The sequence below is a fragment of the Brassica napus genome, chromosome C4 (genome assembly GCF_020379485.1).
Source record: "Brassica napus cultivar Da-Ae chromosome C4, Da-Ae, whole genome shotgun sequence".
NCBI classification, from domain to species: domain Eukaryota; kingdom Viridiplantae; phylum Streptophyta; class Magnoliopsida; order Brassicales; family Brassicaceae; genus Brassica; species Brassica napus.
In genome coordinates this window covers 36,784,865-36,927,929 of record NC_063447.1, presented here as the reverse complement: position 1 = coordinate 36,927,929, position 143,065 = coordinate 36,784,865, and the positions used below count along the sequence as shown (strand labels likewise).

The following is a 143,065-nucleotide window of genomic DNA, read 5'->3' as shown; positions in this document are numbered from 1 at the left end:
AGTTTTAATTTTTTTAACTAAGAAACTCCACCTAAACACCCTAAAATAACCTCAAAACTTTAAAATTCCACAACTTAAAATATTTTCAATAAAAGTAGATTTTAGAGTATTCTACGAAATGTTAAGTTCAAAAAAAGTAGATTTTAAATGAGTTTTTAAAATTCATGTTTGAATAACAGTGGATTTGTCATTTTAATACAAATCATCTAAAACTCTCAGTTGAATACACCCCCTTAGGGTTTTATCTTAATTAGAAGATTAGATACTTGTGCTGTGCCAAACCACTTATATCAGCCCAGGCACAAAGTTAGTTTAACAATAAATAACCTAAGCCCATACATATGACTCTAATGATTAATCGTAACCTGTTAGAGCAACCACATTCCGTTGCATCCTGCATCGTGCATCGTGAGTATTCAAGTTTGAATCTCTCACAAAAATTTACAAAAATAATACTCTCCCCGTTTCAAATCATATGATATTTTAGAAGGTTTATGTTATTTCAAAATATAAGATGTTTTGATTTGTTTTGATGTTTTAGGGTTTAACTTTAACTTTATTGGAAACTGTTTAAGCAATAAAATTTTACGGTTTTTTTTATAATCGGTTGAATGATTTTTAAATTATATCTTTAAAGATATATTTTAGAATAATGAAAATTTCTTAATCATTGTGCAATAAGCTAAAACATCATATTATGAAACAGATGAAGTACTTCCCTTCTGTTTTTTTTTTCATTTAACGTTTAGAATAATGAATAAAGATTAAAAAACATTTAATTTTTACATTTTTAAACAAAAAACATCATTCATATTTAACTAACCATAGTTCAATCAATAAATAAAATCTAAAAACATAAAAGATCATATACCATAAAAATCAATAATATTATATTAAAATTTTGAAAACATCTTGTAATTTAAAAATAAATAAATTCTATAACATCATCTATTAAAAAACAAAAGATTTTTTTTATTATGATTTAAAAGAATGTATATCTCAAATGTTAAAACATCATCTAAAGATATCTCAATAAATTTTCTGACTAGTATCTCAACATATTCATTCTTTTAATACTATTGTTTTTATTGATTTTTGTTAGAGACTCACAGTCTCACACTTGTTAAGTGTGACATACAACAATTGGTTCATTAAGCTTAACCAGTGATTGGGTTAAGTGAAATGTTGGTACGAGAAGAAAGAAGGAGATAACCGGTTGGTTATTGGATCTAACTGATTCGGCGTGTACTGGTTTAGTCTACTTAAGTGACTGAAGAAGCGCAGCTCATCGTCATCAGAAAGAGAAGAAAAGAAACACTCAGAGATTCAGAGAGGGAAGAAGAAGATAGGATCTTCGAGATTAGGATTGGCTTGATTCTAAGTCTCGTGTACTGATCCTTGTACATTCTCTATTGGAGGTTATAGTGGACTGTTTGCTTGTGCCGTCAAGCACCCAGACGTAGAGATCTCACATCGAGACTCGAACTAGGCAAAAAAGGCTAGTGTGTTCTTTACTTTCTTCGTTATTCGTTCTTGTTTGCGAGAGAGTGAGATCGAGTGAGTTGAGAGAAACAAACGAGTGCGAGCGAGAGTTCGAGGCGATTACGAAAGATCGAGATCAATTGAGTCAGAACAAAGTGGTATCAGAGCCCAAGTTATTGGGGGAATGATGAAGGAATCGATGGCGAAGGTCAAGATCGCATGTTTCAACGGTCAAGGAGATTTCTCCATGTGGAAGAAACGAATGATGGCTCATCTCTCCATTCTTGGCCTCAAGGATGCACTGATTGAAGTTCCGACGACTTCTGGATCAGAAATTGAGATGAAGAAAGGCGAGGCAGAGGAGGACTTCGAGGAGCGGATCAAGAAGCTCGAGCTAGAGAAGTCGGAAAGAGCGGAGAAGAAAATGAACATGATCATCCTGAATCTTGGAGATCATGTGCTGAGGAAGCTAGAAGAATATACAACGGCGGCGACGATTTGGTCTGCACTCGAAAGGTTGTATAATTCCAAAACTCTTCCAAATAGAATTCATCTTCAACACAAGTTTTATACATTCAAGATGGAAGAGTCTAAGTCAATAGATGAGAATATAGACGATTTCTTGAAACTGTTGCTGAGCTCACTCCCGTCACAGTACAACCAGCTTAAGGAGACACTGAAGTATGGAAGGGATACACTGACGATTGAAGATGTTACCAACGCTGCAAAGTCTAAGGAGATTTAACTCAAGGAAGTAAGGGAGTCATGTACATCTCAAAGACCCGGTGATGCCTACATTGCTCGTGGTAGACCAGACAAAAGGGAGACCTACAGAGGAAGAGGCTCCAACAACAAGTCAAGATCGAGATCCAGATCAAAGGTGACTTGCTGGTACTGCAAAAAGGAAGGTCATATGAAGAAAGACTGCTTCTCCAGAAAGAAAAGAATGGAGAGCGAGGGAGACGGTGAGGCAGCAGTGATGGTAGACAAAATGCTTGAAGTTGATGCGTTGTCTATCTCGGATCAACACCCTAGGGACAGATGGGTAATAGACTCTGGATGTTCATATCATATGACGTCCAGGAGAGAATGGTTCAGTGACTTTCGAGAGTTCACGGGAGGGCAAGTATTACTGGTAGATGATAGAGCCGTATCTGTTCAAGGAATAGGCACTATCATGATCAACACCAATGGAGGAACAATCAACAAGCTTGATAATGTCAGTTATGTCCCTAATCTCAAGACAACTTGATTTCTGTTAGCTCTCTTGATATGCATGGATTCAAACAAGAGGGTGGAGAAGGAAAGACGAGTTTCTTCAAGAATGGCAAGTTGGCTCTTCGAGGACTACTGTGTGGAAGCTTGTACTTGCTGGATGGAGAGACCATCACACCGTCTGCATATGTAGCTGCAAGTAAAGACGATACTGCGCTATGGCATTTCAGACTAGCTCATACGAGTGTGAAGAACCTCAAGATACTTGCTGAAAAGGAGATTCTAGACAAGAAGAAAATTTCAGAGATGGACTTCTGTGAAAGCTGTATTATGGGAAAGAACAAACGCCTGAGTTTCAACGTGGGTAAGCACAACAGTGAGGATGTCCTCAGGTACGTGCACGCTGATCTCTGGGGCTCTCCCCATGTTCAGTTCTCCATCTCTAAGAAGCAGTATTTTCTATCGTTAATAGATGATCATACTAGGAAGGTTTAAATTTATTTCCTAGCAACTAAGGATGAAGCTTTTAGCAAGTTTTGTGAGTGGAAGAACTTAGTTGAGAATCAGGTAGATAGGAAAGTAAAATGTCTTAGAACTAATAATGGCTTAGAATTTTGTAACTCTGCATTTGATGGTTTTTGTAAGAAATTTGGTGTAGAGAGACACATGACTTGTTCATACACCCCGCAGCAGAACGGAGTTTCAGAGCGTATGAACAGAACTGTAAGACCTGATCCTGGATTCCTCAATCCAACCAGACCGCGACTTACCTAACCGTTCTACCTAGTTGTTTTCTTTACTTCTTCATTCAAGTGTAACATTTTCTTATACCTAATCAAAATTCTGAGGTTCAGCAGCGGATATTCATACAATCAGGTTCAAGTAAAAACAAATAGTTATTCTATAGATAGTAAATGAGATCCATACATCATTCATTTGTCCATACTACTACATTACAATACTTAGTCAATCATAAGTTCACAGTTTGCGCAATAGGCTATCAATACTTAACACTTGTCAATAATGACCCAATCCTCACACATCTTCCAATGGCTGGAGCCCTCACGATGTCTTTCCTTTACCACGGTCCATGTCTGTACCTGAAACCCAGCACATTCACCATACACAAACTCATAATCAGATAACCTAACAAGAGATTCTACCATTGCATGGCTGGTTCCATAACTAATCAATCAATTTCTCTTTAAATCCAAATCTGACCGATTTCATATGTGATCTAAAAACTAAATAAAATTCACTAAAACTCATGATAATTCCCAACTAAGAGATTCTCATAGTCAGATTCCATGGAATCGATCTAGACCATATAGATCTTGATCACGATCAGCCCGTCCAAGGCCAAGGGCTTCTTATTTGAACCGGCCATGGCTTAGGTTCAGTACCATCATGTCCGATCCATCAGACCATATCACAATCATATAGAATATAAGTTAAGTAATCAGAAAGTGGAGATGGTGTAGCAATCAATCCGAACAGGCCATAGACTCAGGTGATTAGGCACTGGCTATGCCCAATGGCCTGCAACCACACCACTAACCTTAGGGGTCCGTTCTCCAGGCGCGGGTTCCTTCTCCTTCTCCTTCTCCCTCTGTTTGGTATCCATTCTCCAGAACTTGTCTCACACAATCAGGGCTTGGCCGAAATCAGATCAAGCACCACCACCACCGGTTTCTCTTCAATTCGCCGGCCTCTCTCTCTTCTTCTTTGTCTCACGATTTTCTCAGGGTTTTCCCCTAGGGAATTTCATGCCCAAAATCAACCCTAAGGGTCTGTATATATAGAGAGAGAGAGCCAATAACTGCCCTGGCCGGACAATTACAAACGATTGGGCAAGGGGTTGCCACTTGTCCCTTTGTGCCTTTTCGCCCATAACCGCCCATAACCGCCCATAACCGCCCCTATCCGGTCCAACTGCTCCCTTGGCAGTTTCTCCCATCGAAAACCATTCCCCAATCCTGGTTCGAGCCTGAATGCACATGGCTCCATCGTCCCACACGAGCCGCCGGCACGGCCCAGTAACGGCTCGGACCCAGCCACACTGGTCCAAACCAGAACACTCTTCCAAGCTGAGATGAGCTGGACCCCAACTATCCCCAGCTGAGTGAGCTAGCTAATCAGCTCCCGTGAGCTGGTCAAGACTGAATGAGCTGGATTCACACTCTTTCCAGCTGCTTGAGCTTGAACCAGAACTCGCCCAGCTCCCTAATCACTCGTCCAACTCCTTTAAACTTTTCTCCATCGTTTCCTGGTTAAGTCTCAGCTGCTAGCCTTCCTTAACCTTCAGTTTGGCCATGATACGCTTGTCTTAAAGTCTTTTAAACCTGACGGGTGCGTCTCCTCGCACCATGGCCTGTCCGGACGATCCTATCTAGGATCGGGGACATGACAAGTCTCCCCCACCAACAATGGATTCGTCCTCGAATCCAAGTTATGTGCAACCTCTGGTAAGAACTGGCTATACCACTCTGGGTACTCAGCCTTCATTCTCCCTTCCGTTTCCCATGTGATAATATCCTTACCATTGTGATCCCACACAACTTTAATCATGGGAACCGTCTTCTTTCTCATGGCCTTCTCCGTCCGATCAATGATACGAACCGGCCTTGTCTCTATGGTTAAGTTCTTACCGAGATCAGTTGGTATCTCAGGCAGGACAATATCCTGATCCGTCAAGCACTTCTTGAGTTGGGATACATGGAACACATTATGAAATGCATCCATGGCCGAAGGAAAATTCAACTTTTATGCCACTGCTCCCACTCGTTCTATGATGCGGAAAGGACCCAAGTACCGAGGATACAACTTCCTCCTCCCAGTGATCCTTGTTCTGCCTTTGAACGTGATCATCTTGAGATATACCAGGTCATCGACCTCGAACTCTAGATGCTTTCTACGCTTGTCCGCATAGCTCTTTTGACGATCATGTGCCTCCTTCATCTTTTCCTTGACCATTCTGATCTTTTCTGGTTTCTTCTACAATCTCAGGACCCATCATGCTACGCTCCCCCACTTGGGTCCATCATAAAGGTGTCCGGCAAGGCCGTCCATACAAGGCTTCATATGGCAACATGCCAATACTTGTGTGGAAGCTGTTGTTGTAAGAAAACTCCACCAAAGGCAAGTGTTTCTCCCAGGACTCTCCCCAGTCCAGTACACACGCCCTCAGCATATCCTCCAAGGTTTGGATCGTCCTCTCAGACTGTCCGTCTGTTTGAGGATGATAAGCCGTGCTCATGTTTACTCTGGTGCCCAAGGCCTTTTGGAAAGCTTGCCAGAAGTAAGAAGCAAACCTTGGGTCTCTGTCCGAGACAATGCGTGCTGGAACTCCATGTAACCTCACGATCTCGTCCAAGTAGATACGCACAATTTGATCCACACCATCTCCTTTCCGGATGGCTAGGAAGTGTGCCGATTTGGTCAAGCGATCGACCACAACCCACACCGCATCCTTCCGGTTCCTGGTCGTGGGAAATCCAGTCACAAAATCCATGGTGATGTGATCCCACTTCCACTCCGGTATAGGCAGGTTCTGAAGTAGACCACTAGGAACTTGATGCTCCGCTTTAACAAGTTGGCAAGTAGGACACTTAGCCACCCATTCAGCGACATCAGTCTTCATCCTTATCCAATGGTAGTACCTTTTCATATCTCTATACATCTTGTTCAACCCAGGATGAACCGAGAACTTAGATTTATGAGCTTGTCTCATAATCTCTTCCTTCAGTTCCTTATCATTGGGAACACTAATCCTTCCATTGACCAAGATCGTACCGTTGCTTGCCGTCTGGTACTCCGTCTTGTCATTGGAAGCCACCTTCTTGAGGTTCTCGTCCAAGCATTGTGCCTGTCGAATCCTGGTAAGGAGATCGGCCTGATCTACGGCCTCCAATCCTAACTGTTCATACAACCCAACCAAGGTGTTGAGATGCAAGGATCCCACCATCCCCTCCAGTTCATCAATGTGGGAACCGAAATTCACACTGTCGATTTCCGTTTAAATTAGGAAACTAGGAAAACCCTAATTTCCCAGAGGTCCCAGAGATCTGTTAATACCACACGCTAAGCAATCAGAACACGAGATATCAACGACAAAGTACAAAAATCGTAAAAAGAGAGCAAAATAGATCTTATTCTGAATCCGTGTTTGAGCGTTACAACAAGGTATAAGCTTGGGCTCGAGAGCTGTCGGCGAGATTCCTAGTTCAAGCAACCCTAAGACGGCTAAACCTAATTGAGTCGCAGCTCGAAATAACAAAAATGGAAATATGCCTAAATCACTCTAAGTGCTAAGTTTGCTCCGAAAAAAGTCTCTCCCCATGCCTCTCGTCTAGGACTCCTTATATACTGGCTCCTAGGTCGGTTTACGCTTTTCCTCTTCTGCCCTTAAGCCGTCATAGCATAAAAATGGAGATATTCCATTTTTCCGATCTTCGTAATTATCTTCAAAATTTCGTATTTATCCGCGGAAACTTAACATTTATCTTTCCTTGCGAACCAAGCGTAAACCGTCATGCGGCTTACGGGCTGTTGGTTAAGAATTCGTAAGTTGGGCCTCGAGTCATGTCTTAGGTCCCTTTGGGCCGTCTTCTGACTCGAAGCGTGTATTACGGCTTCTTTCGATAAAGAACGAACTTTCCGCGGTTTTTACCGTAAAGTTTGATCGATGACTTAGAATGGCGGGAAACATGAAATGGGTTCGCTACGGTCTTCGGGAGATAGCATCAAAGGGTAGACGAGAATGCATGGACTAATGTCGTATCGACGTTTCGGAAGAGCTCGGTCGCTACGTAGCGACCGAGGGGACGGATGCTCGGTCGCTACGTAGCGACCGAGCGAGACGGACACTCGGTCGCCACGTAGCGACCGAGCTTGGCTCGAGCTCGGTCGCTACATAACGACCGGACAGCGTGCATGTGCGGTAGTTGCGTAATGACCGAGCTTGGTTCATCCGTGTTATGATCGTCATACTCGGACCTATCCGTAGCTGGTATGGGTATGTTTCCGATGGCTTATGTCTGATCTAAATAGAATTCGAACGAAGCTTTATCTCGGGAACATACGTTGCGACATTTTCTTGACCGAGCATGATTTGTTGCGGAAAGACATACTTGTATTGCGGAGATTTGGACGTTAACTTCGCCGTAACCGTGTTCAACCCCAACAATCAGCCTCCCTCTCGGCCGATACCTCCGCCCTCCTGCGGCTCAAGGCATCAGCCACTAGGTTAGCTTTCCCTGGGTGGTAAGCTATGTCCAGATCGTAATCTGCCACAAACTCCATCCACCTCTTCTGTCTCAAATTCAACTCAGGCTGAGTGAAGATATACTTCAGACTCTTTAGATCCGTAAGTATCTGCACCCTAGCACCGTATAGATATGATTTCCATATCTTCAATGCAAACACCACAGCCGCCATCTCAAGGTCATGGGTCTGATAGTTGCCCTCATGCTTTCTCAACTGTCGTGAAGCATAGGCTATCACCTTCCCGTGCTTTGTCAGGACACACCCAAGTCCAGTAATCGATGCATCAGTATACACAACATAAGGTTGATCCGCCTCTGGCAATACCAGGACCGGTGCACTGGTCAACATGTCCTTCAAGGCTGAGAAGCTCTTTTCACACGCCTCAGACCATGCAAATCTCACGTCCTTGCCAGTTAACTACGTCATGGGCTGAGCCAAGCTCGAGAACCCCTTGACAAACTTCCGGTAATAGCCGGCCAACCCTAAGAAGCTTCTTACTTCCGTTGCACTTTTAGGCTGCGGCCATTCCTGGATGAACTTGATCTTTTCTTGATCAACGGACACTCCTTGATCAGACACTATGTGTCCAAGGAACTCAATGCTTTTCTGCCAGAAATTACACTTGCTCAACTTAGCAAAGAGTTGTTGTTCCCTCAGGCGTCCCAGCACTGCCCGAAGATGCCTTTCATGGTCTTCCTTAGTCTTGGACTACACGAGTATATCATCTATAAAGATAATCACAAACTCATCCAAGTACTCCCGGAAGATACCATTCATCATCTTCATGAACGCAGCTGGTGCATTGGTCAGTCCAAACGGCATAACTACGAACTCGTAGTGCCCATACCGTGTCCGGAAAGCCGTCTTCCGAACATCACCTGGCTCAATTGGAATCTGATGATATCCCGAGGCTAGATCGATCTTGGAAAACCACTTGGCTCCCCGGAGTTGATCCAACAACTCATCAATCCGAGGCAACGGGTACTTATTCTTCACAGTGACCCGATTCAGCCCCCGATAATCAATACACAGCCTGAAACTACCATCCTTCTTTTTTACAAAAAGGACTGGTGCTCCCCAAGGTGAAACACTGGGTCGTATGAAACCCTTATCCAACAACTCCTCAAGTTGTTTCTTCAGCTCGGTCATCTCGGCATGAGCAATACGATAAGGACTTTTGGACATTGGGGCCGTCCCTGGTTCCAATTCTATTATGAAAGGGTCAGCCCTATCAGGGGGAACACCCTGTAGCGCCCGAAACACATCCTCGAACTCACTGACCAGCGGAATCCCGTTCGGGTTACCCCCCCCCCCCCCCCCCACGACCTCCTCAGTGGTAATGGTAGCCAAATAGGCCTCACAACCATTCACAAGCATCCATTCCGCACGGACTGCTGAAACCATAGAGGTCGTCGAAATAATCCCTTGGAAGCTAATTGGGTCCTCACAACCCATCTCAAACTGCACCCGTCCACGGTGACAGTCAAGGGTGGCCCTGTGCTTTCCAAGCCAGTCCATTCCTAATATCACTTCATGATTCTCAAGGCGGACAACAATCAGATCCGCAGGAATTACTATGTCTTTGATCATTACTGGGATATCCTTTATCAGCCCTAGTGAATGCATCACTTGCCCACCGGCCGCATTCACTATGCAAGGTTCATCCCTAGTTCCTATCCGGAACAATCCTTTTCCAATCATTCATGGGCTCACAAAACTATGTGTGGCTCCAGTGTCAAACAATATGTGTGTTTCCACACCCCCAATACACAAGGTCCCTACACAAGGTCCATTCAAAGTATTCTAATCCGTTCTAGGTTCCATACCATGCAATTCTACTGAATTGAAAAAGATTAGATAAAATTCATTACCAGTGATCGCTTTGAATGGCCCAGCCTCGTCCGCGTCCTTAGACAGTTCATACACCCTTGGCGTTGATGCCTGACCACGGCTCTGGTTCGGCTTCCTGGTATCTCCACAACCCTTGTCCTGTCCCGCTTGCACGTTAGGGCAATCCATGTGGATGTGTCCCGGCTTACCACAACCGTGACAGTGGAAGGAACCGCCACCACTCGAACCCTGTCCCCGACTCTGCTCCCAGATCAGACAGTCCCGAGTTGCATGATCCATCTTGCCACAACGGGTACAAGCTCCCATGGCCTTCCAGCACTCCCCCCCCCCCCCCCCCCCCCCCCCCCCCCCCGTGACGTCGACCACATTTAGAACACTTTGACTTGCCACTGGAGGATCGCCCCTCCTCAGCCGAGTCTCGTTTCCTCTTCCGGTCACTACCAGATCCACTAGAAGCCGTGTGGCTCCTAGATTTCAACTTGGCCTCCTCACCAAGGTTGGTCTCTACCAAGGCCATCTTCTCAACTAACTCAGACACTGTGTGGAAGGTACAAACTGAGCACTAGGTTCGGAGTTCGACCCCTAGGCCTCTGATGAACCTGCGAACCTGAACTGCCTCCTCCTCCAACTCCTTACCCACATAGCGTCTGAGCCGATTGAACTTTTCCTCATTTTCACGGACTGTCCTGCGACCCTGCGTCAGGTCCAAGAATTCTGATTCCAAACGATCCCAAGCCTCTGCTGGAAAATACTTGTGGTTGAACTCCACCTCAAAGTCTGAGAACCTCTCAATGGAACCGTTGGTGCGTTTTTCCAGAGCCAACCACCAGTTGTGCGCATCCCCTTCTAGGAAGTGAACCGCAATGTCTTTCTTGTACTCATCTGGACAACGAGTTGAGCTAAAGTTCCGAGTCAACCTGCTCCTCCATTCGTCGGCCTCAATGGGATCGACACTACCAGCAAACTGCTTTGTGCCCAGCTTGGAAATGTGAGCTAACACGCTCAGGTAATCCACTTTCTGAGCTATCCGCACTGGTGGGTCGATCTCCATAATCTCAGCTTCGGCCGTAGCTCGACCTTCGACTGTCCGTGCGGCTGTCCCAGCTGCACGAGCTGCTGTCTGAGCCACCCGAGCTCCCGTCTGAGTGGCCTGAGCTGTCGCCCGGGCTGCCTGAATTGCAGTCTGGGCTGGTGTGACTTGACCCACCGAGGAATTCACCAAAGGAGTGAATGCCTGCGTCAAAGCCAACATCTGTGTGCCCATTTTTTTTACCGCATCCAGCACATCCTGCATGGACGGCTCAACCAAGTCAGCATCCCCCGTGCCATGACCGGCCCGGTCTCCTGCATGGGAAGATTCAACTTCTTCCTCATGCCCCAACTCCTGCTGATCGTCCACAGCAGTAACATTAACCTCAATAGGTAAGGTTGGTCCCTGCGGCAATCCGGTTTCATTGTTGACCGGTTCCAATGGAGACGGCAACACCTGAGACGGAACCGTCCCATCACCTTCTACATTACCGGATGCTCCAGCAGCCTCCTTCCCTTTCCTGGACTTCTTCCTTGTTGTGCCCTTAGGATTTAAACACAGACAAATGTTAGTTCATACCAGAATTTCAAACCTCAATCTGAACCTAAGGTTATGCCAAAACAATCAATCAACACAAGGAACAAGAACAACCTCACCGTGAGTCCCAACAGCCGATGTGACTGATCCCTTAACCCAAACAAATCCTAGAATCAAGCATGCTCTGATACCAACTTGTAAGACCCGATCCTGGATTCCTCAATCCAACCAGACCGCGACTTACCTAACCGTTCTACCTAGTTGTTTTCTTTACTTCTTCATTCAAGTGTAACATTTTCTTATACTTAATCAAAATTCTGAGGTTCAGCAGCGGATATTCATACAATCAGGTTCAAGTAAAAACAAATAGTTATTCTATAGATAGTAAATAAGATCCATACATCATTCATTTGTCCATACTACTACATTACAATACTTAGTCAATCATAAGTTCACAGTTTGCGCAATAGGCTATCAATACTTCACACTTGTCAATAATGACCCAATCCCCACACATCTTCCCATGGCTGGAGCCCTCACAGTTCATTTCCTTTACCACGGTCCATGCATGTACCTGAAACCCAGCACATTCACCATACACAAACTCATGATCAGATAACCTAACAAGAGATTCTATCATTGCATGGCTGGTTCCATAACTAATCAATCAATTTTTCTTTAAATCCAAATCTGGCCAATTTCATATGTGATCTAAAAACTAAATAAAATTCACTAAAACTCATGATAATTCTCAACTAAGAGATTTCCATAGTCAGATTCCATAGAATCGATCTAGACCATATAGATCTTGATCACGATCAGCCCGGCCAAGGCCAAGGGCTTCTTATCTGAACCGGCCAGGGCTTAGGTTCAGTACCATCATGTCTGATCCATCAGACTATATCACAATAATATAGAATATAAGTTAAGTAATCAGAAATTGGAGATGGTGTAGCAATCAATCCGATCAGGCCATAGACTCAGGCGATTAGGCGCCGGCTATGCCCAATGGCGTGCAACCACGCCACTAACCTTAGGGGTCCGTTCTCCAGGCGCTGGTTCCTTCTCCTTCTCCTTCTCCTTCTCTTTCTCCCTCTGTCTGGTATCCATTCTCCAGCACTTGTCTCACACGATCAGGGCTTGGCCGAAATCAGATCAAGCACCACCACCACCGGTTTCTCTTCAATTCGCCGGCCTCTCTCTCTTCTTCTTTGTCTCACGATTTTCTCAGGGTTTTCCCCTAGGGAATTGCATGCCCAAAATAGACCCTAAGGGTCTGTATATATAGAGAGAGAGCCAATAACTGCCCTGGCCAGATAGTTACAAACGATTGGGCAAGGGGTTGCCACTTGTCCCTTTGTGCCTTTTCGCCCATAACCGCCCAGAACCGCCCCTATCCGGTCCAACTGCTCCCTTGGCAGTTTCTCCCATCGAAAACCATTCCCCAAGCCTTTGCCCAAGCCTGGTTCGAGCCTGAATGCACATGGCCCCATCGTCCAACACGAGCCGCCGGCACGGCCCGGTAACCGCTCGGACCCAGCCACACTGGTCCAGACCGGAACACTCTTCCAAACTGAGATGAGCTGGCCCCCAACTGTCCCAGCTGAGTGAGCTAGCTAATCAGCTCCCGTGAGCTGGTCAAGACTAAATGAGCTGGATTCACACTCTTTCCAGCTGCTTGAGCTTGGACCAGAACTCGCCCAACTCCTTAATCACTCGTCCAACTCCTTTAAACTTTTCTCCATCGTTTCCTGGTTAAGTCTCAGCTGCTAGCCTTCCTTAACCTTCAGTTTGGCCATGATACGCTTGTCTTAAGGTCTTTTAGACCTGACTGGTGCGTCTCCTCGCACCATGGCCTGACCGGACGATCCTATCTAGGATCGGGGACATGACAAGAACGATAATGGAAAATGTGAGGTGTCTACTGAGTGAATCAGGTCTTGAGGAGAAGTTCTGGGCAGAGGCTGCAGCAACTTCGGTTTACCTCATAAACAAGACACCGTCATCTGCGAACGACTTCAACATACCTGAAGAATTTTGGCTCGGTAAAACACCGGGGTATGGTCATTTACGGAGGTTCGGTTCAATTGTCTACATACACGCTGATCAGGGAAAGCTGAAGCCACGGGCGTTAAAGGGAGTTTTCATCGGGTATCCAACCGGAGTCAAGGGATATAAGGTCTGGCTAGTTGAGGAGCAAAAGTGTGTGATCAGTAGGAACGTTGTATTCAGAGAGGAACAACTCTACAAGGATCTAGATCAAGGAAAAGGAAAAGGGATTGAAGTGGATCAAGAGAAGTCGGGAGAGACTATCAAAAGCTCAACAGAGGTTGGAGAAACATCGAAGACAGTCTCAGAGGATCAGGAAGAAGGTGGAGCTGCACAAACAGAGTTAGAAGCTGAAGGAGAGACAACAGTGGAGTCAGAGGATCTGAGTAACTACCAGTTGGCAAGAGACAGAACTCGAAGGGAAATTGAGAAGCCAGCACGATACACTGAAGATTCAGTTGTTGCTTTCGCGTTGTCAGTGGCAGAAGAGATTGACTGCGAAGAACCTGCGAACTACGAGGAAGCGTTGAGTAGTCAAGAATGGGAAAAATGGGATGCAGAAATGGATGATGAGTACGGCTCACTTGAAAAGAACAAAACGTGGAATTTGGTTGACTTACCAAAGGACAAGAAAGCGATAGGGTGTAAATGGTTATATAAGAAGAAACCAGGAATACCCGGAGTGGAGCCACCAAGACACAAGGCAAGGCTAGCTAAGGGTTATTCTCAAAAGGAGGGAGTAGACTATCAAGAGATATTTGCTCATGTGGTGAAGCACATTTCCATTAGACTCATGCTCTCAATGGTTGTTGATAAAGACCTAGAGTTGGAGCAGCTTGACGTCAAGACTGCATTCTTACACGGCGACATTGAAGAAGAGATCTACATGGAACAGCCACAAGGATACGAGGTTAAAGGAAAAGAAGGAAATGTCTGCAAACTGATCAAGTCCTTATATGGGTTGAAGCAAGCCCCGCGGCAATGGAATAAATGCTTTGACCACTGTATGATCAAGAATGGATTCACTAAGAGTGAGTTTGATATGCGCGTCTATTTCAAGAAGCTGAGAGATGACAACTACATATATCTACTTTTATATGTAGATGATATGTTGTTGGTCTCTAAGAACATGTCAGATATTAAGCATGTGAAGGAGATGCTTGGAAGGGAATTTGACATGAAAGATTTGGGATCTGCGCGAAGGATTCTAGGAATGGATATAGAGAGGGACAGAGCAGGTGGAGTTCTGAAGTTGTCACAATCTAGATACATTAAGAAGGTTCTACAAGTGTTTCGCATGGATCAGGCCGATGTGGTAGCAACTCCATTAGGAGCACACTTCAAGTTAGTTGCAGTGAAGGAGGGAGATCCAAATGTTGGCACATAAGAGGAATATCCGTATGCAAATGCTGTAGGGAGCATTATGTATGCAATGATTGGCACTAGGCCAGACTTGGCATTTGCTATTGGAGTGGTCAGTCGTTTCATGAGCAATCCAGACAAGACTCACTGGACGGCTGTTCAGTGGATTCTGCGTTATCTGGTGAAGACTCAAGATGTGGGATTGGTGTTCAGAAGGCAAGAGAGTGAATTTAATGTTGCAGGCTACTCAGATTCAGACTTCGGAGGAGAACTTGACAGGAGACGATCGACTACGGGATATGTGTTTACTGTTGGGGGAAATACAGTTAGTTGGAAGTCAGGGCTGCAGCAGGTAGTAGCGTTATCAACTACAGAAGCAGAGTACATCGCATTGGTGGAAGCAATAAAAGAAGGACTGTGGCTGAGTGGACTGACTGAAGAACTGGGGTATGATCAGGCTGAAGTCAGCATAGGGTGTGATTCTCAAAGCGCAATATGTTTGGCCAAGAACAATGCCTTTCATGACAGGACAAAGCATGTTGTGGTGTCAAAACATGTAGCGCTGAAGATGAGTTTCGTCAGAAAGATGATAGAGACTGGAGAGGTAAAAGTTCAGAAGGTGCATACATCCAAGAACCCTGCAGGTATGTTAACTAAGGTGATACCAGTTATGAAGTTCGATCAAGCTCTGAAGGAGCTTGGTGTAGCCAGGTACTAAGAGATTTGGCTATGCTTGACGGCATAAGGGATGAGGGCAGATTGTTGATGTCAAGGTGGAGATTGTTAAGTGTGACATACAACAATTGGTTCATTAAGCTTAACCAGTGATTGGGTTAAGTGAAATGTTGGTACGAGAAGGAAGGAGGAGATAACTGGTAGGTTATTGGATCTAACTGATTCGGCGTGTACCGGTTTAGTCTACTTAAGTGACTGAAGAAGCGCAGCTCATCGTCATCAGAAAGAGAAGAAAAGAAACACTCAGAGATTCAGAGAGGGAAGAAAAAGATAGGATCTTCGAGATTAGGATTGGCTTGATTCTAAGTCTCGTGTACTGATCCTTGTACATTCTCTATTGGAGGTTATAGTGGAGTGTTTGCTTGTGCCGTCAAGCACCCAGACACAGAGATCTCACATCGAAACTCGAACTGGACAAAAAAGGCTTGTTTGTTCTTTACTTTCTTCGTTATTCATTCTTGTTTGCGAGAGAGTGAGATCGAGTGAGTTGAGAGAAACAAACGAGTGCGAGCGAGAATTCTAGGCGATTACGAAAGATCGAGATCGATTGAGTCGCAACAACACTTAAGAACCCATATATATGCAATGTTGTTGTTCTCAAATTAACCGACAATTTTTCCTTTCGGAAAACTAGTGTGCCCACGTCATGACTCATGAGTTTATATATATTCGCTTAAGCGAGAGAATCTAGCTTATGTATCGGTGGAAATTTTATTATTAACGTTCTATATCTCAAATTTAAGTTAATATTTCGAAAACTTCTAGCAAAGCAGTGGTCCTATTATTTCTCGATTTTGAATATATTTTGGTATATGGTACTGCCGTATTAATTAGTCATAACTAATATTTTGAAAAGTATGCTCAAAACGTGCAACAATCACATTATCTTTGCGTTTCAGAGAAAGGACGACACATGTGAAACTCCAACAGTGAAAGTCGGTAAAAGAAATGTTCAAATTAGAATTCTTCTTAGAAACCATAAGCCTTGACAAATTCTATTGATAGGGTTAGAATAAGCTAATGGAGATTGTAATGTTTGTCTATATCAATTAGTGTTGGATAAGTCCAAGACACTAACGAAGAATTGTTCTATAGTTTCTTGCTCAAGGATTATCATACTTTTCCCTCTTCAATCACTTGAAAAGTTAGAAATAATGTTTACGTTAACAAGTTAACTAAGAAAGTGTCGTCATCACTTACCGAATACGACATCTATATGTCTTGTCGGCTTATAGTTTAATGACTTTACTAATTAATCGGGTGAAAGTCAAATGACAAACTCAATAAATTATAGTTGTGTAATTGACTTTCAAATACTCTTATGTTCCTAATGACACTGATTAAATACATTTGTAAAACATATAGACGTTTAATCTTCGCTCGTACGTGTGTGTATGTTTTCTTATAAATCACTCATTTGTTGACATTTTCATTTTTCATTTATTCAAATAGCTACAGAGAGTGTTATTTTAATCATTTTATTTTATTATATTTTAAGAAAATCCATATACATTTCACACACATATATTACCCAATTTGAACTCAAATTATGATAAAATGCCTACAATAATACAAATCATTTAGCTACAAACCAAATTAAAAGATAACATTTTCTAATATCTTTATAAATAATATACCGTTTACTGCCGGCTATATATGTTTACACTACAAGAAAACATATTTTTTACGAGGGCGGTATTCGTTGTAAATTCGTCATAATAGGGGTTTTACGACGAATTAACATCGATACGCGTTTCGTTGTTAAACGCTCGTCGTAACGGAGGTTTCGTCGTAAAGTCCTAGTTACGTTTACGAGGAAGTCAATTCCTCGTAAAGCGGAAGGAAACTATTCGTCGTAATGCCCTCGTAAATGACGATGTAAATACCTCGTAATAGTTCGTTGTAAAAGCCACGTAAGGCTTCCACGTAAAGTCGATGTAAATTTTACGAGGACTTTACAACGGCTTTATGTAAATTCCTCGTAAACGTTACGAGGACTTAACGTGGAATTTTACAACGAATTTACATCTCCATATTTAAAATATTAATTAATTATAATAATTATATAAATTTTATAAAACAATAATTTTAAAATTTAAAATATTTGAAATAAAATTAAATATGAAACCAAATAATTTTTTTTAAAAAACTATAAATTCATTAATTAAATAGAATTTAAATTTTTTATACAAAACAAAAGAAATTAAAAAAGGAAACTAAAGGCCAACATCATGGTCATCGAAGTAGTTGGCTGAGGGGTTCGGGTCTGTAGACGTTCCTACTTCGGGATCCGGCTGGCTCATCCCGAGAGCTGCTCGTCTCTCCGCCAAAGCTCTCTGCAAAGTTGGATTTCCCACCGCCATCACATCCAGCAAACCCTCGAGAGAGTCCAAACGCTGCTGCTGGGTATCCATGCGAGCCTGCATCCGGTCGTTGTCCTGGTCCCGTCTCGAATAGTATGACGAAGTCGCCCTTGCAACTTCGTTAACGGAACCTATTCCAACCGTCCTTCCCTTCTTTCTAGGAGCCACCTATATGTATATATATAAAACCGTATTTAGAGTTAATAATAAAATAAAGAAAAAAAATTAAAATTATTAAATTTTACCTCCTCGAAGATCCGGTCGACCTCTACGGTTGACAACTTGACGGGTAATCCATCTGCAGACTGTTGGGTAAGTTGCGTCTCTTGCTCTTCAACCCGAGACGCCACAGCGTTGAAGAGTTTCTCGGATGCAGGATCCACAAAAACCCCATCTGGTAAGGCGTGAGTCATCTTGAATAAGTCCGAGAGAGATGGCAAAACTCCCGTCTTCTCCAACTAATAAACAACAATAATAAATAAATTAAATATAATTAATAAATACAAGTTTAAAATAATGAAAATTATAAATTTAAATAAAACTTACAGCTTCGAGACGAATTCCGGCATGGGGTTTTTGGCCGGATCTATGAACCATGGGCAAATGGCCATCTTTATCCCTCGTTCTTCGGGAAGCGGAGCAGGAGTTGGCTTTGCGGATGGAGCTGGGTTCGTTCCAATAGGTGATGAGGCCATCCCATGCTTCCTTTGTGACCCCGCTCGGCTTCCCCTCATAGCCGTAAATCTCCCACTTGTCCTTCCAATCGGAGACGGTGTTGCAAAGACGAGTTTTCGCCTTTGCAATAAATTCGCTCTTCACCCTCTCGGTGATTCCTACGGACCAGTTCCACCTTTGCTGAAAAAACAAACATTTTAAAAGATTAGAAAAAAATAATAATAATTATTTAATTAACAATATAAATATTAATAATATGTAAATATAATTACCGCAAAACATTTAAACCACGTCGTCTTGACGTGATCGGGAGTCATGGTCCAGTTGGGATAAGGGCCGTCATAATATCCCTTCATCGTCTCTGAAACGCTCCGGCTAACACGGTTGTTAGCCCCAAACCTGCAAATATAACAAATTTGTTAAAAAAATTGATCAAAGATTTTAAATTTAAAATTAATAATTTTATGTACTTACCAATAAGTACCCAGGGGTCTATCGGGGTCCAGAACGTGTAAACCCTCTCGTCCGGGCTGGGCAAGCAAATCCTCGACGGTGTATCTTGCGAATGGTGCATGAGCTGGCACCCGCAAATCGGGATGAACTGCAGCCGGTGGGGCAGACTGATCCGGGGCGACAGGTGGAGCTCGTGGGGGAGGCATCTGAGATGGAAGAGGAGGAGGGGTCGAAGGAACTCTCCGAGATGTGTGAGAGTCTGGAACTGTCCCGGAAGAAGACGATGGACCGCTAGAGGAAGATCCATCGCCAAACAAATCCGCATACGTAGGTTCAGGAGCTGCTGGTCTCGGTCTAGGAGCCATCTAGAAAATTTAAAAAAATTAAATTAATATATATCCTAAACGAATTGTTTAAAATAATTTTCTAAACTAATCATCTAAACTAATTCCGTTAACTAATCACCTAAACTAATTCCCTAAACTAATTACCTAAACTAACAACCTAAACTAAAAAAAAAAAAAAAAGATAGAGAGAGAAAGTTACCTTAGAGGGGGAGAGGAGTTAGGGAGGAAGATACGAGCAGTGCTCGTCTGAAAGACTTCTCCCATATATATAAAAACGGTTTCCTCGTAACTTCCTCGTAACATTACGACGAAGTTACCAGGCCCGTGTTTTTTAATTTACGACGAAGTTACCAGGCCCGTGTTTTTCGATTTACGACGAAATTACGTCGAAACATTGGTTTACGACGAATTTACAAGGCCCACGTTTACGACGAAGTTACCAGGCCCGCGTTTTTCCATTTACGACGAAATTACGTCGAAAAATCGGTTTACGACGATTTTACAACGCTTAACCCTAAACACCGAGAATGAAATCCCTAAACCCCAAAGTCACATATCATCTAACATCATATCTCTTCTTCTCTACTATTTTGTGCTCTTTCTCCAACTTAAACTCTAAAACCCTAAAACTCCAAATAATTTTTTTAAAATTAACACAAATACATATTATATAAAACAACATTTGTTACACATACATTAGGATGGTAAAAAAACAATATTTCTTTAAACATACGTTACAATAGAGAAATACAACATCAGAGACATATATTACATCACTCTAAATCGTTTTCGTTCTCATCAATATTACATCACTCTAAATCGTTTTCGTTCTCATCACTATCATTACAATCATCATCGTCGCTTCTCTCGAACTCGTCTTCACGTGCTTCATCTGTCGCATCTTCGGGAATATCTTCATATTGAAAGTTTTGCGGGTCGATCAAAAGGATTTCATCAGTTGGTTGTTCTGGTACCTCAACTTCATTGATAGCGTCTTCTTCTTGCAAGGGCGGTTCTTCTCCAGCGACAATGCGTCCACGAGGTGTAATTTTGATAGCAGCTAACCAGTTTATCCCGGAAGTTCGAAGCCGAGGATAAGGAAGGAAGCTTACTTGCTCGGCTTGTGAAGCTAAAATGAAAGGCTCAAATTTGTTGTATCTTCTCCCAAAATTGACATCCACAACACCAAATTTGTTATACCGAATCCCTCGGTTCACAACAGGATCGAACCATTCACATTTGAAGAGGACGCATTTTAGCTTCAATAACCCCGGAAATTCCACTTCAATAATCTCCTGCAAGATCCCGTAAAAGTCCGTTTCACCTTTCACACATATTCCGTAGTTACTCGTTGCCCGATGTGGCGTAAGAGAAGATCCTTCCAATAGGGTAGCTCCCAAAATATACTCTTCTTATGTCAATTGTGAGACACACCATATCCATCAGACATATTTCCAGGAACATGCCAATTTCCTCCAACTTTAACTGTTTCCTGAGCTCCGTAATAATCAATGTCTGCTTCGATCTGCTGGCCGGTGAAATATGGAGGAGGACCGTCTCTGACAATTTTTTTGTGCCGAAACAATGTCTTATTTCTTCTGTACGGATGGGCAAGTGGAAGAAAGCGACGATGACAGTCAAACCAACAACTCTTCCTACCATTCTTCAGTTGAAAAGCATCCGTCGATCCAAGACAATATGGACAAGATAATCTTCCATGTGTTGTCCAGCCAGACAACATCCCATAAGCAGGGAAATCACTTATCGTCCACAGCAGAACTGCTCGCATCGTAAAATTGTTTTTCAAGGAACAATCGTACGTCCACACCCCTTCTGACCACAATTGCTTTAGCTCTTCTATCAACGGTTGAAGAAAAACATCAAGAGACCGTTTTGGATGCTTCGGCCCAGGGATTAATATGGTCAAAAATAGAAATTCTTGTTCCATGCACATATCCGGCGGTAAATTGTACGGCGTAAGAATGACTGGCCACAAAGAATATTGTCTACCAGACATTCCAAATGGAGAAAATCCATCGGTGCATAACCCAAGATAGACATTCCGAATATTTGTAGCAAAATCTGCGTGTACCTTGTTGAAATGTTTCCACGCTCTTGCGTCTGATGGATGTGCAACCTCACCATCTCTCTGGACATGTTCCGCATGCCACCTCATCGATGCAGCAGTCCTCTCAGATTGATATAATCTTTTCAATCTGTCTGTAATTGGTAGGTACCACATCCTTTGGTACGGTACCCTATTCCTCCCACGGCCTTGCGGTTTGAATCGTGGTTTTTTGCAGAATCGACACTCTTCTAACTTGTCATCTTCTTTCCAGTAGATCATGCAGTTGTCGATGCAAACATCAATCATCTCCGAAGGCAACCCAAGACTATAAACCAATTTCTGAATCTCATAATAAGATTCAGCAGACACGTTGTCTTCTGGCAAATACTCTTTAAACAACTCCTCCCATGCATCCATGCAATTCTCAGGTAAATTATGATCCGTTTTAATATTCATCATCCTAGCTGCTAGAGACAATTTAGAGAGACATTCTCTACAACCAGTGTAGATTGGTTGATTTGCAGCATCTAGCATTTCATAAAACCTTTTTGCATCCAAATTAGGTTCTTCTACATTTCCAGTTCCATCAGCTATTGTTGTAGTTGTTTCTAAAAATGCATCACTAATCATATCTTGAACCCTATCATGATCTACCATCTGCTCATGATCTTGATGATAATTATATTCATTATGCAAATGATTCGGTTCTTCACTATGATGACCATCCTCAAAATTATTATTACTATTACTAGCTTCATTTTCCCCATAACCCTCTCCATGTTGATACCAAATATAGTACTGTGGTGTAAATCCTCTGTTTACTAAATGCTTCCATACAGTTTCACTACGTGCAAATTTTGAATTCTTGCATTTCCGACAGGGGCAAAACATCTTACCGCTTTCCTGTGTGATCGGTGTACAGCCCGCCTGGTGCATGAATGTCTCTAGCCCGCTCAGAAATGCGTTTGTCACCCTCCCGTCAGAATCTTTGTGCAAATACATCCAACTCCGTAACTCGTAAATACTACCGCCACCGGCCATTTTTTCTTAGATTTTTTTTTCAAATCTTTTTTTTTTCTGATTTTTTTCGGATTTTTTTTCTCTCGTTTGTGTGTTGTGAGGAAGAGAGTTGTGGGAAATGACATATATATAGAGAAATTTTCGAGTTGGGTAGTTGAAAAATAACAACGATTTTACAAGGAATATTTTACATGGATTTTACATGGTTTTAACATATTATTTACAACGAATTTACGACGAAATTAGGTAAGTTAAAGCACATTGAATACACGTTTTCACCTAAATATAACGGTAACATGATTCGTTGTAATGTCGATGTAAAGTTTACTTTTCGACGTACTTGCGTCGTAATATTACATGGCGTTTACGACGAAATTTGGTTTCGTTGGTTTCGTCGTAATTGCGTTGTTAAGCCACCAGTTACTATTTCTAAGACGACGATAAGGAACCTGTGTCGTTCGTCTGTCTGCCAATTCAGTGGAATGACAAGGCCCACGTTTACGACGAAGTTACCAGACCCGCGTTTTTCCATTTACGACGAAATTACGTCGAAAAATCGGTTTACGACGATTTTACAACGCTTAACCCTAAACACCGAGAATGAAATCCCTAAACCCCAAAGTCACATATCATCTAACATCATATCTCTTCTTCTCTACTACTTTGTGCTCTTTCTCCAACTTAAACTCTAAAACCCTAAAACTCCAAATAATTTTTTTAAAATTAACACAAATACATATTATATAAAACAACATTTGTTACACATACATTAGGATGGTAAAAAAACAATATTTCTTTAAACATACGTTACAATAGAGAAATACAACATCAGAGACATATATTACATCACTCTAAATCGTTTTCGTTCTCATCAATATTACATCACTCTAAATTGTTTTCGTTCTCATCACTATCATTACAATCATCATCGTCGCTTCTCTCGAACTCGTCTTCACGTGCTTCATCTGTCGCATCTTCGGGAATATCTTCATATTGAAAGTTTTGCGGGTCGATCAAAAGGATTTCATCAGTTGGTTGTTCTGGTACCTCAACTTCATTGATAGCGTCTTCTTCTTGCAAGGGCGGTTCTTCTCCAGCGACAATGCGTCCACGAGGTGTAATTTTGATAGCAGCTAACCAGTTTATCCCGGAAGTTCGAAGCCGAGGATAAGGAAGGAAGCTTACTTGCTCGGCTTGTGAAGCTAAAATGAAAGGCTCAAATTTGTTGTATCTTCTCCCAAAATTGACATCCACAACACCAAATTTGTTATACCGAATCCCTCGGTTCACAACAGGATCGAACCATTCACATTTGAAGAGGACGCATTTTAGCTTCAATAACCCCGGAAATTCCACTTCAATAATCTCCTGCAAGATCCCGTAAAAGTCCGTTTCACCTTTCACACATATTCCGTAGTTACTCGTTGCCCGATGTGGCGTAAGAGAAGATCCTTCCAATAGGGTAGCTCCCAAAATATACTCTTCTTATGCCAATTGTGAGACACACCATATCCATCAGGCATATTTCCAGGAACATGCCAATTTCCTCCAACTTTAACTGTTTCCTGAGCTCCGTAATAATCAATGTCTGCTTCGATCTGCTGGCCGGTGAGATATGGAGGAGGACCGTCTCTGACAATTTTTTTGTGCCGAAACAATGTCTTATTTCTTCTGTACGGATGGGCAAGTGGAAGAAAGCGACGATGACAGTCAAACCAACAACTCTTCCTACCATTCTTCAGTTGAAAAGCATCCGTCGATCCAAGACAATATGGACAAGAAAATCTTCCATGTGTTGTCCAGCCAGACAACATCCCATAAGCAGGGAAATCACTTATCGTCCACAGCAGAACTGCTCGCATCGTAAAATTGTTTTTCAAGGAACAATCGTACGTCCACACCCCTTCTGACCACAATTGCTTTAGCTCTTCTATCAACGGTTGAAGAAAAACATCAAGAGACCGTTTTGGATGCTTCGGCCCAGGGATTAATATGGTCAAAAATAGAAATTCTTGTTCCATGCACATATCCGGCGGTAAATTGTACGGCGTAAGAATGACTGGCCACAAAGAATATTGTCTACCAGACATTCCAAATGGAGAAAATCCATCGGTGCATAACCCAAGATAGACATTCCGAATATTTGTAGCAAAATCTGCGTGTACCTTGTTGAAATGTTTCCACGCTCTTGCGTCTGATGGATGTGCAACCTCACCATCTCTCTGGACATGTTCCGCATGCCACCTCATCGATGCAGCAGTCCTCTCAGATTGATATAATCTTTTCAATCTGTCTGTAATTGGTAGGTACCACATCCTTTGGTACGGTACCCTATTCCTCCCACGGCCTTGCGGTTTGAATCGTGGTTTTTTGCAGAATCGACACTATTCTAACTTGTCATCTTCTTTCCAGTAGATCATGCAGTTGTCGATGCAAACATCAGTTATCTCCGAAGGCAACCCAAGACTATAAACCAATTTCTGAATCTCATAATAAGATTCAGCAGACACGTTGTCTTCTGGCAAATACTCTTTAAACAACTCCGCCCATGCATCCATGCAATTCTCAGGTAAATTATGATCCGTTTTAATATTCATCATCCTAGCTGCTAGAGACAATTTAGAGAGACCTTCTCTACAACCAGTGTAGATTGGTTGATTTGCAGCATCTAGCATTTCATAAAACCTTTTTGCATCCAAATTAGGTTCTTCTACATTTCCAGTTCCATCAGCTATTGTTGTAGTTGTTTCTAAAAATGCATCACTAATCATATCTTGAACCCTATCATGATCTACCATCTGCTCATGATCTTGATGATAATTATATTCATTATGCAAATGATTCGGTTCTTCACTATGATGACCATCCTCAAAATTATTATTACTACTACTAGCTTCATTTCCCCCATAACCCTCTCCATGTTGATACCAAATGTAGTACTGTGGTGTAAATCCTCTGTTTACTAAATGCTTCCATACAGTTTCACTACGTGCAAATTTTGAATTCTTGCATTTCCGACAGGGGCAGAACATCTTACCGCTTTCCTGTGTGATCGGTGTACAGCCCGCCTGGTGCATGAATGTCTCTAGCCCGCTCAGAAATGCGTTTGTCACCCTCCCGTCGGAATCTTTGTGCAAATACATCCAACTCCGTAACTCGTAAATACTACCGCCACCGGCCATTTTTTCTTAGATTTTTTTTTCAAATCTTTTTTTTTTCTGATTTTTTTTCTCCCGTTTGTGTGTTGTGAGGAAGAGAGTTGTGGGAAATGACTTATATATAGAGAAATTTTCAAGTTGGGTAGTTGAAAAATAACAACGATTTTACAAGGAATATTTTACATGGATTTTACATGGTTTTAACATATTATTTACAACGAATTTACGACGAAATTAGGTAAGTTAAAGCACATTGAATACACGTTTTCACCTAAATATAACGGTAACATGATTCGTTGTAATGTCGATGTAAAGTTTACTTTTCGACGTACTTGCGTCGTAATATTACATGGCGTTTACGACGAAATTTGGTTTCGTTGGTTTCGTCGTAATTGCGTTGTTAAGCCACCAGTTACTATTTCTAAGACGACGATAAGGAACCTGTGTCGTTCGTCTGTCTGCCAATTCAGTGGAATGACAAGGAGAAAGTGGACGGAAGTGCAGCTGGTTTGTACTTGAGAGGAACGTTTGACGATGGTCGGAGGTTCCTTTCAAGTATAAACCAACTGCACTTCCGTCCACTTCTCCTTGTCGCTCCACTGAATTGGCAGACAGACGAATGACTCATGTTCCTTATCGTCATCTTCGAAATAGTAATTGGTGGCTGAATGAGGAATAGAGTCTAAACGCCATCAGGTTCGAGAGGAAGAGAGTTGTGTGTTGTGAAGAAGAGAGTTGTGGGAAATGACATATATATATAGAGAAATATAACAATGATTTTACAAGAAAAGTTTTACATGGATTTTACATGGAACATTTACAACGACTTTACAACGAATTTAGGTAAGTTAAAGCACATTGAATACACATTTTCACCTTTATATAACGGTAACATGATTCGTTGTAATGTCGATGTAACGTTTACAACTATTTCGCATTCCACGTACTTTCGTCGTAAACTTACATTGATTTTACGACGAAATCCTTTCGTCGTAAATTACCATGGAGTTTACGACGAAATAATGTCTCGTCGTAATTGCGTTGTAAAGCCCATGTAAAGTTACGAGGAAATAATTTCCTCGTAAACCGCCGTTGTTACTGCTACGTTTTCTTGTAGTGTTAGTAGTATATTTTAAACAAATTAAAGCTAACATGTAAACCAATAAAATAACTAATCACCACATAATTAAGCCATCTATACATTTTGTCGGCTAATTAAACAAGAAAATGTCAGCATTGACTTTAACTAATCACAATATATATTTATTATTTAACCGTTGATCGAACATCACCTTGTGATTTATCAAAGTTACATCTCTTCACAAATTAAAACACTCCCTTTATACTAATTTTTATATCCTCTCGATCATATACAAAAATGAATAGAAAATACTCGGATCGTCGATCATATTCATGGTCTGGACAAGCAAGACCATACATATGCGAATTTTGCGAGAGGGGTTTCTCCAACGCACAAGCTTTAGGAGGGCACATGAATATCCACAGGAAAGACAGGGCAAAGCTGCGACAAGCGAACCTAAAAGAAGATGACCGTGAAGACTCCACATGCACCACTTCGAGAAATCGGTTCGAGCAAGACCTGACTGAACTGCCTTTCTTCGTTGATTCCACGGTCGGTTCATCAACAAAACAAGACAAAAATACAAGTGGAGACTATTTGGGAGGTGAAGAGAAGAAAATGATGAAACTTCAAAATGCTTTGTCCCACAGTGCAGAAGTGATAGATCTTGAGCTTCGTCTAGGACTAGATCCTTATAAGAAATCACCAAGTACGTAATAATGTGAATAGTATAATCACCAAGTAAATATTCCCTCTATTTCAAAAAGATAGATGTTTTAGAAAAGAAAATTGTTTCACAAAGATAGATATTTTATGTTTTCTACGAAAAAATTGTAAAATAAAAAAAAATTAATTGATTTTATTAAATTATTATTGGTTAAAAGATATTGAAAAATTGAAAATTTCATAAAACGATACATTTATTATAGTGATTTAATATGTTTTCTTAATATGTGTGAAAACGTTAGAAAATCTATCTTTGTGAACCGGGGGGAGTATCTAATAATCTGAATAGTTAGAATTTGTTTTGTTCGTTTGATTATTTATAGATGTCTTGATATTACAATAAAACTAACATTTATGTACGTAAAGTATCTGATTTTGATGCGTTTTTATCATTAGTTTGTTAACACAATGGTTTATCATCATATTATACGAAATAAATTAATGATTTCGAAAGGATCAATAAAATTAATATAAGAATCATGCCTCGAATCAGAGGCTTATATCATTTATTTTAGGGTTTCTACTACGATCGGGTTTTCAGATAGTACAAAATTAAAGAATTTGTAATATTTATCCACTATGTTAGTAAAACCCTATATGATAGTATTTGTCTCGATATCAGTTTATTTGCTATTCTGTCTAAGTTCATATTAACTCCCCTGAATTTGCAATATAGTTTCTAAATTAATAGAAATCATCAACTTAGTGATTAGATCCAAACCAATCAGAAGATATAAATCACTTTCTTATATATTTATAATGAATTAGTGATTTTTATGGACTAGGTATGGTAGTATTTTAATACAAAAGTTACAATGTCAACGTAAAATCATCATCGCAAGACAATAATCACATTACGTTATCTCTATATTTGTCGACTGTTGGTTGAGAGGAGTTGGCGGCTGACTTTAAATACTTTAGTTACTAGGTAATAATTCGCACCTTGCGCAGAATGTGATTATTAGTTTCGTTATTTTTAATAAAAACAAATTAAATCTGTTTAATCTGGATAGCGGTTCGGTTTTAAGTTATTTTTTTGTTTTAAATTTCTTAAAATATAACTATTATTTTAAATTAATATTTATTTTGGTTTATTCGGTTAGAATGTTTGATTTTTTAGTTTTTTTGGTAAAAACCAAAAAATACTATTATTTGTTTATTTTCATGTTATGAATTTTAGATAGTCGTCATGTCGAACCAATGGCTTCATATCATAGTTTGTAAACAGATAATAGTTCAAGAAAAAGAAAAGAAAATTATTAAGACAAATCATTTCACTACAATTTGGTCGGTAGTGAAAGAAGCATTAAGAAAAAAATATTTCAACTTCCACAAAAAATATATTTCAGTCGTAGTTAATACTTAGTTACAAGGTGTTCACATCAAGGTGCACATGTATGTGTATGTAAAAATATATAGAAATAGTTGACAAATATATAAAGATATTGCTAATTAATATTAAATGACATTTTTGTTTTAAATAATACATGAAAGATAAAATTAAAATTAATTAAAAATTAAAAAGGCCTTGACATTAGTGAATTTTTTTCATATAAAGAAAAATCAATTGTATCCGTAAATAGAGGTGAGCACAGATCGAATATCCGAGTATTTGGAGGCATTCATGTCGATTCAATCTTTAGCCACCTGGATAGTCGGTGACTCTGATATCCAAAATGATTTATAATTTTAAAGAATATCTGATTTGATCCGTAAATAAAATAAAATTTTAATAATAACAATTAATTACAAAATAAAATATTATTTAACTTTTTAAATTTTAATACCTAATATAATAAATTTAATTCATAAAATATTCTAAAACTTATATAAACTATAATATATATAACATATATATATAATTCTATACATATATGTATATATATGTATATAACAGATCGAATTTGATATCCGTTCCTAAAAATATGGTATTTGTGATTTGCTTTTTTTTTTATTGTATTTTAGTAATTGATTTGTTTCGTAGAGTTACGGATATCCATATTTTTTTGTTCAGATCAAAACGGATAACGAATCGAATCAAAATTTATAAATAGTTTGCCCAACTTTATCCGTAAACAATAAAAATAATATATATATAGTTTAGCTTTTGATTCGTTATTTGTTTTGATTCGAACCGAAAAATACAAAGTTTTATTGGAACCATGCATGTGAGTTTTATATTAAAAAATACAAAGTATATAGTGTGAACATATTTATGAATATAGTGTGAACGCGTTAACATATTTATTATTAAATATTGTGAGGCTGTCACGTGTCTATTATAGTGTGTTGATGCATTTATTACAATGTTTTTCTTTTAATATATAAGAGATTTAATCATTATCACATTCACATTCTATATATTGTTTTTATATTGCTAACACATTATATATTCTCACTGTCTAAACATTATAAATTTGACATCTCTTCGCATGAACTAAACACTCTTTTTCCTAATTTGTTTATATATTCTCTCGGTCAAATATAAAATGAATAGAAAATACCTGGATGGTCAATCATATTCATGGTCCGGACAAACAAGATTACACATATTCTATTTTTGCGAGAGCTTCTCACTGCACAAGCTTAAGGAGGGCACATGCATGAACATCACATATTTAACGTTGCATTTTAATATGTGCGTGTGCATGAGAAGAATTATACACTGATGCAGAGATAAGAAAGGGATCATGAATATGATGATGAGAACTAGCTGCGATGAGACATTGGACATGAGAGGCCTTATCTTCTCTCTCTATCTCCCGCTTTGCTTTCTAAAACCCCTAATTTGATTGGTGTTGTTTCAGCCGGTGGCGGCCTCCAGTGAATTCACGGCCGCCGTTGCCGGCTGTCTCTCTCTATTCTCTCTCATTTCTTTCTCTTTTCATGTCTCGCCTCTTTCTTCCACTCTTTAGTCTCACCGATATGCTCTCTGCTGTGGTCTCCATCTCATCAGGGCTGGCTTAACATTGTTATGGGTCCTAGGGAAAAAAAAAATTTACTCTCTAAAATTTATATTCAGACTAGATATGGACCCGTGCTTTGCACGGGTTTTATTTGATGTTTTAATTTTACGAAAACATAAAAAATATGAAAATATTTTTCAAATTAGTTCTTGAAATTTTCAGTATATATTGGTGTAATACTTATTTTAGTATAATAATTAATTTTCCTACATAAACTTTGATTAGTATTTCTACTTCAATAATCATGGTGTTTTAAAATAGTATATAATGTTTTTTCCTATAAATAATTCACTTTGAATTATTTATAATATTGCAGTTAATTGAAAAATATAGAATTGCTGTAAACTATCTATATTATTTATATTGTGCAAGAAAATTCAAAAAAAAAAATCAAAATTGATGTCAGACGAAACCAATCAATATGTATGATTGATATTCAGCTAAATATCAAATATATTTCTTGATAAACATCAAAAAAATTTTCTTCTGCCCTACCTTAGCATCAATAGTGTCACTATAACCTTTTTACATATATATCATATATTATTGAAAATGTCTTGATATACAATATTTTGTAGAACACTATTGTCGATATGTTTTGTGTCTACTTTAAGAATTCTAAAGTCATGCATCTGTAGTGACTCTTTGATAGTGAAGTGTACAATTGTCCATGAGAGATCATCTTGCATCTGTTGGTTGGTGTGAGACTTATTTTACGAATAAGAATCTGTTGATTATTGATCTCGGTTAGGATTTTTGCTTTAGTAATCATGTTGTCTAGGCTGGTTATTAGTAAAATTGTTCCATTGTAAATTTCTTTCATTGATTTAAATTCCTTAATAACATGACTGGAACATCTATTTTGAGATCAAGTTTGTGATTTGGAATCCCTGTAAATTTTAACGTATTTAAAAATCTGTGGAAAATAGAATATACTAATTTGTAATTTCTTCTTAGTCATTACCAATACTATCAGAACTCAAATATTTCTTTTGCTCACCGTCTAAGCAAATTAACATATAGCTATTTACTTTACCAACCGTTTCATTCCTTATTCTTTGGAGTAAACATTTCTTTTTCGATGAGATAATTCTTGTCTTTAAAAGTGAATTTGGAAATCTTGATATATAGATGTTGTAATGCATTCAGAAGGAGCTGCATTGTTTTTCAAGAGCAATTTGTTGTCTTATCTCGGAAGGTAAATTATGTGAACATCAGTTTAGATGTGAAAGGACATGCAGAAAAATTCACCTAGATAGAAAAGTCGATTATTCATAAATAAATTGACATTGACATTAACTTAACTACAACAGTAAAACCAATTTATATTGTCGATAAGAACAAACACATATAAGCATAATAGTCACATTAACTTTTGTACAACAACATAACTGCATAAATCTATTTGGCTATATATACAAACGCCAACGTATAATTGTGGCAATAACTAACGTACAGCAGCATGACAATTATGACAAAAAAAAATCAACTTCAGTTTAAGAAGAAAAAAAACATGTGAAAATTAGAAAACCTAGTTATTTTGTCATCATGTGATAAAAAAAAAAGAACACACAAAGATATGAAAAGAACATGCAGAAAAACTCCCCTACTATTTTTCTTCTACTCTTATTATGTTTAGTGACAAAATATGAGAGAGCTTAATCTGAAATATAGATGTGAATAATTGTAGTTCCTTTTGGTTTATGATTTTTAAACAGAAAATTAAATATTTAATTAGGAAAGTTGATTATTCATAAAAATACTGAAATAGTTATTCTACTAATTTTTTGTTTAGGATTTGAAGAAAGGAAAATTACTATTAAACACTCTTTTACAATATTCCTATGTTTACAATTTTAGAAAAGGACAATTACTATCAAATATTTTTATAGTGATCATTTCTTTAGGATTTAGAAAAGGAAAATTAGTATTAAATAAATTATTTTACAAATACTTTTTGTTTAGAATTTTTAAAAAGAAAAAAATTTAGTAAAAAATACTATCAAAATTTTATAGAAACAGGTACTATTAAATAACTTTTGAAATTAATTCTTGCTATTAAATAATTTTAAAATTTCGTTTTTATTATCTTAGCATATATATATATATATATAATCATGAGAGATTTTAACACATGCCCGATATATTAAAAGAAAAATCACTCTCATATAATTATTTGCTTAATATTTTTAAAAAAAGGAAAATTACTTTAAATAATATTTATAGTTACTTTTTTATAAATCATTTATTTTGTTATTATTTATTTATATATATTTTTTAATTAGAAGATAGTTTAACACGTGTCACAATCGCGTTAATTAGCAACTTTAAAGAACCAAACTTTATATAATAAGATAATGTTTAAAATATTTTTAAAATTTAATCAGTAATATTTTGTATATTTTGTGATGAAAATAAAACTATATGCATATTAAATATTTTTGGGCCCTTTTCAATTTTATTTATTATATTTATATTTTTTTAAATAAAAATATGGACTTTTTTTAAAAAATTAGGCCCCTTAACTATTAATATACGGGGAGACACGGGCTTCGGCTCGGGGCGGTCGCACCGCTTGTCCCCCCTCCTCAGCCGGCCCTGCATCTCATCTTCGGCGTCTCTGCCCGGTGGTTGGGGTTCTTGAGCAGCGGTGAGGCGCGGCTGTGAGTGTGATGTTTGGTGGTTCTTCTGAGAGTTTATCTTCGAGACATCGTTCAGATCTGGCTATATCTGCTTTCAGTGGTGGTCCATGGTGCTCTTGTAGTGGCGCTCTGGTTCAACGTCTCTTCCTCCGGCGTTAGCTAGTGGATGTTGATGACAAGGGCCTTCGTTCTCGGTTGGAGGATTCTCGTCTCTAAGATTTCTTCAGATTCATCTTACTTTTCATCACCAGTGAGAGTTTGATGTATATCATGAGCTGACTTTGAGTCTCAGGTGGTTTCTCTGGTGGTGGTGGTGATACTCTGCTGCCAGCTCTCTTTGTAGGTTTATGCAGTCACTCCATGTGGCTAGAAGGCGTCACTGTTAGACTTACAAACTAGGGCTGAGCTATTCTTCTCGTATAAATCAGAAGTGGCGGTTTGGTGAAGCGGTATGTTAAAAGCTTCTCTCTGCGGTGAAAGGTCAGCCTCCGGTTCTCGAGGTCAGTCGCTTGTGCGGTTATTGTTGGTCCTAGGTATGTTGTAGTCGACTTGGAATACAATCCCGATTGCAGGTGTTGTTAGCATCTCTGCAAATATGCACTACAAGAAAACATAATCTTAACGATGGCGGTTTTCCTCGTGAGTTCGTCGTAAAAGAGGCTTTACGACGAATAGCGAGGAACCACGTTTGCTCGTTACTCATCTGTCGTAACACATATTTCCTCGCTAATTCGTCGTAACTTAGCGAGGAATATATTTCGTCGTAAAGACGAAGTAGATCATTTCATCGTAAAGACCACGTCAATATTCCACGTAAGGAGGTCGCTATATTTCTTCGTAAATACCTCGAAACGAGTTTCTCGTAAACTACACGTAAATACCTTGAAAGTGTTTCCTCGCAAAATACACGTAACGACCACGAAAGGATTTCCTCGTAAAATACTCGTTTATCTTTCCTCGTTATTTCCTCGTAAATGTTTTCTCGTAAAATACTCGTTTATTATTTCTCGTCATTTCCTCGTAAGGTTTCCACGTAAATAGGTCGTACATTAGCTACGAATTTACTTCGTTTTTATTATTTTACAGAATTTAAAAATATAATTAAAAAATAATTAAAATTATTTAATTTATTAATAAAATTAAAATTTAAAATAAAAATAAATCAATATGAAAATATTTTATATATAAATAAGTTTTGAATTTATAATACAACAACCGGAAAAAAAAAACTAAGGGTCGTTCATCGCCTGGTAGAATTCATCACTCCTCCTCGTAACATCCGCCTCGTTATGTACGTCGGATGACTCGCCTCGAATGGGATGTTGTTGTCGCATGTTCCTCAACATGGACTCCCATTCCGGATTTGTGGTCGGTATAACGTCCAAGAAGCCCTCGACTCCACCCATACGAGATTTTGTCGCGGCCAACTCGTTACGCAGCTGAGCGGACTCTCTACGCAGCTCAGTGACTTCATCATCCCGTCGCTGACCATAAGACGATGTCGCTCAAGGAACATCGTTGACGGAACCAATCCTCAACGTCCGTCCCTTTTTTTTAGGGACAACCTTAAAAACAAAAAATAAATATTGTTTGTAAAAATTTAAAGTTATATTAAATGAATAATAAAAAATTAAAATTTTTGAAAATTTACCTCCTCGTAAATCTTATCCACTTCAAGTGTGGATAAGGTGATGGGCAATCCGTCGGTAGACTGCTGGGTCAGCTGAGTCTGGCGGTCTTCAACCCGAGCAACCACGTCGTTGTAGATTTGCTCGGACTTGCCATCTACAAATACGCCCGCCTTGTTCTTGTGGGTCCTCTCGTAAAGTTCCATAAGAGATGGGAGATGTCCCGTCTCTTTGGCCTAAAAAACATTTAAGAAAGTTAGAATAAAACATATATATTAAAAAATTTATTTAATAAAATATTTAATTACCATTTCCAAACGGACACCGGGGTGGGGTTTTTGGCCCGTAGTGTGAAGCATCAGCCCGTTTCCGTGCTCATCGACCGTGTTACGGGAGTTAGAGCAAGCCTGGGCGATTCTAATGGAATCAGGAAGGCGCCAATAACGGATGAGGCCATCCCACACATCCGTGGTGAGCTCAGCGGGTTTGCCACGCTCATATCCCTTCACGATCCAGTCACCCTTCCAGTTGGAGACCGTGTCCAACAAGCGAACTTTCGCCTTCGCGTTAAACTTCTTCCTCACCCTCTCAGTGATTCCCAAGGCCCAATTATATTTTTGCTGTTGGAAAAAATAAATTAACAATTAGTGTTTTAGAAAGTATATATATAAATCATGAAAAAATTAAAGTATATATAATTAATTAATAGAAACTTACAGCGTAAATTTTGAACCACGTCTTTCTGGCGTAGTGAGGCGTCTTACTCCAGTTCGGATGTGCCATGGAGAAGTAACCTTTGATCGTGTCGGTTACGTCCGATGCAAGACATCCGTCAACCCCACACCTGGAAAATACAAATTTAAAATATAAATTATTTTTTAATGTTATAAAAGAATTTTAAACGAATTAAAAAAAAATTAATGCAACATACCACAAAGTTCCGTCCGGTCGGTCGGGGTCGATGACTGGTAAACCTTCTCTGCCTGGCAGACGGAGAATGTCCTCTACAGTGTACTGCGAGTAAGGAGCACTCGGAGGCACCATCAAATCGGGATGAATATCGGCGGCCATCGGAGGTGCCATCGGAGGAGGCACAGGAGGAGGCATCGTCGGATGAGCCATCGGGGAAGGCACATGAGGAGCCGATGGTGCACTAGAAGAAGTAGACCTAGAGACTCTCTGAGTGTACTGAGTCTCGGGGACAGTCTCCTGACCCGAAGAACCGGGGGCTGAAGAAGAGGCCGGGTCTAAACGACTACCCGGCTCACCGAAGATCTCTCTGTAATGGGCAGTAAGTCTTCCTTTTCGAACCTGAGAAAAAAAAAAATTTTTTAAAATTAACATCAACAGTATATTTCCCAACATTATCCACCTAATGAACACTAAATAACATAAAATCCGTAAACCTATCTAAATTCCCTATACTAACCACCTAATATATCCTAAACTAACCAAATTAGAGAGGAATTAGAGAGGCTTGCCATTGCTACGAAATGGAGAGGAAGTGGAGAGGAAGTAGAGAGGAAAGAAAGAGTGAGTGCTCGGGGGTATATATAAGATTACATATCGTCGCAAATTCGTCGTAAGGTTACGACGAAATAGCAAGCAGTTACAAAGGCCCGTGTTTTTCAATACGAGGAAATTGCGAGGAATCACAAAGGCCCGTGTTTTTATATACGAGGTATTAACGATGATTTTGCTTACGTGGAATTAACGAGCCTTGCTTTCCTATAAATATACCCACAACTTTCATTCTCAAACCACACACAAACTCCCAAATCACACCCTATCTCAAATCACATTCCTCAGCAAAATCCTATTCAAATTATAAATATTTGAAAAAAATAGGAAAAAAAGAAGATATTAGAATTCATGTGGGCGAGACTTACGTATTATAATTGCTGGAAGTCTTGCCACATGTTAATCTGGTATTTTTCTCCTTTTCCTTTTTTCTAGTTTTTACACTACGAGGTATTTACGACGATTTCTGCTTACGTGGTATTTACGACGATTTCATCCAACGTGGTATTTACGACGATTTGGGCTTACGTGGAATTAACGAGTGTTTGGTTTAAATCCTTTTACGTGGTGTTTACGACGATTTCTGCTTACGTGGAATTAACGAGTATTATGTTTAAATCCCTAAAATCTGAAACCTCTAAACCCCAAACCCCAAACCCCAAACCCCAACCCCAAACCCCAAACCCCAAACCCAAACCCCAAACCCCAAACCCCAAACCCCAAACCCCAAACCTCAAACCCCAAAACCTCTAAACCCCAAACCCCAAACCCGAAACCCCAAACCCCAAACCCCATATTCCAAACCTGAAACCCCAAACCCCAAACCCCAAACTCCATATTCCTTATTTTCATATATTCCAAACTCCATCTTTATTTTTAAATTTCGTCGTTATTTCCTCGTTGGCTTACGAGATATTTACGACGATTTCTGCTTACGTGGAATTTACGACGATTTCTTATACGTGGTCTTTACGACGATTTGTGCTTACGTGGAATTAACGAGCCCCGCGTTCTTTATTTTAATATTTCGTCGTTATTTCCTCGTTGGCTTACGAGTCCTTAACGACGATTTGTCTTACGCGGAATTAACGAGTGTTATGTTTAAATCCCTTGAATCTGAAACCCCAAACCCCATATTCCTTATTTTCTACTTCATATATTCCAAACCCCATCTTTATTTCCATTCCAAACCACAATTCCCACATTTGCTTATTCATAAAACAAACTCCCACATTACCTTATTCATAAAACAAACCCCACATTATCTTATTCATAAAACAAACTCCCTCATCTTATTCATAAAACAAATACATCAATCGGATACATGGACATTCTCGTCATCACTAGAAACATCATCATTTTCATTAAACTCGTCTTCAACAGCTTCGTCTGTGGCATCATCGGTAAGATCTTCGTACTCGTGATTATGCGGATCAATGAGAAGGATGTCATCAATTTCTTGTTCAGGTTCCTCGACTTCATTTATCTGTTCTTCTTGCAATGGTGGTTCTTCTCCACTGATGATTCGTCCTCGAGGTGTAACTTTGATCACTGCTAACCAATTTATACATGAATCTCTCATCCGAGGGTATGGAAGGAAGCTAACTTGGTCTGCTTGTGAAGCTAAGATGAAAGGCTCGAATTTGTTGTACCTTCGTCCACCGTTGACATCAACTACACCGAATTTGTTAGACCGAACACCTCTGTTGACGACGGGGTCGAACCATTCACATTTGAAGAGGACGCATTTCAGCTTCAGTATCCCTGGAAATTCGACTTCAATAATCTCCGTCAAGATCCCGTAGAAATTTGTTTCCCCTTTCACACATATTCCATAGTTACTGGTCGTCCGCTGTCTACCATACTCATATGTATGAAAAGTATAGCCTCGTGTGAAATACATCTGTGATGTGGTGACCTTTACAAGTTGAGATTGAATTACTTTGTGTAACCACTTAGGATAATCTGCATCGTCGTCGTCATAATCAACCTGCAAAAATAAAGAGAATGTTAATGAAATACAGATCATGTATGAAAAAAGAGTTTGAGTTAATACCTGATTCCGCAACCACTTAATGAAGTGTTGATCTTTCCTTTTGTCTACGTCACTTGTGGATATACCAGGAAATGTTTCTTCGACTTGAGAAACAAATAGGCTGTAAAATCACATTTTATAGGAATGAATCTCTCGCAATTATACAATTAATTATACTTATATGTGTTTCGAAGTGTCAATATATGTTACCTTTCAAAATAACGCATCAATGGATCTTCGCAATTGAGTAGAATATAGGTGTGTGCACTATGAGCGTCTTGTTCACTCGACCACCAAACCTCTTTAGACTTCCCACCGAGTCGCCCAATCTGGCTAAAGATGTCTGGAACACCAGCAACTGCATATGTTGGCGCAACACCACCATCATCATATCTTCTTGGAGCTCTTCTCCAGGTACGTACTTTTGACGCAAAGTAGTACGATGTGAAGTGAAAAAATTCTTCCGTCAAACTTCCAGCAATTATAGAACCTTCAACTTTGGCGAGGTTCTTTGCTTTTCCCTTCAAATATTTCATGGCTCGCTCATACTGATACATCCATCCGTAATGTACAGGTCCACGAAGCAATGCCTCATATGGGAGGTGGACAGCTAGATGCTCCATGACGTCAAAAAATCCGGGAGGAAATATCTTCTCCAAGTTGCACAATAAGATGGGAATGTTCTCCTGAAGCTGTTCCACAACTTCTTCTTTAAGAGTGCGTGTGCTCAGATCCCTGAAAAATGCTCCAATGCCTTTTATATTCCAAAAAAAATTAAACACATTGTTAGTCATATATTATTTTGTAAATTATTGTGATATAATACACTACGTACCTGCAAGTGCTTCATGTACGTTTGTTGGAAGTAGCTCCGCAAATGCAAAGGGCAGTAGTCGTTGCATAAAGACATGACAATCATGACTCTTCATCCCGGAGAACTTTTGACCCTTTTCAACACATCTAGAGAGATTCGAAACATACCCATCAGGGAACTTCACTTCTGATGCCACCCAGTTGAACAACACCGACTTTTTTTCTGAAGATAATCTGAATATCGGAACGGGAACTTGTCCATTGCTTTTAATATGTAACTCGCTTCTTGAGCAAATATCCGGCAAGTCCAACCTCGATTTTATGTTGTCTTTTGTCTTCCCTGGGACATTCAATATTGTATTCATGATGTTCTCAAAGAAATTCTTCTCTATATGCATCACATCGAGGTTGTGGCGCAGAAGAAGATCCTTCCAATATGGCAACTCCCAAAATATACTCTTCTTGTGCCAGTTGTGATGAACACCGTAAGAATCAGGCATATTACGAGGGACATGCCAATTACCACCCCAACGAACTGTTTCGTTAGCTCCGTAGTAGTCGATTTGCGCTTCAATTTGTTCTCCAGTTAGATATGGAGGAGGAGTGTCTCTCACAACCCTTTTGTGCCTAAACAAATTCTTGTTTCTTCGGTAAGGATGGCCAATGGGAAGAAATCGACGGTGACAATCAAACCAACTTGTCTTCCTACCATTCTTCAGTTGAAACGCATCTGTCGTTCCATTACAATATGGACAAGCTAATCTCCCATGTGTAGTCCATCCAGACAACATCCCATAGGCAGGAAAATCACTTATGGTCCACAAAAGCATCGCTCGCATCGTAAAATTCGTCTTCGTTGAACAGTCATACGTCCTCACCCCTGTTGACCACAAATCCTTCAACTCTTTTATCAGTGGTTGTAGGAAAACATCCAGGGACCTTTTTGGATGGTTCGGACCAGGTATTAATATGGTCAAGAATAGCAACTCCCGTTGCATGCACATCTCCGGTGGCAGGTTGTATGGTGTAAGAAAGACTGGCCACAATGAATATTGTCTCTCTGACATTCCGAACGGACTAAATCCATCTGTGCATAGTCCGAGATACACATTCCGGATATTGCTAGCGAAATCCGGATGTACTTTGTTGAAATGTTTCCAGGCTCTTGCATCTGATGGATGAGTCATCTCACCATCCGTCTGAGTATGCTCGGCATGCCATCTCATCTTTCCAGCAGTCTGCTCTGATTGATACAATCTTTCAATCTGTCTGTAATTGGTTGATACCACATCCTTTGGTACGGTACCCTATTACGTCCCCGTCCTTGCGGCTTGAATCGTGGCTTCTTGCAGAATCGACATTCTTCTAGCTTCTCATCATCTCCCCAATAGATCATGCAGTTGTCGATGCAAACATCTATCATCTCCGAAGGCAACCCAAGACTATAAACCAGTTTCTGAATCTCATAATAAGAATCAGCACACACATTGTCTTCCGGCAAATACTCTTTAAACAAGTCCGCCCATTCGTTCATGCAACTTTCAGGTAGATTGTGATCAGTTTTAATATTCATCATTCTAGCAGCTAACGACAATTTAGAGAGACCTTCTCTACAACCACTGTAAAGTGGTTGATTCGCCGCGTTTAACATTTCGTAAAACTTTTTTGCATCTATATTAGGTTCTTCATCTTCATCATGAGCTACGAATGCATCAGCTACCATATCATGAACCCTATCATAATCTACCATCTCCTCCTGATGGTAACTATGTTCATTATGCAAATGATGATCAACCGGTTCTTTTTCCTGAAAATTGCTATTACTACTACTAGCTTCATTCTGATCATAATTAAAACCTTCTCCATGTTGAAACCAGATATAGTAATTTGGCGTGAAACCTCTATTTATTAAATGCTTCCAAACATTTTCACGGTTTGCCAGTTTCGAATTGTTGCATTTCCGACAAGGACAGAACATCTTACCACTTTCTTGGGCGAGCGGTGTTGAATCTGCTTGATGCATAAATGTCTCCAGACCCGCAAGGTATTCTTTCGTCACTCTCCCGTTAGCATCTCTATGCATATACATCCACTTCCGCAACTCGTAAATAGTCCCGGAGCCAGCCATTTTTTTTCTTTCACGTTTTTTGTTGTTGGTGTGTTTAAAATGATTTTCAAACATCCATATTTATAGGAAATTTCGAATCTGGTAGTTGTAATTTTCCTATGAATTTACGACGAAAATTAATTAGGTGGCAAAAAAAAAACGTGTAACACCTACAAAGTTGGTGGATTCAAAATTTCCTCGTTAAATACACGTAAACTATTTCCTCGTAAATAACACGCAAAGTTTACGTCGTATTTACGAGGAAATAGTTTTTCCTCGTAAAATACTCGTCAAATTACATCCACTTTACGACGAAACACTTTTGTCGTTACGTTACGAGGAAATAACGATGACTTTAGTTTTCCACGTAAGTTCCTCGTAAAATCGACGTAAATTTACGAGGATTGTTTTTCCTCGTTAAATTTCCTCGTTAAGCATGTGTTTTCTTGTAGTGATGGTGTGGTTCTTTGGATTCTTTTCCATGTGGTGTTAGCTTCCCTTTATCGTGTAGGGTCTGGTGGTTGTAGCGGGTTATCATCCATTAGCCTCTCCAAATAAGAGCGGTTATTGGGCTCAGAGGTGTGGTGTTGGTAGTTCCAATGGGGTTCTTTGGGGTTAATAGGAGGAATCAGGAACCTCTGAAATTTAGGAAGGAGGAGTAGAGGTGGCTGTTTGCGGTGATTGGTGGCTGGTGCTTCGATAGGCTCTAGTTCGTCTGGATCGCCATCTCGGGGCTGTCCTATTGTCGTCTACTGAAAGTTCCAAGTTCTCGATGGTGTTTTTGCTTTTTACAGGTCATTGGACTCCTGTGGTAAGGTCATATCTTGGAGGTGATTTTGGCAAGCCAGATTTCTACCGACTCATGACTCATATCATCATTGTCGCCTTCTCTTGCGTATTGCTCGCTCTTGACAACTATTCAGTTCTGCCCCTATATTCTCTCCTCTGCCTTTCGGTTTTCAGCTTGTAATCGTGTTTTCCTTCTTGTATTTTGTTGTTGTGTTTGTAATTATTTTTTTCTACGAGTAGTACTTATCTGTAACTCCTGTCACAAACTTGAAAATGGTAATACAATTTTAAGATGTTTACCAAAAAAACTAACTGCGCTGACTTAATGCATGGTTTAGTGAAGCATTCAAGAAAAAGCCGAGCTCAAAAGTATTTATATAGAGACCAACATTGTGAGCCGAATTAAGGCGTGTGATGTTACAAGCTTTAAATGATGGATATATATCTAAAACAAATTTCAGAAAAGGATGATTCGATGTAATAAATTTTTTTCTTGTAAAAGGCTTTCAAATTTAAAACAAAGGAACATACATTGTATGGTTTTTCAACCATAACGTTTGAGAAAGTATGATGAGACATGCCTCATAATCAACCAAGCATTAGCTTATAAAAGAGAAGACTTATGATATATAAGCTTAGTGAAACAAGAGAAGGATGAAATTACTAAGAAGATGGATGGTAGTATTCGCGGCCTCGGCGACCTTGTTTACCCCTTCCTCTTGTCGTTCTCCATTCCATATCTTGAAAATTTTGAAGTGGTTTTATTAGCCTTCTACCTCGTGACATGGTGAGGTTTGCCATAGCATCACTCATAAACCTGTCTCCATCATCTTGCTCATTATGATCAATTTGATTGAAAAGAGGGCTGCCATGTTCAGGAGAGCGTGGAGAGACCAATGAATTTTCCGTTGAAACCAAGTTGTTTTCGAAGACAATAACAGGGGATGGAACTTCTTCCATAATAATAGTTTCAGTTGGAGCAGACTGTGTGTCTGCTAATGAGCTGATGAAATGAAATGAGAGTTGGAGCTATTAGCTATATGTACCTTTGACTGAGTGAGATTGTTTGCTGGAATAGAGAAATCCTTTGGCTCTACACTCACTTGTAACTGCAAATCAGTATCTCTTTTTATATATAGTAGGTTCCAAAGTCTGTACCGAATTTTCAACTTGTGTTTCTTCAGCTGAGACCAAATCCATCTCTAGATTTTTAACTTGTAACTCCAATTCTGATGCAACAGTAGACTGAGCTAGTACCTTTCCCATTTCACCTTGTGATTCTTCAACAGACAGATCCTCATGTCTTGAACTTGTTTCCACATTCGAGGGAACAGCCAGAAGTAAACATTTTTATTCTTTGTGCCTTAAGTGTCCACATCTACCACAAACACTTAGAATCCATGTATACTCAGCATCCACCAAGAAAATATTACCTTGTTTGTCATCCAAGGCAATTTGCTTTAGGAATGGTTTGTCAAGTTCTACTTCAACGAGCAACTTTGCTTCACCCAAACAAGTCGGATCAAGTCGAGGTTTATGCGTTTGCATAGGCTCCCAAGTCCAGATGCTACATGGCTGAAACCTAATCTTGAGTAGCAGCTATCCGGCACATTTTTAAGTTTTACCCATACGGGGATTGTTGATACCTCAGGGACTTTGAATGAGTTAACTGGTTTCCAAGGCGAAACAAATAACAAACAATCATCAACATGCCATACAGCTCTTTGAGTTACCCATTGCCGAGTAGCATCATGAGGGATGTGGAACATATAAGAGGATTCACTCAGCTTACGGCAACCTATTCTACAACTTCTTCCCCATAATATATTCACTACTGTATGGATTAAACCTCCAGGAGGAAGAGAACAGCGATAAAAGTGGCCAATGATGTATTCCTTTTTATTTTCTGGTCCTAAACAAAATGCCTGAGAAGGAATTGTGACATGTGGAGTTCCATCGAGCCGAAAAGTTAGCTTGGCTGCTCGATAAAGGTTTCTGGTTGTAGGGTCCATTCTGGCAGCCCATGGAAACCTTAGTGTTCCATCATCCTTAAGCTCAGGAACCGGAACCTTCAGGACATGCATACGAGGAAACTCTTTGACTATAGTTGGGTAGTTTCTTTTCTTCTGGTTTTGCCCAAGACCATCAGTCAATGTTGGCCAAAAAGAATCAAGGAGATTATTAAGGTACTGCAGATCAAAGTCACTTGGTGTTGCCGGTGTTGGAGGAGTTGCCGGTGGTGCAAAAGCGAGAGGCTTGGCCCAAGCTCCGATTGAAGGAACAAAAATAGCTTGTGGATTAACAGATATCTCAGGGGAGGGAATGGTTATCAAGGGAAGACCAGTTGATTGATGTGGTGACATCGAGTGTGGAGCATTCGTACCAGCACTATCTTCCGTCTGGCGAGCGATTTCTGGTAAAGTGACGCTATCTCCCATAGCTACTGGTACATCTTCGCCACTAGAATCGATTTTCCCTAACTTTTGGGTTAGGGTTTCGTCTGAATCCAAGGGATTCAACACCAAATCGACGAGATTTAGTTAATAACTTATATATGTTTTACCATCATTCACTATCGGAACTGGAGGAGTAGACAACAGCTCTGAATCAGCAGAAATTGTTTTTTCAGTTGAGACCGTACATGGAGTTGATGATGTCGGCGGTGGAGACTACATTGACCAGCGAAACTTAGATGGCCAACGAGGATCCGGTGAGACAGTGGGTGGAAAAGACGTCGGGGAATCAGAGATTGAAGGATGAGAAGAGTCACCTATTACTTTTGTTAATGGTGGTTTAAGATCCATGGCGGAAAGCACGAGAGAAGAAGAAGACTAGTGTGATAGGATCCTTGAGAGTAGACAAGACAGGATCTGGAGCTCTATGATGGGCGACATGCCGGAGCACCGTCGATAAAGGGAGAATCAGCGGCGAGCTTTGTTGGAGGAGAGAGGAGGGAGCTTTGTTTGATAAGAGTTTTCAAAATGTTCTTGGACTATGTTTGATTCGATGTAATATTTATAGTGGAAAATATGGGGTTTGTGTCCACTATCTATTATTGCCTATTGGAATATAAGTTTGACAAGACAACGTGTTGATATGTCTACTTTATTGAGATGTGGACTTAACATAAGGTATGCAATGAAAAAGATCCAAAGTTTTGATCTAAGAGAGCATACATCTATCGTACTAAGGAGATAACCAAATGAATGCTATAAACGACCCAGAGAAATTATGGCTCACCAACACCCATCTATATTTGTCCATTTTCTTTCCTTCTTGTGGTCCCCTTTTAATATATACTAGAGTCGGGGTCCGCGCTACGCGCAGATAATATGCTTAAATTAATTTAAAAAAAAAAAATCTGTGAGATGTTTGTTATTGATTGTATATATAGTGGGAGTTAATAATTAATAGAGAATTTATAATAAGGTGATGCAATGTTAATTTCGCCTTTTCTAATAAAAGTAAGTTCGAATAAATTTTTTTGAGTTAATATTTTTGTAGTAGGATGTGCATTTGAGTTCGGATTATTAATTGATTTAGGCATTGGTAATCATATTACAAAAATTGTTAACTGCAGTTGATTGCTCCCTTGTTGTTCGATCCCATATAGAGACATGCCTTCGTGTTCATGGTAGAAGTTTATTCCTCTTGCGGAAGCGTTGTATGATGTCAATTTTGTTGTCAAAGTGGAAGCGGGATCCCGGTGTTGTTGTGAGTGATAGTTTTCCTGTAATAGTGAAATGTATTTAAGCAATGAGATCGACATAATCTTTATGTTTAGTTATTTACCTTCGTATAGCCGTGGACTGATGCTTGTTATGATTACGACTTGGTATTTTCTGCTTGATATATGGTGTAACTCCCTAAAATATGTGGCCTCTTTGTCCCATATAGTAAGACGTACCATTTTTGATCTACAAATACTGCTTCTATTATATTTTTTTTTGTTTCAAATAAATATTATGTAATATGATGTTTGGTACCTGTTTAAAAGCAATCCAACGGTGACCTTTGTATTTGTTTTGGGATTGTATATATCACTTCCTTGGATGATTCGTATTTGGCCAACCACATCTGTGGAGGTTTTTTGGGGGACAGAATGAGTGATTTTTTTAGTATGTGAGACAGGTAATGGTATCGTAATGTTTTCCTGGGAGGAAGTTGGTTTCACTTGCTAAGCTGATCAACTGGGTGTAGTGTTGTGGGCGGAATATGTATGACGGAATGGGGGTATGTTTTCTTGTATTGGTGCAATAACTGTTGTCGCATTGATTTGGATTATGTATGGCTGAAGGGTTGGCATGTACCGTCGGTTATTGGGAATAAGCTTAAAATATCTAATGTGATATATTTTTCCTTCTTCGAACTATTGATGTATTGTGGCAAGCGTTGAGGCAGGGACTCTCCCTTCGAATTTTTGTTCATGTTAAAGGGGGAAAAAACTATTATTTCAAATGTAATGGGAACAATTAAAACATAGTAGTATTTTGACAAACTTGTATGTCAAGACAAATGAAAGTTGTTCCCAGAAAAGCATTATTGTTTTTGTGATTTGTGATGGGCCACATCCTAATGATCCGTTTGCGATGTTGTCTTTTTGGTTGTTGTTATCATAGTCGACTGCTTTTTTTTTAATCAACTGTGGGTTAAGATGTTACAACAAAAAATATATATATACACGCATAGTGAAGTCGTAAATTCAAAGTACCTCCTGCAGGCGGAGGATATTTGGAGTTTGGTTTGACCATGGTGTTGAGGAAGCCATCCCTTAAACAAAAGGAAGAATTAGAAAATGTTAGGCAAAGATAAATATCGTTATATAGAAATACACTGAATAACTTACACGGAATAGTTGTCTCCTACTTCGATCTATTTGCAACGTTCGAAATGAAAGATGATGGGAATGTGGTGTGGAGCTTAGATTTGTTACTCGTAATGTTACTGAATATATTTCATATATTTTGTTGATCTTGTTAAAGATAATATCAGAAAATGATGATTATCCATCTAGGACATGTGTCTACTTGTCCAAAAAGTCTTTCATCATCATCAGTACATGTGTCAGGTTTTTAGTTTATCCTTTTCTTAACATTTGCCGACATGTACATCTATAAATACTCACTTCCATCTCTTGTAACATATGAATGAGGAAGCAATAATAATCAGAATCTTTCTCTCACTCTCAACTTCTCATTTCTCTCTCTTTGTTCTATCGATCACATACATATATACCATAAATATTATCACAAATATATTTATATCTCTCATTCTTTATTTTACAACACATTATCATCACGAGCTCTCATATACCAGTGAAGTCTATCAATCCGGAAGCTCTAACCAACCAAAGCTTATCAATCCGAAAGTTCTTAAACCAGTCGAGGTAATGTTTAAATTTATATATTCAAATTTATTTAATTTATTTAAATTTTATTATTGTTCCGGAGTGAGAAGCTAGGCCTTCTCCGTTTATTTTTTGGGATGATAGGCGCTGCCTTCCCCGACTGATCGTTATGGTAGGCTATGCCTTCACAATCAGAGAAACACGTGGTAGGCTTTGCCTCCGTGAATAAAAAGAAAAGGTAAAAAATAGTAGATTAAGTCTCCTCGGACCTTGAAATAAGTAAAAGTCAAAAAGGTAGACCATGTCTCCTCGGACTTTGAAAAAATGATCAATATGGTAGTCTAAGACACCTCGGATCATGTGGTAGGCTAAGCCTCCAATTTTATTTATGCTATTTAAATTTCTGCAATTTAATTTATGCATTTATTTTATGCTTTTAATTTATGCATTTGTCTTTATATATTATTATTCTACGGATACGGTTATCATGTTAAATTTAACAAAGCTCAAAATAAATGCCCTTGATATTATGAGAAATAATTATAAGACTTGGACAGTGGGTGCAAGATGCACCTGAGAGAAAATGAGATTTGAGAAATCATCGATATAAACTATATCGGATGAGAAAAAGATAAAGCCATGGTATTTACACCAATTCAATGATGGTTTATAAGATGAGGTGTATCATGAGAAAAGATCTAAAAGATCTTTGATAAATAAATCCTTGAAAGAAAGGATTCACTAAATAGTCGGAGTTGAAATAAATCCTCCGCGAAAACTTAAAAAAAAAAAATGAAATCATGATACTAAACCATCAAGTCAGTCCGACTAGAAAAGGACGAGGAATTGGATGCGGTAGAAGCCGCTATCATGGTCGTGGAAGAGGACGAGGAAGAAGATTCCGTCCCTATGAGAATAATTAGAACTTCCACGAAAAATAAAAGTGGTCGGGTGATAAAAGGCAAATATAAAAGGTTTGCTATAGATACGGCCAGAAATAAAATTGGGTACGTAGTTGTCGTACGCCAAATATTTAGCCGATCTATCAAAAAGAAAAAGAGAAAGGAAGTATATTAAACTTCGTCTCTTATGAGCCCGAACCATTTTTCATAGCTTGAATACTCATCTTGATGATTCAGATTTTCTGGTTGGTCCAGAAAATGAAAATAAAATATCGATGTGATATGAGAATTATCTTCCTGAATAAGATTTTGAGATTCAGGATGGAGATAAATATACCTGACAGGTATTGGGTCATCGTCATGACTACTAAAAGTAACAAATATCTCTCCTCTCTCAAACTAAATAAGTATAGTATCTAGTAATATAAACATATTATTGGCTCTAGAAGAGCTTATGATGAAAAGACATGCATAAGGAAAAGATGGCAAAATTATAAATGAGTGGTAAACCTGAAGTTTACTGATATATAACCATCTCCAATAATGTTATTGACATTATTGTGAAATGTTGAAAAACCAGAAGTTTTTCATAGCATGTCAAGAAAATAAAAGAAACCGTCATGGGTGATGAATCATCAAACAAGTTCACTATATGTGATTTCTTTAAGCAGACCCCAAATTAAGATCTCACTCTAAAGGATTTGAAACATAATTCATCCCAAATGGGAAAACTGAATATGTTATTGGTTCTAGAGTGGGATTCAGTACGAGATTTTAGACATGGAGTGTCATCATCTCGAGGGGGAGAATTAAAGAATCCTAATGAGTGGAACATTGAGAAAATTATGTTCGCCACTCGAAAAAGAACTTGATAAAGCGAATTCAAGTAAGATGATCCTCATGATCGGGTGTAAACATGCAGTTGTGCACGTAATAAAGACATATACAATCCAGAGGGATAAAGTATATGGATAATTAGAAATATGCTCGCAAGTTTGCTAGAAGCATATGATAAGCTGATGGAATGAGATTTGTGAAATGGATTACAATGAAAAGTAGAATAATCCATTTACAAAATGCCTGCCAGACATTTTGATGAAATAATGAAATCTCATATTCCAGCTGAAATGCTCCAATAAGAAAATAGTGTCCTAAAAGGACGATATATGAGTCTATAACACGCTGGAGACGTGATAGACCACTTTGGTTCCAGAGAGTCCTCGAAAAAGAGCAAATATATGAATAGAGGATGAATCTCGTGAAGAGACCGTTGATATGGTTAATATTACAGTCAGGTACCTGGGTAAATCATTAATGATGATAAAGAGATCTCGATTAACCATATCAGTACGGATAAAAAGATGGAACCAAAGAGAAAATGGATTGTCGACAATAAAATGAAAAAGTGCTACATAAATAAGGATTATGAATCTACCTCTATCTATGAGGGTAGAGTGAATTGATTGGCCATCAATTCGATATAAAGCTCGTTAGAAAAACGAGAGATTTTTGGACCAAAAGTCCAAGGTATATATTTCTCCAGAGAATGAAATGAAAGATGACCTTGAGGTATGAAAAACAGCTTGTTCCAAGGTCACTGGAGAAAATTTAAACTAGATGCAATATATTGATATGTCTGGCAGGACAAGTCGCATCTTGATACTTAGAAGTCCCTGGAGAGTCAAAGATACTCTCGGGAATGTATAAAACTCTGAAAGAGTTAGAACAAGCTGTATATAAGGTATCTTGAACCGGTAACTGGTGATATGTTTATGGCACGATTCGCCGATTGCCATTTAATGAGGATGAATTTCCAGCTTTAGGGGGAGGAATTAGAAAATTTCCTAAAGAGATTACATGGTGTACATAGTCGTTGTTACACCTTGATCCCTCCTATGAATCAAAGAGAGCTGGAAATTCAAGAAATTGTGCATTTGCATAATTTGGCAAACAAATTACCAAATGTGTTCATAGATACGACGTGATATACCCGCTGAAAATGTTCCATCAAGAGTTGATGTTCCTAAAGAACAAAGTGATGGTAACAAAATAAATGAACCTAGGGTTCAGTTAAAGAGGGGGAGACTAGCGGGTTCTAGAGATAAAAATCTCCGAAAGAAATTGGTTGAGAAAAGTTGCAAGGTTCCTGAAGAACCTGATACTGAAAAATGTCTGAAAGAAGACATAAGTGGAAAGGTTCAAAGAGAACCTGATATTGAAAGATGTCTGAAAGAAGACATAAGTGGAAAGGTTCCAGAAGAACCTGATATTGAAAGATGTCTGAAAGAAGGCATAAGTGGAAAGGTTCCAGAAGAACCTGATATTGAAAATGTCTGAAAGAAGGCATAGATGAAAAGGTTCAAGAAGAACCAAATAAAGATATGGATCCAGATGACGAGAATGGAATAGAAAAGTATGAGGTTTCCATCAACTATGACCTTGATGAAAAGTAATAGATAAAAGATGTTGATGGAATGTTCTCATTTTCTGTCCAAAGATATCGATCATGAAAATGATGATCCCGATCCAAGGTCCATTTTGGAATGTTAAAAATACATGATTGGGAGGAGTGGCGGAAGGTCATTCAAATTGAATTATTCTCCCTAAATAAAAGGAATGTCTTTGGACCTATAGTCATAACGCCTGAGAATATAAATCTTGTTGGGTATAAGTGGGTATTCGTGAGAAAAGTAACATGATATAAAGCCTGATTAGTTGCCCAAGATTTTTTTCAGAGACCGGGAATTGATTTTGATGAACGTATTCTCCGGTAATGGATGCAATTACGTTTAGATTTTTGATGAGCCTAATGGCATCTAAAATTCTTGAAATGCATCTTATAAACGTTTTGACTACATATTTGTATGGATCATTGGATAACGATATATGTATGAAACTCCCTGAGGGATTGAAAATGCTAGGGGCATTAAAACAAAAATCCAGGGAGATTTGTTCGGTCAAGTTACAGTGATCACTTTACGGATTATAGCAATCCGGACGCATGTGGTACAATCGCTTAAGTGAATATATCTTGAAAAAGGGATATGTTAATAATGCGATATGTCCATGCGTTTCTATAAAGAAATCGTCATCTGGCTTTGTGATCATTGCTGTATATGTAGATGACCTGAACATAATTAGAACTCAAAAGGAGGTTGATGATGCTCGAACTCATATGAAAGAGGAGTTCAAAATGAAAGATCTCGGAAAGACAAAGTTTTGTCTTGGGCTCCAGATAGAGCATCTCCGAGAAAGAATAATTATGCATCAATCAAATCATACGAAAAGGTTATTGAAACGCTTTTGTATGAATAAAGTGACTCCTTTGAGTACCCCAATGGTAAATAGATCTCTCGATGTTGAAAGAGATTTTATTTTAAAAGATCTGGTAAGATCTTATATAAATAAGTACTTTGGAGATGCTAATGGTGATAAAACATATATGAGCTTATATATCTTCCGAGTTGTATGTGATTAAATATACTTTTAGACACTAATGTCTTTGCGAGATATAGCTCATTTTCTATTTATGGAAATTAGAATGGCGTCGAGAACATATTCGTTTTCTCCAAGGTACATATTGATTTAGGATTGATTTATCCTAGAAACCCCGAGTTTGGTATGGTTTTGCAAATACATGATATTCATAAAATCAAACACAAACCGGCTATGTTTTTACAATTGGTGGAACCGCGATCTCTTGGCGGTCCCAGAAACAAACTCTGGTTGCGACATCTTCGAATCAAGCAGAAACTATCGCGCTTCACGAAGCATGTCGAGAGCGTGTGTGGCTTCGGTTAATGAGTCACCTCATACAAGAATCAAGCGGAAAAGTCAATGAGAAAGAGCCGACGAAAGTATTTGAAGACAATTCGGCTTGTGTCGCTCAACTCAAAGACGGCTACATCAAAAGCGACAGAACAAAGCATATCTCTCCAAGATTTTTCTCGTACATAAGGGAGCTCGAGAAAAATAAAGAGGTGGACATCGAGTATGTACGGTCATGCAACAATCCGGCTGATTTGTTTACAAAAGCTCTTCCGACTACAACATTTCGAAAACACATCTATGGTATCGGAATGCGGCATCTGCTTGACCTGTGAAGAAAAAGCTATGTCTATTATTCTCAGGGGGAGATTACGGCAGTGTACTCTTTTTCCCTCGTCATGGTTTTTGTCCCAATTGGTTTTTCCATGACTAGGTTTTTAACGAGGTACTACGTAATACAAGATGGATAATCAAGAGGGAGTGTTAAAGATAATATCAGAAAATGATGATTATCAATCTAGGACATGTGTCTACTTGTCCAAAAAGTCTTTCACCATCATCAGTACATGTGTCAGGTTTTTAGTTTATCCTTTTCTTAACATTTGCCGACATGTATATCTATAAATACTCACTTCCATCTTTTCTAACATATGAATGAGGAAGCAATAATAACCAGAATCTTTCTATCACTCTCAACATCTCATTTCTCTCTCTTTGTTCTATCGATCGCATACATATATACCATAAATATTATCACAAATATATTTATATCTCTCATTCTTTATTTTACAACAGATCTGTATTAACTAGACAATATATTTTATTTTATTTCAATGATTGCAGTCGGCGTTTGTGGCATGAAATATGAGAATTTCCTTTTCCTTATATTGTTGACCACCGAAAAAGAATATTATTGTGGGTCCATTTAAATTTGAAGACATCGCGGGAACCGAACACTCATCAAATGCTAACTAAAGAAGAAAAAGAAACAAACAAACCAAGAAGACTCATGTAAGTCCTTTAGGGTTACTTGTTGAGAGGCTGCGACTGGGACCAGCTAAAAAAATATCCATCCAATGTTGTTTGAATTGGTAGCTTCTAAACCAGAAACGGTCCCATATTTAGACTTCATTCTCTATTTGTTTGGTTATGTTTTAAGGAGAATAATTAATAGTTGAATTGAAAAGGTTTTATAATTGCATAACCAAGACTCGGAGTGCAAAAACAAACCAATCTAAAAAGAAAAACCAAAAGCATACGGTCTTTGAAAGAAGGGAAGAAAGACAAAGAAGGAAAAGAAAAAGACTGTTATTAGAAAAGCATGCTGACTGGACAGTCTGTACCAGCCATTGATGAAGTGACATAAGTGTAGGATGATCTAACCATTACGCCTGATGCGCTTTGGTTTCTTCTGATCGTCAATTGCTGAGCTGGGATGATTGTTTGCATATGGAGATCCTCCACTGCTGCTCTCAGGCACCACTGAGCCATCGACTTCACTTGTTGCAGGGTTGTTTTGGCTTGAAGAAATAGGCATAACAGGCATGTTAAGTGGGTGATTCTTTGGTGGTAAAACTGCAGGGGAGACTATTTTTGTAACAGTCAAGGAGACTTTGTTGGATGTGAAATTGAAGTGGGCTACCTTGATCCTGAATTTGTTTGTCTGTACGATGGTATCAATGAAACATTGTGGCAGTGGAACCTCAACCTCAGCCCCATCGCCACCATTTTCCTATTATAACAGCATTCATTTATCAACTTCATAGCTATTAAGATGTAAGGATGTAGGAGAATAACACTAACCTCAGCATAAATATCGATCAACTCTATTGCTTTTCTGCCGGTCAACTCTTTCCCAGAATCTCCAAAAATGATTAAAGTGCACTGCTCCTCATTATCATAGACAAACATTTCCACCCGGTAGCTGTGTAAAAGGAAAAGTGATTATCGTACACTTTCTAAAATGCAAATATGTCTGAAGACAGAATCTTACTTGGCTACTGCAGTAGCATTTTCATTGCAGCATTTTGGACACATCAACGTTGTAGGCCCATGGTTTAACTTTGTCTGACAATCTTTGCAAGCAATGTAATACCACTCAGTGCCAAGCTTGACATTATCAATCGTGGAAATGCAGTCAAAGTAGGCAACCTGAAATTACGTATTAATGTCTGTCAGTAACTAAGGTTTTTGAGTTTCATAGGAAAATGAGATTACCTTAGCAGGTTGGCGCTTGATGAAGGCAGAAATCTCACGTATTGTGAGCGTCTCAACATTAACAACCTCTACAGGGTTGATCGAAGAAGCAGCAGCTGGATTCGCAGTCAACCTTGAAGAACAATTATTGGTCTGGTGATGATTAAGAGTGATAAATTACAGAAATTATAATACTAACCAGTTCAAGTACTCTTTGGTGGGGTCAACGTCCTTGTAGAGACCCGATCTCGGCCCACTAGGCCGCGGTCGATGTCTCACGTCGCTCGGTCCATACCTTGACCGAACCTCTCAAAATTTTCGCCATTTATTTAAAACATCGCCCATAGGCGAGGGCTAACTCAGATCTTATCTCAAGACTACCATAGTCTTTCCTATCTTAGATCAATACAACACATACGCAGCGGAATAACATCTATCATCAATTGGTCTATAACCAATCTAATACTCATCCGGTCGAATCACCTCAGCTAAGGGTTAGTACTCTCAACTACCAGTTAGCTCAAAGGTCGATACAAGACCCGAATCAAGTCATACGAATCTGAGGTTCCATTCCCCTAGTCCATTCTATCTAGAACTAAGCAAGAGTTACTAGATCATACCTTAGCCACATCCACGGAGATTTTTAGCTCATCGGTCCAGCTGCTCCAGCTGAATGAACTCGTAAACCAACTGATCGAGCTGTCACACTTGAACTGAGCTAAGACCGAGCTATGGCCAGCTGCCATATACTGCATCCATCTCCTTTACACATAAAACAACTTCCCTAGGTACTTAGTCATTCAGCCAACCATCCCCACTGACTTAAGTAACCCTTGAGAAGTTTTCAAACAGCTAAGGACATGCATTTGGCCCTTCGCGGCTCATGCTTCATTCAACATCCTTTAGCTTATCAGCTGATGATACCAAGTCCAGCTCATGGACTAACAATGTCAAGTCCTCTCATGGACTAGTAATGCCCACCAGATCCTAAGTCAATCAACAACCACTCCACATGACTCAGAACTGATGAGTCTTCACACTTACCCAACCGGCCATGGAACAATGTCCCAATGGAGCCGATCAGTCTTTCGCTAACATCCGGTGCATCCTTTGATCAATCAGAGCAGACACCTTATTCCATCACCAATGGATCAGGTCGTCCTTCACTGCCCAAGATCAGATAACACAGGCTCAATACTTATGGTCCACACCACCAAGTACTTAGCTATACTCTTCTTTATGGCTCTTAGCCAATGCTTTGAACATAGCTTACCAACACCAAGGTTGATAACTAACATTCCTTATGACCAATGATCATAAGTGATGACAAACATATCACAACACTCAAACATATGATCAGATAACCTAACACAAGGATCTATCATTGCATGGTTGGTTCCTTATCTAAACATCAAGTTACTCATCAGGCCCAAATCTGACCAATTTCGAAAATACTTCAAAAACTAATTAAAATTTATGTAAATTCATGATAAATCTCAACTAAGAGATTACCATAATCAGAATCCAATGAATCGACCCGGATCATATGGATCCTGACCATGAACAGCCCGGCTAAGGCCATGGGCATCATTCCTGAACCGGCCAAGGCCATGGTTCAGTGCCATCAAGTCTGATCCAACAGACTACACCATGTAAACATAGTTTACATCACAATATATGGTCTTCAAGGGGTGTGCCATACTTGGCCTGGGTCGCACCACAAGAGACAGAAATATAACCTGGAAAGTAATCATAAAATTGGTTACCTTATACATGATCTGATTAGATCATGTGTCTTTCCTTATTATGTTCGGACATGCTCCTCCAGTGCACACCTCTATCAATCCTTATCATATACTTCCAATATTGATAAGATCCATTCATGGGTCGCACCCATCATCCCTTCCATGGAACTTCCATGAAACCACTTTCTACACTGCATCCGCCTTCAAGGCTATTCATGCCATTGAGAGTGGATTCCGGCCTTCTCCCTTCTCTCCTGACCATTTGCGTGTGTTCCCAAGACAGAGGAAGCCTAGGACGTGATCATCCATGATCAAACACCATCAAAGGGTCGTTTACAACTTCCCTTCGATTGCCCACAAAACTGCCTCTTTGCTTCCTTCACACCAATTTCGGTATTGGATTGTTTAATCCGACCATACCTCTGTTTTTCTCTGGTTTTCTTTGTGTTTCAGGGTGTAGGAGGAAGCCCTGGCGTGCCTGCAAAGGTATGGACTTGCCTTCCTTATATATGAGAAGGGGTGGTTACTTTTTAACCATTGCATCCCTTCGGTATCATTTCTGGCCATTGATTTAATCAATGGACCAGATCACACCCCTTCGCCTATGGCAGTTACCAGATGTCCTGGAACTGTTAAACCACTCCTGTACATGTCCAAAACAAGCCCACACGGATTGCCCATGCCCATGGCCTGACCAGAAGAGCCCATAGCCATCCATGGCCAACCAACCGGCCCGGTAACCGCCCAGAACTGTCACACTGGTCCGAGCTTCCAACACTCCATGCAGCTGAGTTGAGCTGACTCCCAGCTGACCCAGATGATTGAGCTATTAGTCCATCTAGCTGAGCTGGCTGAACTTGATGTGAGCTACACTGAGCTTGTCCGAGCTTCGCCCAGCTGACCGAGCTTCATTCTCGCATCGTCCAGCTGTCTCATCACTCGTCCAGCTTGTTCTCTTCATCTTATTCAATCCTACTAAGTCCCTTGGTCTATTTCCAGACCTAGACTTGGTTTTCTCATGATCCATCCTGATCATTCACTTCATTACAGCCTGTTCACGATCAATTCCCATGATCTGAACCAAAGCAGTCCCGTTTCTGTTGAAACGTCTATGTCCCATGTCAAGTTCCAGGAACGGGGACATGACAAGTCTCCCCCACTTAGGATGGATTCGTCCTCGAATCCAGTGGTGCTGACGTCCTGTCTCAAGACAATAGATTCCAATCAAACTCTTTGCATCCGGAACATGGAGCATGCTCGATTGGTTCTTCCTAACCAATTTGTTACATCTCCCTCCTTGTTCCTTCTCACTGATCACGTCTCGATCAACATATATATGATTATCCCCCACTTGATAGAGATTTAACCCAAAATCTTATCAAGTGGTTCATCTGGTTTTGCTTATGGCACCCTTACTTGGCTACTTCGACCACAGTCGAGGGTCCATCAAGCACCCATACAAAGACATGACTTGTGTCACTGGTCCAACTCTCCAGGTTGGGGTCCTAGTAGACATGAAGTCTATATCTCTCTTTAGAATGTCGTCTACTATAGACTTTATCCTTGTTCGGATCTTAGTCCATGAATAGATCAAATTCAGACCTTAGGAACATACTGCGTCCTCAAGTCTTAGTAGATTTAACCAATCTCCAAGCCACTCAATGCACCAGCCGAGTCCTAGCGAACATGTTCCAATCTTTAGGCTGCTCACTCTACCATGAGTCCTAACAGATTGTTTTGTTTCCTTAAGTCCTTCCCGTACACTACGGTTTATGATTCCAGCCACCAACTACTAGATCATTCCTTAGCCAGCCATAGCCTTTCCCAGCTTGGCCATACTACGATCTTAGTCCTTACAAGACTAAACCGCCTCAACTTGACTTCTGTCCACACCGGACTTTGTCATATTTCGATCCTGGTCCATTTAGGACGTGATCATATTCCAGTCCTAGTCCACTCAGGGACTCGACCGTGCATTCCGACCATAGGTCCATCTCCGAGTAGGTCGTGTCCTGACCCTCGTCCCTTACCGGACTTGATCATATTGTGGTTCTGGTCCACTCCGGGATTCAACCGTCTCACCCCAACCATAGGTCAATCTCTGACTTGGTTGTGATGTGATCCTCATCCCTCACCGGACATGATTGTCTTTATTCCAACCATAGGTCAATCTCCGACTTGGTTGTGCTGCGATCCTCATCCCTCACTGGACTTGATGGACTTCAGCTCGGCCATCTCGGCAGGAGTCATACAATAGGGACTTTTAGACATTGGGGCCGTCCCTGGTTCCAGTTCTGCTATGAACGGGTCAGCCCTATCAGGGGGAATGCCCTGTAGCGCCCGAAACACGTCCTCGAACTCAATGACCAGCGGAATCCCGTCCGGGTTACCACCCCCCCCCCCCCCACGACCTCCCCAGTGGTAATGGTATCCAAGTAGGCCTCTCAACCATTTGCAAGCATCCGTTCCGCACGGACTGCTGAAACCACAGAGGTCGAACAAATTGCTTGGAAGCTAATCGGGGCTTCACAACCCATCTCAAACTGCACCCGTACACGGTGACAGTCAAGGGTGGCCCTATGCTTTCCAAGCCAGTCCATACCTAAAATCACTTCATGATTCTCAAGGCGGACAACAATCAGATCCGCAGGCATTACCCTGTCTGTGATCAACAATCAGATCCGCAGGCATTACCCTGTCTGTGATCAATACCGGGATGCCCTTTATCATCCCTAGTGAATGCATCACTTGCCCTCCGGCCGCATTCACTATGCAAGGATCATCCCCAGTTCCTGTCCGGAACAAACATTTTCCAATCATTCATGAGCTCACAAAGCTATGTGTAGCTCTAGTGTCAAACAATATGTGTGTTTCCACACCACCAATACTCAAGGTCCCTTCACAAGGTCCATTCAAAGTATCTAATTCCATTTGGACTCGTTCGAGTAAGCCAACCCTGGTCCTTCTCCGGACTCGATTCCATACCGAACCTGATCCACTCTCCTGGTCACTTGCCATACTGGTCAAGCCCCAACCGATCCATATGGATCCACAAGGAGTAACGCTTATCTCTGTTGAGTCCTGGTAAAATCATGCAATCCCTAAGTTACTCTTCCTTGGCGGATTTGCCATGTTCCCCAGGCTGCTCATTCCATATGAATTGCCTACCTCAGACTGATTCACAACATCTCGTTGTAATCATTCAATATGATTATCTTGGAATCATCTCAGGTCATGACCATACCATAAGGAACGTCTGTAACATCCCTCATGACATTGCCAATCACTAAATACCTCCACAACATTAGGTATCTAGTTGAGTAGGATCTCGGTTTGATAACACATTTGGAAAACGTCCCATACCATTCTCCAAAGTGTCACACTTCCATGAATGTCCAATACCATTCACAAGAGTGTTTATAATATACCTCAATCCCCATCATACTAAGATACATAGCATCATGTTTCCAATTCCTCTTGGAATTGATCCATTCCATTCCCTCAATCTTAAGGAATCCTACCTTGATTTACACTGAGTCCAAGCTGATCCATTTTAACCCAAGCCCACTCATGTACTAGCCATGTAGCGTATCCCTTAGACAAACATGAACATCGCATATGCTCACTTGTTTTGAATGGCCAACCTAAGAGAGTGTTGCACGTTTCTTTCAACCTAAGCCACTCTCTGGTCGACGTTACTTCCTTTGTCAAGGTCGTCCATACAAAGATCTTGCATTGCGTCCATCGTCCAATCCGTATATTACTCCCAAATAACTAGATAAACTAACTTTTCTGTTTTCAGGGTCTTGTCCTTGGAGAGTGCATCTTGGCTAAGCCGGCTCATCTTGGAACTTCCCCGTTCACAAGCATGAAACCCAATCTTACCTCAACTCTAACTTGGCTCACCACAGCTAAGGTTCCAAGTCATCTTAGTTTCCAGAAATAATTTCGGTTTGGAACTCAACATCTTTGAGCACTGTCCTAAACAGGATCAAGCATGCTCTGATACCAACTTGTAGAGACCCAATCCCGGCCGATTAAGCCGCGGTCGATGTCTCACGTCGCTCGGTCCATACCCTGACCGAACCTCTCAAAATGTTTGCCCTTTATTTAAAACATCGCCCATAGGCGAGGGCTAACTCAGATCTTAGCTCAAGACTACCATACTCTTTCCTAGCCTAGATCAATACAACACATACACAGCGAAATGACATCTATCATCCATTGGTCTATAACCAATCTAATACTCATCCGGTCGAATCACCTCAGCTAAGGGTTAGTACTCTCAACTACCAGTTAGCTCAAAGGTCGATCCTAGACCCGAATCAAGTCATACGAATCTGAGGTTCCATTCCCCTAGTCCATTCTATCTAGAACTAAGCAAGAGTTACTAGATCATACCTTACCCACATCCACGGAGCTTGTTAGCTCATCGGCCCAGCTGCTCTAGCTGAATGAACTCGTAAACCAGTTGATCGAGCTGTCACACTCGAACTGAGCTAAGACCGAGCTATGGCCAGCTGCCATATACTGCGTCCAGCTCCTTTACACATAAAACAACTCCCCTAGGTACTTAGTCATTCAGACAACCATCCACACTGATTTAAGTAACCCTTGAGAAGTCTTCAAACAGCTAAGGACATGCATTTGGCCCTTCCCGGCTCATGCTTCAATCAACATCCTTTAGCTTATCAGCTTATGATACCAAGTCCATCTCATGGACTAACAATGTCAAGTCCTCTCATGGACTAGTAATGCCCATCAGATCCTAAGTCAATCAACCAACCACCCCACATGACTCAGAACTGATGAGTCTTCACACTTACCCAACCGGCCATGGAACCATGTCCCAATGGAGCCGATCAGTCTTGCACTAACATCCGGTGCATCCTTTGATCAATCAGAGCAGACACCTTATTCCATCACCAATGGATCAGGTCGTCCATCACTGCCCAAGATCAGATAACACACGGCTCAGTACTTATGGTCCACACCACCAAGTACCTTGCTATACTCTTCTTTATGGATCTTAGCCAATGCTTTGAACATAGCTTACCAACACCAAGGTTGATAACTAACATTCCTTATGACCAATGATCATAAGTGACAAACATATCACAACACTCAAGCATATGATCAGATAACCTAACACAAGGATCTATCATTGCATGGTTGGTTCCTTATCTAAACATCAAGTTACTCATCAGGCCCAAATCTGACCAATTTCGAAAGTACTCCAAAAACTAATTAAAATTCATGTAAATTCATGATAAATCCCAACTAAGAGATTCCTATAATCAGAATCCAATGAATCGACCCGGATCATATGGATCCTGACCATGAACAGCTTGGCTAAGGCCATGGGCATCATTCCTGAACCGGCCAAGGCCATGGTTCAGTGCCATCAAGTCTGATCCAACAGACTACACCATGTAAACATAGTTTGCATCACAATATATGGTCTTCAAGGGGCGTGCCATACTTGGCCTGGGTCGCACCACAAGAGACAGAAATATAACCTGGAAAGTAATCATAAAATCGGTTACCTTATACATGATCTGATTAGATCATGTGCCTTTTCTTATTATGTTCGGACATGCTCCTCCAGTGCACGACTCTATCAATCCTTATCATACACTTCCAGTATTGATAAGATCCATTCATGGGTCGCACCCATCATCCCTTCCATGGAACTTCTATGAAACCACTTTCTACACTGCATCCGCCTTCAAGGTTGTTCATGCCATTGAGAGTGGATTCCGGCCTTCTCCCTTCTCTCCTGACCATTTGTGTGTGTTTCCAAGACATAGAGGAAACCTAGGACGTGATCATCCATGATCAAACACCATCAAAGGGTCGTTTACAACTTCCCCTTTGATTTCCCACAAAACTGCCTCTTTGCTGCCTTCACACCAATTTCGGTATTGGATTGTTTAATCCGACCATACCTCTGGTTTTCTTTGTGTTTCAGGGTGTAGGAGGAATCCCTGGCATGCCTGCAAAGGCACGGACTTGCCTTCCTTATATAGGAGAAGGGGTATTTACTTTTTAACCATTGCATCCCTTCGGTATCATTTCTGGCCATTGATTTAATCAATGGACCAGATCACACCCCTTCGCCTATGGCAGTTACCAGACGTCTTGGAACTGTAAAACCACTCCTGGACATGTCCAAAAAAAGCCCACACGGATTGCCCATGCCCATGGCCTGACCAGAAGAGCCCATAGCCATCCTTGGCCAACCAACCGGCCCGGTAACTGCCCAGAACTGTCACACTGGTCTGAGCTTCCAACACTCCATCCAGCTGAGTTGAGCTGACTCCCAGATGACCCAGCTGATTGAGCTAGTAGTCCAGCTAGATGAGCTGGCTGAACTTGATGTGAGCTACACTGAGCTTGTCTGAGCTTCGCCCAGCTGACCGAGCTTCATTCTCGCATCGTCCAGCTGTTTCATCACTCGTCCAACTTGCTCTCTTCATCTTATTCAATCCTACTAAGTCCCTTGGTCTATTTCTAGACCTAGACTTGGTTTTCTCATGATCCATCCTGATCATTCACTTCATTACAGCCTGTTTACGATCAATTCCCATGATCTGAACCAAAGCAGTCTCGTTTCTGTTAAAACGTCTATGTCCCATGTCAAGTTCCAGGAACGGGGACATGACAGTCCTGGTCCAAAAAAACTCTGGATGAGGACATAGGCACAATTTCCCTTCCAATTGGAACACATGAGAGAATTAAACAGAAAAAGTTAGGGTGAGGTTTATGTTACAGAGGTGTGAGAGTTTTAGAGTTCTTATATGGGTGGGGGGGGGGGGGGGGGGGGGGGGGGGGTGAGGGTGGTGAGATATTACCACCAAGTCTTTTAGGATTAACCGTTGTAACTAAGAGAACGGTTGGGGTGGTTGCACTTGCATCGAACTTAATCCGGAAACTTTCCGCAGCCTGGTCCCATAGGTAAACGTTCATAACGGGACCACTGCAGTTTAAAAAATGGTGTATGTTAAAATAAGAAAGTAAATGTCGATGGATCATAACTAAAGAAACAATGATTGGCTAAATTACAACCACTTACTCTTTAAGCTGCAAGTGGACCATAATTTTCGGTGAAGTTGAACCATACTTGGTGCATAAAACCGGGCGATGTTGGAGAGGCTGGCCATCAACCAACTTAAGGTGACCAACAACATCTACAAAACACAGTCACAGACATAGCTACTCAGAAGAGCAAACTCTGAACTTACGATCGTAAAAGTCAAAAAAATTGCCAAAAACAAAAAAATTTAGTTGTGTTCTGCGAAAATCAACTATTGATTTGACGTTCTCTGGTTTGTGAAGATGTTTATTTCCTTTGCATCAGAAAACTTGCTAAAAGAGGCAGATAGTTATAATTAGTTAGAAAATTCTTAAAAGTTTAAACTTGATAAAAACTCATGTAAACCTTACCATGAAGATCCCCTCTAAGATCGCAGTTGGCTTCAAAATCTGCAAAGGAATGGATTCTGAAGCGCTGGGTTAAAATGCCTTCAATGTTTTCTTCAACCTTTGACATCTCAGAGGTGTGTGTGATGCAAATGACCAGCTTCTGATCAGCAACACGGTACATCACCTTGATGTTGGATGCAAAGAAGTTTGTCAGAGTGTAGATCCTCCCACGCTCGAGCTCTTTTTCATATCGGTTGCAATGGTTTTGAGCGATGAACCCATGAGCCACAGTACCCTAGAGATCAGAGCGAAAAGATTAATTCAGTTGAAAATCTTAAAACATGGTGTGATATTTCAGACTGTTGTCTCTAATAAATATATGGAAAAGAAGAAGTTAGATGCGATTAAATAGATAGATATTAAGGAAGAGAATAAACAGTTCAGTTCTGGTAATAATCCAAAACACGTTTTATATTCATCAAATTTTAAAATAAATAATTGATAACATAGTTTTATTTATTAGTCCACTCCACGCCATTCTCTCAAACCTATAAATAAAGCACTTTGTTTTTCAAAAATACGGTAATATTTTTAACTTCTCAGAAGATCTCAAAAGCATGAAGAATGAGACAGCAAGACATACCTGTCCATCGATCATAAGCATCTCAATCCCAACAAGGATGCTTCCTCTTTCTTTGGCATTCTTACGAGCTTCCCAGAAATGAACTAGCCTAAACTGCAGCTTGGAATCTCCTGGTCCTGGTGAAACCTGACTGAAGAAAAGAGGAGAAGCTGCTTGCCCGGTGATGACTGTTGTTTGTTTTGCCATGGTAAAGGAATGGATTTAAGGATCTGAGCAAAAGATTGTTGGGTTAGGGTGTATATATAGTCTGTGAAGAGAACATAGAGAGATGGGATGCATTTCATATGAGTGAGTTAATAGGGTTCCTTGAAGAGACATAGATATCACTGAACCAGAGGTGGGATGTGGAGAGTTACACAGACTCTTGAATTGAGGATTTATTGAGGAGCATTGAAGGGCCATCACTGTCGTCGGAAGCGTTAAGCTGGAGGAGTTTGAGAGACGAAGAGAATCGGCGACGACAGTGATGGCCTGATGGGAGAGTGGAGGATTAGGGTTACGGGAAGGAGGAGTTAGTAGTAGAATTAAGGTTGGGCCGGAACGGGTTTGTGTCTTTATATTAGGATCGGGCCACTAAATAGATGGTTGAACCACTACGGCTTAAACTTCATAATTGGGGCTTATTTTAATTGGTTTGAGGCCCGGTCCGTGATGACATAGCAAAATGATTGGTCTGGAATATTTCATCCGACGTGGCACCCTTTAGAAACTCCAAAAATAGGTTAGTCCACTCCACGCCATTCTCTCAGACCTATAAATAAAGCACTTTGTTTTTCAAAAATACGGTAATATTTTTAACTTCTCAGAAGATGTCAAAAGCATGAAGAATGAGACAGCAAGATACCTATTCATCGATCATAAGCATCTCAATCCCAATAAGGATGCTTCCTCTTCCTTTGGCATTCTTACGAGCTTCCCAGAAATGAATTATCCTAAACTGCAGCTTGGAATCTCCTGGTCCTGGTGAAACCTGACTGAAGAAAAGAGAAGAAGGAGCTTGCCCGGTGATGACTGTTGTTTGTTTTGCCATGGTAAAGGAATGGATTTAAGGATCTGAGAAAAAGATTGTTTGGTTAGGGTAATATATAGTCTGTGAAGAGAACATAGAGAGCTGGGATGCGTTTCATATGAGTGAGTTAATAGGGTTTCTTGAAGAGACATAGATATTACTGAACTAGAGGTGGGATGTGGAGAGTTACACGAACTTGAATTGAGGATTTATTGAGGAGCATTGAAGTGCCATCACTGTCGTCGGAAGCGTTAAGCTGGAGGAGTTGGAGAGACGAAGAGAATCGGCGACGACAATGATGGCCTGATGGGAGAGTGGAGGATTAGGGTTACGGGAAGGAGGAGTTAGTAGTAGAATTAAGGTTGGGCCGGAATGGATTTGTATTTTTATATTAGGATCGGACCACTAAATAGATGGTTGAACCACTACGGCTTAAAGTTTTTAATTGGGGCTTATTTTAATTGGTTTGAGGCCCGGTTCGTGATGACATTGCAAAATAATTGGTCTGGAATATTTCATCCGACATGGCACCCTTTAGAAGCTCCAAAAATAGCTCCTTTTATATAGTAAAGGTTTTTTTAAAAAAAAATTAGTTAATTATATTATTACAAACTACCGAAAATATAAATATAAACAATTCTACAAACAGTAATTGTATATGCTTATAAATACTTATGTCTATCAATATTTTTACATCATACTAAAAAAAAATTATAAATATTTTTTTCATGAATTATATAATTTTCGTTTTAAGATTTTAAACTTAGATTTTCTAATGTATAAATATTAATAAGATTTTACTTAAAACCATTAAATTAACAAAAGGTTCTACTATATTTTTGGTTTTGGATTGAAACTTCAAGCGAATTTGGTTCAAATTGCAACAAACCAGCGGATTTAATATTTCTTTATATAACCGAGGTGTCTTAACCAATAAAAAATAATAATTTAAAGTTAATAATGGAAGCTGATAGCACAGAAAAAATTAATTTGAACAAAAAAAAAAAGCACAGAAAAAAAACAAGAATTTTTAGTGGGTCGTTTCCACACCACGCGTCCATCAGAGAGTAAAGGAGCTCTTATTCCTTCCAGAAACTTCTCGACATAAAAAAAAAGAGTTGCGGTGTAGATCACTCCACGTGTTTTGAACATGATGTGGCAATCTGACGTGGCACTCCCTAAACACCCGGATTTGATTCTCCCACCATTCATTTCTTCTCTCTCACTGAGTCAACTCGTCTCTCTCTTTTCCGTTTCTCAGTTTCATCTCTCTAACCAAGAAGGTAAAAAAAAACGCCGATTCGTCGAGAAAGTGAAACGCAGATCGATCACTGAAAGCAGACTTAGATATTGTGGTGCTTTCGATCATCGGGAGAGTCTCTGCCATGAATGGGAACAACGGAGGATCAGTTCCGATTGAGAAATGTAACGCGAGCGTGGTTTACATGTCCGGCTACCTACCAGGAGCCTCGCCGGAAAAGTCTCCGATTCTCTCTCCTGTTCCCGTGCGGTTACCGGCGGCTATTCACGGCGAGGGTTCATGGAAAGACGTGTGCGGCGGCGGTTGTGGATTCGCTATGGCTATCTCAGGTTAGGGTTTTGTCTCGGGTTTACCTAAAGTCGGAAGCTTTTTTTGTTTTTTATTCTAATGTTGATGGGTTGTAGAGAATGGGAAGCTTATAACTTGGGGGTCTTCTGATGATGAAGGACAGAGCTATGTGGCTTCTGGAAAGCATGGGGTAAAAAAAGATGATGACTTTTTTTTTTGTGTCTGCATCTTAACTTCTTTGCTACGAAGTTGACTCCATTGTTGTCTTCCTTTGATATGATTGTTTAAGGAAACTCCAGAGCCGTTTCCACTTCCCTCCGAGGCTCCAGTCATACAGGCTTCTGCAGGATGGGCACATTGTGCCGTTGTAACAGGTAACTGAAATTTGAGAAAGGATTAATAATACCTTGTAACTATATGTTTTTTTCTAAAGAGTTGTGTGTTGGTGTGTTTAGAGGCTGGTGAAGCGTTTACTTGGGGTTGGAAGGAGTGCATTCCATCAAAGGATGTTGGTGGGAAGCAGCAGAGTGTCTCGAGTGAGCAAGGTGAGACTGGTTGGGATATCATTGACTGTTTTTAGTGCTCTGTTTATTTGTCATTGAGCGATCTCACTTGTTAAGTATTGTCACAAGGTACAAATGCATCAAGCGGTCAGAATGAGAACAGAAAGGTGGGAGAGGAACCAGTGAAGCGGAGACGGGTTTCAACCACCAAAGATGAAACGGAAGGCCTTACATCTGGAGAGGACTACTTTGCTACAACACCTTCGCTTGTGAGTGTTGGCCTCGGAGTGAGGATCACCAGCGTTGCTACTGGTGGTCGGCATACTCTAGCATTGTCAGGTGAAGTTGAATAAACGACTTGTTTACAAATCCAAGATGAAGCAGCATCTAGTGTTTTTTTAGCCTTAGGTTATGTGAAGCCTGAAGATTGTTTGAGGATGATTGCATCTTATGTGTCATTTTTCTGCGGAAGTTTCAGATATAGGACAGGTTTGGGGTTGGGGATATGGAGGCGAAGGGCAGTTAGGATTGGGTTCCAGGATTAAAATGGTTTCAGCTCCTCATCTGATACCTTTCCTTGAATCACCTGGCTCTGGAAAAGAAAGATCTTTTGTTTTGCATCAAGGGACATCAACCACGTCAAGAGTTCCTGGTCAGTATATAAAGGCGATTTCATGTGGAGGGCGTCATAGTGCGGCAATTACAGGTCTGTTGTGACTTCTGAGTTATTTCTCTCCACAATTGATTCAACTTGCTTGCAGTTTATGTATTTCTCTAGTTGGTAAATGTTGTCATGGTTCGATCTTGATTGCTCGTCCTTCCTAGTTGCAGATGCTGGAGGGTTAATAACTTTTGGCTGGGGACTCTATGGACAGGTCAATGTTCCACTTCTTACTAATCTTTGTCTGGTTTTCAAACTGACGGAGTCTTGAATTCAAATGCTTTCTGTTTAGCTTCTCCATTTGCTCATGCTAACTTGAATTCAAATGTAGTGTGGCCACGGGAACACAAATGATCAGTTAAGGCCCATGGCTGTGGCAGAAGTGCAGAATGTTCAGATGGAAAGCATAGCAGCTGGACTGTGGCATACTATTTGCATCTCAAGTGAGGGTAAAGTGTTCGTCTTCGGTGGAAACCAATTTGGGCAACTGGGAACTGGCACTGATCATGCTGAGGTACATTTCCCGTAACACAAAATTACCGACTTCTGGTTGAAATAGTCTGAAAATTTTGTGTATATTCAAATATTTTATCATCATTCTTCTGATATAGACCATACCGAGGTTGCTGGATGGGCAGAACATGGAGAACAAACATGCAATGGCAGTTAGCTGTGGAGCGCGACATAGTGCGGTTTTGACAGGTATGGTTTTTCAAATGTTAGTTGCAGAAAGGGGAACTCTCCCAACCGAACTGAGCACTAGCGACTTGGCATTTGTTTTCAGTCGTTTTAACGAGACGAAACTAAAGAGCCCTAGCTTGTGAGATGCTGCACCTTGTCTTCAGGTCCCCTTTTGAATTGTTCCAGTTTTAATTTGTGGTCTCCCTTTCAAGGGAGAATAGGTTATATCCTTCCTTTTAGAAACATATAGCATGTTGGTGAAACACCCTGCGTTCTATAATATATGCATGATGCTCCCTTTTAAGTTTAGTTCACTGTAATATGTATGAAAGCAGTATTGAATTGTATTAACTGTTTTGCTTATTCACACTGCACTTTCTGTTTCTGTTTCTGCAGATGATGGTCAGTTGCTATGCTGGGGATGGAACAAATACGGCCAGGTACGATGATGTTGTTCTTGTTTGCTTTGCTATGTGCGCTGTCTCATTATCATTGTATTGTATCTTAGTTGCATCTCTCTTGTTACTTAACAGCTGGGTCTAGGGGACACGATTGACCGGAACATTCCGACACAAGTCCAGCTCGACGGCTGCAGACTGAGAAAAGTGGCGTGTGGATGGTGGCATACTTTACTACTAGCTGACTCACCCACCTGAGCTTTCCCAAACCTCAATATACATTTTCAGGGTTTCCTTCTTGGTGAAAGAGATGCTTGTAGGTTTGATAGAAACTGTACATACAGGATATTTGCTGTATGTGTGTTTCTTCTTCAATCTTTCCCTGACTTGATGTTTTTTAAGGGACAGATCTTTGACTTTGCATTGTATTATATGGTAACACAGCAATAAAACAGCTTTGGTATGAAAGAATCTTAGGTCTCGTTGGATTAATGTAAAACATTTGGATTGCGAGTCTGTGACCAAGAGGTGAACAACTGTGTTTCTTGTGCTCAAGTTGATGATAAGTACTGTAATATGGCGTTGTGGGTTTAAGCCAGACAAGTGATATAAGCTTAAGAAACATTGATGGATTTGATTTGAAGCAAAAATGACATGTCTCATCAAAGCCAGTACAAGATGGTGTCGACATTATTTAAGGAAACTAAACCGAGGCTAAGATCCAAAACGTGACATGAGAAGAAAGTGCGATCTGAACCCAAGTGACGAAAGAAAGCGCCACAGCAACTTCATACCTAAGACATGAAAGTTGGTCATGGACATTGCAATATTTGAGATCTTTGGCATATAAAACCACAACTCCAGCTGAAGAACACGCAGCTGCAAGAGATAACATTGCAGTCACCTGCAATAGAAAACGTTCAACAATCCAAAGAAGAAGCAAGCTAATCATTACAGAACACTGAACAAGATTAGAAACATACCCAATCGCCAACAACGAATAAGCTAACCAAGATTGGGTTTTGGAGATCTTTCTTGGTCCTCAGAGCATAAACATCAAGACACGCGAGGGCAAAGCTCCACAGCAATTGAAGACCCATTGAAGCAATCAAGTAGCTAAAAAAACAAACCAAAATCAGAGAGAACCAAATCAACACTTAAAAAAAAAAAGCATACCAGAAAGCAGTGCGACCAGAGAAGTCGGTCGCAGAGACCATAACTCCGATAGAAGCAGCAGCTGAAGCACATTGTCCGATTCTCAGTAACAGACCACACACAGTTCCTGGACCTCCGAAGATCTTCTTCATCTCCCAATGTGTAAAACCCCCCCAGAAAAAAATTGCGGTAAATCAAGCGAGGAAAGAGGAACAAAAAAAAGACCCTAGTTTTCGCGAATTAAAAGATTAATTTTGGCGGGGAACAGCAAATGCAGATGACCTCCATAGCTAAATAAGAACCCTAGAAGAAGATGATTGATACCCACCTACTACATAAAAAGTTTCCTAAATTGCGATAGATTCTTTTATAAAGCTTTTTCGAGTGGACTCTCACAGGTGGTGTCCGACGTGGCCGACAAATATATTTTTTGAGGAATTTGTTAACTTTTTTGCTATTTTAATTGAAGGAACAAAATCGTAATTTTCTCTATATTTTGTCTTTTGTATGAACTATAGATTTTGCATAACAATAGTATGATGTACGTTCGGATACCCGTTTGCGTTCAGATCAGGTATTTCAGATTTTTCGGGTCGGGTTCGGGTGCGGCTTCAGGTATCGGGTAAAGTGTCCACCCCTAGTATGATGGGTACTATTTGGATTGGCTGTTATAAGTAACCTAACTAACAACATTCACCATTCTTTCTTTTTTTTTGTAAAAATGTTAAAATTTTATACCAATTTCAGAGTTTTGACAGGAGTTACAAAGACACTAGTAGCAGACAAGTTGAAACTAAACAACACAGGAGACAGAAGAGGAAAACAACACCTAAAGATCCAAGAAACATTGAACAAACTTAAGACCTTAGAGTTAAAAAGCAGAGAAGAATCAGGAGCTTGACCGAGAAGAAAACATTGCCAAATGGGGATAAAATCTTTGATAAAACATGAGACCACGCTGCAGTAGAAATTAGCTTACCCGCTAACGCTACTCCAAATGATTGATGCCATACCCAAATGATTGATGTCATATCTCGTACGCAAACGCTACTCCAAATGATTGATGACAAACATTCACCATTCTTTATTCGGAATGACACACATTTTCTTGTAGTAGAATGTTTTTTCAACTTATACTTATAATTGTGCACTTTTGTTTCTCTTTCGGAGACAAATTGAAAACTTCTTTTATAGACTGGGGAAGTTCTGAAGATCTTATTTGAAGATTTTGTAGTAAAACGCGAGAAGCTGTTCATCACATTAAAAACCTGGTCTTTTGTTCATAAAGTTCTTGTAATCCTTTATCAGTTTTTTTGTTTTTTTTTGGCTCAATTTCAACTTTGTATTAACCAATTCGTGGTAACGAGATTACAACCTCACATGATTTTCACCCCACATACAATATCGGGATCTAGTATCACCTAGGAACACTTAGAAGGATCCTATGCTACCCGAGTCAATCCGATATTGCATTTTTCACCACAACGAGAATGAGAACATCCCACTACTCGGAATGAACCATCTCTTAGACCACTAAATTCTACCACTAAATCCTACCACTAAAAACAGACTACAAGACATATCCTTTGCCAACAGATCCAATAATGAGAATTCTAAAGGATTAGCACACAGCGAATGGATCTAATGAATAGAGATTTTAAGCTTGGCCATTGTTTCATCGCCCGAAAGGCGCTTTTCTCACTATTGAGAGAGGACTTTCATTAGGGCTCTTAGCAACTGGATTAGTGGTCAGAAGAATCAGTCTGGCCAGTTACTGCATCGCCACACTGGCGCATCAACCTCTCCATGTATCTGAGAGCTTCAGGACAGCGGTTTCATAGCTGGAAAAGCGGGTTGAGGCCATGGCTTCATTAACGATCAGACCTGAACCTGTGAAGCAGAAGAAGAGGCCCAACTACCAGATAAACAATAATCGGTACTGCGCATATTGTGCCTCTAACTGTGATCACCAATGGCCCTTCGAACTCTCCCGCAGACCACTCGGAAAAGCAGAAGGTGCGTCACGACTCGCCTCCGAGAACCAGAGGAACGACTTCTCCTAACCAGACGCCTTCACGCCGATGTCGCAACTCTGCTTGAACAAAGAAGAAGCACCTCCCTTCCTTTCTCCGACCGAACCATAGACGATTCTTAACGGTCTCCAAAAGTTACGGTACACACATCACAAGAGAAAGTACGGTGAACACCCGTCCTCTGCACGAGCTTTGGTATGCCTCCAGAGGGGAACTCCGGAGTTTCCTTGAACGGGAGGAGACAAAGAACATCTCACGTGCCGAGATAAACTCCTAACATCACCACACACTCCTTTCTTGCAAAACTGAACCTCAAGCCGGTAAGGAGAGACCAGCCTCCAGATCCGCAGTCAAAGTGTCAAACAATAACAGTCACGTGCCACTGCCTCTTCACTGGGAGCCGGCGAGACCAAAGTAAGACGGCTCGAACCAAACTCCGACAGCAGAACCTTAAAAGCCGACCCAACCAGTGACCACCTCTTCGCTCAACTCGTTGACGCTCCAGATCCGCCTTCGATTTGACCAGATTTTGCTCCGCCGCGGTCAGAACAGCCACCGAGAACGTCAGAGTTCACCAGAGACGTTAAGCATATCGCTGAGAAATAGGGGTACCGGTAGGGCAAAAAGAAAAAGAGAGAGGGAGTTGGAAGAGAAGCCTCCGACGCCGTTAGAGACTCGGACACCGGGGGTGGAACCGCGGCGTTAGGGTTTCTTCAAGGAGGCGGAGGGTTTCGAGAGAGAGAGAGAGCATCTTGAGCGTAATCCTTTATCAGTTTTTACACCCCTTAGCGTCTGCTTTGTTTCTAGTGTATTGTAGTAACCTACAAATTGATGCCGTGACAGGTTAAGTCTTGACACACCTGATGTCCGTGAGGCATTGAGCAACTGGATCTGCAACTTGATTATGTCGATCTGTATCTCGTACGCAAATGCTAAGTTTCAATATTGTGACCATTTTTGAAAATGTGTTCATTTCCTCAACGTATATAGCCTGAGACAAATCATTACAAAAAAAATAGTTTGATCCAACACTCAAATATGCAGCGCTTATTCTCCAATTTGGGTTATTTCAATATGCACTGGCCTGTTCGGTTGAATAGCACGGTCATAGTGAGCCTCTCATAAGCACTAATGAGGGGATAATCAGGAAGTCCAAGTTTTCTAAGATAGAACAGGGAAGTTTAACTACAACCACATCTCTGCGCAAATGGTGAATCTAAGAAAACTCTAAACTATCATTGTTTTGATAATCATTGAACACCTGGAGGAGAGCTTTGGGATGGTGGGATGATAAAGACGTGTGTGCTTAAACTTAATGACGCGTAAAATCTGATTCAATTGCCACAAAAAACTTATAAAATTATCTTCCATAAATTAGAAAAGCAAAACACAAGTTCGCATCTAGAGAAAATTCAATGAAACATCCCAAAGATAACAAGAGGAAGCAGGCAGCTTAGATACTCTATCTCTCTCACTCACTCAAAGTTGTTTGGTTTCGACCTTCTTCTTCTGCCAGAGCCTGTCCACGCCACTGTCTGCGTCTCCCTGCAATTCATGTTTCATTCAATCAAAACCTCAATAGACAATTGTTAAAGATTACAAAGTAAATTGGTGGAGAGGTTATCAACAAACCTGAGCACGGACAAATCCGCAGAGAGCAAGTGTGGTGAACTGTCCAGTGTAGATACCATCAGCATCAAGATGGCCAATGTTAAGCTGAACAGATGCATGATCCTTTGATGTTATCAATCTGTTTGTCGCCGAGCTGCACATTTTAAATCCACCAGACAACATAAGATTCGCAGCTTAGCAGATGAAGATTATTAATCAAAGATAATCAGCTTCCTAGGATTAATTAACAGCATAATGCAAAAAAAAAAAATATATATATATATATATATATACCATTTCCTCGGAATGTATAGCTCTGTGACGACTCCTTCCTCGTTCTGCATGATTATTGCTTGAAAGAATCGATCTGCTCCATAACAAAACCAGTAAACAAAAATATTACAAAATGTCTAATAAAAGATTCGCTAGTAGAGAAACATATGAACAATGAAGTGAAGAGTGATCTCAAGCTCTAGATAAAGAGATCATCAACAATAACTGCTAATATTCTACACGAAACGCATGCTTGTCACGCGTTTAACAACAATTAGAACGATTAACAGCTTCGAAATCACTGGAGGAAGAATCTCTTACCTGAGAGAAGAGAGCAGTTCGGCGGCGATGGAAAAGGAGAATAAAAATGCAAATTATGTATTTATTATAGTCGTGAGCTTTTAGGGTTTGCTTATATCACAGGGGAAGTTAAAGACTACTATACCCTTCGTGTTTCAGAACTAACTTCTCAGAACCGAACCGAGCGGGTATTATATAAATTGAAGTATAGAACCGAACTACCAGAATCTAAACCGATAGGTATTTGTGTATGGGTTTCTACAGCGACTTCAATTGTATTTTTGGTATCTTCTATTCACATATGTTGTCACATGAATCTACGATCTGATCCTAAGATTTGTAAATGTTTGATATATTTTCACTTTGGGTAATTCGTACATGTGGAGGACGTGAAGCGTATGCAGTGTTTATGCCTTCACTTCAGATGTAACATTCAGTTTGAAATCAATGTCTTTACACGATAAAACCCAAGTTTTGTAAATGTTTGATATATTTTCACTTTGGGTAAAATCTCTACTCTTTAAGATTATAAAATATACATAACTTTACACTCGATGAGACAAAGCCATTGGTTCCAAAAATCTATCTTTTTCACTGGTTCAAATAATATCTGAGGTTGTCGGCTTTGGGTTGGTCTCTGAGTTTAGCCATCGCTCTCCGTTCGATCTTCCGAATCCCTTCTTTGCTAACCCTAAGCAGCTTCCCAATCTCTTCCAAGGACTTGGGCCTGTAGTCTTGAAGACCATAACGTAGAACCATCACTTGCTTCTCTCTAGCCTCTAGCCCTTCTATTAGATTATGTACCTCTCTCCTTGCGCTCTGCCTCATCACAGCCTCCTCTGGACTCTCCATCGTCGTGTCTGGTGTAAACTCCTGCATACACACAGCAAACAAACATTCACTCTAAAAACCAAACAAAAATAGCTTAAGTCTACACAAAACAAAATATTTTTTTATAACCTGGCAATAACAGTTTATGAGAGGATGTTGGTTCACAAGGACTTACCAAGAACTTTGTGGTAAAGCAATCCCCAACTTTCTTGTCGATTGAACCAACCACTTTTAGGCATTGGTTAGCTGCTCTAATCTTCTTTAAGGAGTAGCCTGTTAGTTTCGAAATCTCCTCATCAGCCGGATACTTTATCCCCTGGCTCGTTTTCAACGTCTTGCGAGCCTTCTGTATCTGACTCATAGTTCGGATTATTGACGCCTGCCAAAATAAACAGCAACGGTCAAAGAAACACAAGTGAGTTTCTTTGGTTTTGTTGAAAATGAAACAGAACTTAGGAAACCAAAGAGTAAACGTTTGAAAAATATCAGAAATGCACAAACAGGAATATGGACGCCTCTTGCATGCCGTGACACCATCATGGACATCGATTTTCTTATCCAATACTGCACATATGTCGAAAACTTGTAACCCCTTGTGTGATCAAACCTCTCTGCTCCTTGCAACACTCCCACATACCCTGCCTGAAACCCACAACCAAGAACATTAGAAATCAAGGAACTGTAAACACAAAGTTTCATGTGCAATGGTTTGACTCTCATACAGTTCTAAAAGAGAGAAGATGAACCTGAATCAAATCTTCGTGGGCGATCCCGAGTCCACGATAGTTTCTGGCGAGGAAGAGAACCAAAGACCGGGTGCATTTCACCAGTTCATCTCTACAGTACCAACCGAAATGCAGATTGCGCATGAGAAGTTTCTCGTTCATCCCTGCTGCTTCAGCCCAACAACTCATACTCGCTACCTTGCCACTTTCCTCTTCCAGTTTCGTTCTGATCCTCTCCATGTCCGCCACTATCTTCAATAGCCACATGAGAGTGTCATAAGAACTTCTTGTTAAACTACAAAGGATTATAAAAAAAAAAACAGTTAAGAGGAATTATTTCACACTGAACCTTGACTCCTTGTGACATCTCAGCCTCGTTTCTAGAAATCCTCTCTCTTTTCTTTCTATATTTTGATGGTTTTCTCACTCTAGGGACATCAATACCCTCCCAAGTGGTTCTTGAACCCTGATCATCATTCCCAGTCATCAAACTCGACCGTCTTGCTTTCTTTCTCAGTTTCCTTGTTGAAGGCACAAAGGTTTGCTGTTCTTCTGTAGTATCCACCAACTCAGGTGTTCCTGTGTCAGGTAAGCATGAAGTGGTTGACGAAGCTCGGGACCTAGATAGACAGGTATTGAATAACTCAGTAGCCCCCAACTTCCGCATTTGCAACATAATATCTCTTTCCATTCTTAAAGACTCCAAGGCGACAAAAGTTTGCTCTAGTGCTAAAAGGTTCTTCCCTAGTAAGTTGTATTGCAACATGCTACGAGACAAATTGACTTTCTCTGAAGAAGAAGAAGACATTTGTTCTCCAACGACACCCACGCCAATATATTCCTGGAAATCAAAACAAAGGAAAGTGCTTGAAAAATAATGTTCCATGTGCAAGCGAACTTACATACAAAGTACAACAGACCTTTGGATCTTTGAGCTCTACATAGACGTTTTCAGCAGTGGCAGAAGCACAGCCACAAGCTTTTAGAGGATGATCTCTCAGGTGAAATGTGGTATCCTCTTTGAGTGAGGAAAGGAACGACCACCTCGATGCAATTCTAACTGAAGGATCAAGTAACCAAGAGACCGTGTTTAGTAAGAAGATCAAATTTATGTGAGAAATTGCTGAAACAATTGTTCAATCATTTTGCTCGAGTACAGAACACAAAGTCTCTATAACAAAAATTAAACAAGGAGTAATAGAACACTATACACACACAGAGAGATGCAAGATCTTGATAATAAATCAACGAGAGGATCTTGTTGTACTCACCGAAGAAGGGGAGAGGAGGAGTTTGGCCACATCTCAGGAGAGAGAGCCAATGTTTGATCAAAGGATGCGGAGGTACAAAGACCTGATCATTCATTCGCAGTCAGTTACAAACTTTCAGATGAAGAGAGAAGGGAAGAGGGGATTATACCAGCATACTATTGGTTGAGGCCATACTCGATCGCACCAAGATACGTGGCCGAGAGGCAGACGAAGAAGAAGAAGAAGAACGAACGATCTGTATAATTCCGAATTTCAAAGAATGAATGAAGCAATAATCAGCAAAAGGCTGGAGAGTATATCATCCATCCATACCTGTTTGGGAATTGGGAACGAATTGAAGGACGCCATTGACGAGAGAGAGAGGGAGCGATAGCGAGGATGGAGATGATATTAGTGTATTGTATGGTCTATACAACTCCTCCCCTCCCCTTGTAATTTTTGCCCAATTCCCTCTCTCTCTCTCTCTGTTTCGTTCGTTGCCACACTTTTTCTTTTTCATTTTTGGTGTGTTTATATGTGAATTGTGCGTTTTTTTTTTACTTGCGTAATTTTGTATGGACGTGTTGGACTATACTTAGATAACAAAACACGACGTCGTTTTATATATACCTCATTCTTTTGTTCGAACCCTTTTATTTATTTATTATAGGGTTTTCGGTAAAATAAAATCCTCCCAATTAATTTTTTTTTACGTATTAAACCGCAAACTTGAAAATCCACAGATCAAACCACGAAATAATGGCCAACCCACAATATAGTCCTCGGTCATGTATATAGAGATGGCAATTATGGATCTTGACCGCGGGCCTGGCCCCTAAAGGACTGTCGCAGAACAGTATTGGGACGAGGTTTTCTAGGCCCGCAAATTTGTGGGTCTTTGCGGGACTGGACCTTTTTCGGGATGGGCCAAAACAGGTCATGCGGGATTACATGGACCAGCGTTTTTTTTCTTCATTTCTTATTTTACCTGGAAAAAAAAACGAGAAAGAAAGTGAGAAAAAAAGTGATGCTTGTGACTTTTCGCCCATAAAACATAAGGAGTTCCGATGATGATGATTCGAGCTCCGGTGATGATGATTCGAGCTCCGGCGATGACGACTCCAACTCCAGCGATGACAATTCAAGTTCTTGTGGTGTTTAATTTGGTTTTCTCTTTTTATTATACACAACTATGAATTCTTTTATTACAATGTGATATTTCTTGTTTAAGTTGATTGGTTTTGTTTTCAGTACTGTAAAGTGGTGTTTTTCTTAAATTAAAATAAAATTGGTTACAATGGTGTTGTTTAGGAGAAAAGTTAGCTGTAAATCACATCACTTGTATAATTTGGCAAAGTGATTCACAATTTTTTTTGCAATCCAAATAGTTAAAAAGAGAGATGGTTTGATGAAGACATACAACACATGAGCCAAATTATTACAAAGAGAACAACTCAATCAGATTCAAACTTAACAAAAGCTTATGTTGATAACAAAAGAAGGCTTTTAACTCAAAAACGCAAGCACAAACAGAGCTTTGTGGCATTGATTTTGATAAGGCTTTAGTGAAACTTAATGAGCTCTCTTCAACTCTCTTACACAACTCTTCTACTTGAACATTCATGAAAGAAGATGTAGCAGACGGTTTGATAAGGAGGCGTCCTGCGAAGGCCTATATATTCTGTGGTACGGGTTTGGGCCAGCATTTTGAAGACCGCAGCCCGCGCAGAACAGGCCCGCTGTGACCCGATCGACGACTAACCCGCCGCGGTACGGGATGGAACGGGATGGATAAACCTGTTTGACATCTCTACATGTATAGTTGTATAAGAGTATAAAAAAAATTGACTATTACTTTGTGGTTTGACATGTGGGTTTTCAAGTTCATGGTTTAATATGCAAATAAAATCATCTTCGAAGAAAACCCTTTATTATATTACGATTAAAATATTTCAAGCTAAAATCCAGATTAATTATCAGTGGTGCGTTAGAATAGTGGTTAGTACTTGGAATTGGTTCTATTGCGTTTCTAATTGGATTCTCATTGGAAGGAATGAATTAGATAGAGCCTTCCCAAATTCCTTTCAGTTTACAAAAAAAAAATCCAGATTAATTTATAATATTTATATGATTAAGTTTTTTTTTGTCATTAAAACACTATCAAATGAAAAAAAGGTAGCCTATCAAGTGCAAGGGGATGATCTGAATGATAATATCCTCTATTTCGCTTTATTCGTAAATTCTGTTTCGCTTTATTCGTAAATTCATTATCAAGCTTTTAATCTAAACATTCAATTTTAGTGGGATCCATTTGTTTATTTCTTGATTATCAGAAAATCTTCCCCGACATTTTTTTTGTATAGTTGATGATGAAATTGGCGATCTTTATGTCTTCAAACATTATTTTAAGGAGTTAGAGGAAGAATCCCCAAAGGATAACTCTGTCATAGTGGTATGTTACTTCTGCCACACGTCTTATACTATAACATTTCAAGAAAGGTTTTCTATTCTTGTAATGCTGAAATTGATTTATCGTGATGGCAGTATCTGTTACTTGACGAGAGTTGCCGTAACCAACAAAGTTGAAAACACCGACTCTGACCAGACATTAGCGTGATGACCATTCGCATTGACAAGAAGGTTTTCACCGTCAAATAAACACCAGTCATTGACTTGCAGAGAGATATTGAAGCTGAGATGAGAAGATGAAGGCTTGAACTTAGGCAAACCATGGACATGTACAGCTCAGCGTCCAAAGAAGCACTTAATACAAAAGAACGGTTATAAATATAGGTGTCAAGCAGGGATAGTTGATGATGAGTAAGCTCAGCTTGCTCCATCTAAAACTTTAGGACTCCCATGTTCTCTTGAAAAATTAGCATAAGCTGTGGAGAATGTTAGAATCCCGAAGATTTGAGGAAGCTAGGAGTGCTGAAGCGGCAGTTCTGGATGTTCCAAAGATGGAGAAAGCCAAGTTTATCACTACAATGGAAGCAAGTGAGAAAGTGCAGATGATGGTGGAACTAGAAGGAAGCAAGCAGAAATGAAAGAAAGAAGGGAATACACGAGAAATACGGTGGTTTAATTCTTTCGTAGATAATGATGTCTGGTACAAAAGATACACCTGATCACACCCCTATTGCCATTAGTCTTGAAACCTGATGCTGCCTGCATATGGGTATTTGGTGTATGAGTTCATGGAAAATGGAAAATGGGGGCTTAGAGGAAAGACTTTCAAAATAAATTACTTTACTTGAAATACACTATACAATTACAAATCATTAAAATAATATCAAATAAAACTCACACAACGTAAAACGTTTCCCATGACATATCTTCTCGACAAATGACACATGCTAACCTAATAAAAACAATCAGAGCGTTGACATATTTGAAAAGAAATTCGTCCAACCACACCTTTTATTTAGTATATAAACAATTAGATCTAATAACAAATAGTAAAAATAATGTTACGCTATTAATAAAGCTGAATCATTTATTTCCCTGATGAAATTTCATCAAGAGAAGTTGTCTAAAAATTTAACACTATAATTTGTAAAAGTTTATTAAGTATTTCGCATTTTCATCATCTTATTGTTTTTAAACCAAATTATTGATAAAATATTTAATAATCCAGAATTTGTTTTTGATCGATTTTTTTAAAACATCTAACAAAACATTTGACATCAATCTAAAATAATATTTTGGCACCTAACTAATCCGAGATTTTTGTACAAAAAATTATTTTACTTATTATCAAAACTATAATTACAGTAGAATAAACAAATAAAATATGTAAAACTATTAGGAATTCATAAACATGCCTTCAATATTAAGATAAACCTAATCTATTATAAGAATAACAAAACATACAGAATGAAAATTAATATCACCTAAAATTAAAGTAAGCTAAACATTTTGAAATATTCATTAACACTAATGATATATTTATGTATTTTTCGGTTATTATTCCGCCCGTAGGGCCAGCCAATCTGTATTTTATAATGAAAAGTAGAGTAAAGAGTAGGGTATAAAACCGTTGTTCTATTTGTGTAATAGTTTCTTCCATTATACATATAATTTAAAATCAAGTAAGGTTTGAAAATATTTTATTATACACTTCATTTTTAAACGAAAAATAGAGTTGGAAAAGCTCTTAACCAGAAAAATGGTAAATTCACCGCATCACCGCAGTTATGTTTATAACCTTCAGAGTAAAAGTGATACGAAATTAAAGTTTAACAGTTTAATTGTTTAATTTTACCAATCAGCTATAAGTGTAAAAGTCTAGCAATGTCATTTTCTCTGTATGTAACCTATGTCAAGTAGGGAAAAATATTCTATATCGAATTATACGTACACATGTTACAAGTAGGGCCGGTCTAACCTTTTAAAAAAGCATGTAATACCCTACACTCGAATACATGATTTATGCCCTCATTCTTCGTAAAAAATTTTAATGGTGCCCTACATACAACTAAAATTTTTGTATAAAATTGGCCATAAACGGTCAGTTCGTTTGCCTATGCCCGGACCAGGCCTTGTTACATGGAGAGATTACAACATCGGGGGAACTAACGAGTACAGAATCGCATGGAAGAAGAACCCAAGCTCGGTCTTGTTGACCTCACATCAAGCATATACAAAACTCATTGTCACAATCACGACTAATCAGAACTTTAACAGGAAATGGATAACGAAGAAGATGTACAAACACACTATTAAATTAGAATGCGTAAGAATCTTTACGAAATTACTTGAGCTTGACTCAAAAACAAATCAATACCAAAATGATTAAAACCTAGACTAAAAGGCGGTATGTCCTCCGTCACAGCCGGCACAGCTAGCATCGTCATCGTTGTCCCGATCAGGTTTGGTGTTGATGCAGCAACACACTAGAGCCACCAGCAAGATGAATCCCCAAACAAATGCAAATGATTGCGCCAACTTCAAGAATTTCTCCATTTTTTTGTGCTCGTATATATCATTCCTCTCCTTCTCTTTATCACATCACTAAACCCAAAAGCCTTGGAAATTTCATTTTAATTTCAAGAAATGGAACATCCCTAGATATTCACAGAGAGAAAGATGTGCAAGGGTTTATATACAGAGAGAAGAGGGAATCAAAGACCAACATGGTTGAGATATGAGATGTGATTCTTTTTTTCTTTTTTTTTTAGAAACAATAAGATGTGATTCTTTATATTTAAAAAGTTTCGATGGGATGTGTTGTTCGAATGACCTGTGCGCATGTGGAGTTTTTATGTGTTTTTGCCTTTCTGCCAGATCGAATAATTTTGCTGGTTGAGTTTTTAATTTATCATTTTGCTGGTTGAGTTTTTAATTTATCATTTTCCAAATTATAATTTAAATGCATACGGAATCGTTTATGTAGTTGGTTGAGTTTTAAAACATCATTAGATTGTAACCCGCCCTTTCAAGGACGGGTATATTTTTTGTTTTAATTTTTATATTTGTGTTATTTTTTGTAATCATATTTGTGTTTAATATTAATTGAATTTAATATAATATTTGGTAACTATATTAAATATGTCAAATTGCATAATTATATACTTATGTCATATGAATCAGAAAATATTTTTAAAATTTATTCATAAAGTTTGGCAACATATTATATGTTCTTAATAGTTGCGTAACATAATTAGTTAAGAATATCTGTATCCAAAAAATCTGACTCGGAATCGATCCGAAAATCAAAGTCTCATAATCTATTAGGTTTGGCCTATATACTCGAACGGTTCTTAAAGTGTTATATCTGAAAACAAATATCAAATCCAAGCCGCACCGAAAGCTGAACAAATTTTTGAAAAATGTTTGAAAAAATAATTTCTAATATATTTTTTGAAATATATATGTAAATGGGTTATAAGGTATTCACTAACTTTAAGTAAAATCACACTTAATAAATATTTTGAATCAAATAATCTATTTAAAACCCGTAAACTTAAACCCGTAGAATATATTTTTATAAGTAATACTTCCATAATAATATCATGTTTCTAATTTAATAGAATATCTAAATTAAATAATTTATTTTTTTATAAAAGCTATTTATATGTATTATTTATCTTAATTGATTCATGAATTTTTATTGTTGGACTAAACCTATATCAACTGGTTATGTTCCTAATTTAATAGAATAGATATTTATATAAACAGATTAATATTAAGAGTAGATGAATATTTATATAAACAGATGAATATTTTGAATAAGAAGTACAAATTTTGAAAATGTATTTGAATTTCATTTTCAAATAATTTTAATTTATTTTTAAATAAAATTAGGAAAATGGCTTTTAGAAAAGGTGAAAAACAAAATTATTGAAAATGTATGAAAATTTATTTTTAATATATTCATGTATTATATTTATAGTCGGAACTATAATGAGAATTAACATACCATTTTAGAAAGATGTATCAATAATGTAACTGCATACATAAATTAATTATATAGAGTAACATGTTATATTAATCATATAAAAGGTTGAAATTCTCAGAAAAAGGTTCAGATTATTAAATAACATACATAAGTAATTTGGGTGGATACTTATAGAGCAAACGTAACCGAATAACATGTAACAATTTTCAATCATAATTTTGGAATAATAGAGTAATATTATAGTTAACAATCTACATTTGTTAAAAACCCAAAAAGAAAGAATAATTGTTGTATATATATATGTCTGTATTATGTAAACGCAAAACAGCCATATGGGAAAAAAGTGGTGAGAGCTGAGAATTGTGGACACGAAGTTACAAATGTATACTGATTCATAAAAGGTATTTACGGTTATTTGATTTTATACAGTTATATAAAAAGAATAATAAGAGGTTTCTTAAATAAAGAAAATAAATTTTTGGAATAACATTTATCAATAGGTGATGTTGATGTTTTAATAGTATTGATTTGATCATTCTTTTTGTAACTGATCATTTCACTTGATGTCACAATGGACATCTCTTTAATTTTTTTTTGGAAACACAAAGACTAGGGCCGGGCAAAAAACCCGGATCTGAAAAACCGAACCGAACCCGATCCGAAAAAATAGTATCGAACCCGAACCGAAATTGATTAAATATCCGAATGAGTTCAAAATTTTGGTATTTAGAGAACCGAAACCGAACCGGATCTGAACCGAAGTATTTCGGATACCCGATTATATCCGAAACTGATTTATATACCTATATATATTAATTATTTTTAGATTTAATATATATTAAAATCATCAAAATATATAAGATACTTTAAGTTGTCCAAAATACTTATAAATATATACAAATAGTCAAAAGTACATGTCTAAAATAGCTAAAGTATACTCAAAACACCAATAATACTTAAAATATCTATTGATTCTCAATCCAAATATTCAAACCAAACCAATTTATATGTTAATTTTAGGTACTTTGACATATGCTATTCAAATTTATATGTAATATATTGTTTTGTTTATAGATTTTGAGAAATTTAAAGTATATAATGAATTTTAATTTTTAAAAAATAATTTAAATGGGTTATCCGAACGCAAACCGAATCCGCAAAGATTCGAACCGAACCGAAATTTAGAAATACCCGAATGAGGCTGAAATTTTTGAACCCGAAAATCCAAAACTCGAATAGATCCAAACCGAATCCGAATGGGTATCCGAACAACCACTCCTAAGAAAGACCTATCTCTTCAAATAACTCATTTTTCCAACGTGTTTAGTTGTTATGATATCAGTGGACCTTCTGTTTGGGCTAAGAATATGGGCATTTCGGGGTTATTTTGGATGTTTGATAGTTCAGAATCAGATAGGAGGTTTTAGTATCTATTTAACAACGGCCGTTTTTTTTAGTTTTTTGGTTTAGATCGATTTGAATAACTTAAGGTTCGGCAAGTTTGGATAGTAAAACAAAAAATCGGCTAATATCTGAAAGTTTTGAATCATGTTTGGTTTTGATTCGTCTAGGTTCTTTAATTTGGAGAAAATGTCGCGCAAATTAAATGATTTGGATTAAAAATTTAAATTATTCTGTTATTATAATATTTCGGATAAAAATATTTGTATAATTTTAGATAAATTGAGTAATTCAGGTACTTCATATCATTTGGATAATTTAGTTTCTTAAACAAATTCATATATTTTAGTAGATTTCTAAATAAATATATATATATATATTATGATACTTATTCAGATACTTGTTTGGTTTTTGGTTTGGTTCAGATATTTCTAATGTAAAAATTGTTCAAGTAATTGGAAGTCCCGTTCCGGTTTTAGTTATTTTTGGTTTGATAGGTAAGAGCTGTGATTTTGTTTTTTTTGCTGTAGAAATATTGTTGTTATTTATTTTGCTTTGGCTCTAGATTTTTTTAAAAAAATCTTTAAATTTGGCTGTAGGTATTTTTATCTGCATAGCAATTATAAAGACATGAGTTTAAATAAGTGCTGTAGATTTAAAAAAAAAGACTGTGAGTTTAAAAAAAATACAAATCAAGATTAATGTTAGATTTAGGGCTGTGAGTATATTTGTGGCCGTGGAGAGCATCTGCGGTGATAGCCAATGACACCCCTTAATTTTGGATATCCGACGTTCGGCCTAATGTTGATCACATATTATAAAGTCGAAAAACATCATTTTATCAATCTCGGTTGGGCGGATGTTAAAAAATCAATCAATCTCCTTTGGGCCCAATAAAATTAAGAGTAGGGCCCTGAGGTAAAAATGTATAGCAAAATTTGCGAAGACAGTTCATATATGGTTCCACAAAAAAAATCCATTGAAAGTAACCAAACCAAGATCGGTATGGTTTAAATAACATAGTTTATTAATAATTTGGAATCCAATTCAAAGATACTGAATATTCTACTTTTCGAGGATGGATTAAGTATTCGGAGTCCTCCCTACGGAACATGTGTTGTGTAACTTTGATCATACAATGGTAAGTAACGTACCTAACATGTAAAAGGTACAACAAATGACCAATCCTAACATGATCACATGTTAAGTTTGCAAAATACCATGTTACAGATGCGAACCCAAGACCTTCGTACCATAAAATCAGTATTTTATTTCCCAATTTGAAACAAAAACGTAAGAATATTGGAAAGAAATATTTAGTTGGAAATATTCATAGAAATGGCGGCCAGTCACAATCAAAAAGCTAGTGGTCGGCTTTTTACAAAATTCGTGTACGCTGCTTATTACGCCATTCTTTTTTGGTATTTAGTTATACACGTAATCCCATCTTCGCACTTCATTTAAAACGTTTACACTTCACCTTTCTAACGACCATTTTTTTTACTGACAGTACTTTTATATAACCGACACTTTAATCAAAACGTAAAGATTTATAACGGAGTATCAATCATTGAGAAAAAAACAATCTTGTAGGTGATTAAATAAAAGATACCGAGAAAAATGTCAACAATCGTAATCTCACACCACTAATACGATAATTAAAGAAAACTAGATTCTCTGTCCGCGCTATGCGCGGAAAATGCTTTTACATATTATTTCGGTCAATTAATAGACTAAGAAATAGTTTCTCTATAATATTTATAGATTTTTGTGTATTTTTAAAACAATTTAATGAATTTAGAATTTATAAATCAGAAAACTTCTAAAAGAATAAAACAAATGTATATAGATTGAGTTTTTTAAAGGTACATGTTGTTGCTTTTTGAACGTGACATTAGTCTTCTATGTAATATATGTTTTTATTAGCTTCTGAGTGGATTAATGTGACTATCTTAAGTAAAGTAAGAATAATATTTTATTTTAAATGTTGAGGTGAATAATAATTTCTGTAATGTTTTAAAAAATCAAACATGATAATGAGATTTATTTTCCATTCAGCTTTATATATGTTTAATTTGGATTAGTGATTGTTATCAAGTTAATTTATATTTCCTATTATATGCTTTGAAATTGTCAAAATTTATTATTTGGCCATTTCATATTAAGAAATGTATAAAAGTTCGATGTGAGATATTTCAAGATTAAAACATTTTTTGTAATTTTTCTTTCTATTTATATATTTTTTTTGTACCTCTAGAAAAGCAAACCTATAACGAAATATGTTTTTGTATTTTAGTTTTTTTTTGTGTTAAATTTTTTTCTGTTATGTGTATTTTCTCAATAATATTAGGATGGACCTTTAAAATCAAAAACATTTTCTATTTTTAAATTTAAATAAGTAAACACAAAATTTATTTATAAAACAATCTAATAGGAATGTGTTTGTAAGTGGCTAGACATAACAGTTGATTGTAAGTTTCACCATAAGATGTATGAATGTATTTTGGGTATATTTTCTTAATAGAATTATTGTGGTTTCTTGGGTGATTTGAATGTTATGTGAAGATGATGTTAGAATGTATTACCATTTGTAAAAAAAATACTATAATGGGAATGCATGATATATACATCAAAAATCCTTAATATATGTTCTTAATTTTATATATATATATACGTATATTATGTTTAGTTTTAAATTTTATATAAATTAAAAATATAATTAATAATTTATTTTTTTAATTTGATAGATTTATTGTTTACTATTTGCTTGAAAACAATTTTGGTAGCAAAAAAGTAGACTCATCTTGGTTCAAACTTATTCACGTATACATTGAAGTAATAAATTTGTGTGTTTATTTCCTCTTTATTTTTTCATTTTATAATCCTTATTTTTTTATTTTCTTCTTACTTCGTTGCAAATTGAAATTAGTTTTTATTCATTTTATTTATTAATTATTACTATTTTACAGCTATACTTGGTAAATTTCTGAATATTTTATGTTTTATTTAATTGCATCATCAAAGATTAATACAATTCCTTATACTGCTTTATCACTAATTTGTTGCTTTTTTTTGATAATTTATATAGAAAAGGATATTATATATAATTTGTTAGAAATGTGTAAATTTAGAATTGGGCATGAGTTTGAAACAATGACATTATCTTGGCCAAATAAATCAATTTAATTTATCAATTTTCATCTACAATTTTATATGAATTGATCACATGTCAAAATAGAAATATGAGATCGCAAATTTATAAAATAAGAATCTAAATTATGTAGGGAATAAAACATTTTGTGAAGTTTTAAAACAAAGAGAATAATAAAGAAAAACACTCTCTTTTAATCATTCCCATAACAATTTTACGAAAACATAAAGAAGACAAAGAGATCAACCATCTGTACTTATGCTACAAATTTCAACCTTGGTCACCGTTCTCATCATGAATTTGATTATACACAATGAAACGTAATTTAAAATGATCAACTACAAACCTATTCACTACCATCCTCACTCTCAATTTCATTATTAACCTCCGACACTGACTTGTTAGATTCTATCTTCATTTAAACATCCCTACTGAAAATCACAATGACTCAAATAACAACCAATCATTAGAATCTGAAAGAAGAAGAACAAATTATAATTTTGTGATTGTTGGCACTGGTGAAGCAAATTAAGAAACTATACCTTCAGTATTGGTATTAGGATTCAGCCACCTAAGAAAATTACAAACTATAAACCTTATCAGCTGATGGAGAAAGTTCCTTTATGATCAAGTAAACCGTTCTCTCCCAAACCAGTGTCTTTAGATTGGGAAAGCTTTGTAACAGAAAAGAAAACTTCTTTTGCTTCAACTTGCACATGAAGCAATATGAGGAACCATGTAAAATGTTTAATTCACTAATATATACAAATGTCGCTATACATTATTTTGTTCGGTAAGCATGTATCAGAGTTTCAAATGAATAAAACTGGAATCCATGTAACGATAAAACATCATGGGTGAATGACTCCCCTTTGTCAATGAAATAGAGAAGTTTTGTGATGAACTACCAAATTTCATTTGGAAACATCTAATAAGATTCCATTTAAAGAAAGGGAGAATAACAAAAACAACAAAGAAGACGTAATACAAAGGATGTAGTGTTTACATGCGAGTACCTTGTAGTGTCTACTATGATTTGCTGCAGTTTCCACCCCCAGCGATAGAGGCTGGCTTCAAGTTGTCATGTTCATCTTCCTCCTTTTTGGCTTTGTAGATATGGCGTTGGTGGAATCTGTAGTATATCGACAGTAGCATAAGGCCACTGATCCCACTGGAGACAGTTATGTAAGACCATTCGAAAATACGGAGTTGGGTATTTTTTTTATTCAATGAGCTGTGATTCAACCTATCCATAAAAACAAAAACAATGTGAGGCACATAATCATCAAAACACCAGTTTTATAAACATTTACAGAGCTTAGAAGACAACAACACGCTAAAACAGTCACTGGCTTCTTCTTTTCTTCGGTGTAGAAAATGAATTTTCAAAGCCACAATTAGCTGCAGGGAAAATAAATAAGACAAAGTAACATATATACACCATTGAGAGCAGTAACAATCAAATTTTATAAATCATATATATATTCTTATTTGAACTATTATATCACGTAAGCATATTATACCCAATTATAAAAAAAGTAATATATAATAATATTAGTCTTACAGCTGTATGTGCAACAACAACAAAAAAATAAGAAGCTTCAATAGTGAGAGTGAAATGATTAACGTACATACACTCAGGACAATGTAAGGCCCTTTGCTCCTTATCCTCTCTGCAAGCTTCTTCCCCATTTCCATAACCCTGAGAAAAATTCAGTGCTTTAAATGCTACATGAAACACATTTTGTTAGTTGAGGAGAATAACAGACGTGGGTTAAGGGAAGCCACCATTGTTAACACTGGGCCACTGGCAAGTGGCAACACAAATATTGGAGAGGAGAACAGGTAAAAGGAATGTCTACAGAGTATATTCGAAAAGCTACCCATTGATCCGCCTTCTTGCAAGCATTTGAAGGTCAAACCTCTTTTAACTCCTCTTGATCTTCAAATGTTTTGAGAATTTCATTGTATGCCATGAATTTCTTGCACAGAACAGGATGACAAAACAATGTATCAGTTGAGGCCAATACTTTATTCCGGAAAATGATACAGTTTTCATACTTTTTTATTCTAAAAAATCAAAAGGGAAATACTTTGCACACACACAACACAAACAATAGATTGGTCAGAACCAAGATTCACAGGATAGACAATCCACTAACCTCAATCCAATTCATCCTACGTAGTATCGATATCAGATCCACTCCCAGAATCCTAATTCGTATCATGTCTCTTGAGTGGCCATGGATATGATAAACTAAACCTCCTCGGAGTCGGCGAACTCTCAACCGTTCGTTGTCTGTCTTCCCCACTGGTCTGACCTCCATGAGTCATGAACTCGTATGACAAACATGGCACGAGTTATAAAGCTGCAGCCATGTAAGCAAGCAAACTTGGTGGTAAACGATCACATCCTTATAAAATTAAGCCGGGGCTGTGGCGGTGGATTTCGCCGTTCCTATAGCTATGAATACTGTGGGGTTTGATTACCGGGTACAAAGAGTAGAGGAAGAGCAAGAGACTCTGAATTATTTATTTCTCATGGCCATAGCTTTCAATTTTGGTTGAATTAAAGTTTGGAAGAAACGATTTTTATAGGAGAAGATAATAGGGAGGTGAAATGAGACCATAAAGAAAAGAGTAAAAGATAATTGATTGATAAAGGAAGTGTTGCGTGTAACGGAGATTTCCAAGGATCCGAAACTGAGAAGAGAAAGTTTGTGAGCCATTTCCAGAAGTGGGTTTGACTGGGCCAAATATCATAAGCCCACACGAAAGTCTCGATAATTATCATTTTCCAACGAAGCTCATATGACATGGCAAAATAACTCTTTTCTATTGGTTGATTTTTTAGTCCTATGTGGACAGCTTAGATGTTGATCTTATTCAACTTTTAGTATTGTATATTGATAATCATATAAATAATGTTGGGAATCTTTATCGTATAATCAGAAGCGTATTCATTTCATTACAAGTTGATTCTCTATTTGTTATATAATAATAATAAAAAAACGTTAAATCAATTCAAACTAAACCTTCTCTCTCTCTCTCTCTCTCTCTCTCTCTCTTTCGCTCATCATCATTTTATCTGATGAATACGCCCAATTGAAATCCTTTCCTTATCAACTCAAATTGAGTTCTCAAAATTATTCAATTTTCGGATCTCCGTAGATTTGCTCGGTGGAGGAAGGATGGCTCAGTTGGCGGCGGGGAGGAGCGGGCGGGTAATCGGGGATTACGCGGTGGGAAGACAAATCGGGTCGGGTTCGTTTTCGGTGGTGTGGGAAGGGAGGCATCTTGTAGATGGAACCGTGGTTGCAATCAAGGAGATCGCCATGGCTAGGCTTAGTAAGAAGTTGCAAGATAGTCTCATGTCGGAGATTTTCATCTTGAGGAAGATCAATCACCCCAACATCATCCGCTTCATCGACATGATCGAGGTGGGTGTTTTTTTCGTTTCCCTATGCTCTTCTTAGGATCGTTTTGTAGCTTGTATAAAGCTCCCACTGTAAGATGGAACATCCAAACATTTGAGCTTTGTTTTGTTTCTTTATTTTCTTCCTTTTGCTGGGAGTTTAAAAAAAGGTCTTAGCTTTGTGAGATATTAGCACTTTTGAATTCGGTAGATGGTTTAGGCAAATGATACTTAGTATACTTAGTACTGTAAATGGTCATTGCTTAGAATGGGAATGACCCTTGTTGAATTCAGATGCTTAGCCGCCTTCTTTTGAACTCCGTAGACCATGTAGGAGGCTGATGATGATTTTGCATTGGAAATTGTATATGCTCTGAGTGTGAATGGGTTTTGATTGCTAAAGGATTGTTTTCTGTTTTGTAAAATTTGATGTAGGCTCCCGGGAAAATAAATTTGGTGTTGGAGTACTGCAAAGGGGGTGATCTTTCTATGTTTATTCAGCGTCATGGAAAGATCCCTGATGCTACTGCTAAGCATTTTATGCAGCAGTTAGGTAAATTCTACAAAAGAGTTCTTCCTTACTCCATGTTTGGTTTCGAGTCACAGTACAATTGCATTCTTACTCTTAAATGAATTTCTTATGTTATATAGCTGCTGGTTTGCAAGTTCTTCGTGACAATAATATCATTCACCGAGATTTAAAGCCTCAGGTATGTCTGATTCTCATCCCATACCCAGGAATGATCTTGTATTGTCAAACGTGAGAGAACTTTTCTTAGAAGATTAATCACTTAGAAGGTTAGAAGGGGTGATCTGTTAGGTTCCACTAAAACACGTTTATTCGTTATTACAGGATATGCTTTCACAGAGTTTTTATTTTCCTAGCAGAGATAGAGAGATTTTGTGTAATATTGAAATCCAATTGCTAAGGTTGTTTCGTTCTTGAAACAGAATCTTCTTCTATCCACAGATGATAACGATGCAGCTCTGAAGATTGCTGATTTTGGATTTGCAAGGTATTCTCCTTTGTTACACAAATAACTAAGTTTAATGCGATGATCAGAGAGAGTTGGTCTTATATGGGAGTATGTTTATTAGACACTTTATGTTTGCAATTTGCACTTAAACATCACATTTTCTTAGCTCAGATCGTTGCAGCCAAGGGGTTTGGCAGAAACTTTGTGTGGTTCCCCATTGTATATGGCCCCAGAGATTATGCAGCTTCAGAAGTATGATGCAAAGGTGCGACTTTTTCCTCTAGAAGCCACCTAGACATGTCTTATACTATAATCTATATCCTGCTTAAAATCTCCCTTGCTACACAGGCAGATCTCTGGAGTGTTGGTGCTATATTATTTCAACTTGTGACAGGAAGGACCCCTTTTACAGGAAACAGCCAAGTTCAGGTCTTGTATACCAAAAAGTGACATGAGTTTATAAAATATTTAAATGTCTGTGTTCGGTGAATGCATCATTGGCTGACATGTTATCCATCTGATTTCCACAGTTGTTCCAGAACATTATGAGATCAACTGAATTGCAGTTTCCAGTAGACTGTAGAGATTTGACTACTGACTGTAAAGATCTATGTCAGAAATTGCTGCGCCGTAATCCAGGTAAACTCTGATTCTGTTAGCATAGTCAGGCCCATCAAATTCTAAAGAGATAGCAAATAGATAGAATTGTTAGTTCAGGCTATTTGAATTAGTTACATTTAAGAGTTATTATGGTCTGTGACTCTGTGTCTGTTTGTGTTTAACATTTATTTATTTTTGGAATGCTTTTGTTTCACAGTGGAACGTTTGACGTTTGAAGAGTTCTTTCATCACCCTTTTCTTTCAGACAGACAATCATATGATGTGCCAAGGTGAGATATCCTATTCTCTTCTATCATTCGTGGTTCAAACTGTTATACTGATTATGTTGTTTTGTTGCAGGAGTAGATCAGGTTCAAGAACGATGGATGGTTTTCATTCATCAGGAAGCAGTCCCTCAGGAAAAATGGAAGAAGTTTCTCATGATGACTCTTTGCCGTTCTTTTTAGATGATGATTCTAGTGAGCCTGAGGGAAGCCCTTCATATATTAAACATACTTCTCCGATGAAGTCATCTTATGGATTTAGTGTTGAGAGAAGGGAAGCAGCAGCATCTAGTCCTTTGAAAAACATGGAACTTAATTCCAGATATAGTAGAGTTAGTCATAGAGCAGATACCAATAACTTCAAGTTCGAAAGCCATAGATTAATAGATAGAAACCAATTCAAACCGTCAAGCTTGCCTGATTCCAGATCACTTAGTACTCAAGGAAGAGGTAACTGCATATCTATCATTTGCTCACCACTAGAAAGATTGTTTTTATTAAAGTTGTCTCGCTTTTACAGTAGGGGATACGCCAGATTCAATAGATCAAGATTATGTTCTGATATCTGGACCATCAGTGGATATACCATCATCTTCATCTGGCTCTCCGAAGCTTTTCAATTACCCGTTCAAATCACATTCCCCTCCAGTGGAGTTCATTAAAAGAAACGTAACGAGTTCAACGGCTCCTATGCCAATAGCTGGTGCCACTGGCAGGAACATTGGTGGTCGGTTTGAAAGCTTGGAGAGCCCAAATTCTCTCCCGGGTACTTCCCATGGGTCTCTGAACCTTGTGGATGCTTTTGAACAGCCATCAACTCACAGCTTGACAAGAATCAGGTCTTTGCAAAAGTGTGCAGCAACGATTGCAGAATTGGTTCGTGAAAGGGTAAGCAACTTCTGATAGTTATACGAACTTTGCCAACGTGAGTTTCTGAGCCTTTGCTTTTCATGCTTCTCTTCATAGATTGATTCAGGTAAACAGTTAGAAGCTTTCTCAATCCAACTAGTGATTCTTGCGATTTGGAACCAAGCACTGCACATCTGTCATACTCAGGCAGCCTCTGGTGTAGAAGGAAGCCTGCGCCAAGACAGTAACAGAGTAAGAAGAAATATTAGCCAAGAAGGATCAGAGAAAATATTGTCTCAGATTCAGAGAGAGTTTGTCCAGGAGGTTGAGCGTGCTGAAGATCTTGCCAAGTTTGTTGAATCTGGTATGCATCTTACTTTCTGTTTTTCTTCAGTTAATCAGAATTATTAAACTACAGAGAACATGATTGTAGGCAATACAAAGATGCCTGATGCAATGGAGATAATATTCCAAGCAGCTCTTACTCTTGGCATACGTGGAGGAGTAAGTTTATTTTGCCTCTTATGATCAAATCCTAAACTGGAAACCAATATGGTTACTATTGTTTGTTAATATTATCATAGTTACACTCACTTTTGCAGGTAGATGAGGTGGTGATGGGAGAGGCAGAGAACGCAGTAACCCTCTACACAAAAGCGGTGCGCTTGCTAGTCTTCCTTGTAGTGGAGGCGCAAACGCTGATTCTAAATCCACCTTTAACACTCACAAACTCAGTAAGGTATCGAATCAGAACATATATAGATAACCTCATAAGCAGACTAAAACACCTACAATCCCATAAAAGAACTTCAGGTCCTCAGAAACCATGAGAGGAGGAGGAACAAACAAATCATCCCACATGTTTTTTTTTTCTTGTTTGTTTTGTTCAGTGTCTGTAAAAGTAATCATTTGTTTGTACAGCCACAAAAGAAAAAGACCTGATTCTTAATTCTTTTGGATGTTGGTTAATATCCAGAGGACCTGTACCATTCTCTTTGTTGTCACGCTGATCAATTGTTTCTATTGTATGCTGAGATATTGTTTCTACATTAAAAAATCTTATGATATGAGTGTTTGCCCACGGTTTTTCTTCAAATGAAACATATATTAAGGATTTATAAACGAGCATAGAGCTTGGATTAATGTTAGAGCCCTAGAACAAGGCAAAATTGCTATCTCGAGCGATGCTAATGGAGGAAGAAACTGTAACCTAACACCTTAAACTGCATTTACTATACACTGGAAAGTTAAAAAAAAAAAAAAAACTACCACCAAAGACTTTCTGTTTCTTCTCCAAACTCTATAACGCAGCTTATACCAGAGCATATGAGACTATTAATTGGGGACAGACGATAAGAGTTTCTTCAGCTTCTCATATGCCATGAAGGCAATGCCAACACCAGGAGCCACTTTGTAGTATTCTGGTAAGATTCCTCTGTATAGCCCTCTCATGCCTTCTGCCTTAAATATATGTTTGAACGTTCCAAGGAGTCCCGTTTTATACACTCTCGCTCGCCCACCAGCTCCTTCCAACTGCATTCTTCTTCTCACCAGGTCCACCGGGAACGTTGCTACAAAAGTTAGATTGGGTATAATCTAACAATTTTCAAGTAATGCATACACCAAATAAGAAAGTCAAGCCTCATCTTTTTATTCATAACAAACCTGTCGAGGAAGCAATTCCAGAGAGACTGCCACAGCTAAGACTAACCATAACTTCTGAATCATTAGGCCTGAAAGGGGTTTTGAAGAAAACAATATTAAAATAGGATGAGTTAAGATTGAACAAACAAAATCACATCCCAAATCAAAGAGGCCTTTTTACCTATGAGATAGCCATGATGTTTTCAGAGAGTTATATGCTGAGAAGCTGATGGCAAGGCTTGGACCAACACCCTGCAATACAAAACACGTATAAAAACATAGCTACATCCAACAAGAACCTCAATTTCTATTATTATCCAACTTAAAAGTTAGATGTCATTAAATTTTCTAGCCTCAGATACATCATCCTTCTTGGTTGTTTTTTTTCTGTAATTAACAGTTTCACACTCACTTCAACATCTTTCGAAATATAACCATGAGCATGAAGTGCTTCAAATAAATCAATTTTATATTCTTAACTGAACAGCCTACATACAACAAGAATGCCCAGTGCAAGTACGTCCATTAATCAGGTCCCTAAAATTACAAGATGAGACGCTTAGACCACTAACTAGACACTTAGATCATCTAAGAGACTCCCATCTACCGAAGCAGCCTAGGGAAAATCATAGTGGGAGGTATTGGCTAAATGGCTACCAATACTGACGATCTTAACACTGCCAAGAATGAGTTAGCAATCAAACACAGATCGTTAACAAGAAAGAGGAAGCAAAAAAAAAAAAAAAAAAAAAAAAAACGAACCAACAAAGTAGCACCAAGTCCTTTATATAGCCCCCAAAATCCTTCTTCTCTGATAATGGTACGGAAAGCATGCCCAACTCCCTGATAATACATTGAGCTTCTCTGCAAAATATAATGGAAGACAAAAGAAAACTGGTTAGGTCAAGAATAACGACATCACCCTTTCATCTTAGAAGAGTTATAAATAAAACAATTACCTGCGCAGAAAGCCTCGTCCTTACAAGATCGAGAGGGTAAGTAGCTGAAGCAGCTGTCATTCCAGCTAAGCCACCACTTACAAAATGCACTAAAACATCCAAACTTGCATTTCCTTTATACCTCTTCAGTACTGGATTCGAGTAAAAAAGCTGCAAATAACGACAGATGAGCATAAAGTACTAAAGACTACACTCCAAAAATAGAATCGAATCCAACTCACAGTATTGTACTCTTCATAAGCGTAGAAGTTGACAGCAGAATACGGAAGCCTGTGAGCTACAGTAACCAAGTTCCCTTTCCAGAAAGCTCTAAAACCTTCCTCGTTGACAATACGAGAAGCTTCACGCCAAATGCTTGGACTGCTCAAAATCGCAGTCTCCGATTGCATCCCTTGTATCTAGCAATAACAAAAAAATAAAGTCTTCAACTTTAAACATGCCAAAGTCGATTCACAACTTGTCATGCGATTCATCACACCTCACGCACGCATGCATCATTCATGTTCATGGGTATAAATAAATAAAGTCTTCAACTTTTAAACTCAAAACTCCATAAACTCGCCAAAGTTACCTGGAACAAGATGGTGAGACGAGCGAGAGGAGCGGTGCACGTCTTAGCGAAGGCCCCGGAGATTCCTCCGGCGATGAGATGGGAGATGGATCCGCCCTGTTTCTGATTCAGCGACGGTTTATTACTCTGTTGTTGCTGCAAAAGCTTCCTGTTTCCGGCGTCTACGACGGTGTTATTCACGGCGGTGGCTGTGTGGAGAGCCCTCTGCCCTCCTTCCACCACTACGCCGACTCGAGCTTCCATGGTCATTTCCGAGACTGGTTTGTATATGGGTCTGAGGAATTATAAGCAGAAGTCGCATCAATCGCGATTGAGATCGACGGGGGAGAAGGGGAAACCCTAAGAGAGAAAAACCCTTAAACCTCTGTTTGTCTGAGAAGGGAGAAAAGGGTTTATTGGTAATAAGGAAGGTGACGCACTCACTGACTCACAGTTTGACATATAACTCAAAACGTCGTCGTATGCATAAAATTCGAATTTAAAAAAGTTGGGAAATATGTCCGTATAACCAAGATGAAGTAACCAATTTTCCTAATATAACGATACACAATGTGTCTTTTCTATAATATTTGTCATCTTACCCTTTCATTCAACCGGTAAAACATGCAAAAAATTTATAATTTAAATTAATAAAAAGACGTGACCTTTACTTACTCTCACATAGCTAACAAAGCAAATGGTAAAATATGGAAAGGTCAATAGATTCGTTTTCATATTTGAGCGATTAAGACGCCACCGATTACATTCTTGGTGATTTTGTGAAGAAGAAGACCATTATCGAAGGCTCGGTAGGTGACAAAAGGCGTGAGTAAGACGGCACCGTAACAGCGGTAAAACAAAATCACATTGCCTATTATGTAAGTTGTTTTACTACTCTTAAATTCTCTGAATTTCCATTCATTGTATGTCGGAATCTGATATTGTAAAGTAAAAAAACCAGAAGTTTGGGATTTTCTGTTTATAAGAAAATGGTGCTTGTATTCCATTTGCATGACAATATAGTTGACTGTGTATATACATGGAATATACCCGATGAAGATAGCTATGTCAAGCTCTATTACTTTGTTTGTGTGAATTTGTAAATAAAATATACTATATATATAAGTAAATAAAGTAGTATAGATGTTTATTTCCATAATATATAAACTATATTGTGGTGGGTGACTGTGTTGTATATAAATGGAATAGTACAGATGTCTGCCCACATAGTATAGTAATTATTATGTTAATAGTATAATATATGTTATTGAAGTGGTTTTCAGTTTAAAAATAATGTGCGTTGATATCTCCACATAATTAATAATCATAATTTAATATGTGATGTTCTGTGATTTATGGAAGATGGTGAAGGATTGTGGTGAATAATAGAGTTTTGAAGACTCGTGTGGCGAGTGACAAGACTTGTTCAGTGGCGATCACCTCCATCTATACATTCGAAACTACTGTATTTGTTTCTACCGTAATTGTCCCTCTTCTCATAATTCTATCATCGTATGTTCTTCTCTTCTATCTAGTGAATCAACAACAAAATTCTTTTCTCCGATGCGGTTGGAATACACTAATTTTTTATTGTTGTGAATGACAAACAATATGGTTATGTATTGACCTTTCCATATTTTATATTGATGTGTATATGATTTTGTAAAGAGAAATAGTATATTAAACGCAAATGGAATAGAATTTATTATGGCCTCTTGTTATTCTTTTTTTTTCTTTCTCTTTTTGAGTTGTTTTATTTTGTACTTTCACCTTTCAAAGTTTATTTTCCAAAATTATCTCCAATCCACCTCTATATTTTCTCTCAAATTTTTATCGTAGTTTTAAATTTTGGTCAGACGTATGTACCTCAAAAATAAAAAAATTTAGATATACATTGGAGTAAAACCCATTTTTGTATCAGTATCCCAATTATATTAGATTATACATTGGTTAAGTTTCTTTTCGCTTAATCATTGGTAAGCCATCGGTTTAGCCTCCTTTCACTAAACCGTATGTATTGTATATATAAATACACAGATTGAACGTACATTTTCAGTTGATAAAGTATTTTTCATTTCAATAACAACTTTCTTAATATTTTGTAATATTTTTTTTAACTGTCATTTATGTAATAGAGTTAATTTTTTCTTGAAGAAAAAGATAGATGTGGACTGCAATGGACTGCAAGTGAATTACAAGTAAACATTATTGTGATCATTGAACGGTGAAAAATGATTGAACCGATTTTTTTTTTGTCAGCAACAAAAACAGATTCATGAAGATTCTGCGAACCACACCGGTAGCTCCGCGACCAGCGACAGTTGTTTCCTTGCACTACGTGCAAGACTGTCCGTCTTTGAGTTCTGCGTCCGTGGTATGTGAATGATCTCTGAGCTGTAGAAACTTCTCTTCAAAATTGTTATGTCTTCCAAATAGTTTGCAAAAGTTGGCCACTCCTCTGGTACCGAAACTATCTTCACCAACTGAGAAAAATTCATTGCAAATGTAACCGAGAACTGTCTGAGGTTCCTCGTACATTCCATTGCCCATACAAAAGCCTCTATATCTGAGTGTAGTGGCAATAGGCAATAGGCTCAGAGAAGTTAAAATATATTTACACTGACAATTAACTTGTAGATCATATAGATATGTATATGTACTATTTTAAAAGTATATCAGTAAATTTTGTGTGCGGTTGGTTTAGAAATTAGAATAAAACCATTTTAAGGTTTATGAGTTTGGCTTTTATGTCCACATTTCGATGTCAATATTAGTTTATTAAAGAGCACCTCCATCAGGAGGGATTTAAAAGGTTCTAAACATTTAAAATAAATGAAAACTAAGAAATTAGGCGAGAAAATAACACAAAAGTTTCTTATTTATCAACTTTTGCTAACCGTTAAGAACTCTAAACTATGACAACTTACAACAGGTTTTGAAAAACTAAAATAATTAAAATATTATTTTTTTTTCTTAGAAAACCTTACAGTTTTTAACCGATAATGTTGCTCTTACGTACCGATCTAAAGACACAATAAATAAATAAGAGCACTAAAACACATAGCAAAAGTACAAAAAAGAAGAAGCAAAAGCACGTGAAAATGGTGATCACATAACCGAATCTATAGCGATGCATGTTTAAGTATACTTTGACGTATTACCCGCCGAGGCTGTCTCGACGTCGTCACCACCGTCAGCAACAGCCAGGCTTGATTGCACACTCTTATAAGTATACCTTTTGGCTACAATCACAAAGAAGCATATATTTACAGCGGTCAAAGCGGCTAGCGTCCAGTAAAAACGGTCCAAGCGGCTGCTATTAAGATCTTTCCCGAACAAGCTCTTTTCAGAGATTTCCTCAGCTAAACGATCAGTAACCGTTATCAAGAAATTGTTGACAAAGCTAGCCGCTCCAATCACACTGAGGTAAAAGGCTATGCCTAAACTTCTCATTGAATCAGGGACTTGGTCGTAGAAATACTCTTGAAGACCCACAAGAGTCAAAGCGTCCGCTATGCCTATAACTATGAACTGAGGAGCTAACCATATAACACTCAGAGCCATGTGATGTTGCTTAGTATAATCCAATCTTTTTCTTTCAATTAAAGCAGCAATAATCATGGTGGTTAAGGAAAACACCATACCGGTTCCAATTCTTTTTAGAATGCTAATACCTCTTTCATTTCCCGTGACACGTCTCAAAATAGGCACGAGGAGTTTCTCGTAGAATGTTAAGAAGATGATCATGGAGAGAGCTACAAGGGCGAACATAGATGATGGAGGAACTATGAAGTTATGACCGATATGTCGGTCCATGATAATGGCTTGTTTGATGAAGAATGTTGTGCCTTGAGTGGCGCATATGCCAAAGGCTAATGTAAAGAACCAGATTGGAATCATGTTGATGAGTAGCTTCAGTTCTTCTACTTTTGTTACCGTTGCGAGTTTCCATGGACTCTCCTTCTCAGCCATAGCATTCTCGCTTCCTCGGTTTTCGATTATCGCTGCTTTGTCTAGAAATCTGCAAACCGTATAGGTTAGTTCCGTGCGTGGACGGATAATAAACTTGAAAATGGGTATTGTTACAATTTATATAAACCAGTGAAACTGATATATAAAAACAAAACCAAGTCATGACTGGTATATGCTTAAAAGTTAAAACCAAAACTAAATCCAAACGGATTCTATTAAAAAAAAAAAACAAAAACTATCCTGTACATCTTATATACAATTTTTTTAAAAGTGGAATTCTAGTAGAACATGTGACAAATCTATCAGTATACAGTATTATGTTCACTATTATTTAATGACCGAAGCGAACCAAAACCGCAACCGAACATATATATATATATATCTAGAGTTGTAACTTGCAAAGCACTTACTTAAGATTGTTTGTGCTGGAAAGAAACCGTCCCTTAGTATACTCTTCTCTAGACAACTCATGAAGAAGAGAAGAATCATTTGGACAAGGAAGATGTCTTTTGGAAATGGCAGCAACGAAAACTTGCAACATCGGGGTCAGCGGGCTACCGGTAGGTGCTCGATAACGATAGAACGGTCTACCCATAAGGAAGATCAAAAGCGATGTAGCCATGACTACCGTGAGTATGATACCAGCCACACCCCAACCAATACGGTCTTCTATATAGACGATCACAGTCACCGCGGTTAAAACACCAGCGCAAAGGCCGGTGCTCCACCAGTTAAAGTAAGACATCTTCATCTTTCTTTCTTCAGGATGGCCATCTTCGAATTGGTCAGCTCCAAAGCTCTCAAGGGATGGCTTGTGACCTCCAGTGCCTATGGAGATCAAGTAGATTGCAATGAAGAAGGCTATTTCGTGGGCTTTCCGTGGCTCAACACATATTTCTTGATTACAAGCTTTCAGTCCCGGTATAAACCAAGATAAAGTTAACAGAATCAAACCCTGAAAATTGAAAAAGAAAAGCTAACAAAGATAAGAAATTAAACAAGAGAAACAAACCATTCAGCTTTGACTGATCTCTAAATAAGTAATACAAATAAGAACGCAGGCGTCTCAAAATACTCTTAAAAACTTCGTCCAAATATATCAGAAATATTTTGATGTGTTACAAGATTTAAATAAATATGGCTCCTGAGAAAATTTACATCGGAAGTTTGTTTGAATGCATCAATATTATTGAAACAGTTTTGAGTGTATACATGCAAGATGTATATAAAATAATCTTTAAGAAAATATATATACAATAATCGTTTCTAGTGTTTTTATAAAAACTAATTGAAGAAAATAGGAAGTTATATATTACCATAAGGTAGATGATGGTTGCAAGTAGGACAGTGGCATAACGGCCGAGATAAGCATCGGCGACAAAGCCTCCAAGAAGAGGCATCAAAGTAGTAACACCAGACCAGTAGTTTGCATTTCTTACAGCCATCTTAAGATCTTGGTGAAGGATCGTTGTTAAATAGACCACTAAGCTTGTAACAATCCCAAAATAACTTAGTCTCTCACTAAACTCGTTTGCTGCATGTACACATATATCAAACCATAAGATTATATTGTAAAGACTTAATACCAAGAGTCCCTATACAATGTTTTTATACATACCAATGACGAAGAGCGCAGCTCTCCAAGCTCCGGTTCTAGCCCGAACGGGAACCCCTCCTCTACTATCGAGAGAAGAGTCAAGAACCCATTTTTGTTGATCATCGTACGACGATTCTTGAAGCTTTGTATCAACCTTATTGTGCTCCATATTTTTTTGTGTTAATGATTGAGAGAGTGAGAGAGAGGGATAGAGGATTGTTGATGAGTGATGTGTTTGTGGAGAAGCAAGCTTGGTTCTCTTTATAATGGATATCATTCTCTATGTTGACTCTTCTTTCTCAGTGCTTCAATATTCTTTCAATGGAATGTACCACAAAAAGACACGTTAAGTTGAAAATAGTGTAACGTTAAGAACTTAGGTACTATTCCCCTAGTTCATAAATACATAAATAGCTAACATTATTTTCAACGGGACTTTCAATTTTACGACTATAGATTTAGCTTTTAGTATAGCGTCTATACAATAATAAAAGGAAGTAAATGATAATGAAGTTTTGGTTACGCTAAGATAAGTACAAATCTTGGTGTGATATGGTATCATCCTTTTAAAATAGTCACTTTCAGATTGCAACTTTTGTGGCTTTGTGGACCTAAGGTGTCATATAAATGAAGTTGAGATTTCCATTAGCTCCAAAGTTGAAAAGACTAGAATTAGATAGATTTGCCAAATGAAATGGACCAAAAAAAAGTATTTTCCTTTTGAATAAATTTTAATTCAAAAAAAAAGTAATGGACCAAAAAAGAAAGAAAGATAGATTTTCGAATGAAAGAGAGACGAAGACATATACAGTAGAACCTCTATAAATTAATAATGTTGGAACTTTAAAACTTTATTAATTTATAGAGATATTAATTTACAAAAGTTTCATTTTTTAGATTTTATTCTATTTTTGAATATATTTTATTGATAAAATAAGAAAATATTTGATTTTACCGTATATAAATTATTTAAATTTTAAAAATTTGACTTTCATATTATTTTATTATCTTATTTGGTGTATATTTTATGTTTCATAGAATTTTTACTAAATATTATCAAAATATATTAAAATATTAAGAAAAATAGAAGTATTTTCATTGTGAATATAAAACCAACAATATAATGTTTAGTTTGTACTTATTTAAAATATATATAGAGATAGATTATTAATTTATGATTTTAATGGGACTATATATTTACATGGGAATTTTAAAAATATTATTATCTTATTATTTTATCGATTTGTGTCATATTTTACACCGGTCCGAGTTGGAACTGACGAAATTTATTAATTTATAAAGATTATTAATTTATCGAGTATTAATTTATAAAGGTTCTACTGTATAAGAAATTTCAAATTTGTTCTAAGTTTTTTTTTTAATTACAGAGATTACTAAACGAGAAAAATCTGAAGACACTCCAGCCGAAAGTGAAATCAAATTAACAGTCCAATTTTTTTTTAACTTATCATGCCTTTGTCGTTGTGCAAATATTTACAAGAATCGTAGAACAAGTCCATCAGTAGTTGTAGGCAGAGTTCTAAACATTTAAGGGAAAAAAATTAGAAATTTAGAAAAGAGAATGAGCAAAATTCTTAATTTAGAGTTTTTAAGAAACTGTTAGATACTGAAAAAGATATCTGTCATTCTATTAAGGAGAAATAAATACTTTAACTGATTTTAAGAAAATAAAAAATAAATAAATAATCATAATATTATTTTTTTATTTTAGAAATTTTCATTATCTCTAACAAATGGAGGTGCTCTAGATCCTAAGAATTTTTATATCATGCGGGTTTGATGCCTATAGTGTAAAGATTCTCTCGTTGTGTCTATTTAGAGACAGCTCCCTCTTGGCTGCCACCAAGACCAAATACTTTTAGGAGTCTACTGAAAATCACCAACACATTATTAATGCCTTACACAAAACTTCGCACTCAAATGATTCCAAAGTACCAAATTTTTTGGTCCAAAAGATTCTGGATAAAGCCTCTTGCAGGCTTGCAGCCCCCTAGGATCTGATCCCTGATATCTACAAACTCTTGGAGAACTTCAAAAACTAATATCAATTCAATAAAACATCTAGTTTTATTTTATTGACTGAATAGTTCTAAACAAATGTTCTTCATTTACTGATTTTTTATTTTTGATTCTTTCAAAATCAATCTCAACTCCTTGTTTGAGAAGTAGAAAGAAAAATACTTAATTAGGTAAATATTAGAGAAAAAGACAAAAATAGCATTAAATCAAGTTTATGTTCACAAACTAGCACTCAAGGTCAAAAGTCACAAAAATAGCATTTAATGTTTTATCAAAAATCACAAACTTAAGGTTTAGAGTTAAAGGGTGGGGTTTAGGATTTAGGGTTTATGGTTTAGGGTTTAGAGTTTAGGGTTTAGGGTTTAGATTTTCGGGTTTAGGGTTTAGGGTTTAGAGTTTAGGGTTTATGGTTTAGGGTTTAGGGTTTAGAGTTGAGAAATGAGGTTTTGGGGATAAGATTTCAAATTTTGAAAAATAAAAAAATTAAAATTTTCAAAGGATAAACTTAGAAATGTGCTATTTTGGTCATTTTAGTTTTTGAGTGCTATTTTTGTGATATAAACTTAGAAATGTGCTATTTTGGAGATTTGCCCTAAATATTATCCAAAAATAGGTAAAGATTACCGACTGCTGAATCATCTCTTCCGAGTCCTCTTACGTATCTTCTTAAGATCATACCTAAATTCAGCAATGACGAACATTTCTCCCCCCACATTTGAAAATGATTTCTTAATCACATATGATCTCATTTACTAATAGTGTTGTTAACCACTACCACCATATGTTACACGATCAATATTGTACTCCATTACGACTATATGTCTATAATCACTCACGAGAAAGAAAAAATAAGAAGGAAGATACACACTTATAAGCATAATCATATAGCTCCAACTATAGCAGTAATAATCACATGTAATTAATTAGGGGTCAATTATGCTTAATACTGTACCCACCATCCAAATTGATGACATTATACGATCATTATCCTCTATTTCTAGAATGATCTCTATAGCCTTCTTTTCAAGGAAAGAAGGATTTTCACATAATTATGTGGTTAGGGAGTACTAAGACGAATTCAAGTTTTAGTTAATGAGTTTTAAGTGGCTGTGGCTAGCTTATTGGTGATCATTGCCGAGAGAAAAGTTGTGAATCTTTAGTGGATGTGCTACCAGAGCCAAATACACGATTCTGTTATAAAAGCAAAGGAAAATTCTATCTTAATTTATAACATAGAGGTTCCTTATGTAGGAGATTACACCGTCATAGATAAATGAAAAGATTACAAATCTATTCACTTGGTTATGAGCCATCCACAATCTGGTTCATAACACTCCCCCTTGGATGCTATAACCATTTAGAGCTTGTAATGTGCTTTAATGTTGCCTTATTAAAACCTTACCAGAAAAACCCAATTGAGACAAAACCATGGTGAAGAAAAAAGAGTACAACACATATTATTTCCCCTGATTTGGACATTACTGAAGGTCCCTTGGACCTCTCCAGTTTTCTGCAATCCGTGGATGATGAAGATCTTGGGCAGAATATGCTTCGTCCTCGAACATGATAGTTGGTTCTTCTTTACCATCGGCCATGCCACAATCTGATCGAACATATTGAGTCATTGACTTCAAATACACACACACGAAATCTTGGATGATGTTGCTGTGATATGCGTGTACCACCATGTGTAAAACATAGCATGTATGAAAACAAATCAACAAAACGAAATAACCCCTCTTTGGGCTGGTTAGTATAAAATAAACCAAAATCAAAGGCTTCTTCATCGTCCTTCTTATGGACCAATCAGATCAGTGTCTAAAACAAAACTTTTGCATCGTCCATCTCAGGACTAAATGGACTTCTTTATCGTCCACATTTAGACTGAATGGATCAGTGTCCAAAACAAGTGATCTCACGCCCATGTACTAGATAATGGGTGAGACTGGTCCATATTAAATCTCTTGAGTACCCTTTTCTGTATATACTATTTGATGCACAAGGATTTCATTGTTAATGTATTCAAGCTGTAATCCCAAACAAAACTTTGTTTTCCAAGATCTTTCATCTCAAACTCTTTCTTGAGATATTCAACTGTTTGAGAAATTGTATCCAGAGGTTCCTAGGATATTCAGATCATATACTTTGATGATTATCAATATTGTTCTCGAGAACTTGCTGTACTTTCAGCTCAATACCCTCTAGTACTTTCATTATCCAGTGGACCATATAAATATGCAGTCACTACATCAACTTGCTGCAAGTCTAATTTTCTCTCTTATATAGCCAGACTTATGAGAAATCTAAAAGTAGTTGCATCCACCACATGGGAGTATGTCTCCTCATAATCTATTACTGGTCTTTGTGAGAATCCTTGTGCAACATCAGCTTTATATCTCACGATTTCTATTCCTCACAAGACCCATTTATATCCACTGGTTTTAACATCATATGGCGTCTTAATCATATGACCAAATACGCCTTTCTTCTTTAAACTATTTAACCCCACGTTTCCATTCAATCCAATCTGTTCTACGAGTGCGCACTCTTATATTGACGTGGGTTCATGATCCTCGCTTATATTCATAAATTCAAGTGTTACCTTGTATGCAAATAAATCATCTTATGTCGACATTCCTTATTGGTTCCATTATGTTCCAGACATGATATAATCGATTGAGATTCATTATTATCAGGACCTTTAATACTTTGCAGCTTGGCGTCCCAAGCTACATTGTTTGGTACCTGTACCTTAGAGCCGGCCGGCCTAATCTCCATGTATGGGATGGTTTCCTTAGTAACCTCGGATTTGGATTTTGATTATCATTCTCTGCACATTTCTTTTGTTTCCGAGGATTCTTATCTTTTGGAACCTATTTGGTCTACCACGTTTCATAAGTTGTCTAGACTCTGAAGCAACTTGACTGTGTCTCTTCATGGACATCAAATTCGTTGGTGCTTTACAAGTTGGTTTATATATGACTTAGTCATTCTTTTTCGGGTCAGCAAATGTGTCTGGCATTTGATTAGCTAGCTTTGTGAATGTATAATCTTTGAACGTCTATTTCACATTCTTTAGTCCGAGGATCTTGCCAAGACATTGATGGTTGATTCCATTCTATTTCTTTTACTAGCTTTTTTTTTTTTTCTCCTCCTGGTCTTAAAATAATCTGTGTACATGGCCTCAAATATAATCACCCATAGTTGGCTCAAAGTACTTTATTATTGTGGGAGAATCATATCCAACATATATCCTCATCCTCCTTTTGAGGTCCCACCTTAGTTCTCTGTGGTGGAGCAATTAGTACATAGACAGCACATCCAAATGTTTTATGATGGGGTATGTCTGGCTCTTGACCCGTTAATAATTGTGATAGGGGATATCTATGCTCACTAAATGGTCTGATGCGTATTAACTTAGGTGCATGTAAATTTCGTGTGTCCCAAGCTGTGAATGAGAGTTTTGACCTCATAAGTTATGGTCCATCAATCAGCTATTTGCGTTTTAAAAGATTTCGGCCAAGCCGTTCTTGGTATGGACATGTATCACAAAAATTGTTCACACTTACCCCCATGGACATACCATAATCATTTAAACGCTTGGGACATGTATTCACCAGTATTATCTAGACATATAGTCTTTATTTATGAAAAAGGGGCTCGTAGCCGTTTTACTGGTGATGGCCTAATGAGTTTCTCTTGTGTACATGCTACACACGTGAGATTCTTTGGGATAACTCTTCTTATCTTTTAATGTGTGCCTTTTGAATATCAATTTTTGCATCATGTTTGGACCATGATGGCCAATCCGGTCGTGCCATAAAGTGTATATTTTCGCAGGCTTTTAGTCTCTATCATACTGATCTATGCATAGTCTAGGTCAGTAAGAATGCATGTGTAGTCTTTAGGACTTATTATGGCCTCGGGCGATTTTATACATATAATCTGAAGGAACTCTTTGTTTCATTCGCCCATCGTTTCAATATGGAAACCATTCATTCTTATATCTTTAAAACTCAATAGGCTGCTCTTGCTTTTAGAGCTAGGTGAATATAAGACATCACTGATTTCTAGATGCATACCCTTAGGCAATAATATATTAGCCTAGCCATAGTCTTCTTTCAAACTGGCGATACCTGCTTTAGTACTTATATTGGCGTTTTTCAGTGTACTCATATAGAAAAATCATTCATTCATTTAATCAAAGCAGACAATGTAATAGAAATAAATTCAAGGAGATAAAAATCAGAGAAAGCATACAAGCAAAGCAATCACACAAGTTTGATGTCAAAATCAGATTATCAATTTGATTCTTTTAGGCAATCCTAAGTCTCATATTCCATAAGATCATCTTGATCATGTTCGAAATTATTTTCACCATCTTTATAGACCAAGTGAGTTTCAAGATTCTTCCCTTTTAGACTCTCTTTGATAGAGGTCACAAAAATGCTTGGGAGTCCTTCATATCTTAGCCCAATAGTTCCTCATTCCACATCTATGGCACACTGATTTGGTCGAGCTTTGTGGTTTCAGGGATATACCACGGCCACTGCCTTGACCATGGTTCAAATTGGGTTGATACCCACGGCCTCTGCCATAGTGATTCCCATGGCCAAATGTGTTATAGTGGCCATGGCCACGTCCTTTCCACCCTCCACGGCCATGACCGTGTGGTCTATCATTCTGGACGTGGTTATCTTTTTTTTTTCTGCATGCGGCCTTATTGGTATCAGGTAATGGGGTTAATCTAGGAGGTCTCAATTCATTGTTTCTCATCAGTAATCCATTATTTTTCTCAGCTAGCAATAGACTCATCCACAGACTTATAGTTCTGGATTCTGGGATTCCTCCAATCAAATAGGGTCTTTGGTAATAACACTGTTATTTGTTGATCATATCTCGATTTTTAACTCTGTCCAAAGGTCTAGAGGATTCTCTATTGTCAGATACTGATCTTTGAGACTCTTAATAAGATGATAGCTAATAATTAATATTGTCATGTATCAATCTTTCTCATTGGCATTATTGTCTTCTATGATACATTCACCAAGTCTTTTTTGACTTTAGGATAATCTTTGTATCTAATGCCCACCGTAAATAATTATCTCCAGAAAGATTTAGGGCAGCAAAATCCAGGTTAATTTTCGACATCTCAAATCATATATCACTCAATATTTAGGTATAATTTTCATGCGGCCTTACTCTTAAAAACAATCAATTCGGATTTCAATCTTATGAGGACAATGAGACTATCAATCTTAAAGGCATTTAATCAATCAGTCAATTTATAGCAAGTCTCAGCAATACTATTTCTATGTGCTCATAATATTATGGTTTATCAAGACTAGCAAAAATGAATTCAATTAATCATGCAATTAGGGTTTAACAATCAATGGATTTTAGCAAGACTAGTAAAAATATTTATTAATCACTCAATCAGTTTCAAGGCTAATTTTAGCAATACTAGAATATAGATTTCAAGCATGAATTTCAATGAATCAGTTTCAAGGTTGATTTTAGCAATACTAGAATATAAATTTCAAGCATGAATTTCAATGAATCATTTTCAAGGCTGATTGGTATTTAGCATAAACCATGTGTAAATAATTTATCTAGTATCCGAATTTATCAAACCTCAAAAACATATAATCAGATCAATCAATTTAATCGAACTTAGCATACAATCTTAAACCTCAAGACATTAGATTTTATCATGAATCTATCAACCTAGCATATGGATTCTCAATTCTCAAAGACATCCAAATCAGATCAATATAACCTATCATACGGATTATTTAGGGTTTCTATTTAAAACAGATCATTACAAAACTATCAATCCTAGTAGATGATATTAAACCTCAAGAATCATGCAATCAGATCATTCGGATTTTAAACAAGTAAACCTCAATCAATCTACAACCTATCGGATTATATAAGCAAAGCAAGCTAGCAACCTATCGGATTCAATCAATGTTTAAACCGACCAGCCTGTTAAACAATTTTAAATCAGATGAACAATTAACCAAGCATGATGAGAAAATAAATCTATCCATTTAACGGTCAAACAATTCTAGCAACATAGCATCAGATTCAATCAGATTTAAAACCTCAATGATCAAAACCGAAAAAAGTTTTGATTTCAAAATATTCGATTAGGGTTTTAAAAATGTGATTTGATAATTATACTATAATTAATTCTGATACTTATATTATTTAGGGTTTATAGATATAGGGTTAGGGTCTATCGAATTTTAACTTGTAAAAACCGATTTGGGGTTTTAATCATGTTGTAGGATTTGCGACTGAATAACTACTGATATTGCAGTCGGTAAATAAATGTTTTCTTGTAGTGTTTTAATCATGTATGAACATGATTTAGGGTTTGGAGTATCGAACTTTTAGAGCTTCGATTTACTCAATTAGGATTTTTGATATATTACTCTATGATTTTGATTCATAAAGATTAAGGTTTTAGGGTTTCATTCTTTATCAATCAATCCATGTTCGATTATGGGTTCTTAGGTTTTGAATTACCTTTTAACCTTTGATGATTGTTGAATCGGACTACCAAAGGAGTTGAGCCGCGAGCTGGACACGAACGGGACGCGAGCTGGAATGGATCGAGTCGCTTCTATCGGGTCGTGGACGTCCTTTGTTGCTTGATCGGGAACGTCTTGATCGTCGGACGCGAGCTGTCTGATGCTGTTGCGAACTAGGAAGAGGTCGCGTGCTGGAGCTGCTCTCGGGTCTCGAACGTCTGAGCTAGGATCAGGAACGCCTTGGGCTGAAGCTGATCGGGGACGCGAGCTGGAACAGATGCGGGAACAAAAGACGCGATCGGGGTTTAGGGTTCGTCGGATGGTCGGTTAGGGTTTTAGGGTTTTTCGAATTGGGTATTAGCTTAGGGATTTAGAGTTTTGTGATGATAACGTGTTATAAAAGTAATGGAAAATTTTATCTTTATTCATAACATAGAGGTTCCTTATATAGGAGATTACGCCGTCATAGATAAATGAAAAGATTACAAATCATAATCTCTTGGTTATGAGCCATCCACAATCTGGTTCATAACAGATTCACATATCTTGCATATTTAATTGAGAATTCCAATTATAATTAAAAACAATTAATGTTTGGATTAAGAGTCAACTCTTATCATGTATGATGAACTAATGGAAATCTGAGGCTATGCTTGAGGAAAGTGGATTACCTTTTCCCATAGTGCTACGACCACCACTGACTGATTATCATTATCTAGCCATGACTAAGCAATTAAAAAGACAAATTAAATTTTAAAAAAAATCTAAATGGAGTCAGCAAGATTTTTAAAATTGAATCTGAATCGGAATTTTTTGGTCCTACGTTAGACGAGCCTGATCGTGGATTATTATGGGTCTGATTGGTAATAGCTATAGCTTTAAAATTTTTGCTTTAGAAAAAAATCTGTAAACTTTTCGTCGTGGTTTTAGATTTTATTGCTGTAGAATTTCATGGAAAGCACTAAAAAATTGCTTTGGATATTTGGCTCTGCAGAGCAATTGTACAGCCGTAGGTTATTTCAAAAGCTGTGGTTTCAGAAAAAAAATTTAAAGTTTGATTGCTCTGAATTTGGTGCTTTAGAAATAAATAGGGCTGTGAACAGTACCTACAGCAACTACCAATCACACCCTATATTTACATCTTTTATTCAAATTGAAATAAATTTGAAATATATTTTGTGTGCAAATTACTTTTTTGTTTTTTATTTTGACACATTTAGCTTTGTATATAGACTTGTATATTATATGTTTCATTTTCAGTATAATCAAAAGAAATATAAACATTGAACAAATTAACCTTTTTGTCTCAAACCGTTGTCTTTCATCTGGGGAAACAAAAGAATAACCTTATACATAATCAGACTTCGATCTCGTCTGCATCAGTCCTTTGTGGTATTGACAAAGAGTTGAGGAACATTATATCAGCTAGGAGACACAGTAGGCACTTTCATTCACTCATGGCACTATGGCTGAGATAAAGTTCATCATCGTAGGTTGTAGTTTTTGTGATCCATCTTGTTTTTTTTTTTTTTGCTAAGATGATTCAAACATAAGATCTTCCTTATGAAATTTTCTTGTCATTATATGATATTTACATTTTACCAAAAAAAAAAATTAACCTTTTTATCCGAATACTTCTTCTTCTAGCAAACTCACTGTTTCTTTTTCTTTTTCTAATATATGTTCATAAATAGAATCTACAAAATATGATAGAACCGAACAAGTGAATCAATTACTCAATGCTTCGTTTTGGGTGACTCTTATCGCAAACTAATTATCGCGTCTCCCATTTTTCATAATCGTCTTGGGATGCAACTGGATTGATGATTTTTTGAATGGAATGATGTGGAATGACTTATTCTATTAATTTCAAAAAATATTTCATCATTTAACAATTTCACAACAAAAAATATATATAAAGAAAATCATTCCATAAATTTTTTTGTTATGAATGAATGGAATGAGTTCCATTCCATTTTTGTTGTATTTCATTTCTACCATTCCATTTATATTTAATTTCATCAATTCCTAAATATTTTACAAGTTTCAGCCTTAATGATCTTTTATGCTACATTTAATTAAGGGAAATTTACTAAAATGACTCAAATTAATTGTGTTATTACTAGAATGACTCATATTTTTCAAAAATTATTAGAATATTTTTTGGTCGAAATTGTCCTTATCCATAGTTATAACAAAAAAAAAATATTACCAAAGTACCCTTACCATTTGGTCGTCGGCAGATTTATTTTCAAAAAAAATAAATCTGTTTATAAAATCTGTTTAGAAAAATAAATCTATCGTTAAAGTGGTGTCAGACTTACTTAGAAATGTCAGATTTATTGCCACGATAGAGTTAATTGTACGATTTGAATAGAAAACAGATTTTTAAGAATATGTCTGGCGAATGAAGTGGCATATTTGTTACAAATGATCGATTTTTGTGGTCAACTTATTTTCTTATGTACCGACTTATTTTCTTATGTACGACTTGTTTTTTTATGACAGATTTATATATCCGACTTAAAATGGTTGGTAGATTTTTAATTTTACGTGGTGGTAGACTTTTTGACAGAAATCTTGGTTTGTATAAACCAAACATAATTTAATGTTAAATTAAATCCGGTTTATCTTAATTTCGAATCTGGTTTATTTTTAGTGTTATTCAGATCAGAATTAGGTCTAATTTTTTTTGTTATTGTCGTCATCTCTTTCATCCCTCTTTTCTTTTATTATCAAGTTGGCTTCCTTTGTAACCATCATCATTTCAAATGGCTTCCGTTGTTGCGGAGTTTTAGAGAGTTGAAGTCTCGGTATACATTTCTACGGTAAAACTCGCCTGTCCTTTTGTGGTGTCTGAACTTCGACAATGACCTTTGAATGTCCAGATATTAAAAGTAACTACTGCACTAACTCTTGTCACAGTCGCATGAATGGGTATAATTCTTTGTAGGATTATTTGATTGATGATTACTCCCATATATTCTGCACCATCTGACCCAAATAGCAAATGTCAATGCTCACTATCACAATTCGATTGATGGTGACTACTTCATCATGTCCTTGCATATCTTTATTGAGTACTCACACTGATTTTAATCTCTTAAATTGCTCCGTTATATCAAGTTGGAATGAAAATTATTGTATTAAAAGAGGAGAAAACAACTCCATCATGATCAAACTTTATTAGTAAAAGTAAAGTCAAAACCCTAAGTACATGAAGTTTGTCCCAACTCATAAGTAATAGATAAGACTTTTTACAGCTTGTGGAGTTCATCTTTGAACTTGGCCTTTATTTTCTCCCTCTTTATCTTGAGAGCAGCTGTGCTAGTCCCGACTCTGATGTCCACGGCTCCGGCAATAACTTTATCTTTGCTGGAATTTCAATCTTTTCTACCTTTGTCGCCTTGGTAAGAGATTGTTGAACCTTGTTTACTGCATCACCGTTCTCGCATAGCTCAGAGAAGTCGCTGTATTTAACTCCTGCTTGCTCTGCCCCATTTCTCTAATGCTCCGTATGATGCTACAACAAGAGCTACACAGTAGCTGTTTATTGGGTCTGTGTGTACCATAATGTTGTTAACGTAATTACTTGAAACAAAGCTGCCTCTGCTCAACTACCTTGTAAACATCATCGGTTTTTGCTTGATTGTTGAAGTAACCTGCTGTTACACTGTTATCACCAACCACAATCTCCCCTCGAGGCATTGGTTTGTCTGAAACATCCATGTAATTCACGTAACAAAAACAAACTAACACACCAACCACATTGAGTGAGTAAATTAAAGCATCCTCTCCTAAGGAAGCATAGATAGTAACGCCAATTATGTTCTGTCTGAAACATCCCTATAATTCACAAACAAAAGCAAATCAATTTCATCAGTTAAGTAACGCACAAAACTCAATCAATTACCTGAAAGCGATAAACCACTCATCTCTAGAAGTAAGTTCTTTACATCAAATAGTGAAAAAAAAACACAATATGACTCATAACCAAACTCTATAAACACGAGGTACAGAAACACAATACTACAGGAAAATGGATGAGAAAATTGGGAAATTTAGGGTTTTTTGAAATCTAACACTCATTTAAACAATAAATGATGATAAAAACTTAGAGTTGCATTGATTTAGGACTTACAGGTTCAATTTTCTTATATTGAAAGGTGGATTTTGACAAAAGTGAAATCGGATTTAGGGTTCTTTTTGTATGACAGACGACGGCGAGTTGAGGTGGAGATGACGAAACGGAAGGAGCCTGTCCCAGAGGAGAGCTCACCGGAGACGGAAGTGAAGAGAACCCTCCTTCGTCTTCGACGTTTCTTTCGTCTGAGAGGATAACGAGAGATTGAGAATTATTTTAGGGGAAAAAGAAAATAATTATCTAATATGAAAAGAAATTTCAAAAAAAAAAAGGTTAATATGAAAAGGAAGGATGGGGTTTTAGTACTTTCATTAGTCACGTGAGTTAGTCTAGTAATTGCAAAAGTTTATGAGTTATTCTAGTCATTTCAAATATAATGTGACTCATTATAAGTAATTTCTCTTTAATCAATCATTAGTGTTTTGCAAGAACTAAACTGGGCATGGTAAGCTAACTTATCAAATTGTGAGTGTTAAAATATCAAACTATCTGGATTTCATGTCCTTTTTATCACCACCACATACAATAAATCTGATTCTGCATTTATGCTCTAGGGATAAAACCACCAATAATATTACCCGGCGAAGGGAAACCCAAAATACGTATATTTCATGCATGCTTCCACAAGTAGCCTTGTTAAGGTCTCTATCAAGATTCGTTTCTATTTTGCCAAACGAAAAATAAGTAGCACATGATGAACGTGCTTGATTTTTTCTTTTTGGAATTTATAATTTACCTTAGAGATTCTGTTGTTCTTTCAGTGTCAGGCTGTTTTCATGCCCACTTTGTGATCAAATACACTTAAAACTCTTCTCTCTTGTTCTTTGTTTGAAAATGATTTTTGGGACAATATGATATCTGATTGAAAAGACATCTAAACTTCTTCCACTAAGCTGTTAAGATGTTTTGTGTTAGAGTACTTCCATTCATAGATTTTTAAATAATATCTAACAATGAATAATTTATAAGAGATAATGAATTCTAATAAATTTTAAAATCTATTCTATTAAAACTCCTGTATGACTAATTGATATTAATTGGGTCCAACTTAAATTTTTTACGTTTTTGTATAACTTCATCAATTTATAATAAAGCGATGTAACCAGTAACCACCCTTCATTTATATCACGTATTCTCCCTTAATAATCGGCTGCGCCTTCCTTTTGCTTAATAATCAGTTGGGTTTTTATTTTTTAAACGAAATTTAAATGTAACCACTACACAATGAGGATTGTAACCACCACATCATATCACCTAAAATTTGGGAGCCACCATTTAAAATAAAGTTATTGTTTAATTAAAAAAATTATTCTATTAAAACACAAGTATGACCAATTGATATATGTTGAGTCTAATAATTGTTTTTCTATGTTATGAAATCTAAAAAAAATAAAACATAATACTTTTAAACTGAATTGAAATTAAAACTGTATTTCCATAACTACCATCTATTGGTCAAAACATGTATTTTGTAACCTCTTTTCCATAATTATCGATGGCCACACCACTTCTTTCTAATATTTATATTCGGCAACTGTTATATAAATAATTTTGGGTTTATATCAAAACTAAGTTTGCTTACTTTCTTTCTTTCAACAGGATTCTATCAAAATTTTATTTTGTGTGTTATTGGATAATCTAAACCTTTTTCTTTTTAGAATTTTAACCTTTTATTTTATTAATAGAACACATTATTTATATAATTATGTATACAGTTACATTATTGACATATCTTTCTATAATTGTATGCTAATTATTTCTTATAATCTCGGTTAAAAAGTACAAAATTTAATTTTTATATCACAGACACTTTATATTTGTTAAGAAATACAAAATAAAAACACTTATTGTAGTTTCATTTTTTCACCTTTAATATTATGAAAGAAGATATATACTATTTTCACCGACTATTAAAATATAATATTTAGTAATAATAAAATTTGGTATATTTAATTATTTTAACTAATTATAACTTACATCTCACCTAAAAATTAGAATTTATTCAACTAGACATTAATTTATTCAAATTTTAAATATTTTACATAGACATTAAGTTTATCAATTAACAAAGAACAAGATGTTAAAATAGGGTTTAACGGTTTTAATAGAAATAAACATTCATATAAACTCATTTAATTTAACGGGACCGAAATAGGTTATTCGATCAAAATTTATTAAATGTTATCTATTCTATTAAAACAACAATATGACCAATCAATAAAAGTAGGATCCAACTATTTTTTTTATTTAAAGAGTTATTATCTATTAAGTAAATAATATAACTGTAACCCACTAACCCCATATTTTTTTTTGTAAACGAACCCACTAATTCTATATTTTAGAATTAGTTTTGTGTTTTAAAGGTAACGTGGTTACATTGGATCACAATTTATAAAACCCATTTTATTTTGTTAAATAGGATTACAAAGAGAAACACAATTAAAAAGAAAAGTATAAATATGATTATAAAGAAAAATATAAATATGAAAATTAAATTTTTTTTTAAAAAATGTAAAACAAAAAATATACCCGCCCTTTTTAAGGGCGGATCAGAATCTAGTACTTATTAAAATCCTAAATACCACTAGTCTTTCACTCAGTATTTTTTGAATAAAATTTTCATTCTATGACAATTATTTTAATATAATAACTTTTTGTTTGAAATAATTTTAAGGTTTTTATTATTGAATGTGCTATTATGCATTGACGAAATAATAGAAATCAAATGGGACATAAGAAACACATGTTATATAAGTTATAACCAAAATGAAAAGTATTTGGTTGAAGTAGTCACGATATCTCATCATCCCCTTACAAATTCTACAGGTCAAAACCACTCGACCTACTTTGGAATTAGTTACTAAACTAAAACCTTAATGTTATATAACCTAAATGAAAAATGTTTGGCTGAAGTAGTCATGATTATCATCATCACCTCAAATTCTACAGGTCGAACCACTCGACCTACTTTGGTAGTTACTAAACTAAAACCATAAGAGCAGGCGCAGTGGAGGCACGAGGAAGAGATTCTCACCCATTTAATAATGAAATAAAGAGAAAAAATAAGGGTATAAATGGTGACTAAGGAACGATGAGGAATAATGCATTCCTTAATGTTCTTAAAAAAAATCACAATTCACAAGGAATAGTTTTTCCTTCTCATTCCCTACCATTCCTTTTTTGTAGAGAACCAAAGAACAAAATTATTACTTGTTAAATTTGAGATAGAACAATTATTCTTTTTCATTCCTGCAATTTTTATTTCTCTATGTTCTTTTCTTATTCGTTCTTTTTGTTCTTAGAATGATCAACAGTCGGACCCTAAGAGAGAGGATAAAAAAAAGAGGAGAAAAATGCAGAAGCGATTGTTCTTCAAGAAACGTACAAAAATATATGAGAGACTTTTCTCTTACATGTCATCTTTCTATTGGTCTAATAATTTTTGAATTTAACATTTAATTATGAAAATTAATTATAATGATATTATATGTGGAAGGTACTCTTAAGAGAGTGTCAATGCTGATACCCTAAGAGCATGTTTATTGGGATAACCGCTAAGTGGATTCTTAGTCAATAGGGTTCTTAAAAAAATATTATGATTGAAAATAAAAGGAAGAACATGAAAGAAACAAAACAAGACACAAGAAAGTAAGACACAACAAAACAAGACACAACATTGTGAAAAATCTAATTCTAAAACAATCCCGAAGGGTAGCAAGAACACAAACATACATAATAATCAAGAACAAGACACAACAAATCTGACAGAGACAAAACAAGAATACAAACACATATAAAAAACCCCTATGCAATAGAGAACAACGAGATAAGAAGAAGCAAAAACTCACAGAAAATTGGGGTTTAGATCTCAACACTTTGATTTTTACACCTTTCCCATCAGGTCCAACAGAGATTAGATCATCCTTGCATGAGACAGAACCTCCTAGTGATTGAGGATTTCTATCTCCTTGTTTGCTCCATCTTCTGAGATTTTGATTTTCTCCACTTGACAACCAACTGCCTCCAGCACCTGCATTGGGTTTGAACAATCTTCAAATCAAGTTCAGTCTGAATCTGAAAATGAATGATATACAACAAAATTACCATTGCTGCACGGTGGGACTGATGGTGTCGAGTCTTCTCTGATCTCAAGTTCCCTCACTCGTTTCTGCGCATTGAACAAGGACAACAAGAGCTGGACAAGAGAAACAAGACAAGATCCAATGCATGAACAGTGAGACTAACCTTTAGTTTATCAATCTTTTCCAAAGCTTTTTCAAGTTTCTCACACAATAAGAAGTTTCTACACGGGTTGCAAAACCACCTGTTGAGTATTGGTTTTAATACCTCTGATTTTAATAAGCAAGTGTTTGTTCGTTGATATTTCTTGAAGAGCCTCCCACCTCTTTACTTTGTCCTCGGCAAGTTGCTTCATACATTGACGCACCTGAGAAGAAACACGACAAAAAGATCTTCTTTCATATTTCTAATAATCAAATGGTCTAGTGTGTAAGCTTGGTTTGAATCAATCAACAGAACCAACACCTTGCACTACCACCACAAGGCTAGACCTAACAACTTGGTTTGTATCATCGTATGTAATGTTCAACTCGTCACTAATGTATGTAGGGCTGAATCAGTTAACAAAGTACCTGATAGGAGACTTCAACATTCACCTTCTTCTGCTCCTCCAGAGCTTCATGCTCCAACGAATCATCATCATCTATGTCTTTGAAACGTAAAGTCCATTGCAACTGACTGACGCGGTAACCATTGTTCCGATTCCCTAAAATCTTTGTCCTTGCTTTCTCTAGCCTCTTCACTGCACGTCTCATCTCTGAGCTTTCCAAAGAGGCAAAAACAGGGAAGCCCAGAACAGAGAACCGTAGAAGCACCATCACATCCTCTAACGTTACAGTTGCTTCACCCCAAGGAATGACGAGTGATTTGGTCTCAGGACACCAATTCTCAGCTAGGGCTTGAATCAGAGACGGGTCTTCACGGATTTTGAAAGTCAATGCCTTGATAGCTTCAAAGATCCCAGCTTTTCTCCAGGTGGGTTCGTGCAAAGCTTCCATCTTTCGCATCTAGGATCTGAACTTACGATTTGGACACAGAAACCCATTGGCGAAACTCCTCAAAGACGGAACCTTTACGTCTGATGAAGAAACAGAGACACGTTGACGACGACGACGAGGAAGCTCGGCTACAAGATCATCAATGGAGAAACAAAGAGAGAAAGAAAAGAAGAAACGCGACGGAAGCAATCCTCTAGCCAATTGCTTTGCCACACGTGCACAAGAGACGTCGCTTGCCATGCTTAATTAAAATACGCCTCTTCTCTTTTTTTTTATTTTTTTTTTTTTTTTTAAATTGTAATTAGGTTAAGAACCCTACTTAAGAGTCTCCAATAAACCTGCTCTAAGTGGTGGTTTTTAACCACAGTTTCTCAAGAAACAAATAGCAGTAAAATAAATAAAAGTAAGAGAGAGAGTGAGAATAATGAGAATCGATAGTTTGCAGATAAACTTTAAGAGCATTTAGAGCATGATCAAGTCTCTAAGGCTGAAACCGGAATGACATTTTTTGGAATAAAATTATTTGGAATGAGATCATTCCATGGGATTCCATAAATTAGTTACCAGTTATCATGAAACCTTTTTAAACACAATTCCACCTATTCCAGTTTTGGAGTGAAACAAAAAAATAAATCATTTGTAAAAGTTATTCCTTTTATTCATGATTCAAAACTCCCGTGAATGAATGGAATGCGTGGAATCTCTATTCCATTTCTAATATCATTTTTTATTCCATTTTTAACATCATTCCAGATTTTTCTATTCCATAAAAAATCATTCCTTTTATTCCTATTATTCCTTTTAAGAATAACCAGTTACACCTTAAGAATAAAAATAATAAAATGATAAAAGAGGAGAGAGGAAAAAAACAGAGATAATTTATTGGGAATAAACGTGAACAAAACTTAAAGAGACTCTTTGCTTACGTGTCTGTCTCCCACTGATTCAGTTTTTAAACTTTTAAATTTAACCAACAAAATTAAGTATATTGATATTATATAAGACAAGAGACTCATGAGGATTTCTTGTTGTTAGAGCACTCTTAGAGCATGATTATCCTAAAGCCTCTTATTGAGTCTCTTAATATTTTTGAGATTAAAAGACACAACCAAGAGACACCTACAATCAGTACCTCCAATGCAAGTCTTTTATTTTTGGGATTTTTAAAAACACTGTAAACATCAACAAAACTCTAGACATTAGAGAGATAAGCTATGCAGACACATTACCTTCATACCCTTCTAGAGATTTTTTTTAAGCCCTACTGCTACTGCAAAGTTAATGCAAGAGATGATGACATCAACATTGAACCTTCACTCCCTTCCAACTAAAGGAAGCATCAAGTGCACGAGAGGCCAAGGCTTCAATCCCTGAACCTTCACTCTGAGAAGAAAAAAAAAGTTATCACGTCAACCACAGGTAAAGGTTATGTTCTACATGAGCCTTTATTGAAAGCTCTACTCACAGGTTGGAGTTCAGTTGAAAATAAACCTTCAAAGTTCTTCATATTTGGAGATATCAATCTACAAAAACATGAAAAGTGGAAAATCATTTAACAACAATAGTGCATGATGTCATGAATGATACTATCTGAAAATTTACAAAAGAAAAACTATATTCTTCACCACCTTGAACTCAAACAGAATGCAAAACATGTATTCCAATAAACAACGTAGTACCATGATAGTATTACACGCAGCTGCAGACTTCGCCGTCGCGGTTTCTCCTTCTGGATGAGCCAACATATGCATTGCTGTTGGAGCAATCATGATTGGAGCTGAGATAGGGTAACCCAATATGCTTGTAGACGTATCTATTTTGCTCACATCAACAAGAACTCTAGGCCTAAACCTGAACATCAAAGCACACAGATAGTCACTAGGTGTTGTTATAGTTGTCACCCACTAAACCAAAAAAAAAGGATAACTGATATTACATGATTCTAGTGAAAGCTTCCACGTTTTCCTTGAGAGTGTGCTCATCCTCTGCTCCACCGCTGTAGAATTCATAGTACATCTTAGGGAGAACCAGCTTCGCCAGCTCTTGAAACTCATTCATGTTAACTATCTGATCCATAGCTATCTAAGACAACTATCATATAAAAGAAAAGATACTGAGAGTCAAATAACAGTAAGCTTGCTACTTAATCAAGACTAAAAGGAACTATCAATCTTGAAAGAGGCCTCATTATCATGAAACCTAAGGACAATGAAACCCCAGAATCCAGAATCAATATAAATTAAAATTAGACGAATTGGGATGATGCAGAGTGCAAAAGTGATTACCTTTAACAGGATCACCATCGATACAATCCAACCCGCTTTCACTACCAGAAGCTCTCTCCTCCTAAGCTTCACCTCATCTCTCCTCCGAAGCTTGTCGTCTCCTCCGCAGCTTCATCTCGTCTCTTCGTGCCGTCTTCGGATTGGAGGTTCCAACCGGGAGAGAATTTCCACGAGAGAGAGAGAGAGAGGAGAGAGAAACGACGAAGAAGGAACACACTTCTTCTGACCTCTGAAATGCCTACGCGTGTCAACAAGGAACACCTCTTCCTTACCCTAATTAAGACACGGCTCCTCTGTAATTATGTATTTTTCATTTATTTTTAAACCCAAAATACAGTAAGAGACGCCTTAACGCACGGCGATAATGGTGCTTAGGCCTGGAACGAATCGGGTATCCGGGCAATTTTAAGATATCCGGATCCGGATCCTTATCCGGCGGATCCATAATTTTACTATCCTTATCCGGATCCGGGGTTCGCGGATATCCGGATGTCGGATATCCTTATAAAAATTATAATATCCGGCGGATATCCGGATCCGGATTTGGATCCTTAAAATAAATAAAAAATAATATTAATATATATAAAATATTAACAATAATTTAAAAATAAAAATATATAATGTTTTTAATTATTTATATGTATAATTGTACAAAATTTACATAAAATTTATATATACTATTAGAAAAATGAAAATATATTAAATAAAATTAGTTTTTATATATAGATATTACTATTTTTGAAATAGTTATTAATAAAATTTACGGATCCGGATATCCGGACTAAAAAAATCAAGATATCCGGATCCGGATTCGGCTTTGACGGATCCAACATTTTACTATCCGGATCCGGATTCGGCCTCTCCGGATATCCGGATTTTCGGATCGAATCCGAATCGGATCACGGATCGAATCCGGATCTCGGATAAAAGTTCCAGGCCTAATGGTGCTCTTAGTAAGGGTTTCTTAAAGCAATTCTAGTAAATATAAAAATGAAATAAATAGAATAGTGAAGAGAGAGATGTGAAATAGGAAGAGCCGGTCTGTTCTTTGAGGTACTCTATCGAAAAGACTGAGAATCTTTTGTTTACATGTCACTTTCTAATTGCTTTAATTTTTTATTTTATTTTAAATTTATTTAGATAATAATTTGTTAATAAAAATAATTATATTTAATTTGGATATGTGCCTTAAAAGTATCTCACCACTAATGATGATCTTAAAGAGATGATTTTTACACTTGTTCATTTTTTAGTGGTTGAACATTACTTTTAAAAATTAAATTTAACCATGCAACTAAATCACATTAGTTTATTAATATAAAATAGCTAAGAGATTGGATTTGAGAAACTTACCCATTAAGTACTAGTTTTCGCAAACAATTTTTAATCCATTAATATAATATTTTGAGTATATCTATTAAAATATTAGAATTGCAAATGAACTATCATCTAGAAAGGAAATAAACAATTTTTAATCCCTTACATCTGTTTTCTATAAATTAATATCAGCCATATTAGGGCGTAGGCACCAGTGGTCTAGTGGTAGAATAGTACTCTGCCACGGTACAGACCCATTTCCGACTGGTGCTTTTATTTTCTTTCAAATTTTTTGGATTTAGTTGATATTTGAGATTGTAGGCCTTTTCTTCGGAGTTGGGAGACCCAATAGACGGTTGGATCCATTTAGGTCACTCTCTCCCTTCCCGATCTCTCGAGAATTTAGTTATACTCGTAACTTCCCTCCCTAGGTCACAGATAGTAATGCTTGTGATCAAATAAACTCGTCCACGTTTTCGCAACAACAGCGACAAGGTCGCCTTCGTAGTCCACGCTACTTTCGTCGTCTCCGGTTACAAACTCGTCGCAATCGGACGTCATGCGTTGGCTGAAGACGCTCTAGCTTCCTCTCCTACTCGAGGTTAGTGTACGTTTTGTTTTCGATGTTATTTTAAGGGTTTAGGATTCTGATATGATCGAGTTTGTGGAATCTAGACGAGGTTGGGATCGAGGGATGAAACGATTCCGACGAGTACGCGTTTGTTTACGTGAGTCCGAGGAAAGTTCTGGTTAAGTGTTTAGCCATAGGTTGCTAAGGGTGGAACGTATCCTACTACTCATCTTGAGATAAAGTGTGTAATACGTCTCTCTTTTATCTCTTTTGTTTGTGCTGTATGGTGTTTATTTTCTATGTGTAATTTTGATGTACTGATATTTTTCAGAGTTAAGAGGTATGCTGCTAAGTCTAGAGCGGAGGGTGATTATTACGATGCACAGTTCAACAATCTTGACAGATTAGTCACTAAGTTGCAGAATCAGATTCTGAATAAGCTTGATTAAGGACTTAAACATGTTGCTTATACGACCCGGACCAGGTTATCCCCTTAGTTACAAAGAGTTTTATTGCTCATATGATGTTCTTAGATGGCTAGGAACGAACATGAGTTAAGTTGTAGTGTACTAGTGTTTAAGTAAACATAGATTTGTTCGGATGAATTTGACTTTTACTCTGATCTTATGTTTTAAACACACGGGGATAATGTGAAGAGCCTATATGTATGTCGATTTTGCATTGGTTCATATAATTCTCATCGTGGAACTTTCATTATTTGCGGCCATTTTAGTAGTTTGACTAGAAGGATAATGATTTATGGTTCCTCTAGTGTATTCTAAGGCCTTCATCTTTATCATTCGTTGCTTGCTTGTAGTTCGAAGAGAAACAGAGAGCCTGAGCCTGTACATTACGCTCGAAGGCCTTTTCCAATTAGGACCTCAGTTTCATCAACCCTCAGGTAAAAACAACGACCACTTACTACTTCTTACTTTGATTCACTGTGTGGTGAAAGTTTTTTTTTTCTGTAAGTATATTAGAAAATGAAAGCTTATAGCTTATTGATGTTACTTGTTAGGATGGTAGTGGTAGATCGCCCAGATTACAGCAATCTTATCCCTGGCCCGCCTGGTGGAAGTTTCCCGGTGGTCAGGGATGGTTTTGGCGGTGGAAGCATGCTTGTAAGACCAGATGATCTTCGCATGTTCCTCAGAGTTGTTGATCAGATTCAACCTGGCTTCATGGGATCTCCACAACCGTAAAAATCTTTTACACAAATGCAGACACGTACACAGTTGAAAACAAGAAAAGCTCTCATTTGTTACTGACTAATTAGCCATGGATTCTTTTGGTTTTATCAGGATTGTGCCAACCTCCTGGTGCTCGTTATGATCCTTTTTGAGCCTGGCCGATTCCGAAGGTGATTAGTCCTTTTTTTACTGGATAAGTAAACTCAACATTCAAAATATGTTATCTGACGCTTCTTGATATCAATCTTGATAGGCAATCTCCAAGGAGGCGAGGGAATATTCATCCTGATATTGGGCATTTTCCCCGCGGTTTAGGTTCAGATTATATATAGGTCAAGAGTAAAGCCATCTTCAAAAGAAACAGAAGAAGTCGTGGTCATGGTATAACTTCTTCTCTCTGTGTTAGAGTCTAGTGATAGCTACGTGCTAACAATAGAATTTTTATTTTGCTTTCCTTTTTGTCAGGAATTTCTTTCTTTGGTTTATATTCCACAGCTGATTGTGTTTTTATACTTTGATATATAAATATTAAAATAAAGTTTTGGCTTTTGGATTCCGTTTGGTTAAGAGTCTGAATTGGTTGCATCATCTCTTTGCTTCTACTATTTTGCTTCTGGTTATAAGATTATATATTGGTGAATACGAATCTGCAAGCTTTGATCCCTGCAGGCTCAAGTTTCTTTTAACTTCTAATCAAACATGAAGCGACCTTTGATAGGTGATGGGTCTAATCAAGCATGTGTTTTCTTTTCGTTAAGAAAACGTAGGCTGAAATCATTTCATATATTATTGATATAGTTATTAATTACAACCACACTGATACATATAATACATTATCATTATTCATATAATTAATATACGATACATGGGGATAGGCTTTTAGGATGTAGTAGTGAACTCCAAAGCTTCATCGTAAAGCCCATGAATTTGCATCCCCAACACTTCATGGAAGTGTGTATGCTATAAGGAAAACGCACAAAAACATGTAATATTAGTAGTAATTAATAATATTGTACATATAGTTTTGTACGTCACGTAACAAATTATGCATGAAACATTAAATTAAGGCTATATTTGAATATAAAGCATAATAATTTACATATATATATGTTAACACTCACCTCCGCACTTGTAACCGACGGGGCGGTTAGCGAAATTGCAGCGTTTGGGGATAGTCAGGGCAACCTCCGGCTGCACGCCTGAGGCTTTAGCCGTGTCTGAGAGAAGGACGGCGCAGAGACATTTAGGATTCTGAGAGAATCTTTTAATCTGAGCACAGCAACCGCCCGGTACGGCAGCGTTAGCGTCCTGAGCCGCGCCTACACATGGGGCCAGCTTCATCGCCTCATTGTCAGGAGTTGATCTACCGCACTCTCCTGCTCCGTCTACGACGGTTCCGACAAGGAGAATAAGGCCAAGAACGCAGAGAAATTTCATAGAAGATGCCATTATGTTTTATGGGGGAAGATTTGGTAAAATATTGAGATTCTGTTTTGTGTTGATATTGTCTGTGTGTTGCCACTGGTTCTTGAATGTGTGAAATTATATAGCAGAGAATTTTGTGTTTAGGTTCAAGGCACTGAAGGTAGTGGAGTAAGCACTTGAGTGAGAAAGAGGTAGTGTTCTTACCAACAACAGAAGTTTCCAGGTGTTGATGTATGAGAGATCACTGAACAAACATTCTAATACTTATTTTATTTCTTAATTTTGATTATCAAATCGAATGGTGGATTTGTGGTTGTGTCATCGCCGACCTTGTAACTTTTGAGTAATATTAGTGGTACATTATTGTAACGAGCTTTTTTTTCTTTTCGAAGTTTTGCACAAGTTGTGGTATTCTAGAGCTTGTTTAGATCAAGCATTAAGCTAGCACATTAAAGATTTTGACCCGACATTCTTTTGAGTATCCTCAGAGCATGATTATCCGGTGAACCCCTTTTTGGGTTTCTAATTTTTTTTTTTTTATCTGATTTTAAAAAAAAAAATCGCACCAATTGCGGGCTGTCACGTGTTGGTGGGACCCGCAAACAGTGCACAAAACCCATCTGAAGCGGTTTTCAACTCACGTCTTCTGTCACCGTTTTTAAAATATTGGTGGAGCCCACACACACCTTTTTGCCTAAGAAACCGTTTTATATACTGCAATAATGCTGCTCTCAGGTCCAGCTCGACTCCCAAATCTCTACCAAATGGCCATCTCACTATGGTGGAAAATAAACTACATTACTAACTCACAAATTTTAAACTCTGAAATAAACTATACTATTAACTCCTATATTTTGATCAGGTCAAGCCGTCCAGAAAGAAAAGAAGAAAAAGACTCCAGATCTTCCGATCTCCTTCTGTGATTGGCGATGTTCTTCAACGCCGCTATGTGAGAAAGAATTTTCTCTTTCTGTTTAGTTTAATCTAGGTTTTATATGGTTTATGGTGGTTTGGGTGAGAGTTTTTTCTCTCGTGAGTTCATATCTCTCACCGATTTCGACGAACAAGATCTATAAAATCGTCGTTGTTTGGAAACTATTTTAGATTTAGGTTGTGGTGCTTTTGTTTCTTTTCGGTTGCTTGCAGTTATGGTCAAAAAAAATTCTCCTTGTTTTAGTTTTTTTGGATTCGTCGGTGTGAGGTGTATTTGCTGTGGAGGTATCTACTAGACTTCTCTTTTATCCACCATGGATTGGGCGAGTGTTTTGAGACGAAGCAGTGAGTTTGATTTGCAGGTTTTATCTTGCGAGGAAGTAACCAGTTTTAGTTCTGTAGATTGCTTTTCTGCCTAACGAATATCCGGGTGTAAGACCTGTAAATTTTCACCGGTATTTTTCCCTTTAGAATTGCAAGTTTTTGTGTCTTTGAACCTAGGTGTTTGGTTTTGACTTGGTTCTGTCTCGACTCCGGTTTACAACAGTCTCTGGTGTTGATGTACGTTTATCCTCCTACATGCTTGTTCCGATGTTGTGTCTGTTTTGGTTTGGTGGTGTACTCTTTAGGGTTGAGTTTACCTAAATTATTGGTTCTTTAGTCATTTTCGGTCTCATATTTTTAACGATTGTTTGGGTGTTATGATCAGTCCATCAGTTATAACTTTATTATACGTGGTTCTCTAATGTTTATTTCTCGTATTATTTTACTTCATTTTTATTGTTTCATTCTTTTAGACTATTGTTTCCGAAAATATTACTATTTTCTATTGGTTTTTGTAATTTATGATGTATTTTATTATGAAAAATTTAATAAAATTTTGAGTTAAAAAAAGTAAACTCCTGTATTTTAAGAAAAAGACCAGTAATTCATGTATATCTTTTTGGTCGCATCGTGTATATATTCAAAGAATAACAATAATTAATATACTATTTGTTTTCTATCCTTAAAAATATTCTAATATTTCTTTTCATAGTCAATGGCCGATGAAAAGGAACCGACCCATCCATGTGATTTCTGTCACGCAAACTTATTTAAAACCCTTTTGGGTATAACAAACTATTCAAATAACCCCACCACACATTGATCCCTAAATCACATGGAGTCATTCTAGCCGAAAACAACGAAAATAATGGAAATAATTTGCAGGAAAACATAGAATTAGTCCAAAAACTCTGTTTTTAAGGTGTGAACAACTGTGTAATAATATATTGATACGAATACGAATTCAAATACAAATACGAGCAAGAAAAGGGTCTTTTATTCTTTAATTAAAAGCATACGCAGCGATGATTGTTTTGGTAAAAACATAATGAGATAGACATTATTATTTAGTGAGAGTCGTTATCCTTGACAACGGTGACAGGGCAAGGAGCGTGCTGAATCACGAAGCTGCTCACACTTCCCATTATTATCCTGTTTGGGCAGCAATTACACTTATAAATAAGTTCATTTCGTGTTTCAAAAAAAAAAAAAAAAAAAAAAGGTTCATTTCACACTTAATAAAAATACTGACTAAAAGTTAAATTCGAAAAGAACAAAGAAAGGGTACATGTAACCAGATGATAAATGCTGCCCTTAAAAATCCAGGAATAAACGACAGGTGTGTTATAAACAAAATGTGTAACCAGCAAACCATACCATAGATTAATTCTTAAAAAGTCTATTATTTTACTTTTTCTTAACTATGAGATAAAGACGAAAAAAATTCAAAGGTAAACTTAAATGAGATGGGTTTTAGATTTGTAAAAACGGACTCAAAGCCAGTGGTATTTGACATTGTCGTTTAGCTATAACGATAATTTCAATGATGGATCTACTCAATCGCCCTACTATACTATCTGCCAGGTTCTAACTTCGTATACAATGATATTAAACCTAAGCAATATAATCACATTTCGGCTAGAAGATTTCAAATCGCATATATAAATTTGAATTTATTTTTAATAAAAGAAAACCTTCGAAGGGCACTGAGTCCTCTGCTTCCCATGACAATAGAATCAAGTTTGAGATCTTCAACAGCATCGACCAGCGCCTCTCTTGCATCTCCCCAATATAATTTCGTCACTACATGCACCTATTTCCATTTTTATCATAACCAAACCACTTATTAATATAAGTCGCAAAAAATGTATTTTGATTATGATCAAGAAGTATATTTATAAAAATAAACAAACCTCTTTCTGCCTTGAACCAGTGTCAAGCATGTCAAGAACTGGGATATCAATCTTGACACCATATTTCTCCATGATCTCCGGTTCCCTAAACTCCATCAACGGTATAAGAGCTGCAACACCAAATTAAAACCGAACTTAACCGACATTTCAATCGCAAAGTTTCCCTAAACCGAAAGGACTAAAAAGAGAGAAAGAGACTTACGAGAACCGGATTCGAGCCAGGCAGAGTTATGAGAATCAACTTCGGAGGTTGGTAACGTGTGGATGATGTAAAGTGTGTCTCCTTTATCAGCTAAGTTCTCAAACGCCCATTTCAGTGCATTCTTGCTGCTCTCCGAGAAGTCCATCGCGATTCCGATCTTCCTGTCTTTAGGCATCTTTCTTGATTTTCTTGATCAAACTTGAGATTAGTGTTTTTTTTTGTAAGAGGAGATAAAATGGTGAAGCGTGGTAGCTTCGAATATTATATAGGACCTGACAAAGGGACAGAGATGAATACATCTAAAGAGTCCGGGCCCGACTCGTTTCAACGCAGCGGTTGCGGTTACGGATGCGGGAGTTTACGGATGTGGATGGTTGCGGTTTCAAGCGTTACTAAGCGTTTTGTATGACTGGTATAACGTTTAAAAATTGTTGCATTTGCAGAATATTTGTGACTGGTTGATTATAAGATATTGTAGCGATTTAATAATAAATGATCAATATTAACATATTATAACATTATAAAAATATTAAAACATACTATTGTAATAAAATATAATAATTATCAATATAATATGATTAATAAAAATATTATGTTTATTTGTAAACAAATTAAACTAGTTGAAAGTTATAATTTTAATAAAATTTGTTTTGAAGATTTATATTAAAAAAATTTAAAAAAATATTTTATTTCGTTTTATAAATGTGTATATCTTTATATATATGTGTATAAAAATGTTTAAAAATTCTAATAAATAGTTAATTTAAAGTTTTTATAAAACAAATTATGATATTGTTTGTGAATTTTAATTAATATATAAAATATGTATATATTTTTATTTATAATATTTCCATTTAAAATTTTTAATTTTAAAATAATTTTGAAAATAATTTTATATTATTTTTCCATCCGCAACCGCCCACAACCGCAAACGCTAGCTGCAACCAGCTTTTGATTTTAAGAGTTTCAGAGTGATTTATAGTGATTTGTAGTAGTTTGTATGATTGTTTCGAAACGCTATCGAAACGCTATTAACTGCTACCAACCACAAAAGTCGCGTTTGCGGGTAGTATCGGAAAAACTAGTGATGCCCTATCGTATAGTAGTATGCAAAGTATGATATTTTTTCTAATGATTAAATTTATTTAAAAAATTGCTAATAATTTAGATGTTGTACTTATATACTAAGTAATATTTAGCATATATAAAATTTAAAACAAATTTACATCTGATATTTCCACACAGTTCCAAATGATTTCATTCCACTTTTTAAAAGAAATGTATCTCATTATATAAATATAATTCCTTCAATATCTTTTTTTTGAGAAAGAATTCCTTCAATATTGAATTAATGTATCTGGTGATAATTTTTATTCATTTTAATAATTCTATTTACCGTTGGAATAGGAGCGACATGTGATCAATGAGTTGTAAGCACGAAAGGGTCATGACTCATGAACGTACATGTTCTAGATTTTTTATTCAGTTCCAAATTAAGATACATGTTTAACACTGTAATTAAGTCTAGCAAAAAAAGTGTTTCAAAAAAAAGTCTATAGCAGATGTTAAAATGAAATCTTATGATTCCTTTCTCGTGAAAAAATCCTAAATAAAATGCACGTCTGCACCACCAACATAATGACTTTATTGAAATTCTATACTACTTAGTACTTATCCAGAAACGAACAAAGACGGTAAAACCACAATTATATACTAGATAATACCGCAATCGCATTTGCTTAAACTTTTGCTCAAGATGCATGAGTCTACGTGTAAACATGTCACAGCCCTAGTAACTAGTCAGTATATAGATAGTCTAGATCACATCTCTCACTTGATGATATATCTTCTTGATATTAGTTATGCTATGCTGAGTATACAGTTGACTTTACCAGCATCTCTTGATCCACATCATGATGACTCGTTGATGATCATTGATCAGCAGCTCGTGTAGCTCCCAGTTGGCTCGGTCTAACCGACAGAGCTCCAACACCTTCACCAATATGAACTAATCATATAGATAGCCACTAGTATAAATGAAAAATCACTGTTCGTCCCATGTGCGTCTCTACGATTCCTAATTGATAAAATTGAGTTTTATACCAATACACAGGGCCGTTTCAAAAACATTTAAGGCCCTTTTCAAAAAAATATTAACTATATATTTAATGATATAATAAAATAGTTTTAAAACTTAATAGCTTATCTATATATATTTGAAGTTTCTCTTTAAATTATAAACTATAAGTTTAAGAATATATATAAAATTTTAAAATTTTAAACCAAATATATGTATTTATTTTTAAAATTATCTTAATATTTTTTAGTTATAGAGTCGGGTCCTGTTCAACCGCTCCAGTAGTACATGCTATTAGACGGCCCTGCCAATACATGAGATAAATACATGCCCCCTGGGTGACTAACAAGCAGCTACGCTTTAAGAAGCAGCTTAGTAAAGATAGATTAGCCAGGCACTCAAATAAGAATAATCTGTTATTCTTACTCGGGATTTAATTAATTTAAGCATATTTTAGTTCTAAACTTCTAGCTATGATTACCAACAAAATTACCATTAGCTGTCTTTGTACTCATCGTAGATTTTGAATGTGAAAGTTCTTAGACCAAAATAATTATAATCGAATATGAAAAATTTCAGAATTCAAGTTCGAATCTTAATTTATTTATGGACATATGTCGATCTTTTGGGATGAAGTATTAGACCACCATTAACCCTGCCTCTTAAGTGAGTTTTTAAGAGGTGAGTTCCACGATTTTGATAAAAACCAGTTCTTCGTCTTCTTCCGCAAGAGGTGATTTTGTTTGGGTTCTTGTACTGTTCGCGAGTTCCACTGACACATGGCGATCCGCGATTGGTTTGTTTCTAATTTTCTTTTTTTTAAATCAGACAAAAAAAAAGAATAAAAAAAATAAGAACCCTTTAGTGTTAATCATGCCCTTGGTACCGCTGAAGTTGCAGTCATCTTAAAGAGTTAAGACCCAAACCAGCTTATACACTGAAACTATGCTGCCTAATCCTAATAGTTAATTTTTACGGGGCTAACTAATGATTTCCTTGTGTATATTTGGGCTGAAGTATCTTGCTTATCTTCCATGGGCCTTTATTGGGGATTTCAATGAAACATCTCATCCACCAATGTTAATGAATCATACAGAAATTACATTTCAAATGTGTTTTAATTGGTAAAGAACCCCTATCTAAACTAATGCGGTCCCAACACACCAATAAGTACTTACTTGAGGGTAAGCAGATACGCTCTAAAATCATCTTATGAAATGAGATTATCAACTCAAACTGTGAGAAAACCCAAGTCTCTGTAAGTTGATTAAACGATATTAGTCATAATATGTGGATTGAGATTACATATAGAAGGTATGGAGTCTTCATCAGTATATCAGTTAAGAGCGAGTTTTTAATAAGATAGATATATATTAATAGACGACTCTATGAAAGAAAAATTAGCATATTGTTTGACATTTTTGAATCATTTTGAGTTATATACAATACTATACCGAACAATTCCAGTCACCATATTCCATCTTCAGTTGAACTTGATAAAATAAATAAAAAAACAGTAACACTACAGTTTTGCGTAAGTGAGTAATACTATATTCTTTTTCTTTTTTCGACTAATATACTCTATTCGAAATGAGAGAGTTACGTAATGGGTTACTTTTTCACGAAACTTAACATATTTAGGCACCTTACACTTGGACCGTACTATTTGCCTTATTTTTGGATTCTAGTTGCTTTTATCTGACGAAAATACCATTGGGTAAGAAAGAGAAATTGTGACTATAGTGGGGATTAAACATCTAGTTAGTTGCTTTAGTTGTTATTAATTATTGGTAGGTTTATTGGGTATTGGACTTCAATAGTGACCATAAGATATGATTTAAGCTAATTTGATTTGAGGGCTCTTGTTAACGTAAATACAAACCATAAAAAAAGATGGACAAGAGAAGAAAGATTTTATGGCCATACTTGATGATGTGGTCAATATTAAACGTGTTGTGTCAAAGTTGCGGTTGAGAGAAGAGAGATCAGGGCCAATGATCATGTGGTCAAAGACTTCATGAATAGCAGATCGGTGGGTGGTGTGGTCAGGATTTTGGTTGTGAAAAGAGAGGTTATGGTCAAAGTCGGTGTGGTCGTAGGTATAGGTTTTTGCACATTTTTGGTTATGGTCGAAGTTGGTGTGGTCACTCCGGTGACTTCTTTGTCTAACAGTACCAGTCCAGCGTGACCACGTCTTTTCTCGTCCTCCACCATCAAGCTTTTCTATTCCTCCTTCACTTTCTGCCACCAGCGACGAGGAGACCAATGATTCGTCACGCCACCACCACCAATTCGTCACGCCATCACCTTCCGTTATAACATCACCATTTTTCAGATCTGAAAAATTAATAAATCTAAAAACAGAGAAGTAAAAGACAAGAAACAAAAGAACATTAAATCTCATAATTGGTGGTTGATATTTACTATGTCTTTGTTTTTTTCAGTGATGAAGATGAGAAGAAGAGGAATTGAAGAGAAAAAAGATGAGAGAGGAGAAGAGAAAACAAAAAAACTCAGACAGCGATTTAATTAAATGGGATCAACTCATTCTGGTTAGAATTGAGAAGGTAATTTAGGAATTTTGTAACCTAGAAGTACACCACAAGCATAAAGTATGCTAGAGTGTTAAGAGATAAGAGAAAAGTATGTTAGAGTGTAATTTTTTCATTCGAAATCGACAAAGGAATATTATATATTTGACACGCATTCAATCAGATAGCTGAACCGAATATATGTAACAGTTCGAACTAACATAGTCACGACTTGAAAAGATAACAAAAGCTTGAGATCAAACTTCTCTCTCCTCTCATCCCCTCTCTAACTTCTCTCTAGGAAACAAATCGCCGTCGTCTCTGTGTAGTTCCGACGTCCGGTTCGCCGGCGTCGGAGACTCTCCCTCATCCCTTTCATCTCCTTTTCTACTTTGCTAGCTCTCTCCGCGGTTGTCTCTCACCGATATGCTCTGGATTGTGAGATCTCTTTGTCTCTTCGGATGTTGTTTTCTGCTCATGAGGAATACGACGCTGCGGGGGTTGGAGGCTCTTGGAGTTCAGGCGAGGGGAGATGTCCAGACGTTGAGAGGCTAGTCGGCTTTTGGGTCGAGGTTTTCGTCCGGTGAAATTTTACCTTAGATCTCTGGCGTATCTTGAGGATTGACTGGCGCATGTCTGTGTAAGGTGACTCCTCCGCCTTGGATCTGCTCGTGTACCTATTTATTTTCCTTTCCCGGTGTCCCGGCGAGTGGTGTGGCGGCGCGTGAGCCTCCCCTTCACTTGGTGTCTTGTAAAGGGGTCTTACGGTGTCTAAGCTCAGTGGTTACGGCGTGTTCTCTACTCTCCGGCGTGTCTCAGGTTTGCTCTGGTGTCTTCGTGTGTCGATTCGGTGGTCCTGTTCTCGGCGTGTGCTCCCTCGGCTTGACGTTCGGTTTCGGGTCGTCTATGGCTTTTGTTTCCAGTTTAGCTTTAGGGTGCTTCCTTCTTGCTCGCCTTCAGTCACGGCCCTCCCTTAAGAACCTTCCGGTGGTTTACGTCGCGAAAAATCACCGGTGGGTGGCATCTGGAGTCCTGTCTTCGGCTGTGTCTTGTGTCTGGTTTGATGTCTTATTCCGTATAAGCCCCATGTCCAAGTTTCGCTTCTCCGCTTTGTCATTCGGATGGTTGGACTTGGGGTTATCATGTGTTTGATCACAACTTCCCAGCTCTAGAACTCTCAGCCTAGCGGATGTGATTCTAGTGGTTGTGTTCAACCGGCATCTGTGTGGGAAAGGATGTGTTTTATGTGGAGGTGCAGCTGTCTTCCAACCCGTTTTATAGGTATTTTGCTATATTTCAATTATTCGGACCTGGGCTTCATTGTCTAGGAGCAAAACTCTAGTGGGTTTGCAGTAAGTGACACTCTTGAATCTCTGTGGCGTTGTGGTGTGGTCTCGGTGGGTCGCGCCTTCCTGGTCAGTTCTTGGCGAGCGAGATGGGTAGTTGGAGATGGCGGTTCCCCCCAACATAATGGGCTGTCTTTATTGTTGATGTCTCTGCTAGGCGGTTGGATGAAAGAGTGTGGCGTAAATCATATATATGTGTGTCGGCGTTGTTTTGAGAGGAATTGAAGTTACAGTGGTCGACTAGACTGTGGTTTGGTCGGCGTCGTTGGCCGCGGATCGCTAGTAATGACGAGAGACCGGTATTGGTTTCTTCGAGCTTTCAATTTTTTCCCTCCCGCTGAAATTTTAATTTTATCTCCATGTGCTATAGTGATAAGCCTAATCTATTTGTGTGGTTTACTGTTTCTGCTACGGCTAGCCGGAGGCTTTGTTCCGGTTTCCGACTCTCGGAATTTTTATTTATAATTAATATAGTTAAGTTAAACAAAAAAAAAAAACATAGTCACGACTCACATCAATGGTTCTTGATTATGGATTTTCGCTCAAAACACGCTAAGATGAGTTGTAAACTCAAGACATGAAGGAATGGCTGATAAAACAAGAATAAGATAAATAAATTTGTTGCACAATTAGATTTAGGTTATGATGCAGAGGTATTTGGATATATTTCAAATATCTTAATTATTTAGATTATTATTAATTCTAGTTTTTATCTTAATTAGTTATAATTATCTTAAGGATTTTTAATAGTTTTAAGGTTATTTGGTTTCCATATAAATAGGTGTCTATACCTAGAGTTGTATTGAGATTTTGATTGATTAATAAAAAGAGTTTTCCTAAAGAGGTTTCTATAAACCACCGAGAAAAGTATTCTCAATCCTAAGAGTTTTTTATTAAACACTGTGAAAAGTATTCACAAACCCTGGTTTCCGGTTATTCTTAGAATCAATGGATCTAGTTTTATCTCTAGAAGCTTCCGCTACACCAGGTTAGTTGGATCGCACATATTCAACCATAAGGACTAAGTCCTAGCTTCCCAAAACCTTTTAAGGGCCGGTCCTGAGATTTCGGGGGCATGTGGCTGTGTCTATATAAAAATTTTTTTTTAACAAATTTGGGGTTTAAAACAATTTTCTAGGAACCTATTTGTATGTAATTGTTTTCAAAAAAATTTGAGGGCCTGTGACGAATGTTTCGTTTAGCATGGCCCAGGGCCGGCTCTGAATTCACTACAAGAAAAACTTGAAATAGCTACAAATTTTTTGTGGCTATTAACTTATTTTTGTAGCTATTTCACCCATTGCTACAGATAGCCACAAATAATTTTCGTTGACTATAGGCTTGTGGCTATCGATAAAATGATGTTATTTGTGGCTGTCTCTCTACAACTTAGCCGCAAACGATATTTGTAGCTAAAATCCACAAACAGCTACAAAACCACATTTGTAGTTATTTTAGCCACAAAAAGTTACATTATAAATTGTGGCTAATTCATATTTATTTCAAAAAATATAAATCACGAATTAAAAAATACATATATATATATATATAATTATTTTACAGGAAAAAAATGTTTTAGCAATAAAAATTTTGTTTTATAAACTAATTTGGTTTACAAATAGTCAAATATTGATTTATAATTGAATTTCATTTCAGATTAAATTTGATTACCAAACTACAATTTGGTTTACAAATTAAACTAGTTTATAAATCTGGTTTACAAAACCTAAACCTTAACAACTAAATCAAAATAATAACCAAAATCTAATGAAAAAAACCCTAATTCTAAACCGGTTTGCTCTCTTGCGCCGTCAAGGGTCGTCTTGCTCCTGGTGCTTTGGCCATCACAAGCAAGAAGCTGAGAGCGACGTTTCTACAGCTTGAGCAGACACGACTCTACCGGAGGCAGAGACGACACGACTTGGAATGAAACTGAAGAGGCATTTTCTGGAGCTTGAGCAGAGAAGGAGATCTGGAGATGCTGGTGGAGCCGCAGAGCAGACTGACTTCCAACAAAACGGAAGGTGCAGAGTTGAAGAATGACGAAGACAGTGATTCTGATGAAACCGTAGCCCTTGAGTAAACCAAGATGGTGATTTCGAAGCCGCAGAGTCGTGTAGGAGATGGATTCGAGCAGATATTCTTGCTGCGTTGTTTACAGATCCCTAGGTGTAGGTTCAAAGTGAGAGGCTAGATGGATTGGAGTGTGATTGAAATCTGAAAGTGGATATTGGAGGAAGAGATTAGAGATGATACATAAGAGGAAGAAGGTGAAAAAAAAATGATTGAGATCTGAGACGTAAAAGAAGAAACACATATGAGGAGAGAAAATAAATGGAAGGGATGAAAAACATATGGACCATTGGATTAATATAGATCAATGGTATAAGATTGCAATCCATGTCTTTCTCTTTTAGCCAATGAAAAATTAGAAGAGATTAAATTCAATATTTTTTTATTGCAATCCACGTCTTACTCTTTTAGCCAATGAAAAATTAGAAGATTAAACTCAATTTTTTACTTTTTTATTAATTGGATAGCCCAATATGTTTTCCACCCTTTTCGTTTATTGTGTCCTCTTTTCATAGTGTTTTTTTTCTTTACGTTTCAGATCTCAAACATATATGGACCAATATTAAACACTATATTTTAGTTTATTGTTTATATTTTATAATCATCTTTTCTAATCAAAAATTATTATTTATAATTTAATTCAGTAACTACAAGTTTTTAAGTTTAGTCGTTGGATTTATGGTCTAGTTAGAAATTATACTATTTGTAATTTTTTATTTAAAGTAGTATAACATTAGGTTTAAGTTTAGAATATGATTTAGGATTTTCGATTCATGATATGGTGTGGGTTAAATTTAGAGTTTGGATTTATTATTTAAACATTTTTATAAATTTATATTTTTTTATAAAAGTTAGATTTTAGTTTTTAGCTATATTATATATAGTAGTTTAATATATTGTACAAACACATGTGATTTAATTATTACGTGTGTTTCAATAACATACTCAACAAAAACAAAAAGTAAATTTTGTTGTTTATTTTATGAATATGATTTAAGATTTAAGGTTTATCATTAAAGATTAAAAGTTTAGGGTTTAGAATATATTTAGAGTTTGAGATCATTTGTTTAGAATTTAAAGTTTGAGAGGAATTTATTATAAGTGATTGATTTTATATGACACATTATAAGTTATTTTATTTGAAAAGTTTGTGATTTAAGATTTAGATTTTATGATCGGAGATTAAAAATTTAGGGTTTGGGGTAAGTTTAGGGATTAATTTTTTTTTAATAGCCACAAACTACGTTGTGGCTATGTATTTCTACAACTGTTTTCATGGCTAATCGTGGATTCCTATTTCTACAATCTATTTTGTGGTTTATCGTGACTATTTTTTCTCGAATAGCCACAAGATAAAATTTGTAGCTATTTAGCTACGAAAATCCACAAGATATCCACAAATTATAGGTTTTGTAAAATCGTGGCCGTTCCGTAGATAATTGTGGCAAAAAAACAGCTACAAAAACAAAAATTGTAGCTAATTTGTAGCTAAACACGGTTTTTCTTGTAGTGTTTTAACACAGTGTGTAGTGATAATCTGATAGATCTTCGCATGTTTTTGCTTGTAATGTAAGCTACTTCATCGCATATAAAAGTTCTACAATATGTTCTAATTGTCACTAATTTTATTAGTTTTGGTAACATTTATATGGCCATATGGGGCTGGGTTAACAAATCCCACGTCAAATAATCGACCGTATTCTCGCATAAATTATGTTATTTTGTTAAAGGATCCACAAAGCCATCGTTAAATTAACAATAACTTTTTACCAATAAAATATCGGAGAGCTACTATCTAAGAACACTTCAATCATTTAGAGACCATAGAAGTTTCTAAAATAAAAAATACTCATATGTTCCACAAAGATAGATTTTTTAGTATTTTCACACATATTAAGAAAACACATTAAACTACCATAATAAATGTATAGTTTTCTGTAATTTTCAAATTTCAATAACTTTTAACCAATAGTAATTCAATAAAGTCAATTAATTTTCTTGAAATTTACAATTTATTCATAAAAAACACAAAAAATACATATTTCTGAAACAAATTTTTTTTCTAAAAAGTCTATCATTAAGGAACGGATGGAGTATATATTAATATTATAATTATTTATTTATGTTTTTATTTTCTTGAAACTAGTTAAAAATTTTATTTTTCTTAAAGGAATGACATGTGTCATTTGAATAGACTAATAATTTTTTAAAACCTCTAAATTAAGAATTTTTTTCTCATTCTTTCTCCTAATTTTTATTATTTTGTTTTTCTTACAATGTTTAGAACTCCTTTTGAAATCATCGATGGAAGTGCTCTTAGGTCCTAACTAGGCAGGGTTATGTATTTAATTAGAAAGTAAGGATCTGCATATTTGCTGGCTTAATGGATCAACAATATATTGTTGAAGTCACAACTATAAAGAAATGGTTTAAATATACGAGGTAACAAGAGAAGGTCCCATATGGTTCGGAATAGAAGCTGCAGCCAATTATATTTTAATTTTCCGAAACAAACAAAAAGGTATATAAAAGAGAAAAATGAGACGAGGCAAAGGAGAGTCAATTATGGAAACAGACAAAGCTTAAGTCCCTAGTCACTACCCCGAAACAGTCCTTTATATATGTCGCGCAAGCTTGTATAATTATTTGATATTTTTCATCGTGATATTGTTATTGTCACCGAAATCGAAGTGGACTCCACCATCCACCCATAAAAACAAGATAACGAGAAGCTATAGTAAAAGAACAAATCATCATTGTTAAAATCATATACAGTCGAGATTTGTCTCCATTTCAGACGATCGCGTGGAGTTCATGTGATGCATGCTTCATTTCTGATGTCAAATAACATAAAAATGTTTTCAAGACCATTCACACATGTTTTATAGAAAGGTAATGTTTTATCATAAAAGTCTAAATTTACTTACTAATGGCAACCAAACTATGGATCTTAATGGTAACATAATAGTAATAAAAATGTTTAGATACAATATATATGTAAATATTTTATTATTATTAATTGCGGTGTAGTGTAATTCGATATGTCACCATTCAAAGTTTATGTTTTAAAAATAACTAGGATACTATCCACGTTTTAACAGAATATGTTTTAAATTTACAAAATTGACAAGTGATTATTGAAAAATGTTAAGGTTCATACGTTAATGATTTGGGTTTCGACTCCACATTTATTTTTGACAAATACCGGTTATGTTATTTTTGACAAATAGCGGTTATGTTAATAATTTGAGTTTAATATAATGATTTGTTTTAATTTTGACACATTATAATCACTAAACAATTTGATATGCAGAAAAAACTGACATATTTTAACTATTTTTCATTCCTCTTAAAATCACTTTTGGATATCTATAGGAAAATAAAATATAAACCATATTTATAGGGTTTAATAGCTAATACAATAATATTTTGTTTACTTTTTGACAATTTTGAATTTTAAAGAATAGATTTAGTAGACTACATTTCAGAATATCATGTTTTATTTAATAGATTAGATTTTTGACTGATTAAAGTAAAATATCAAATAAAACATATTAATGATCTAGAATTAGTCCAACATATGTAGAATCTTGTACAATATACAAAAATATGACTCTAGATTAAATGAATAGATTAAAAGAAGGTCTTTTAGAGCACGTTTAAAGAACCGGTTCTTAGTTTTTTTAGTTAAAAGTTAAGAGACGGATTCTTATATTCCGATAAGAACCTCACCCTAAGAACTCCGGTCAAACATGCTCTTACATGTCCGTCTTTTCAGAAATAGTCAGTAGTTAACTAACAGCTTTTAGAAAAATGGGTTAAATGATCTCTTTACATTCTTCACATGGTTGTTATATGTTTGTACAAGTTTTCGACTTAACACTAAATAATACGATCGATAAATTTATCCATGTTTTGAATTTTAGTATCTAGTATATATAATATTATGTAACATGTAGAAGTAGAAATCCATGCAACAGTATTAGGGAAACAAATGTTGACCTAAAGAGAGTGATCATACAGTTAAACTTTGTTACCAACCCATAAAGTTAATGAAATGAGTAAGAACAATCACTATTTTGAATGAGTGTGTAAGCTTATTGTTAAGAGGAGTCTAAAGTAAACCAAGCGCTTGTGGTCGAGTGGCGCGAGGCGAGTTCGTTGGTCCTAAGGGCCGCGGATTCGATCCTCCTCCTCAGATACGCCCAAGTGTTTGGCCAGGCAATTGGGTATCTAATTCCCATAGTAACAAATGGGCTGCCTCGCGCCAAGGGGTTAGTCCCCTGGGGGTTGAGATCCCTCCAGGTTAATCAAAAAAAAAAAAAAAAAAAAAAAAAAGAGGAGTCTAAAGTAAC

General features: G+C 37.2%; 11 protein-coding genes, 1 long non-coding RNA gene and 1 pseudogene across 26 annotated transcripts; 4 read left to right on the top strand and 9 right to left on the bottom strand.

Annotated features, from left to right (window-relative positions):
* The first annotated feature begins 26,752 nt into the window (after nucleotides 1-26,752).
* LOC125585586 (transcriptional regulator TAC1-like) lies at nucleotides 26,753-27,950 on the top strand. The gene has a single exon (XM_048754920.1). The coding sequence runs from the start codon at nucleotides 26,989-26,991 to the stop codon at nucleotides 27,406-27,408; it is 420 nt and encodes a 139-aa protein (XP_048610877.1). The 5' UTR covers nucleotides 26,753-26,988; the 3' UTR covers nucleotides 27,409-27,950.
* A 38,213-nt stretch (nucleotides 27,951-66,163) lies between these two features.
* LOC106380602 (ultraviolet-B receptor UVR8) lies at nucleotides 66,164-69,258 on the top strand. Of its 2 annotated transcripts, none has more exons than XM_048754919.1 (11): nucleotides 66,164-66,543; nucleotides 66,619-66,692; nucleotides 66,792-66,876; nucleotides 66,958-67,047; nucleotides 67,135-67,344; nucleotides 67,484-67,711; nucleotides 67,837-67,880; nucleotides 67,998-68,180; nucleotides 68,278-68,368; nucleotides 68,744-68,787; nucleotides 68,881-69,258. In XM_048754919.1, exons 1-11 carry the CDS (start codon nucleotides 66,339-66,341, stop codon nucleotides 69,001-69,003), a joined length of 1,377 nt encoding a protein of 458 aa, XP_048610876.1. In that variant the 5' UTR covers nucleotides 66,164-66,338; the 3' UTR covers nucleotides 69,004-69,258. The 2 variants fall into 2 exon arrangements, with proteins under 2 accessions (XP_048610876.1, XP_013675847.2); XM_013820393.3 differs by having other exon boundaries at nucleotides 67,831-67,880.
* A 96-nt stretch (nucleotides 69,259-69,354) lies between these two features.
* LOC106380603 (CASP-like protein 5B2) lies at nucleotides 69,355-70,316 on the bottom strand. Its single transcript, XM_013820396.3, has 3 exons — nucleotides 69,922-70,316; nucleotides 69,729-69,861; nucleotides 69,355-69,649 (listed from the first exon to the last, which is right to left on the bottom strand). Exons 1-3 carry the CDS (start codon nucleotides 70,050-70,052, stop codon nucleotides 69,449-69,451), a joined length of 465 nt encoding a protein of 154 aa, XP_013675850.2. The 5' UTR covers nucleotides 70,053-70,316; the 3' UTR covers nucleotides 69,355-69,448.
* Nucleotides 70,317-73,249: 2,933 nt separating this feature from the next.
* Nucleotides 73,250-74,256, bottom strand: LOC106379167 (40S ribosomal protein S21-2-like). The gene is made up of 4 exons (XM_013819176.3): nucleotides 74,139-74,256; nucleotides 73,839-73,911; nucleotides 73,566-73,698; nucleotides 73,250-73,478 (listed from the first exon to the last, which is right to left on the bottom strand). The coding sequence occupies exons 2-4, from the start codon at nucleotides 73,886-73,888 to the stop codon at nucleotides 73,413-73,415; spliced, it is 249 nt and encodes an 82-aa protein (XP_013674630.1). The 5' UTR covers nucleotides 73,889-73,911; nucleotides 74,139-74,256; the 3' UTR covers nucleotides 73,250-73,412.
* Nucleotides 74,257-74,516: 260 nt separating this feature from the next.
* Nucleotides 74,517-77,463, bottom strand: LOC106380601 (RNA polymerase sigma factor sigC). Its single transcript, XM_013820391.3, has 9 exons — nucleotides 77,257-77,463; nucleotides 77,093-77,179; nucleotides 76,945-77,026; nucleotides 76,594-76,733; nucleotides 76,023-76,514; nucleotides 75,695-75,925; nucleotides 75,450-75,590; nucleotides 75,124-75,327; nucleotides 74,517-74,990 (listed from the first exon to the last, which is right to left on the bottom strand). The coding sequence occupies exons 1-9, from the start codon at nucleotides 77,290-77,292 to the stop codon at nucleotides 74,709-74,711; spliced, it is 1,695 nt and encodes a 564-aa protein (XP_013675845.2). The 5' UTR covers nucleotides 77,293-77,463; the 3' UTR covers nucleotides 74,517-74,708.
* An 11,149-nt stretch (nucleotides 77,464-88,612) lies between these two features.
* LOC125585585 lies at nucleotides 88,613-90,729 on the bottom strand. Of its 5 annotated transcripts, XR_007322568.1 has the most exons (4): nucleotides 90,038-90,560; nucleotides 89,664-89,857; nucleotides 89,507-89,577; nucleotides 88,613-89,276 (listed from the first exon to the last, which is right to left on the bottom strand). It is a non-coding gene; the product is annotated as an uncharacterized LOC125585585 (long non-coding RNA). The 5 variants fall into 5 exon arrangements; XR_007322567.1 differs by having other exon boundaries at nucleotides 89,511-89,857; nucleotides 90,038-90,563; XR_007322569.1 differs by having other exon boundaries at nucleotides 89,507-89,857; nucleotides 90,038-90,558.
* Nucleotides 90,730-90,896: 167 nt separating this feature from the next.
* LOC106380598 (serine/threonine-protein kinase ATG1b) lies at nucleotides 90,897-95,081 on the top strand. 5 transcript variants are annotated; one of them, XM_013820387.3, is made up of 13 exons: nucleotides 90,897-91,315; nucleotides 91,726-91,843; nucleotides 91,942-92,000; nucleotides 92,242-92,306; nucleotides 92,439-92,532; nucleotides 92,616-92,696; nucleotides 92,798-92,906; nucleotides 93,085-93,157; nucleotides 93,228-93,601; nucleotides 93,672-94,039; nucleotides 94,118-94,364; nucleotides 94,434-94,504; nucleotides 94,603-95,081. In XM_013820387.3, exons 1-13 carry the CDS (start codon nucleotides 91,067-91,069, stop codon nucleotides 94,828-94,830), a joined length of 2,136 nt encoding a protein of 711 aa, XP_013675841.1. In that variant the 5' UTR covers nucleotides 90,897-91,066; the 3' UTR covers nucleotides 94,831-95,081. The 5 variants fall into 5 exon arrangements, with proteins under 5 accessions (XP_013675841.1, XP_013675842.1, XP_048610872.1 ...); XM_013820388.3 differs by having other exon boundaries at nucleotides 90,902-91,315; nucleotides 93,675-94,039; XM_048754915.1 differs by lacking the exon at nucleotides 90,897-91,315 and having other exon boundaries at nucleotides 92,261-92,306.
* On the bottom strand, nucleotides 95,068-97,647 carry LOC106380600 (mitochondrial substrate carrier family protein B). The gene is made up of 7 exons (XM_013820390.3): nucleotides 97,175-97,647; nucleotides 96,825-97,001; nucleotides 96,604-96,753; nucleotides 96,407-96,508; nucleotides 95,826-95,896; nucleotides 95,666-95,733; nucleotides 95,068-95,571 (listed from the first exon to the last, which is right to left on the bottom strand). The coding sequence occupies exons 1-7, from the start codon at nucleotides 97,421-97,423 to the stop codon at nucleotides 95,336-95,338; spliced, it is 1,053 nt and encodes a 350-aa protein (XP_013675844.1). The 5' UTR covers nucleotides 97,424-97,647; the 3' UTR covers nucleotides 95,068-95,335.
* A 2,366-nt stretch (nucleotides 97,648-100,013) lies between these two features.
* Nucleotides 100,014-103,034, bottom strand: LOC106380597 (protein NRT1/ PTR FAMILY 5.7-like). The gene is made up of 4 exons (XM_013820386.3): nucleotides 102,744-103,034; nucleotides 102,442-102,659; nucleotides 101,536-102,080; nucleotides 100,014-101,174 (listed from the first exon to the last, which is right to left on the bottom strand). The coding sequence occupies exons 1-4, from the start codon at nucleotides 102,997-102,999 to the stop codon at nucleotides 100,292-100,294; spliced, it is 1,902 nt and encodes a 633-aa protein (XP_013675840.2). The 5' UTR covers nucleotides 103,000-103,034; the 3' UTR covers nucleotides 100,014-100,291.
* An 11,388-nt stretch (nucleotides 103,035-114,422) lies between these two features.
* LOC106380595 lies at nucleotides 114,423-123,115 on the bottom strand. Of its 6 annotated transcripts, XM_048754913.1 has the most exons (11): nucleotides 122,809-123,099; nucleotides 122,460-122,614; nucleotides 122,203-122,374; nucleotides 121,989-122,046; nucleotides 120,098-121,906; nucleotides 119,849-119,892; nucleotides 119,691-119,769; nucleotides 119,550-119,613; nucleotides 115,443-119,475; nucleotides 114,923-115,147; nucleotides 114,423-114,836 (listed from the first exon to the last, which is right to left on the bottom strand). In XM_048754913.1, exons 5-9 carry the CDS (start codon nucleotides 120,530-120,532, stop codon nucleotides 119,039-119,041), a joined length of 1,059 nt encoding a protein of 352 aa, XP_048610870.1. In that variant the 5' UTR covers nucleotides 120,533-121,906; nucleotides 121,989-122,046; nucleotides 122,203-122,374; nucleotides 122,460-122,614; nucleotides 122,809-123,099; the 3' UTR covers nucleotides 114,423-114,836; nucleotides 114,923-115,147; nucleotides 115,443-119,038. The 6 variants fall into 6 exon arrangements, 4 of the variants coding, with proteins under 4 accessions (XP_048610870.1, XP_048610871.1, XP_048610869.1 ...); XM_048754914.1 differs by having other exon boundaries at nucleotides 114,423-115,147; nucleotides 122,460-122,722; nucleotides 122,809-123,105; XM_048754912.1 differs by having other exon boundaries at nucleotides 114,423-115,147; nucleotides 122,152-122,374; nucleotides 122,809-123,102.
* Nucleotides 123,116-123,172: 57 nt separating this feature from the next.
* On the top strand, nucleotides 123,173-126,442 carry LOC111213825 (annotated as a pseudogene).
* A 208-nt stretch (nucleotides 126,443-126,650) lies between these two features.
* Nucleotides 126,651-127,425, bottom strand: LOC111213827 (putative lipid-transfer protein DIR1). Its single transcript, XM_022715662.2, has 2 exons — nucleotides 127,008-127,425; nucleotides 126,651-126,846 (listed from the first exon to the last, which is right to left on the bottom strand). The coding sequence occupies exons 1-2, from the start codon at nucleotides 127,333-127,335 to the stop codon at nucleotides 126,830-126,832; spliced, it is 345 nt and encodes a 114-aa protein (XP_022571383.1). The 5' UTR covers nucleotides 127,336-127,425; the 3' UTR covers nucleotides 126,651-126,829.
* A 2,068-nt stretch (nucleotides 127,426-129,493) lies between these two features.
* LOC111213826 (universal stress protein PHOS34-like) lies at nucleotides 129,494-130,939 on the bottom strand. The gene is made up of 4 exons (XM_022715661.2): nucleotides 130,684-130,939; nucleotides 130,482-130,591; nucleotides 130,263-130,381; nucleotides 129,494-129,720 (listed from the first exon to the last, which is right to left on the bottom strand). The coding sequence occupies exons 1-4, from the start codon at nucleotides 130,856-130,858 to the stop codon at nucleotides 129,636-129,638; spliced, it is 489 nt and encodes a 162-aa protein (XP_022571382.1). The 5' UTR covers nucleotides 130,859-130,939; the 3' UTR covers nucleotides 129,494-129,635.
* Between the last annotated feature and the right edge of the window lie 12,126 nt (nucleotides 130,940-143,065).

Bases quoted from the DNA above. Each gene is read 5' to 3' on its own strand.
- LOC125585586 (XM_048754920.1), top strand. From the start codon at position 26,989: ATGAATAGAAAATACTCGGATCGTCGATCATATTCATGGTCTGGACAA.
- LOC106380597 (XM_013820386.3), bottom strand. From the start codon at position 102,999: ATGATATCCATTATAAAGAGAACCAAGCTTGCTTCTCCACAAACACAT. The intron at 102,081-102,441 runs GTAATATATAAC...TTCAATTTTCAG, and splicing joins CAACCATCATCTACCTTATG to GGTTTGATTCTGTTAACTTT. The intron at 101,175-101,535 runs GTAAGTGCTTTG...TACGGTTTGCAG, and splicing joins TCCAGCACAAACAATCTTAA to ATTTCTAGACAAAGCAGCGA.
- LOC106380598 (XM_013820387.3), top strand. From the start codon at position 91,067: ATGGCTCAGTTGGCGGCGGGGAGGAGCGGGCGGGTAATCGGGGATTAC. The intron at 91,844-91,941 runs GTAAATTCTACA...TATGTTATATAG, and splicing joins GCATTTTATGCAGCAGTTAG to CTGCTGGTTTGCAAGTTCTT. The intron at 92,697-92,797 runs GTCTTGTATACC...TGATTTCCACAG, and splicing joins CAGGAAACAGCCAAGTTCAG to TTGTTCCAGAACATTATGAG.
- LOC106379167 (XM_013819176.3), bottom strand. From the start codon at position 73,888: ATGCAGAACGAGGAAGGAGTCGTCACAGAGCTATACATTCCGAGGAAA. The intron at 73,699-73,838 runs GTATATATATAT...TAAAATGTGCAG, and splicing joins CTATACATTCCGAGGAAATG to CTCGGCGACAAACAGATTGA. The intron at 73,479-73,565 runs GTTTGTTGATAA...CATGAATTGCAG, and splicing joins GCGGATTTGTCCGTGCTCAG to GGAGACGCAGACAGTGGCGT.
- LOC111213826 (XM_022715661.2), bottom strand. From the start codon at position 130,858: ATGCCTAAAGACAGGAAGATCGGAATCGCGATGGACTTCTCGGAGAGC. The intron at 130,592-130,683 runs GTAAGTCTCTTT...TTGGTGTTGCAG, and splicing joins CTGGCTCGAATCCGGTTCTC to CTCTTATACCGTTGATGGAG. The intron at 129,721-130,262 runs GTTTTCTTTTAT...CTGCCCAAACAG, and splicing joins GGACTCAGTGCCCTTCGAAG to GATAATAATGGGAAGTGTGA.
- LOC106380603 (XM_013820396.3), bottom strand. From the start codon at position 70,052: ATGAAGAAGATCTTCGGAGGTCCAGGAACTGTGTGTGGTCTGTTACTG. The intron at 69,862-69,921 runs GTATGCTTTTTT...TTGTTTTTTTAG, and splicing joins TCTGGTCGCACTGCTTTCTG to CTACTTGATTGCTTCAATGG. The intron at 69,650-69,728 runs GTATGTTTCTAA...TTTCTATTGCAG, and splicing joins TATTCGTTGTTGGCGATTGG to GTGACTGCAATGTTATCTCT.
- LOC106380602 (XM_013820393.3), top strand. From the start codon at position 66,339: ATGAATGGGAACAACGGAGGATCAGTTCCGATTGAGAAATGTAACGCG. The intron at 67,881-67,997 runs GTCAATGTTCCA...ATTCAAATGTAG, and splicing joins GCTGGGGACTCTATGGACAG to TGTGGCCACGGGAACACAAA. The intron at 68,788-68,880 runs GTACGATGATGT...GTTACTTAACAG, and splicing joins GATGGAACAAATACGGCCAG to CTGGGTCTAGGGGACACGAT.
- LOC106380601 (XM_013820391.3), bottom strand. From the start codon at position 77,292: ATGGCGTCCTTCAATTCGTTCCCAATTCCCAAACAG. The intron at 75,926-76,022 runs GTTCAGTGTGAA...TGGCTATTGAAG, and splicing joins AGATGTCACAAGGAGTCAAG to ATAGTGGCGGACATGGAGAG. The intron at 75,591-75,694 runs GTTCATCTTCTC...TGTGGGTTTCAG, and splicing joins CCCACGAAGATTTGATTCAG to GCAGGGTATGTGGGAGTGTT.
- LOC111213827 (XM_022715662.2), bottom strand. From the start codon at position 127,335: ATGGCATCTTCTATGAAATTTCTCTGCGTTCTTGGCCTTATTCTCCTT.
- LOC106380595 (XM_048754914.1), bottom strand. From the start codon at position 120,532: ATGCGAAAGATGGAAGCTTTGCACGAACCCACCTGGAGAAAAGCTGGG. The intron at 119,893-120,097 runs GTACTTTGTTAA...GTTTCTTCTCAG, and splicing joins ATGTTGAAGTCTCCTATCAG to GTGCGTCAATGTATGAAGCA. The intron at 119,770-119,848 runs GTGGGAGGCTCT...AATACTCAACAG, and splicing joins GCCGAGGACAAAGTAAAGAG to GTGGTTTTGCAACCCGTGTA.
- LOC106380600 (XM_013820390.3), bottom strand. From the start codon at position 97,423: ATGACCATGGAAGCTCGAGTCGGCGTAGTGGTGGAAGGAGGGCAGAGG. The intron at 96,754-96,824 runs GTGAGTTGGATT...CGTTATTTGCAG, and splicing joins CTTATGAAGAGTACAATACT to CTTTTTTACTCGAATCCAGT. The intron at 95,897-96,406 runs GTTCGTTTTTTT...TTTGTATTGCAG, and splicing joins GACTTGGTGCTACTTTGTTG to GGTGTTGGTCCAAGCCTTGC.